Source organism: Alosa sapidissima, chromosome 5 (assembly GCF_018492685.1).
Source record: "Alosa sapidissima isolate fAloSap1 chromosome 5, fAloSap1.pri, whole genome shotgun sequence".
Classification (NCBI taxonomy): Eukaryota; Metazoa; Chordata; class Actinopteri; order Clupeiformes; family Clupeidae; genus Alosa; species Alosa sapidissima.
In genome coordinates this window covers 38,002,794-38,144,001 of record NC_055961.1, presented here as the reverse complement: position 1 = coordinate 38,144,001, position 141,208 = coordinate 38,002,794, and the positions used below count along the sequence as shown (strand labels likewise).

The window sequence follows — 141,208 nt, the reverse complement described above, 5'->3', positions numbered from 1 at the left end:
TAAATAATTTATTAGGAAAAAACTGGTTAAATGTTCAAAAATACGTTTAGTTTATGAAGCTTCTTATGTGTTATGATTTGTATAGTATTATTTATTGTTTATTAGGTTGTTAATTAATTAGACATTGTTGTCAAGTTGTTGAGCTAAGAAAACTAAGTCTTGTGCCCCCTCAACATGGGGGTGAAATGGCATCCTCACATCATCAGCTTTCAGAAAATGTACAATTTATGCGGATTGAATCGCCCGGGCAACCTACGGGCATCATCATGTGCCAACCGCATCATAAACAATGGTATGGTATAGTGACATTCAAGTTGTTGAGCTAAGAAAACTAAGTCTTGTGCCCCCTCAACATGGGGGTGAAATGACATCCTCACATCATCAGCTTTCAGAAAATATACAATTTATGTCGACTGAATCGCCCGGGCGGCGTACGGGCATCATCATGTGCCAACCGCATCACAAACAATGGTATGGTATAGTGACATTCAAGTTGTTGAGCTAAGACAAATAAGTCTTGTGCCCCCTCAACATGGGGGTGAAATGGCATCCTCACATCATCAGCTTTCAGAAAATGTACAATTTATGCGGATTGAATCGCCCGGGCGGCCTACGGGCATCATCATGTGCCAACCGCGTCGTAAGCAATGGTATGGTATAGTGACATTCAAGTTGTTGAGCTAAGAAAACTAAGTCTTGTGCCCCCTCAACATGGAGGTGAAATGGCATCCTCACATCATCAGCTTTCTGAAAATGTACAATTTATGTCGACTGAATCGCCCGGGCGGCCTACGGGCATCATCATGTGCCAACCGCATCACAATCAATGGTATGGTATAGTGACATTCAAGTTGTTGAGCTAAGAAAACTAAGTCTTGTGCCCCCTCAACATGGGGGTGAAATGGCATCCTCACACCATCAGCTTTCTGAAAATGTACAATTTATGTCGACTGAATCGCCCGGGCGGCCTACGGGCATCATCATGTGCCAACCGCATCACAATCAATGGTATGGTATAGTGACATTCAAGTTGTTGAGCTAAGAAAACTAAGTCTTGTGCCCCCTCAACATGGGGGTGAAATGGCATCCTCACATCATCAGCTTTCAGAAAATGTACAATTTATGCGGATTGAATCGCCCGGGCGGCCTACGGGCATCATCATGTGCCAACCGCATCACAATCAATGGTATGGTATAGTAACATTCAAGTTGTTGAGCTGAGAAAACTAAGTCTTGTGCCCCCTCAACATGGGGGTGAAATGACATCCTCACATCATCAGCTTTCAGAAAATATACAATTTATGTCTACTGAATCGCCCGGGCGGCGTACGGGCATCATCATGTGCCAACCGCGTCGTAAGCAATGGTATGGTATAGTGACATTCAAGTTGTTGAGCTAAGAAAACTAAGTCTTGTGCCCCCTCAACATGGGGGTGAAATGGCATCCTCACACCATCAGCTTTCAGAAAATGTACAATTTATGCGGATTGAATCGCCCGGGCAGCCTACGGGCATCATCATGTGCCAACCGCATCATAAACAATGGTATGGTATAGTGACATTCAAGTTGTTGAGCTAAGAAAACTAAGTCTTGTGCCCCCTTAACATGGGGGTGAAATGACATCCCTACATCATCAGCTTTCTGAAAATGTACAATTTATGTCGACTGAATCGCCCGGGCGGCGTACGGGCATCATCATGTGCCAACCGCGTCGTAAGCAATGGTATGGTATAGTGACATTCAAGTTGTTGAGCTAAGAAAACTAAGTCTTGTGCCCCCTCAACATGGGGATGAAATGGCATCCTCACATCATCAGCTTTCAGAAAATGTACAATTTATGTCTACTGAATCGCCCGGGCGGCGTACGGGCATCATCATGTGCCAACCGCGTCGTAAGCAATGGTATGGTATAGTGACATTCAAGTTGTTGAGCTAAGAAAACTAAGTCTTGTGCTCCCTCAACATGGGGGTGAAATGGCATCCTCACATCATCAGCTTTCTGAAAATGTACAATTTATGTCGACTGAATCGCCCGGGCGGCGTACGGGCATCATCATGTGCCAACCGCGTCGTAAGCAATGGTATGGTATAGTGACATTCAAGTTGTTGAGCTAAGAAAACTAAGTCTTGTGCCCCCTCAACATGGGGGTGAAATGGCATCCTCACATCATCAGCTTTCAGAAAATGTACAATTTATGCGGATTGAATCGCCCGAGCAGCCTACGGGCATCATCATGTGCCAACCGCATCATAAACAATGGTATGGTATAGTGACATTCAAGTTGTTGAGCTAAGAAAACTAAGTCTTGTGCCCCCTCAACATGGGGGTGAAATGACATCCTCACATCATCAGCTTTCAGAAAATATACAATTTATGTCGACTGAATCGCCCGGGCGGCGTACGGGCATCATCATGTGCCAACCGCATCACAAACAATGGTATGGTATAGTGACATTCAAGTTGTTGAGCTAAGACAACTAAGTCTTGTGCCCCCTCAACATGGGGGTGAAATGGCATCCTCACATCATCAGCTTTCAGAAAATGTACAATTTATGCGGATTGAATCGCCCGGGCGGCCTACGGGCATCATCATGTGCCAACCGCGTCGTAAGCAATGGTATGGTATAGTGACATTCAAGTTGTTGAGCTAAGAAAACTAAGTCTTGTGCCCCCTCAACATGGAGGTGAAATGGCATCGTCACATCATCAGCTTTCTGAAAATGTACAATTTATGTCGACTGAATCGCCCGGGCGGCCTACGGGCATCATCATGTGCCAACCGCATCACAATCAATGGTATGGTATAGTGACATTCAAGTTGTTGAGCTAAGAAAACTAAGTCTTGTGCCCCCTTAACATGGGGGTGAAATGACATCCCTACATCATCAGCTTTCTGAAAATGTACAATTTATGTCGACTGAATCGCCCGGGCGGCGTACGGGCATCATCATGTGCCAACCGCGTCGTAAGCAATGGTATGGTATAGTGACATTCAAGTTGTTGAGCTAAGAAAACTAAGTCTTGTGCCCCCTCAACATGGGGATGAAATGACATCCTCACATCATCAGCTTTCTGAAAATGTACAATTTATGTCGACTGAATCGCCCGGGCGGCGTACGGGCATCATCATGTGCCAACCGCGTCGTAAGCAATGGTATGGTATAGTGACATTCAAGTTGTTGAGCTAAGAAAACTAAGTCTTGTGCCCCCTCAACATGGGGGTGAAATGGCATCCTCACATCATCAGCTTTCAGAAAATGTACAATTTATGCGGATTGAATCGCCTGAGCAGCCTACGGGCATCATCATGTGCCAACCGCATCATAAACAATGGTATGGTATAGTGACATTCAAGTTGTTGAGCTAAGAAAACTAAGTCTTGTGCCCCCTCAACATGGGGGTGAAATGACATCCTCACATCATCAGCTTTCAGAAAATATACAATTTATGTCGACTGAATCGCCCGGGCGGCGTACGGGCATCATCATGTGCCAACCGCATCACAAACAATGGTATGGTATAGTGACATTCAAGTTGTTGAGCTAAGACAACTAAGTCTTGTGCCCCCTCAACATGGGGGTGAAATGGCATCCTCACATCATCAGCTTTCAGAAAATGTACAATTTATGCGGATTGAATCGCCCGGGCGGCCTACGGGCATCATCATGTGCCAACCGCGTCGTAAGCAATGGTATGGTATAGTGACATTCAAGTTGTTGAGCTAAGAAAACTAAGTCTTGTGCCCCCTCAACATGGAGGTGAAATGGCATCGTCACATCATCAGCTTTCTGAAAATGTACAATTTATGTCGACTGAATCGCCCGGGCGGCCTACGGGCATCATCATGTGCCAACCGCATCACAATCAATGGTATGGTATAGTGACATTCAAGTTGTTGAGCTAAGAAAACTAAGTCTTGTGCCCCCTCAACATGGGGGTGATGTGACATCCTCACATCATCAGCTTTCAGAAAATATACAATTTATGTCGACTGAATCGCCCGGGCGGCGTACGGGCATCATCAAGTCTCAAAAGTTACACCTACCTTGGGCTAAAAATCAGTTCAACTGGTAATTTCAACTTGGCCGTGAATGATTTGAAAGAGAAAGCAAGAAGGGCTTTCTATGCCATCAAAAAAACTATTCAATTTGACATACCCATTCGGATCTGGCTCAAAATATTTCAAACAGTTATCGAACCAATTTCATTATACGGCAGTGAAGTGTGGGGTCCTCTTATGTACAACGGATTTGAAAAATGGGACAAACACCCAATCGAAACCCTGCATGCAGAGTTCTGTAAAAGCATCCTCAAGGTACAGAGGAACACACCTAACAATGCATGCAGGGCTGAATTAGGCCAATACCCTTTACTAATTAAAATTGAAAAAAGAGCTATCAAATTCTTCGAACATCTCAAAACAACCGACCCCAACTCCTATTGTTATAAAGCCCTAAAAAGCCAAGAGATGAGTGTAAAAACAAGTCCCCTCATCCAGCTAGTCCTGAGACTCACACATACTAATAGTACAACTAACACAACTAATAGTCAGCCTCAGGACCTTGCCACCCTTTCTCAAACAATTCGGCCTAATCAAATTATAAATGCAGAAAAACAAAATTACTTATCATATTGGACTGAAACAACAAAAAGACAAAATAAACTTCAATGTTATTTGGCCCTAAACAGAGAGTACACTGTGGCAGACTACCTATCCACAGTCACTGATACCAGACAGAGAAAAACCTTGACCAGGTACAGGCTAAGCAATCACAGTCTGGCTATTGAGAAGGGCAGACACAGGCAAACCTGGCTGCCCAGAGAAGACAGGCTGTGCACCAATTGCAACCAAGGTGCCATAGAAACAGAGCTTCACTTCTTGGCTGAATGCTGCCAATGGAAAGACATACGAGATCAATTCTTTCCTAAATTCAGAGAAATGCATCCAGACCTTCAAAACTTTAAGGATCTAAGTCTAAGAATACTATTAGGCGAGGAACAAAAAAGCGCAAGAGTCGCAGCAAGATATATAGATGCTTGCCATAAACAAAGGGAGTCACTTCATCAGTGAAGCACACAAAAACTCAAATACACACACACACTGCCGTTGCAGTAATGTATGATGCATGATGTTTTGTTTTATGTCTTTACACACTACTACGTACATGTATGCTTTGGCAATACAAATTGTATTTTTTGTCATGCCAATAAAGCTCAATTGAATTGAATTGAGAGAGAGAGAGTGAGAGAGAGGCTATGCCATGACATGAACTGACAACATCAAGTGTGTGTGTGTGTGTGTGTGAGAGAGAGAGAGTGTGCATGCATATGTGTGTGAACATTGGTGGTTCACAAGTCTGTGTGTGTGTGTGAGTGAGAGAGAGAGAGAGAGAGAGTGTATGTGTGTGTTTGTGTATGTGTGTGTCTGTGTGTGTGTGTGTGTGTGTGAGAGAGAGAGAGAGTGAGAGAGAGAGAGAGGGACAGTGTGCATGCGTGAGAACATTGGTGGTTCACATGCACAAGTGATATGACAACATCAAGTGGCTATGCAGTTGCTATATGACATGAACTGACAATATCAAGTGTGTGTGTGTGTGAGAGAGACAGAGAGAGTGTGAGAGAGAGAAAGTGTGTGTGTGTGTGTGTGTGTGTGTGTGTGTGTGTGTGTGTTTGAGAGGGAGTGTGTGAGAGAGAGAGAGTGTGCATGCATATGTGTGCGAACAATAGTGGTTCACATGCACAAGTGGCTATGCAGTTGCTATGACATGAACTGACAACATCAAGTGTGTGTGTGTGTGAGAGAGAGAGAGAGAGTGAGAGAGAGAGTGTGTGTTTGTGTGTGTGTGTGAGAGAGAGAGTGAGACAGCAAGGAGAGAGAGAGTGAGAGAGAGAGAGTGTGCATGCATGTGTGCTAACATTGGTGGTTCATGCACAAGTAGCCTAATAGCCTATGACATGAACTAACAACATCAAGTGTGTGTGTGTGTGTATGTGTGTGTGTGTGTGTGTGTGTGTGTGAGAGAGAGAGAGAGAGAGAGAGAGAGAGAGAGAGAGAGAGTGTGTGTGTGTGTGTTTGAGAGGGAGAACTGACAACATCAAGTGTGTGTGTGTATGTGTGTGTGTGTGTGTGTGTGAGAGAGAGAGAGAGTGTGTGTGTGTGTGTGTGTTTGAGTGTGAGTGTGAGAGAGAGAGAGAGTGTGCATGCATATGTGTGTGAACATTGGTGGTTCACATGCACAAGTGGCTATGCAGTTGCTATGACATGAACTGACAACATCAAGTGTGTGTGTGTGTGTGTGTGTGTGTGTGTGTGAGAGAGAGAGAGAGAGAGAGAGTGAGAGAGATATATATACTTATACTTATACCATAACACAGACCTATGGTGTTGGGACGGTGTCCACTTGAGTGATGACAGAGGCCTGCTTGTGTTGGTGGACCTTCTGTGGTGTGCTTCGTACCTGCACCTGAACCCCCCAACACCACCTCTAGCCAAGGCCAAGGTCCGTGTCAAGAGTAGCCCCCCCAGATTGTGGTCTAACAGGCCTTCTAAGTAATGTGTACTTTGCAGTTCCTGCTGGTGGTTTCTATTGTGTAGGTCTGGTGTCCTTTGGCATGGATGACATGTTGTTAGACCTTGTCCGAAGTGCTTTACACTGCTGGACAAGGGTAAGTACGTTTTAGGGTAGACTAGACTGTGTTTTCATGCTCCCAAAATATGCAGTAGACTAATGTAGTAAACTGATGTTAGAGAAAGCATTGCACATACAGTAAGTTATAAAAAGCAATGCATCCATCATGATTTTAACAGTGTTTTGCGTTTTTGGTGTGGCTGCTCTGAACGCTCACTTGAAAAACTCGCATCGCATGTGTAAGGAAAAATGAACGCAATGTATGGTACAGGATATCGCCACCGTCCGCAGTGGCCGAGATCTGAGCTCACAGGTCACTACCACAAGACGGTCTTTCCAGACCCGTTGACAGACAAGAAGGTGAGTTAATTTAAGTTTAGTACTACTTCAGTTAGGATAAGTTATAAGTAATGCAATTTCAATCAGGGTGCCATACGAAGATCGCTATAGGCTTTTGCAGTCTGACTATTCCATTTAGGACTTATAATTTAGAATAAAGACATTGTAATTAGTGCCTTGCCACTAAAACTCAATTTTTGACAACTGGTTGTGTGAGCTATTTGACTTGTCATTTGCAAATGTGTGCATTTCTTTAGTTTGTCATGGTATTTGGGGCTTCCCATCTTCGATGTCTGGTAGATGGGATTGTGACCATGCCGGTCAGCGGTCTGACCTTCAGGTTCGACAGAACGCCGGGGGCTACTGCTAAGGCTCTCCGGCAGGAGTTACAGGCAGTCACCATGCCACAGACTCCTGACCTGGTATGTATTACGGCTCCAAGTAATAACATAACTTGGAGTCGCACAATTGAAAAGCCCGGGAAGGATTTTGAGGACCTTGTCCGAAGTGTTTTACACTGCTGGACAAGGGCTTTAGGGTAGGCTAGACTGTGGTGTTTTCATGCTCCAAAAATATAATTGTAATTGTCAGGCTATGTGTGATGTGAAAAAGATTGCTGAATTCCTGTAGCGCAGCAGCTCTTTTGCGTTTCGAGGTCAAATTTTTATTTTGTAGCACTGTACATCCCTGCTGTTGGGTGTGGTGATACCTGTTGAAAGGTGGTGCAAGGCCATTTTAAAAGTAGATGTTGTCTAGCTATTAAAACCACACTCATCACAGAGCCGACATTTGCCTCAGAGTTATGTAAAACTCCTACGGCTTTGTGCTGAACAAAATAATACGATAGAACAATATTGTAGAGGGTGTTTCATCTATCCATCTAGGTAACCACAATGATCCAGCAGACCTTATGTACCCCATACATTTAGGCCCGAGAAAGGCAGTTTTGTGATAAAGATGAAAACGGAACAAGTTGAGACAGAGCCAGAGGAAGGCTGGAGTAAAAAACCGAGTATTCCACAAAATTTAAAAAGGTCTTATCAGTCTCCACCGTCACCACAGACAAGAACGTGTGGGTTAAATCAGTGTTTCTCAAAGTGTGGTCCGGGGACCACTGGTGGTCCGCAATCTATCCCAAGTGGTCCATGAGAAAACGTGGTCAAATATAATATAGATTAGTTTTTTGCAATATTGAACCAATTTGTATGTAAATCCAAACAGTTCTTCAACACTGCCTATGTAAGCTACGCCATGCAGTTTAAATCATATGAATCCTCTGGCACAATAAGCAAGGTGCAAATACAATAAGCAAGGTGGCTCAGTGAGTAGGCCTACTGTGTAATATACTGTTGAAGTAGGTCTACTGTTTTAGCTAGGTGGTCCGTGAGGTTTCTTTTTATTGGTTAAGTGGTCCTTGGTCTGAAAAAGTTTGAGAAACGCTGGGTTAAATGAGAAGCAAGCGCATATAAGGCTTAGTCGAAAAAGGAAACTTTGCCCCAAATCTGTCCAACTTGGCATTGTTTACCACCTTCTGGGTGTAGATGTGCTCCGCCATCCCTAAGCATTAACTGGGCAGAGAGAAGAAACCATAAGGGAAAAAAAAGGCATAAGACCAGACAGTCAGGATAGGAAGATAACAGGTGTAGGAACAGTTGGAGGAAGGGCAAGTCATACATGGTTACAAGTGTTTTGTAATTGTCAGGCTATGTGTGGTGTGAAAAAGATTGCTGAATTCCTGTAGTGCAGCAGCTCTTTTGCGTTTTGATGTCAGACACCAACACATGGACATTATTGGACCATTCTTTGCCATCGAGATCTGTGATAAACGTCATGATAACAACGGTATCATTTCATATGATCTTAAATCAATATGTCACAGGGAAACAAATCCCAGAGCGTTAATGTGAACATAGAAGACATCCATGTCTGCCTGTTAAATTAAACCAGCATAAGCATAGGCTTAAATATTCTACAGACTTAAGGAAATATGCAACGTACCTGGCGATGTATACTATACTATACTATTACCTACCTTAATATGAATACTCTTTTTCTATCTGAATACTCTTCAATACTCTGGTTCAGTGTGAATTAGGCCTATGTGATGCAGACACTTGCCACAAGTTGTACAGAGTGTCATGAGTGGTAGCCTAGCACTCTCAGGTCACATATTTGTATTATTATTATTGCCTGAAAGTGTATAACTGCCTATTCCCTGCGTTAGCAGGTTAGACATGAAGCTTCTCTGGTCCTCCCAGCTGGTGAGACAAGGAATGGACTATGTAGTTTATTTAGACATAATTTCTGAAGTACATTGTATTTGTTTAGTGCCAGTTGTATGCACTGTAAGGTCCTTCAGCTCTCGGAATAATGTACTAGGCTATGTTGGTAGAAACCTGACTTTAAAGCTACCAAAGGGTACCACACACACATTTGCATGTTATGTCCATGTAGCTTCTTATCATATAATGTCAGCTTAAACACAAACAATTCAGTTTACTGATTAACGTTTTCCCTGCATTATATGTATGTCATTAATTAGCTTAACACTAGGCTTAATTGTATCATATTGTGTGTAATGCAGGTTTTGCTTTTCCCTACAAAAAGGCAAAAAATGCTGGTGGTGGCACTTCTGGTTTTACCAGGGTGGGGTTCAACTCCCCATGGCATTGCCTTGTGTTGGTAGAAAAGTATTTGGCCAATTGGGTCACTAATTGGCTAATTATTATGTATTTTTTTGGAAATTATAATGTACTGTAGGCAACTTTATGTACCATTTACTGAATTACCTGGTAAACTGCCTTAGTGTTATTTTAGGCGTAGTGTCTTTTGCTATATTTAACTACTGTTAACCGTTTTGTACTTTCAGTGCTGTACGACGTTACTGTGACTTGACCCTCAGATTTTGAATATAATGCATGTGTCTTCCAGCTGTTCACTGTTTTAATAGCTTTATTAATAAATGTGCATTCTAAATTGCGGCATTGTATCATTAATTCTTCAGTATTTATGTGTAGCCTAAATAGGCCTAAACAAACAACTGATTGCTGATAAGGAAACAATGAAACTACTCATGCAATAGAATTACACATTCTTAAACCTATTAAATATTTATTGCAAATGAAATGAAGAACAATAAAATAATATTTAAACAAAACATTTACCACATTTGTTTCGCTTATTTTTTATTGTTAGGCATTTGATTTCTGGTCTTGTGTCCTGTAAACAGTAAAGCATATTAAATGGATATAAAGCAAATCAAATGGACCGATATTCTGTATGTAATTAGTGTCTGCACGGACCCGTTTGGGTGTTGCACCTAGTGAATCAGTACGTTATGAAGAATTACGTGCAGACACTCAGAATAGCGACAGGTTCAAAATTCTCCTTTTCATCTGACAAGTCAATCGAACTTGAGCAATTATACACGGGTTTGCGTACCTACAAAGACCGAATCTGCTAAAAAAACAGGTCTAGAACACGTTGTGTATTACGCGACTTTTATTTAGCAAATTCTGCTCAACCGGAAGTCTTATTTTCGCTGAACAATCGCTAATTTCGCTAGAATAACGGAACTAAATAGAATGTTCGTGCCGGATGTATCTATTGCTAGCAAAGGCGGCTAAGAGTTAGCCATTTTTTTCAAAATAAAAGTCCCGCTAACCACATTGGGTTTAATGGAGATCGTTCAGAATAATGAAACAAACTTTTGATTTGACTAACCCTATAACATAAACCTATGTGAAATAAATAATTTATTAGGAAAAAACTGGTTAAATGTTCAAAAATACGTTTAGTTTATGAAGCTTCTTATGTGTTATGATTTGTATAGTATTGTTTATTGTTTATTAGGCTGTTAATTAATTAGACATTGTTGTCAAGTTGTTGAGCTGAGAAAACTAAGTCTTGTGCCACCTTAACATGGGGGTGAAATGACATCCCCACATCATCAGCTTTCTGGAAATGTACAATTTATGTCGACTGAATCGCCCTGGCGGCGTACGGGCACATAGGTGCCAACTCTCACGCATTGGCCGTGAGACACACGCATTTGATTAGTTTCACACACTCACACGCCACACCCCCGATTTCTCACGCTGAAGTGTCAACCTGGTCGGTCAGATGCCTGAAAAATGAGTTTAGCCTATCTATAGATCTACCTGTTGAGCCACGGTTATGCTTTCAGAGACGGTGAGAGGGTTCAAGAGCACACCCTGTCTGTGGAATTTTCTAAATTTTCTCTCATTTGCGATATACTTCAGAAGCAGTCCCAGGCGCATTTCCCCCGCATTTCCCCGGCTTCAGGTATGCTTTGAGTATTATTGAGTATTTTTCACGCTGAAGTGTCAACCTGGTAGGTCAAATACCTGGCAGATGAGGTTCAACTAAACTAAACCTATACATATGATATCACACATCAGGTGAACGTGCGGAATCTAAGCTTTCCAATGATATTAGCGCCAAGTTGCTGTGATAAATGGTTCGCGAGAAAAAATAACATTGAACCGACGTGCAATTTAGGCTAATCATATTTGGATTTTGCACACAGTGCACACCCATTACTCTCGGTTTAATATTTCACTAACCCTTAACACAACACGTGGCAAACCCAATATCACAATAAACAGCAAACCGTACCGAATACGAGGATATAAAGCATGCCTCTGTGCAATAAGTGGTTCCTGAGTAATCCGGTTTTGAAATTGCAACACATTTCTACATAGCCTCATTGGGGCGAAATTATAATGTATTCTAATGTAAACTATTTGTCGGCCTACATACATTTTTGTAAATTGCTTAGCCATAGATTATCCCACCATCATGGTTCTTATATTGTCAGGTTCCAGCCAATCCCATTACAGATAAATGAATATATTTATATTGGCATGCTTCCTAGTGACATTAATGCAAAAATATGAAGAAAATCAAATAACTAGACACAAATATTGATATAAAGCCTGACATAAGCCATATGCAAACATTCACATCATGCAGATATGGGTACATCCTGAAAAAGGAATAGCATGTAGGCTATGGCCATTACAATGACCAATATATTATCTTAAATAAACCAGCTGAATAACACAGGTGACCACTTCTGCATAATTTCATTGAGTGCTGAAATGTACACACATTTTTGAACATTTCTGAACTGTGACATGTAGCATATGTTTTTGTGGTTGTGAACTTATTGCAATATCACTATAACTATTCCACCTGTGTGTGCATGGTTATAATTCTGAAGTGCAAAATAGCTTAGGCTACAGCACAAATATTTCCATAAAAATAAGCAAGTTTGACCTCTGATTTTATTTTGAAAGTGCACCTGATTGATGCATTTAAAAGTTAAAATATACAAACATTTCTTAAATTCTTACAAAACACCCACCCACTTTTTAAAATTGTTAGTTTGGAATGGGAGAATGCGTTAGTTTTGTTACACGCATTCTCCCATTCCTCTTCTGTCACACACACAGTGACAAGCGCCAAATCCCCCGCAGTGTTGAAGAGATCAGTCATCCCCCTCACTTTTGATAAGGTAAAAAGCCTTTTAGGTAGGCCTACGCCAAATAATAACCTATAGGTTTACGCTAGGCTATGTAAAACTCCCCATTAACAGCATCACGTCACTAACCACAGCTGCACAATCTCTATTCACTCTGTTGAATATCTGAAGCCAGTTTGTCTACTTAGATACTGTAAATCCTCAAATTATGGCCGGGGTCTTAAGACAAAGTACAGGCCTTTAGGGGCAGGATTGTATTCGAGACAGCCCTTTATTTCTTATGCGAGTTTTATTTTGAGACATGCGTTTCTTGGAGCGGCATACTGGTAGGCCTTCAAAAGCATGACATTTTCGGTTTAGTTTGATATTTAATTTACTTTTGGACTGTTTGATTATATTGTTAAATGTTCGGACTGATGGGCACTGAAATCTGGGGAGGTATTTGATGATCACTATTACGTTCCATGTAGTTGAAAGAGTGTCGGGATTTCAAACAAACCATCCGCTTTCATGCGTTCATTGAACGTCTGCGGTGCTGTAATGGAAACCTTATTGCGTAGCCAAGTAGCCTATTGAGTTATTTTTAAATTATGCATGATTTACTTTTTATTAATTTCGTAGGCTGGCTTTATTTTGTTATATAGAAGTATCTAAATAACCTGTTAAAATGTACCAGAATTCAGGAAATTGCATCTAGTCCAAAACATTTTTTCTGGGGGAGGACCCCCATACCCCCCCTCTGAAATGTCCCACCCACTTTCACAATGCCTCCAACGCCCATGGTCCTAGTAGTAGGCTAGATCCTTTTGATACCAATGTTCATTTAACTCTGGGACCCTACAGCACCGCAGACGTTCAATGAACGCATGAAAGCGGATGGTTTGTTTGAAATCCCGACACTCTTTCAACTACATGGAACGTAATAGTGATCACATACGGTATAATGCTGAATGAGCCAAACAAAAACTTCCGCAGCAAAATTTTGGTTGGCCCCACCAAATCTCACTCCAAGGTTTTTTGAAAAGTTGGCAGCCCTGATCATGGGAATCTCAAGCACAGTCCAGCACGCTGGCGTTGCACAGCTCCCCCAACAAGCCATTGCCATCCTCGGCGCGGGCGTTCCCACATTCAGTCTAGCAATTAGTCTCTGGCACTGCCACACAGCAGGTGGGGTGCACACACCGCAAGAGCCCTACTCACCCTGCGGAACCACAACCACCAGCGGCCCAATGCGGGGCATGCTAGCAGTCACCTGGTCTGTCGCCTCTCGTCCCCAGCTCCCTTCAGAGAACGCCCTCAGGTCGCACTTTCGCAGTGTGCACCACTGCAACATTCCTCCAACACCTGGCGGGGCCTAGCCTCCACTGCCACAGACTCCCCGGTGCTGAGCACCGTAACTGGCACTGCACCTCCGATGCTCCACTCCGTCGTCTCGCCAGTCGGGGCAGCAGACTCCAGTTCCATCGCAGCCGGACCACGATGCGCACAGCTACAGCTACCGACGTTGGCGTCCCTCCTCTGCTGCCTTGTCGGAGAGCTGTCCTCCGCTGCTCCCGGCCACTCCACACCGCCACGATCGCGCCAAGGCCTAGACCTTCTCTCTGGCACGTGCCATCGGATTTCACAACAAACTTTTTTTCCCCTTATTTTTCTAAAGAGTACCGGCGAACAGGCCGACTCGAACAGGCTCCGCCAATCATCCTCAAGGCACCACCTCATCAGCCAGGGCCACCGCCAACTCCAGCCTAAAGCTGTCCAGCGGGGGCAGGGGCTCAAGGTCTTCTCTCGGTGAAGGCCGCTTCCTCAGACCGCTCTCCCAGTCGCGTGAAGTCCTTCTCCGCCGTGGCCACTGCATCAAAACCCTCTTCAGGCAAGCACTCCTCCCGTAGCCAGGCCCAGGTGACGGCTGGTCTCCTCCTGCGGCTTCTACTGAAGGCCTCTGTAAGCTTTTTAGTACCCCTTACAAGGGTTCTCTTCGGATCCTTTTGCTTGGGCCTCGAAGGCCTCTGTAAGCTTTTTAGTAGCCCTTACAAGGGTTCTCTTCGGATCCTTTTGCTTGGGCCTCCACCTAGCAGTAAGCATGGACAGATTATGAACTTCCGGGCCCCTGGGCCCAGATGTATTAAGGGCCCCCCATTAATTGTCGCATATGTGGAAGGGGGGTTTGGAGGTCCTTCCAAACCCCCCATTTGTTTGATGTGATTTCCTGTATTCTGGTGCATTTTGGGGATGGCCAATACTAAATTCAATCAGATTCATAGCCTACATCCTGATGACTGTTGATATTGAGGCAATGATTTCATGCAAAGGCTTGGGCTTCAGGGCTCCCTGATCCCTTGGGCCGGGCCCGGTAGGCCCGTGCAGCAATTCATCTCTGGCGGTGAGGTCTCCCACTCCCGGCTCCTCCAGCACTGAAGACACTGTCTCCTACAGAACGCAACTTTCTCCTCCATGGAAAACGTGCCCATCTACAGGTGCTGCTTTGGAAAGCAGCAGACCGTCCTGATCCACCGGCTGTGGATATAACCGCGTTGGGAGGGAGTTAGAAGACAGGTATGAAGAAAGGAGAGAAACTTGCCCACCCTCGATTCAAGTCCTGTTGCTCCTCCTGATTTGTTAGATGTTATCAGCTGTAACTGCAAAGCTGTGTTAAAACTGTGTATACAGTACATGTATCTGGAAAGTGCAGCTGTGCAGCTGCAGGCCTGGCCTGTACTAATTATTGTTTCTGCAAAGGCAGTGATGTTACATGTGGCAATATATTTACACAGCAAAAACAGCAGAAGGACAGGGATGAAGAGTCTGGAGAAGATGGCGACAGGACAACGGATGAGGACAGTGAGAAGTAGTAGAGGCTAGCTCTTCCCTTTGTTACTCAATTGTGAGTCACAGCAGAGGGCCAGTGAATAGCTATTTCCAAAATGATTGTGGAATTCAGAAATAACTCGAGGATCCAAATTATTCCTAAACACTGAACATTTTTATCCTCCAAAAATCCGTCTAAATCGCCCCCAAAAACTCAGCAAAATCAGCTTAATGAGAATAAAAACGTGACCAAACCAAGTTTAAATAGTGATTTTGAATCGTGAAAATGTCAGATATGGACTCAGCATCTCCAGTAACCCCTAAAAACATACTAACATGGTCCATTTTGGCCAAGCAGCTCTTATAATATGATCAATATAGGTGATTATGCTAATTGATGCTAATTAGCTCAATTACACAAATTGCCCAACATATGCAAATTAGCATCCGGCAGTTTCTGCATGCTGGGAACCCATACTATATATTTCCATCATAAAACTTTGGTGTACTCAACATTTCCGGGTTCACCTTTCTGTCCACTGGACTACAAGGGAAAACAGCGCTGTTGCATTGCGACATGTTCCCTCGTTCGTTTGAAATCTCTGATTGACCACCTGTTCGAGGGATTTGCGACAGCCTTTCCCAGCTGTTTAACATGTTTGTAGCATATCACTGTTCAACAGATTTATTTTTAAAAACGGAGGGGATATAGGAGAAGAAGGATGGTTCGTGTGTTTTCTTCCTACACCTCATGGTAAGCTATTTTGTTGCTCTGATTGGTTAGGTCTATCCAATTCAGTGCAGAGGCATTCCCCCCCTGTATCGGTTGAAACACGCCCCATAATTAAGTCCCAATGGAGCAGTATCAGACTCATATTCTGACTAGAATTGAGTATGACTACGTCAGGCTAAAGAGTGTCCAAAGGGGTGAAAACCACTTTAAATCGGGTCACATTATTGACTGTTATACAACAATTGGGTTCTATGGAACTATTTATTTGTTTCTGATTGGTCGAGAGACGTTCCATGAGTTGGAATATCCCTGGACATTTCAACTCAGACTTTGCACAGCTAATAATAAATCACTCCGCGATACAATGCGAAGATTTGACACAATGTTCTCATCCCAGCTCTCCACTATTTCAAGCAATGGGTCCCTATCTTTTACTGTCTATGATTACTCCTTAGCAAACCATAACGACACAGTGCTTCACCACATCTGTGGATTAAGCCACACAGTCAACTCAATGTAAGTAAGATAAACGAGGATGCTAATTGTTCTCAGCATTCCCACACAGCAAAAGGACTCAAAAGGTATGACTGCTTCCGGAACGGACACACGAAACGGACCTGTATCGGAGTCCACTTGCTCTCAGGAACGGATCCACTACGAAGGCTGCATCCGCCCCGCATCCGCGATTAAAACCTTACCTCCGTGGCGGGTCCGTTTGGGACCCGCAAATTGATACATACATCCGCCGCGGACCCGCAACGGACTCATAAAGGCTCATCTGGCCCGGGTCCGTTTCGGACCCGTTTGTCTCATTTTCAAAATTCTTTCTGTTCTTGCTGTAGGATTAAATAGGATAAACTATAGGATAAAAGTAAAACTATCACTAGGCCTAGCCTAGGCTACTACAGCAAGATAGGCCTACGATTAGCATCGCCTCGTATTTTTAACTTAACAATACTGTCAATAAACCTAACAGAAAAGGCAGAAGTCAAGACATCAATTTACTGTACAAACGTGATCACTACTCAATGGAAATATAAAATGGACATTTATGGAAAGTTACAGGTTATAAGCTATTCTGTTTTTGTTAAGTAGCCTACGTTGCTTAGTTTTGAGGTCAAAACCTAATTTAGTGCTTTATAGGCCTAGGTCAGTGCAGACATGAAATATTTTATCTAATAGGCTACAACTTCAATGAAATGCGCTATGCACATCTAAAATATCAGAAAATGAATAACTGGTGAATGACAAGAAGTTCAATGAAAAGATTGTTTAATGCTTATTTCTCCTATTACTCCATTTGTGTGGATGGAGGCGGAACACGTCTCCTTGTTGCCCAATCCACCGCCGGTTGAAACACCTAATTGCGTGCTTGGTGACCTCAGCGTCCGTGGCTGACCGTGTCACCATGTTTTTCCTCACAGCACCTGTAATCAAACAGACAGATATGTTTATGTTTATGGTATGTAGCATCCAAAGCCAAGTATGCTTACACAATACAATATATGAGATAGGTATTAAAGGTGCCATGTGTAATGTCCGCCAAAAAATCAATTCATACTCCACATTCCATAAAAGATGGGGCAGTATACCTCCAGAAAGTGAGTTGGTCTACCCTAGAGTAACAACCGAGACACGTGTATTGCAGTTTGGCTGGCGGTTATGTTGCCCGCATACCGCCTCCCATGGCCGAAACTGGTATTATGACACCTGTCGGGCTGTGGCTAGTAATTTAGCATGCTAATTTAGGTTGATCTCTCTGCAGCACTATACCTTGTCATTTTTTTAATGACATCATCGCCCTTATTTCTTCTCATTCTTTTGATGCGTGTAGCTCATTTTTTGGATATTTTTACCTCAATTCTTACACATGGCACCTTTAAGGAGATTAAATTTAAAAAGAAACATGACTTACAAAGCTCCTCTGTTCGCTGCACGTTGAGGGCTGGTGTGGGGGTGGAGGGAGTTGAGGAGGGACTGCCGTTCCTGGCCCATAGTGAGGTGGGCGGTGTGCGAGAGGGGGAAAAAATGTATTAAATGGTAGTCATCATTGATAATACACATGGGGCCTTTCTATTCACTAATATTTCAGAGATCAGTCCCTACCTTGAGTAACTCTCCGTATGTTAAATGCAGGTGCAGGTGCAGGGAGTTAAGGTGGTGAAGAGTGTTGCGGTCCTGCCCCATGGTGAGGTGCTAAGGGAAATAAATGGTTGTGATCTGTTAACCATGGTAGGCTGAGAGCTACAGGGCCAAACAATGGCAAACAAAAACAAATCTCTGGTCATACTGGACATGAATTTGTATGTTTCAACATTTTGGTATGCACTATCTATATCAACTCCATGAATGGATTGACATTGAAATCAATGTGTTTCAATACAATCTGATAATAATGAATGAACTTTTCAGGCAAATTTGCATGAATGCAGATGTTTTAACTGACAAAATATTTGGCTGAGATTTTGAAAGTAATGTATGAAGTATGCAGAAAATCTGAGATGGTAATGCAGATGCAATCTGTTGATTTGAAATAGAGTGACTACTGCTGTGTTAATATAGATGGGGCCACTGTATTCAATTTTATTTCAGAGATCAGTCTTTACCTTAACAGTTTTCTCCAGGTTGAGGAGTAGTGACTCTGCTGCCTGGCACTCGGCAAGATGGTGGAGCTGGAGGAATAGATACAAGGAGAGGGGAATGTCTTTAGCACATGTTAGAATGAACCGTATGAAGAATGTTAACCATATCTCTAATATTAATATTATGATTTAGTTATTTCAATGTTAAGAGATTATTACTTACTTTGCCACTGGTGCAATTGGCTTGGGCTTGAGGCTTCAACTGATATACCAGGTGAGTTGGAAGGTACCTCAGAGATGCAAAGTCACAATTTTCTGGCTCTTCTTCACTCTCATCAGAGTCCCCGAAACGATGGCTGTTAAATAATCATATCATTATGGTTATTGCAATCCCAAAATTTCCAAATATACATATAGTACAAGCATCTCTGGTCTATTTTGGAATGCTACACATTACATTTTAACAACCCAGAAAGTATCTTCATCAAGCGAACCCAACAGAGGCAATCGTAACGTTAGATGGTAGAATCCAGCCGATAAAAGTTGACGCTGCAGAACAAACAAAATAGAAGATGGGGACATACAGTTAAGTTACGTTAGCATAATAAATCACAAACAGACGCCAATACCCATTAGTTGTCTGAACCGACTTAAACAGTGATTAAAATGCCGAGGCTTTCATTACAAAGATGGCAGAAGGACACTAAAGTTACGTATGAGACCAAACTTGGCAAAATGCAAACGTTAATGCACAGCTAGCTAGAAGCTAGGGCTAAACCATTATCAGTGAGTCAACATGCTAAAGTTGTAGGTAGCCTTCATAGCAGACGAGTGCTTCACTGACTTCATTAACTGAAATACCAGTGCCAATGTATCAGCTTAATCAAGGTTTGGATCGCAAACGTGATCTCAAACATATATATGTATAATAGACATTAGCAATAACTTATGCAATTGCGCCTAGCAGCATGCTAGCTAGCAGCTATATGCCGCTAGCATAGTAGCACTATGGACTATGGACAACAGCAACACATTAAAACAGACAAGACCAGACTAACGTTAAATAACAATGTGTGTTTTTTAAATCACACTACCATAACATATTCTGCCGAAATTGCTAACCCATTTTAAATCAAATAGGCTACAGACTCATATGAGCATCACAGCTAACAATAACGTTAACTTAGCCTGTTGCACAAAATTACAAACGTCTCTGGTTGCACTAACGTTAACGTTAGTCCTAATTTCAAACAACGTCATTACAATCAATAAACATGATAAGTATAAAACCACAAAGGCCAATGTTTAGCTATTGTGAATGTCGCAATATATTAATAAATATCACTTACTCGAGAGGGTTCAGCGCAACCGTGTCCCAACAAAGAAAATATCCACTAGTATGACTCTTCTCGGCTCTTGGTGTACAGTCATGTTCCACCGTTACAGTAAAGGCGCGTCTGCGCCCGCGGATCCGACATGAGTCCACTCAGGATCCGCTGTTTGACAGTAGAATTTACGGAGCCGCCTGGAGGCGGAGCTGATCCTCTGTGCGGCACCAAAACGAATGCGACAGTCACGCGGGTTTGGCGACTTGAAGGCGGATCCGCCTAGGAGTCTACTGCTGTGTGGGTTGCCAGCATTGTGTATAATATGATTGTCACTTGGAGGAGACTTGTAGATAACTAACGTTAGCATAGTTAGCTAACCGCTGCTAACCTGCTAGCATCGTCACGTCAGGCTGTGCACAGTAGTGTAACATTTATTCACCATAAATTAATAAAGTTGAGTGGTTCTGCAATGTAGACTATGTTTCCGTTTTTTTGCAGTACCATCTCCCTTACATGACATGGCCCATCCTTGTAACATGCATGCAGCAAACCTAGATATGAATGTGATTTCAGCCCGACTTTCAACATTTCTTTCAAGAAGACACGTAAACCACAAAGACCTGTAATGAGGGATCTGGAATGTTGGTTACCTAGCAACCAAGACGCTGTCTATTGAAAAGGGAACTATTTTTTGGTGTGTAAGAACGATGTCGAAATTAACATTTTTAAACAATAACGGGATGTTTTCAGATTATTTCGTTTGTGGTAGAATTGTTGTATAAAAGCAATATAGCACTTGTGATCGTGGGATTGGTCATGGATATTCCCACGGCTGTTGTTGCCTGCGCCACTCGGCCACCGGCCTCGTGGCTACGGCTGAACAACACCCGTGGGAATATCCATGACCAACCCCACTCTCACTCGTGCTATATTGCTTAATTGTGTGTCCGAGGGTCAGCTTGTGGGTTTTGTAAGGGCCAGCATGAGGGACAAGATGTTGTCTGGTGAGTTTTGCAGGGAGGTTGGTAACATTAGCTAGGCTACTGTAGCCTTCATACTGTACGAGTCATATCAATCATTAACCTAGAAATACTTCTTTGTACATTTAACGAACATTTTGTGTAATAATTCACAGCAAGTTAATAAACTGAATGGTGGTCCAAGAGCAGACCATGCACCGGTCCATGCATCAGGAAGGCAGTCAGATATGAAGCACTGCACAATGTTGCTAACGTTAACCGCTTTCACACACACACAATATAAAATACACGATGGTAAATATAACATTCAATTAGGCATATTCAATCTACGTAATAATCAGGTAATAACGTTTGCAGCGGCCATTTTGTTGATATAGAAAATGCATAGGTGGGTCTATTTAATGCAGCTGTCAATTGACAAGCGCGACAGCGCCGGTATGATCGCTGTAGGCTATTTATTTATTTGTACAAAATTTAACGTGCTGGTAGTCCTATGTTGTGCAATAGGCTACAGCGGTTCTAACAACAGCAATACAGGCCATTCTAACAACAGCAAAGAGTAGAGTCACCCACTGTCAGAAACTGTCATCTTTTTTCACGCAGTCTTCCTGTTTTAATATTTCCCCGTAAAATATCCCATATTTTATTATTACTTTCATAACATTAGCCCCATCGGACTTGTCCGTCTCTGTACTGTTGTCCTGTTGCTACCCCCTGCCCTTCCAGCGAAAATATGTTTTTAAAGCATCGTTTTGCTTGCCTGAAAGCGACCTTAGAGTGATCAGAACAGTGTGAGAGAGAGCACGATTTGACGCCAATCTTTTAAGCAAAGTCTAGACCTAGCTTCACCCTCGTTTAATTAGTGCAGCAGTTTTGTAGTACGAATTCTTGCTCTCATCAGAGGGATAGCAACAGAAAGACGACTGTTGAAATTTCCCTGTATCTTGGGTGAGTAACCCGGAAAATCTCCCTTATTTTCAATGCTCAATGTTGACAGCTATAGTCAGAAAACGAGGAGAGAATGAAACTGAGTTGAGTCAGCGCAGGAGAAACTTGTGGCTAGGATAAATAGCCTAGGCTAAACTTACAGCCAACTCCTCACATCCATCGCCATTATTATATTTGTATTATTAATACTAGGCTATTATGTTGTCCTCTGTGGGCTTAAGTTAAATAACTTTTAGACAGTGCAGACAGCTGCCCCTATGCAATGCGGAGACATCGGCAGTAGCCTGATGTCGTACCCGACAAACACGGGACGTCCCCCGGACCTTATGCCGACATTCTCGACGTCCCCGATTGGTCCCGAACGTCATGTTCTCTAGCAGACGTTCCGGTGACCTTATTGACGTCCGGAGCAAGTTATCGTTTGGTTATTGCGTGATGTCCGGTGCAGGACTTTCTGGGGACGTCCCTCGGATGACATTTGCATTTGGTCATTTCAAATACCTTCTAAGGACCCGACAATAACGTTATACAGGGGACATGGGGGGGACGTTTGTTTATTCACACATGGCAGCGGAGTTGAGAGCGCTCTGGCTACCGCCTGCAGGACGGAGACATCACATCCATGCACGACTTCACGTTATACGTCTGGGGATGACTAAAGTATCTATCTATCTAGTCTGTTAGTCTCTCTAGCAGGAGCTGCATTAGCCTACCGTAGTCTAAGGCAACATATACAGTTTATAAAGTTGTGCGTCTAGGCTATTTGACACAACTTCATAAACTGGGAAAAGGGTTGTTAACGTAAAACTCAAAATGTAGGACATTGTACAATGTACATTTTGAGTTTAACGTTAATGTATAACGTTACAAACTAGGGAAGGGATTTTATCAAATTCATGTTAGCTGATGTGATGCTTGGTGTAACGTTAGCTTAGCCTACAATGCGCATTTCTTCAGATAACTGTCATTACGTGATGCATGTAACATGCTCTAAATAGGCAGTGGTTTATTTAATGTAGTCACGTACTTATTATCTGTTTTATTTTCAGAAACACACACACGGCCGAATTGGGACTGAACCGACTTTTGGAGCTGAATACGATGCAATAAAACTAGAGAAATGGTAAAAACAGACCACGTAGCATTTGTTTAGGGTTGTCTAGCAACAGAAGTGACTACTTAATTTGTAAAGCAAAACGATCTAGCTCTACATTGCAGAAGAATTAAGAAATTAAGGATACTGCTTCTTCATGACTTGTTTAAATGTCATTGTAATTTATTTGACGCATGCTCGCGTTTAAAGCATAGACTGTAAAAAATATTTAAAGGTGTCACGCATAGCTGTCCCCGATGTTACAGCAGCTCCTTGTGGAAACAGCAAAGAGTGCACATATCCGATGAGATTTTTGACGAGGAGCAAGCTCTCTGCCTCACCAGAGCCTTACTGTTTATTAATAAAACAATGATATAGAATAGAAACATCTGAAATCTATTTCATCTTAAAGTTGGCTACAAAGAGCATTCAGAGAAAACGATACATTTTTCTTTATCTGCAATGTTCCAGGAAGATAGGCTTACATTAGGCTGTCCCTGTTTGATCACAGGTCCAAGAAAACGAGTGGATATAACGTCAATGCATTCTAGTTATGTTTCATGTACTTTATTTCATGTTGAGTTTTGCTTCCCAGCATGCATTGCGATTCATTTAGTATTTTTGGCTATTATTAGTTTTTAATATTTTGAAACAATATGGTTTGAACAATTTATCTTAGGCTAGCCTAGGCCTACCCTGATGATGTTTTGAACAATATGCTACAGGATATGCCCATTAAAACGTCGTATTAGTTTATTAAGAGACACCGTAGATGTGAAAGCAGCACATCCTAGCCCGGTATAAATGTCCATGTCTACTCATCATTAGAGTAATGCATTCGGAGGACGTGATTTCATACATGCGTGAAAATATGAGGTGAGTAAAATTGATTGTGTAGTTGTAGAACAAGTCGATAATGCGTGATTGCATAGGCAATGTTAGCCAACGTTTACAGTAGCGTATAGGCATTGATGGTGCGCCCTTCTCAGCTCGTTTTAGGCTATTGCACGGCAAGTGGCAAATAGTAATAACAAACTCAGCTGAGAAAGATATCAGTAGATAATTCTGATTTGTATAGTGTTTTGTTCACTTGGATTTTGGAAATGTTACAGAGAAATATGTTAGCCTTTTTTTGCCTCCAGACCATATAGTTGCATTAGATCCTCCTGTAGAAGTTATCAGACAAGAACGATCACTGGCTAACCCATTTTAAACTACTTTAGCAAAGTCAAAGATGGTTGATTACGAAGATACTTCATGAGAGGCCATTTGCTGTCCCTGGAAATTTATGCAAATAGGGTAGTACACACCCCCGCACATTTATGCAGTGATCGGGCTCCCTTTTTAACATTGAGGTCTATGGCAGAATCCAAGAATTTCCCAGAATTTGTCAAAGCCTTATTTTTCTGAGCAATGGATGCACATTTCGGACACGGTATCATGATCTCCAAACCCTCCTCCCCATTTCAGTAGAATGTCGTGACAGTATGACCCTCCAGTCGGGAGAAAATCAACATTAATGAACGTGTACACCAGTTTGTTTTGTACTCCGGCTTCTGTCTGGTTGCTAACAGCCACGCCACCGGTTCTCCAGCCGATCAAGTAAACTGGGTTGCCAATAGGCCTATTCAGAATAAAACATCGAAAAAATAAAGCCTATGTATTGCGTCTATGTTTGTTTGCTTCTTTTGTCTTTAATATGATGTCTTTCATGTAATGTTTAAGCGCAATACTGTCAAATGGCTAATGTTGCTGAGCACACAATTCACCAAACTTACAAAATGCAAAGGCGCACAATATTTATTAGATTAAGTTGACAGCTAAAGAAAATAATTTGTGAAAACTCACCATTATGATGGCAGGATTAGACAATTATAAGCAACGACAATATAGGCTACCACAGGTGTCTAATTTAGGCTAGGCTACTCGAAACACCTGTAAAAGCTCTAAGGATTTGAGAACTGCAAGCTGTATTAAGGCATAGATCTATGTAGGCTATTAAGGATCTATGATGCAACAATGCCGCAAACTTGTGCAGCTATTGCACTAACTGCAAGAACCACCAAGGAGTGACCTCTGTTCTCTTTTCCTAAAGACCCCCAGCGGTAAGTGGAAAATTATGACGCGATGTAGGCCTAGTTTAGGCTACAGTCGCAACTTCTTGCATAAAATAACTCAATGTGTCTGCTTGTCATCGTATTGTGTAGAACTAGAGTAAGCAAGCCTAATTGTTGAGCTTCTCATTTTAATGGATCACTTCGTCTTCATCATAGCTCTCAATTTATTAATTGTGATTGTACTGTATGACAAACTCAGGACATTGACATTTGCTCATTAGCCTACATTTTTCCTGAATAGACTTTTGAGACGACTCCTTTTTCTTACAAAGCGATATGCTTCTTAACAATTGATAGACCCTTATTGTGGACAGTAATGCACTTCATTTTTTGGGGGGCCAAGCAGCGAAGCTGCGAAGGCACCCATTGTGTTTCTACCTTTTCTTATTATTATTACGCTTCCGCAATGGGAGTCTATGGCAGCCCATACCGTCTGGTGAAAAGTTGTGAAATTTGGCACACTGATTAGGGACAGTCCCATGATTCATGTCACCAAGTTTCATGTCGGCAACTTGAACCCTCTAGCGCCACCAACAGGCCAAAGTTGGAAGTGTGTTCACTCACGTAACATTTGACCCGTAGGTCCGATTTTCAAAAGTCAGGTATCGTTGGAATCCTTGGACCCTATGACGTCATTTTCCGCCATGATGGATTTTCCGCCATTTTGGATTTCATCAAAAACACTTAAAATGTATCAGGGGTCACATACTTTCTCTGATTCCCACCAAATTTTACACAGATCATCTTCAGACCAAGCCTCACAAAAGTTATCACTTTTCGGAAGTATTACCGTTCGCCCGTAATAGCCAATCAAAATTTTCGGCAAAGCCGCCAAACAGGAAGTGAGCTCATATCTAAGCAACCCATTCATCTGTCATAACCACACTTAGTACATGTACTACCCAATCAGGGGGACGCTCAAGAAATCTGGTGACCTTTGACCTCTAGGGGGCGCTGTAATTAAGAAACATGCCTTTTGGCCTGTAGCTGCTGTTGTGCTTAGAATTAAAATGCACTAGTGGTTTTAGGTAATACTGTTGGAGGTCCTTAGGCCAACCCAGGCCAACTTGTGATGTCATCATAATTGATTCGGCCGCCATATTGGATTTAATCAAAAACATCAAAAAGTATCACCTATTTTTAATTTAGTCTTAGTCTTAGTCTTGTGACGAAATGTCCTTTTTAGTCTTTGTCATATTTAGTCATTCAAATATCATTTTTGTTAGTCAAGTTTTAGTCGACTAAAAGTCTCGTCATTTTAGTCTAGTTTTAGTCAAAAGAAAACTAAAGGTATCTTAGTCTTAGTCAGTTTTAGTCAACACATTTTAGTCTTTTTTTATAACAAATTATTTCTGATTACCATTTGAGTCAAATAGTGTTTCACACATCTCAATTTTCCAACAACATTGTGTGTCCACAGGGCTACTCGTCTGTTATAATTACTCATTCTGATTTTTTGTCAGTCAGTATGTTTACATGCACAGGTAAGTCGAGCTACAGTTATAGCTCGGCTGGGATTTGACCATAGACAGTAAAAGATTTGACTGGACCACTGTCATATTCGTAGACCAGTGTTTCTCAAAGTGTGGTCCGGGGATCATTGGTGGTCTGCAAGCTATCCCAAGTGGTCCGCGAGCAGACGTGGTAAAATATAATATAGATGAGTTTTTTGCAATATAACTTGTATGTAAATCCAAACAGTTCTGCAACACTGTCTATGTAAGATATGCCAATTTAAATCATACAGTATGAATCCTCTGACACAATAAGCAAAGTGCAAAGAAAATAAGCAAGCTCAGTGAGTAGGCCTATTGTGTAAACTAATTATAGGCTACTGTTGAAGTAGGTCTAATCATTTTTTTTTTTTTTTTTTTAGCTAGGGTTAGTTACAGTAAGTGGTCCTGAAACTGAAAAAGTTTGAGAAACACTGTTGTAGGCCAAACTATTAATGTTTTACTCCGCCTCGCTAGATGGCGATATGCGCCCAAACACAACACATTCCCCAAACAGACTCTCCATCTTAGCCATAGCTAACTTGCTAGCAAACTTTGCATCATCAGTCTAACTAGATGAATAGTTGACATTACATGCTGAACATTTTCGTATGGACATTCTGGGGGATGTTAATTTGTATGAGAGAAGCTTCAACTTCTGGGTATGTAGCATTGTGGCATAAAGCTTAGGTAGTTAGCTTGCTAACTCTGGCAGAAATCTCCAGTGTTCTTGTTCCATGTAGTTTCGTGTTGCAGCCACAGGGTTGCAGCAGCAGCACATAGACTAGCCTCCAGGAAAGCTGTTGCGTATAAACTCATTCGGAATATTTTGAAAACATAACAGCTAGATATTCTGTCTTCTCATTTTGTAGCCGAACATGAAGGGAGATTTTATCTTAGTTTTTATTTCATGCAAAACATTTTAGTCTCGTCTTTTTTCGTCAACAATAATGCATCTTAAGATAGTCTTAGTCAGTGTTTCAGGACATTACTGCCATCTCGTCATCGTCTCGTCTTAGTCATGAAAAAAAAGGTTGTTGACGAACATATTTCCTCTCGTCTCGTCTGACGAAATTAACACTATGGTGATATAGACTGAAGAATAAAACAGTCAGCCCTTCAGATGATCAGTTTTAGAAAGAACTTAGGTTAGAATCTTAATTTTCACACAACACAGTTCAGGTCTAACAGAACAGCTAAGTTTCACAGATGTCACAGCACAGGTATGATTCAAAGGTATGAATGGTTGACAGATATGATTCACAAGTTGTTTCATATGGTTGTCAGTATAGTTGTCATGCATCAATATAGTTCTCAGAATAAGTCTCAGAGTAGATCTCAGGATAAGTCTCTGTATAGTTCAGGTACTGTATGTGCACAGATATGTTGAGATATGAAATATGAAAGTCATATTTGGGTATACATTTTACTCATTCAAAAGTTGGTTTACTTGGTTTACATACAAAAGAAAATACATAAGTCTTTAACGTCTTTTGCTCATAAGGTTAAAAGAACCTTGGGAATAACCAGGACAAATACCCTTGGTGAAAATCATTGCCATAAATTAAATGTTATTAAATGATATTTGTTTATTTAGGCTACCACTGAGCTTAAAATGACCATGTACAACTTAATATCAGTTTAAAAAATAAGTTTTATTTTTTCACTTGTTCTGAAAGTCAACGCCATAGTCAGAAATCCACCCCCTGGTCTGACACCGTGGAATGAACTGGCCTATATCAGAGAGAACGAAAAAATATACTTTAGATTTAATAAATAAATGGTGACTGTGATACATTCATACACGGGCTACATTCAGGTAAATAGTTGTATTTAGCTTGTGAGCAGCATTGTAGAACACAATAGTCTATACATTAGTAATACTAGTTGGGAAGTAAAATGTTTACCGTTTCAATGACAGGCTAAAGATGTGATGGCATAAAGTCATGAGTTGTCTACACTACATAATCACCCCAGTGTTTTGACAGCAAAATTAGACCAAATAACTCATAGATCTGCTTACCATGAATATGATAAACCACTCACTACTCATAAGCATTTTTTAACTGGCGTAAAAGTTGATTGCAGTTAATATTAACAGCCTTACAGTAGGCTTTCTGACAATTATAAAGGACTGGGCCTATACAATTAGACAATATGCAAGTGAAGGGTGTATGTAAATAGTAGTCTAATGAATTTAGTTAACCCTTAACCTTTTTGTCAGACAATTAAACGATAAACTGCCATACGCTCAGTTTACATTGAGATTATCCACTTTTAGTTGTATCACTGTTTTATTGGCTAAACATACATAAGTAAATTCCATATTAGCATTATCTTGATCAAATAACTTTAATTGTTTATCAATGTTTTATTTATACTGTTTGTCATTATCATTTTGATAAAGTAAATAACTACTTAACATTATGTTAACAATGTCATAACGGTTAAGATAGCACAGTTTTTTTTGTTTAAATGTTATGCATAAGACAACACTGTTGCCCCAGTGATTTAAAAACAGCTATGTAGGGTGTTTATATGTGTTTAGAAAATAACATAAAAAAAACTTTTTGAAATGAATGCTACCATAAATATTGAGTAAGGTAGGTATATTTTTATGTCAATAAAAGTAGGAGGTCAATAAATACATAACAATATTTACATGTACATTGTTTGCAAACGAGGCAATTGCCAAGTTGCATGTGTAGTTACAAATGTATTAACTAATATATGTCATGCATGGATTAGTTTAAAGAGAATTTTGAATTTCCCCTATTGGGGATCAATAAAGTATCTATCTATCTATCTATCTATCTAAATTGCCACAACTCCAACAAATTGCCATTATAATTTTGTTTACCTAAAAACTTCACTTTAACCATAAATATAACTATTATATATCCTCACTCAAAATGTTCAACTTATTTCATATTAGATTTTGTTTTCATTCTGCAGTTCACATTAGGTTACAGCAGCAAGATACAGAAGAAGGTGGTGGATTCAATAATTAAGTTAAAATACAAAACACAGGATCATGATAACTGTAATATGTTTGAAGGACACCTGAATGGGCACAATGCTGGGGATCAGAAATTAAGATATTGTCCAACAGTGTATTTTTCTCAGTGGTTGCGGTGGTTATTAGATTTGTGAACCCTCTAGACTGGAACAACTCATAGATTGGTTTCCTTCCATTGGCCAGCAGGTCCTCGTTGAAATCCCCACAGACAATAACTGGACCATCAGCTATGACATGTAAAGAGTCCAACAGATGACAGAGATTTCGCATGAATAAGTTTGTGCTGTAATCTGGTGGTCTATATATCACTGCAATTAGTGCTGGAACTGGGGACATCACTTTCACTACCAAGAATTCAAGGTCAGTCACCCCCTGTATGTATGGCACATGATGGGGTTGAACATGGCTTTTCACAAACACAGCAACTCATTCTTCTGTGCTAGATGAGAAAGAGTAAAGTATGACACATGTCTGTTGCGCTTTACATACAATAGTTCTCCAACTGGATGTTTTCTGGAACAAATGTGCCAAAAAGGTGTGTCTCTGTAAAACACAGTATGTCTGTGAGGCACATTTCATGGTGTTTCTTGACATCTTGAATATGAGCTGACAGTCCCTCTGTGTTATGGTGAATCAGTGTCAGACTTGATGATGAACTGTTTGATGGGACATGGTGGAGAAGGGGCATAGCATTTGCAAAATCTGCTCTCTGCATTTTTTCCAAAGAGATTGATACTTCTGGATCGGAGTAAATCTTTTTTTCGTCAAAATCAATTATGCGCAGTCCACGCAATGAGGTAGTTCTGCTTAGGCCCACATATGCCATACCTGGTTCAAAGATTCGGTACAATGAGACCACGGCTATAGCACGGGACATTCCCTGGCATTTGTGAATGGTCACACTGTAGCATAAGGAAATCCCGAACATACATCTAATGACACCTTTTTTGCTCAGACGTTCCTCCATTCTTTCAATATACACCAGGTTGTCTGCTCTGCCCGGCACTTTGTTGCGATGTCTCTGGCCAGCGTTTGGATCGTCTAGGTCAATGCCTATCTTCTTCACATCAGTTTTGCCATTTTGGACCTGGTAAACGATTTTGCCAATCTTTCCAAATGAGCCATTCACGAGTCCATCTTCTACATCTATGTTTCTGATGAGCATCACACAGGCACCCTCAGTAATTTGCAGTCTATCAGGTAGATCCCCTTTACGTCCTTCAAAGGGTGCTTTCTGTTTCTCCATACGACCAGTTTGAGGATCTTTTCTGTAGTCATGGGCTTCCACATTGACCAGTTCAATGTAGCAGAGATGGTGTCTGCATTGTGTTTATCCACTTCTTTGTAGCAAAAACATGCAGGACGTCTTTGGGAGAATCCTCAGCTTGACATATGGCCTGGGAAAGTAGAGATCTGTCTGCTTCAGTCAATGGCTCATCCTTGCGTTTCACTTTAATCCTGTTAAGCAGCTCAGCAAATGCCACATCTTTTTGGCGCATTATTTCTGTGAGAGTGACCATTTGGAAGTGATCCTTCCAGAAATCAACAACATGATTCTCGTATACGCAGAGTGGTTTAGCTTTACCTGGCGCAGGGATTTGGTAAAAATCGGCAAAGACTAGCACACTCACACCACCAAATGCCTTTTTACTCCCCTTTATTTCTTGTAACCTCCAATTGACATATGCAAAGAGTGGTTTTGATACCATGGACACTTCATCAATAATAATAATCTCAACACTGGACATGGTTACTCTCAGTTCATCCAGACGGTTTCCAAGGCACTGGTAAGGTGGTTTAAGGCTTCTTGGCAGTTTCAGGACAGAATGCAGTGTCTTGCCTGATATGTTAAAAGCTGCTGTGCCGTGAGAAGGACAGTGGGCATGGACATGTCTCTTTCCTCTGTGATGCGGGGTAACTTGCAGAATATCTTTGATGCCTCTGTGTAGATGCATTTGATAAGGTGAGATTTGCCAGTTCCAGCTCCACCAGTGACAAAGTAGAAAAATTGATCGGCACTCTGTCCACACACGCGTCTCATGCACCACTTACGCACTGTATAGAATATGGATGCTTGCATTTGATTTAGATTTTGGTACATGTTTCGGACAACAGTGGGGTCTATTTGAGGAGCCTCAAACATTGGTACCTCACTTCCTCTGCTTGTGGTACTTGTGCTGTATTCAGGAATATAATCTTGTTCATTTATATTGTCCGAGGTTATTTCCTCACGCTCTGAAATGCATTCAAGGCGAAGAAGCTCTGTCTCAGGAGCGAGGGTTGTCCATGCATCCTCCACAGGCCCATTTTCTTCCAAACTCTCCCTGGCTTTCTCGATGGCCTCACTGTTTTTTTCAAACTGTGATCTTCTCTCTTTGACAATAGAAAATACATTCTCTGGATCGTCTTTTCCAGGAAGCTTTACAGAACCTGTCTTGTAAAATGACTCGTACGTTGGAAAACCAGTGGGTTTCAACTGTGAATCTGATCGGTAAGGGAGGTACAGTTTGAGTAACGTGCCATAGAATTTCTCTGGAGCTTTTGTCTCTGAAAATCGGGCGTATCTGATGATGGCAGGTCTACCAGTTCGCTTCTGGATAAATCCCATCTCATTCTGGAGAGGTAAAACTTTCTTTCCTTGTTTTTGCCTTCCATACACCACTCTGTACGTGGAAGCAAAATCGGGCAAACACATTATTGTAAACTCTTCAGTACATCTGTTAATGTATTTGTCTGCCAATCCAGACATCCAAACATTCTCTGACTCTGGAATTCTGTCATTCAAAAACCTTAAAGGGACGCTCATTTTCAAAGCATTGTCATCAGTTGGTATAAATATCACATTTCGAGAGCAAGATTTCAGTTTCAAGCTACAGACTCATGCAACAGCCTCTTGAACACTAACTTCTCTGTTTTTGGAGTATGCTTGCATGATCTGTTTCATTTAGTCACAATCAGATGTATTGGCTTGAGAGGTGTCTGACACAACTTGCTTCAGATACTCACTCATCTCATGTTCAGCTTTGGAAATATACGACAAGATGTACATCAGACAGGAGTAAGGGTTAAGGATGAACTGAATGTCCATGTTTGCATTCCATGCCCTCAGCAAATGTGGGTTGTAGCCATTTATCCAGCAGTCTTTTGGTTTACGTTTCATCACCAGTGTGCTGGACGTTGTTAATGAACTTACACAGTTTAAGTATTCTTCATAGTTTAAGTTGCATTGTGCAAGTAGCTGTGGGATGCTTTCACATGATGATGTTGGATCATTCAGTAATTCCCACACAGGCTTCAGTTTTCTTTTGGCATCTTCAGGAGACATGAAGGCACGGTCACAATCTGCCTCATCTTCAGATTCGTCCAAATGTGTTCTCTATTGGCTGTTTAGGAAATCCAAAACGACAGTGCTTATTTCCCTTCTTACATGACTTGGAGTGACGTTTGCTGTGAGTCTGCACTTCTGTAACAATTTTAAAAAGCTCAGGGTCTGTATTTGGATCAGGCAGCTGGCATGTTATATACTTGTCAACAAACTCACACACTTTCTCATCTGGGTCCTCCTCAAATACAGGTGCATTCTTACACCAAACCAACATATGTATATGTGGTGAGCCTCTAGCTTGATACTCTACCCGGAAAAAGTAGTCAACAACCTCACCAATGGGCTGCGCTGGTGACAGGATCAGGTGTCTGAGTAGTGCATCAACGCGTTTGTCAAACATGCGCATGGTGGTGACAGGGTTGCTACGCAATATCTCGCATTTTGAGGCCCAGTCAAGCTCAGAAACGTCAACCTGCTCTCCTTGCTGTGTCTTTATTGTTTGTATGACCTCTGGCCATCTCATTTCGGCAGCACTAAATGTACAGAAGAATGTTGGGGTACCCAGCTGGCGAATCATTGCAAAGAGATCTCTGAGGGTCTTTTCCCAGTAGGCAGGTGTTCCTCCCAAAGGCTGCATGAACCGTGTCGTGTCTCTGTTTTGCACCAGTTTCTCAACCTCCCGTTTGTCTTGTAGCATTCTTGCCGTTATTTTGCGTCCATCTCTGGTCATGGGTTTTCCTTTACGGAGTTGAATCGAAATGCATTTCTGTGACAAACTGTGCAAAGAAAATGTAATTGGAGTCGAGAGCAAATCGATTGTCAACAGAAAAAAGACGTGCATTGAAGTATCTGCTTGGCAATAATTTGCTGAGTCTATGTGTTTCATCTAAAGTGTTTGTTCCGGTGGGGAGCTGCACAGGGAAAGCCATTGCCTCTAGTTTAGGAACTCTGAAAAAACTCACTGGCCTGTTTCCTTCAGCTGGTGCCACAGTGAATATGCCCTCTCCAAATGTCATCATTTCCTGTGCAATATCAGCTGGCTGTAAGCATGAATCTATTGAGCAACCACCATTCTGCTGACTTGTACCTTGCTCAGTGTCAGGTGAATCCTGGTCATCGTGGAACTCCTGGTTTTCAATATTGTGCTGATTGTCTACAATATTTCTTTCCAAAGTTCTCATTTCAGTCATGTCACAATGCATCTGTCGTCCAATGCATCTGTTTCCATTACACTGAGCTCATCATTGATGTAATTCTCATTTGCCATGCCACTCATTCCGTCCTCAAAGACCAGTGTGTCATCATTTATACTTATGTCCCTGTATTCAGAATGAATCTCTCTCAATTTTGAAAAGGCACATAATACTTTGGTCATGTCAACAGTCTGGAACTGGTAATGCCCTGTATAGGCCATTCTTCTTTTTAACTTCACTTTCAAAAGCTGCGACTGGCTACTGGGCCTCGGCAAAGCATCGACTGTTGCTTGTATTTCTGAGGGTACACAAACAATTCCACCATGTATTAATTTCTGTTGGCCTTTGGGGAGACTGATTATTTTTGCAAATGGTACGTACTTTGCTATTAGGTGCCTCTCAAGTATATTCATATTGCTGAGTTCTGGGGGAATTGGTGAGAGTTCTAACATATTGATGACAGCAATCGGTGGCATTTTTCCTATTTTCAAGTTATCTTGGCAGCTATAACAAATCCACTCTGCCTTTTTTTCAGGTGAACAACAAGATTCAAGGGAACTGCACTGATCGCTACATGTATGCACATATTTCCCTGTCAAGCATCTCTTCACCATGTCTGGGTTCCTTTGATAAGATTCATGATTGCACTTTTTCACCTGATCATAAAATAAAGCTCTGTGACATACTGTGCACACATAAGTAGGGCCGTTCTGTACAGCCATTCTGAAAGATGCAATACTCGAATGCAAAAGGGTGCTTTCTGTCGGTGTTGACTGTTCAGTGTCTTGCTCAGATCTATGAGATCTTATCTGTTGGTACTTGCGCTGTATATGTAACGCACAACGCATTTTATGAAGCATTTTCTGGAATCTGTCATTGCCAGATTTATTTCTCTGTAGATAACGATAATACCTGAAACAGGGATCATTTCTGTATCTGTCAGTGAAAGTTTCTCTCTTTTTTTGTCTGTAATTAAGAACGCGTGCATAATGGCTTCTCATGGCCAATTTAATTCTGCCTTGAGCGGAAATCACTTTGTGAATAACGCTGCTTAATGTAAGCTTGTTGCTTCAAACGGTAATTTTCATCACAGCTGTAACGGTGCTTTGCCTGTTGCTTCAAACGGTAATTTTCATCACAGTTGTAATGGTGCTTTACGTAAGCTTGTTGCTTCAAACGGTAATTTTCATCATGGTTGTAAAGGAGGTTTATATAAGCTTGTTGCTTTGACCTGAAAATTGGATCCTGAGCGTAACGACTGGTGATGTATGATTTTTTTTGCAATTTATAGGTAGGGTCATGCATGTATTGATGTCTGTAGTGACATTTCTTACGCTGATTGTGTTCTGTGTTTGCATATCTGTTTCTTGCATACTCCAGCTTTTTTGCCCGGTTCTTTTCATAATACTTTTGATGTTTTGCCCTATTCTTCTCTTTGGTTGACATTTTTCTTTGACATTTCAAAGCTTTACTTGAATTTTCCTTTCCTTGATCTTTGTTATGTTTACATTTAGTTGAGGAAACCGTAGGCTGCACATTGTTATTAATGGTGTCTGTGTTCATTGTGGATAGTTGCCGATACAGTAGACTGCATATTGTTATTAATGGAGCATGTCTGTTCATTGTGGTTAGTCCTATCAGATGTGAACGATACTGGCATCAACTCGTAAATCCATTCATCGCTTGAATCAACCAGGGCCCAGAACACAAGCAGCCGGTCTACCATATCAGTAAAATTAGTAAAGGTCAACATTGCTGCAGTACCATTCTCAACTTGGAGTCCTTGAGCTGTCCTACTGTGATCAAACCACCCATATCTCTCACAGTTATCCTTAAACAAAGCAATCGTAAGACTCCCTACAGTTAGTAATGCATAGTTGACATCACTTGATAAACAATGCAGTCTGTCAGAGAGCTTTAAAAAGTCTGCAAGATCAGGTCCCTCTTGTCTAAGATAACCATAACGTGATGGGTACTTGTGAACATGATAGATCTCTCCGTAGATTTCAACACGGTCAGGTAGCTCATCCATACCCAAGTGAGCTGGTGCCACATTGCCACCTGTGCTTAACATTATCTGTGCATCACTATACATCGAGTTACCTTTCTGCAAAACGTAGTCGAGATCATCACTATTCAGCATAGCTCGGTGATGAAGAACAGCAAGAAATGTCAAGGAATTGCATGTGCACTGCTTGTTGGCGTTTACACCATACCTGTTATGACCTTGACTGTGTGATCCCATAATGTGGAAAATGCCATTCTGTTCCATCTCCCTTTGGGCAACACTGAGCTCTTCTCTTATCTCCAACTCCTGTTGTGTAAATGAAGACTGACCGGTTGTTTCAACTTCAGTGAGGGCCAACATTCGCCATCGTCTATTTGAGCTTCTGAACGGCGGCCCTGTACCATGCAACTAAATGTATTGGACAAGTGTGTAGGCTGAGATTGACCATATACTCAAAATACTATGCTATATTATTTATATATATACACACACTATATAATACAAAATATAAACTACAACTGTATTGTGCAACTAAATGGAAGGTAGTAAAGTCAGCGTTACAAATTACTTACAGTATTATTATTCAGATTACATAGGCCTACAATATTCTTGAAAACCACTTACTAGCTTAGAGTATAAAGATGTTAAATAAGATGTTAATTCAATATTGATCAATATCCTTTGTTTTAATACATGTGCTTGGGTCCAGAAAATAAATGGTACTGTAGAAACAGCAGCACAATGACACTCCAGAACACACAATGAAGCTACAGAATAATTTAATGGTCAGGGAGAGATCAGATGGTCAACAGAGTAACATAGGTCTCAGTTAATGGTATTTGATGGTGATATAGACTGAAGAATAAGAGTCAGCTCTTCAGATGGTCAGTTTTAGACTAAATCTAGGTTAGAATCTCAATCTTTGCACAGTTCAGGTCTAAAAGCAGAGGTCTAACAACACAGCTAAGTTTCACAGATTTCACAACACCGGTATGATTCAAAGGTATGAATGGCTGACAGATATGATTTACAGGTATGGTTCTCAGAATGAGTCTCAGTATAGTTCTCAGGATAAATCTCAGTAGAATTCTCAGGATAAATCTTAGTAGAAGTCTCAGTATGTGCTCAGATATGATTCACAGGTATGGTTCTCAGAATAAGTCTCAGTATAGTTCTCAGGATAAATCTCAGTCTAGTTCTCAGTAGAATTCTCAGGATAAATCTTAGTAGAAGTCTCGGTATATGTGCTCAGATATGTTCAGATATGATTCACAGGATGGTTCTCAGGATAAATCTCAGTATAAATCTTAGTAGAAGTCTCAGTCCCTAAATCTCAGTATAAATCTTAGAAGTCTCAGTCCCTTTTAACTATTCTTTGACTATATTGCCCTTCTATGCTTTTATTTGTTATTATCGTTTGGTTTTGTTTATGTAAAGCACATTGAATGACCTCTGTGTATGAAATGTGCTATATAAATAAACTTGACTTGACTTGACTTGACTATGTGCTCAGTATAGTTCTCAGGATAAATCTCAGTATAAATCTTAGTAGAAGTCTCAGTATGTGCTCAGTATAGTTCTCAGGATAAATCTTAGTAGCAGTCTCAGTATGTGCTCAGATAGGTATGTGCTCAGATATTGTCTCAGATATGTTTGTAGGTATTAGTAGGTTATGTTGTCAGTGATGTATGGTTGTTGTGCACACAGAAAGGCAACCAGCCACCAATCTGTATAGTTTTCAGAATAAGTCTTGGTATAGTTCTCAAGATACGTCTCAGTATAAATCTTAGTATGTGCTCTGATATGTTCAGATAGGCATGTGCTCCGATATGTTCAGATAGGTATGTGCTCCAATATGTGCTCAGATATGTTTGTATGTATATTAGTAGGTTATGTTGTCAGTGTGTTGTGCACACAGACAGGGACCCAGCCACCAAACTGGTCTGGTCTGGAACAAGCCTGAAAGACAAAAGCCAACAAACAAGTTAAACACTGTCAAAAACAAAGAATGCCTACAATTGTTCATTACAACTTAAATATCTAAAAGTAATGTTGTTGCACCATCAAGCTGTAGTGGTAGTTCAATATACTGTAATATTTCATTTCCTCTTCATTGCTCAGTAAACAAAGCAGAATTCTGTGTATGATTCATTTCAGTTTAAGGCAGGTGATACTGATGTAGGTCAGCGAGTTGAGCAAGGCAAGGGCAAAACTAGCTTAAACAGCTTGCTAGGTCTGTCAGTCACATTGTTTCCACTGATTACAATACACTAACAACAAGTGGGAAAATGGTAATGAAAAAGCAGCTTTAGTCTGGAAGCAGCATAGCTGTTATGAAAACAAATCGTAACAGCTAGCTGAGGAAAATAACTATTGCGTATCACGTTGGAACAACTGTAACACGACAATTACATTAATTGTATGATTGCAATTACCAAAACACAAATACAATTCATTTATAGTAGCCCATGTCCATAGTTCCAAGCCCATTAAACTGCCACATTCACAATGGAAAATGTCAGGCCAATTACATACTTGAGGAAGCACTCTATGACTAAAGGAATTTGCTGAGAAAATCTTTGATAGAGGCCATTATATGCCACTGACAAAGTATAGACAAACAACACAGCTGTTCTAGGTGCTAAAGATGGAAATCATTTAAACTTCATACCTGAACTTCAAGTCTGCAACACAACCAATGAAGACGTGAATGGAAAAGTCTTTAAAAAGACTATTACTCTGTGCTGTGAAAAATAAATATGGTGAGAAATTGTGAAAATGTTTGTAACATTGCAATGCAACATTCAATTATATTAAAACATGACACACAAACAATGGACAGTATATCTAAGCCTGTCAAACTGCGACAGACTATGACCACATTATCAAAGATGATCTTCTGAAGGCAAATTTGAGGCAAGGCCAGACAGACCATTTCATATCATTTTGAGCTGTTGATTCTGAATATTTTGTTTAACAGACTGAATGAGTTTTAATGCTGAGATAGGGAAAATCCTCTCATACAGTTTGATAGAGGCCATTATACACCACTGACAAAGTATAGACAAACAACACAGCTGGTCTAGGTGTTAAAGGTGGAAATAATTTTGACTTCAGACCTTAACTTCAAGTCTGCAACACAACCACGTGGATGTGGACGTGGAAGACGTGAATGGAAAAAGACTATTACTCTGTGCTGTGAAAAAGAAATATGTGAGAAATTGTGACAACTGTTGTAATATTGCAATGCAACATTCAATTATATTAAACACGACACACAAACAATTGACATGCAGTATTTCTAAGGCTGCCACAAACTGGGACCACATTCTCAAAGATGATCTTCTGATGGCAAATTTGAGGTGAGGCCAGTGAACAGACCATTTCATATAATTTTGAGCTATTGATTCTGAATATTTTGTTTAACAGGCTGAATGAGCTTATTAACATACGCCTGCATTGTTAATGCATTACAGGTGAATAGGGTTAAAAATATAGCTCCATCAAACTCCCCTAGTTGACTTCCTTTTTGTGTTGCAGGTTCAAAAAAACAAAACATGTTTAGATACATAAATTGCATTATTCTCATTGATTTACGCACGTGCTAGGCTACAACATACGTAATTTATAGGTGAGAATGATGTAGAAATTAGTAGCTTCTAGGCCAAGTAAGCATATTCTGTATGCTGACAACACCAGCTACCTCTAACTTCTGTAACGTGTGTTTTAAAACGTACAGTAGTCGCTAACCAGTGGTGGAGGAAGTACTCAACCTCAGTACTTAAGTAAAAGTACAAATACACAGAGAAATATTTACTTTAGTAAAAGTACCACAATGACAACCCTACTTAAGTAAAAGTAAAAAGTACCTGCTTTTAAATGTACTTTAAGTATTAAAAGTAAAAGTATTTGCATAATGATTTATTCTCTTAATATCTATATTCTAAAAGGAAAAATCAGTATGGGCTGTGGCATTTTAATTAAGCTAGTTTTAGGTTATACTCGACTAGATAGTTTTAAGTTAATGCAATTGTGCTTACCATCTGTGGCCCAGTTTACATTCTGACCTACAATTCTAGAGACTGTAATTCTGGTTATCTACTAGGGTGATCTGCTGAGTAATATCATTCAGCAAAACACGAGAGCCTGAAGTTTAACGGGGTAGACAAGGGAAACGTCGGGTGGATCGTAATGCCAATTATGCTGATTGAACAGAAAAGTTGCTGAGAAAGGTGTCTTTATGATTAAGTTCAGTTTCACTTGCGCAGACGCATAGACATTGAATGAGCGCTCACGTTACTACCCCCCAATTGTAGGCTATGCATCTTTATTTAATCACACACAATTAAGGAATATTTCCTAATCTGGAAAATGTTACGTTGTGTGACAGAAGCATGGGCATAGCCTGTAACTTCGCTGATCCGCGGATAGCAATCTCATCGGAGAGGAGGCCCTAACGCTGCAGATAACAGACAGAGAAAGGCACAGAACACAGTTGCATGTACGGTGTAGCCATGGGTCTGGTGAATATAGCCTACCGAATGCAGATGGCTACAAGCTCACGCTTTGCCTGGTCTAGACTAGAAGCTTATGTTTCTAAGAATGCACATAGCGCTCCAGAATCTTTGGTAGCAACCCCCCGGTAAAACAAACGTGTTTGTCGGAGAGAAAAAAAAAAACTGATCATAAAATGTATCGTAAAAAGGAACGATGGTACTGTAGAAAAGTAGCGGAGTAAAAGTACAGATAATTGCTGTAAAATGTAATGAAGTAAAAGTCAAAAGTATGCACTATAAATTTTACTTAAGTAAAGTACAAATACGTGGAAAATTTACTTAAGTACAGTAACGAAGTATTTGTACTTCGTTACATTCCACCACTGTCGCTAACTAACTATGAGCCTAAAATGGTCCTTTTACCTTGGTATCACTAACGTTACCAAATGCCGACCGAGATTGGAGCATTGGATTGGAGTCGCACAAACACTTCAGCGGTGTTTAGTAAAATAAAAAGGAGTCATGGCTTTTACTAAAATGTGAGGGGAAGAGGCTAACGGTACAAGTTACGAGCAAATATCAATGACGTTAACGAGTAACATTTCTAGCTTCTAGGCCTGTAACTTAACCTGAGCCAGTATCCATACTTTTTGGTTAATGTTAACGTTAGGTAATGTTAGTAATGAGCAAATATAGTGCTAGCTGAGGTTTGACTGTCGTTAGCTTAATATAATGCTAACGTTAACGTTTGACTGTCTTAAGCTATTTATAACGTTACCTACAGCTAACTGGTTACTGTAACGTTGACGTTAACGTTAATTAACAGTGGGTTTCCTTACATAACACATATCAACGGCCACTCATTTCACACATATAACGTTAATGCTAACTTACATGACAATGTTTGACGACATAGTTCTAAATAAGTCAAATACCAAAAAATGGAACACTTACCTTGTCTGTAATTCTGAAAGATGAGGAGTACAGCAGGCGACAAAACGTTAACGTTCAGGTTTACCGCAGCTTTGGAATGGTAGGCTAGATTCTACTTCAACGTTAGATTGCTTCTAGTGTTGGAATGTTTTCACAGCTGTAAAGCTTAATTAGCACTCACGTAACAATGCATCTTTGCCGCCAAAGCGTCTCAACGTTAACTCAATGGGAATGTATTGCTCTTTTATCGTAAATATCTCAAAAAGTATAAAGTTCACAAATGTAAAAAATACATTGTGCAATTGTCCGTTACAAGACCTTTGTAGGAGTGTTTGAATGACGTCAAACGGTTCAGTGGTTTTAGTGTTATTAAACGTCACATTTGGTCGGAAGAAGAATAATAAAAGACGATAACTAGAAAATGTAATTGCATTGCATGTAAATGCAATTGACTATTACAGTGCATGAAAATGCACTGTACTGTTCTTCCTAGGCATTTTATTACAGTGCATGAAAATGCACTGTACTGTTATTCCAAGGCTTTTTCTTCTTCTTCTTCTTCTTATTCTTCTTCTTCTAACGCAGTTAATGCAGCTTAAACCGTTTAACGTAGAAACTTCATTCAAACTATGTTGCGTAGGTCTTACTTAGGACATGTGGGCTTTGTATTTTTCAACTTTGTAACTTTTATACTTTTTAAACTATTAATTAAAAACTAGTCAAAATTTCCCCATAGACTTAACATGGGCTGATGACATCACAATAGAGCCGTTAAGCAATTAGAATCCTATGGCAGGTGTTCGGGCCACCTGGACCAACTGCCAGTCTCAGGCTTTAAGCATACAAACTGGCCCTATTAAGACTACACATCCTGTTCAACTGCTTCCCCAAAAACTGTTTCAAAATAAAAGTCCTCACTACAATATTTCACTGTTAAACAATTTAACCCTTTAAACTACTGAACTTTTTAACTGTTCAGCCATTGTAACTGTTACTTGTCATCAACTATGACTCCTACCCACTGTAGCTAGTTAGCTAAGTTAGCTAAGTAACATGCTTAGCATAGTTAGCATGCTAGCATGCTAGTTAGCATTTTTAGCAAAACTGCTAAAAATGATTAGCTAAGTTAGCTAAGTCACATGCTTAGCATAGTTAGCATGCTAGTTAGCATGTTTAGCAAAATTGCTTAAAATGATTAGCTAAGTTAGCTAAGTCACATGGTTAGCACAGTTAGCATGCTAACATGCTAGTTAGCATTTTTAGCAAAACTGCTAAAAATGATTAGCTAAGTTAGCTAAGTCACATAGTTAGCATAGTTAGCATGCTAGTTAGCATTTTTAGCAAAATTCCTTAAAATGATTAGCTAAGTCACATGGTTAGCATAGTTAGCATAATTAGCATGTTAGCATGCTAGTTAGCATAACTGCTAAAAATAATTAGCTAAGTCACATGGTTAGCATACTTAGCATTTTAACATTGTTAGCATGCTAGTTAGCATAGTAACTTGGTTAACATTATTATCTTTGTTAATATAGTTAGCATAACTGCTAGCAAACATTAGAGCCATTCCAAGTGTCAGTTATCGTCAACTATCTACCTAAATAATTTAACCATTTAAACTATCCACTTATTTAACCGTTCAATCATTCCAACTATATTAAACCTTATTTACCAAGTAAATCATTTACCTATATAAACTATCCACCTATTTAACTGTTGAGTCATTCCAACTATATTAAACCTCATCTACCTAGCAACCAATATAGTTTGTTTTTACTCTGTATGATATTTGACATCATATTTTTTGCATTTTCATGCACTGTATTTCCTTCAGGAAATGCTTTTCTAGTTCTTATTATACTTCTTCTTCTAACGCGTTTAATGCAGCTTCAACCGTTTAACGTAGAAACTTCATTCAAACTTTGTTACGTAGGTCTTACTTGTGACATAGGGGCTATGTATTTTTCAACTTTGTAACTTTTATACTTTTTAAACTATTAATTAAAAACTACTCAAAATTTCCCCATTGACTTAACATTGGGCCTTTATGACATCACAGCAATTAGAATCCTATGGCAGGTGTTCGGGCCACCTGGACCAACTGCCAGTCTCAGGCTTTAAGCATACAAACTGGCCCTATTAAGACTACACATCCTGTTCAACTGCTTCCTCTGCCAAAAACTGTTTCAAAATAAAAGTCCTCACTATAATATTTTACTGTTAAACAATTTAACCCTTTAAACTACTGAACTTTTTAACTGTTTAGCCATTGTAACTGTTACTTGTTATCAACTATGACTCCTACCCACTGTAGCTAGTTAGCTAAGTTAGCTAAGTCACATGGTTAGCATAGTTAGCATGCTAGCATGTTAGCATGCTAGTTAGCATTTTTAGCAAAACCTCTTAAAATGATTAGCTAAGTTAGCTAAGTCATATGGTTAGCATAGTTAGCATGCTAGCATGTTAGCATGCTAGTTAGCATTTTTAGCAAAACTGCTTAAAATGATTAGCTATGTTAACTAAGTAACGTGGTTAGCATAGTTAGCATGCTAGCGCTAGCATGTTAGCATGCTAGTTAGCATTTTTAGCAAAACTACTAAAAACAATTAGCTAAGTTAGCTAAGTAACATGGTTAGCATAGTTAGCATGCTAGCATGTTAGCATGCTAGTTAGCATAGTAACTTTGTTAACATTATTATCTTTGTTAACATAGTTAGCATAACTGCTAGCAAACATTAGAGCCATTCCAACTGTCAGTTATCGTCAACTATCTACCTAAATAATTTAACCATTTAAACTATCCACCTATTTAACTGTTCAGTCATTCCAACTATATTAAACCTCATCTACCTAGCAACCAATATAGTTTGTTTTTACTCTGTATGATATTTTACATCATATTTTTGCATTTTCATGCACTGTATTTCCTTCAGGAAATGCTTTTCTAGTTATCGCTGTTCTTCTTAATTACAGTGCATGAAAATGCACTGTACTGTTATTCCAAGGCTTTTTCTTCTTCTTCTTATTCTTCTTCTTCTAACGCAGTTAATGCAGCTTAAACCGTTTAACGTAGAAACTTCATTCAAACTATGTTACGTAGGTCTTACTTAGGACATGTGGGCTTTGTATTTTTCAACTTTGTAACTTTTATATTTTTGAAACTATTAATTAAAAACTAGTCAAAATTTCCCCATAGACTTAACATGGGCTGATGACATCACAATAGAGCCGTTAAGCAATTAGAATCCTATGGCAGGTGTTCGGGCCACCTGGATCAACTGCCAGTCTCAGGCTTTAAGCATACAAACTGGCCCTATTAAGACTACACATCCTGTTCAACTGCTTCCTCTGCCAAAAACTGTTTCAAAATAAAAGTCCTCACTACAATATTTCACTGTTAAACAATTTAACCCTTTAAACTACTGAACTTTTTAACTGTTCAGCCATTGTAAATGTTACTTGTCATCAACTGTGACTCCTACCCACTGTAGCTAGTTAGCTAAGTTAGCTAAGTCACATGGTTAGCATGCTAGCATGTTAGCATGCTAGTTAGCATTTTTAGCAAAACTGCTAAAAACGATTAGCTAAGTTAGCTAAGTCACATGGTTAGCATAGTTAGCATGCTAGTTAGCATTTTTAGCAAAACTGCTAAAAATGATTAGCTAAGTTAGCTAAGTAACGTGGTTAGCATAGTTAGCATGCTAGCATGTTAGCATGCAAGTTAGCATTTTTAGCAAAACTGCTAAAAACAATTAGCTATGTTAGCTAAGTAACGTGGTTAGCATAGTTAGCATGTTAGCATGCTAGTTAGCATTTTTAGCAAAACTGCTAAAAATGATTAGCTAAGTTAGCTAAGTAACGTGGTTAGCATAGTTAGCAAAACTTCTAAAAATGATTAGCTAAGTTAGCTGAGTAACGTGGTTAGCATAGTAACTGTCAGTTATCGTCAACTATCTACCTAAATAATTTAACCATTTAAACTATCCACTTATTTAACTGTTCAGTCATTCCAACTATATTAAACCTCATCTACCTAGCAACTAATATAGTTTGTTTTTACTCTGTAGGATTTTTTTACGTCATATTTTTGCATTTTCATGCACTGTATTTCCTTCAGGAAATGCTTTTCTAGTATTATTCTTATTCTTCTTCCGACCAAATTTGACGTTCAAAGGCTCTAAAACCACTGAACCGTTCGACGTCATTCAACCACTCCTACAAAGGTCTTGTAACGGGGATTTGTTCTATGTTTTTTTACATTTGTGAACTTTATACTTTTTTAGATATTTATGATAAAAGAGCAAGAAATTCTCATAGAGTTAACATTGACCGCCGTGGCGGCAACTTTTAGCATTATGACGTGACCTGCAGCTGAAAACAGACAACAGCTGAACGCGAGCTACTAGGCCTACTACCACTAGAGCTGTGAATCTTCTGAACGTCTTCGCCTGCTGTGCCGTGGTCACTTTTCTCTAATTACAGACAAGGTAAGTGTTCCGGTTTTTGGTATTGGAGTCATTTATGTCGTCAAATATTATGTTATGTAACGTTAAGTTGTATGAAATGATGGGTCACAAATAGCTAAACTAACGTTATAATGTTAGGTAACGTTAACGTTAGTGAAATAGTTAACGTTAGCACCTTGCTACGTTGATGTTATTTAAGGAAACCCACTATTAATCAACGTAAATATGTCGTCAACTTTACAGTGACCGGTTAGCTGTAGGTTTCGATAGCTAACGACAATCAAACGTACCGCACTATCGTTACATTTGTTATTAGGCTAACCAGCAGCGTTTCTATAACCAGAGCCCGTCTGTCTTCTCTGCTAGAATGTTAACGTAGGCCTACAGATAGGCCTACCAATGGCTCTGGTTCTATTCAACATCAGGTCACTTTCCACAGGTTTATAGAATCAAGCACCTAGAATAGATTATGAATGCAGACTACATGGTGCTTGATTAGGCTATACTGTGTGAAGGGACCTGATGAAACCCATCATGTGTTTCATTCATGGCATGAATAACGTTACTCATTGTTGATGATCATAACGTTATAGCTTCTACCGTTCACATTTAGTTAAAGCTAACAAATATGTTACTGTTTTTATTTTACCAAATGTTTAACGTTGTACACCGCTTGTTTGTGTATCAAATAGGCCAGGCTACGTTTTCATTCTACGCTCCTGATTCTAAGTAGCCTAAGTAAACACTATCACGGTATGCTATCGTTCGTCTATTGTTTCGTCAGGTCCCTTTCCACAGGTGTACAATCAAGCACCTAGGTTATGAATGCATTGGTGCTTGATTAATACTCCTGTGGAAAGGGACCTTATGAAAGCCATGAATAGGCTACTGCTAGGAAATGGACCATATCACTAAAGTCTTGTTAAAACACACTACAGAAGTTGAGCTGTACCGTTTGTGTTGTCAACATACGCTACAATAGTATGTTTACTTGGCTTACTCATTTCTGCATTGTTCTGGTCTATAAATTAAAGTGTAGCCTGGTACGTGAATCAAGCTTTCCAGTTGTAGTACATAGTAATCTGTAGGAAAAAATGTTGCTCACAGACCTAGCAAGCTGTTTAAGTTATAGTAGTTGGTTATCAAGATACTTAGTATCAGAATGATCTGTCCTTACTCATATGATTATTAACAGCAACAACTAAGCTGTTTATGTTTTATATTTAACAATAAAACACAGAATTCTGCTTTGTTTGCAATTTAATATTATAGGCTAGTATTTAAGCTTGATGGTACAACAATTGTATTATACTCTACCTTTTTTTATTGTCCTAGAATTGTTGAGAGAATTGTTTAAAAAGCTTAAACTGTTTACCATGTTAGTCATTAGGTTAAAAATGTGTCAGCCTAATGTAATGTAACAACTTCACTTAAATAAATGAGTTGTATTAAACAATTTTACAATTGCAGACATTCCTTGTATTGTTTTGGTATAACTGTTAAACTTGTTTGCTTTTGTCTTTTAGGTTCCAGACCAGACCAGTGGTGATGGCCGTGTATGACATTTTGTGTGTGCCTGTCTGTGCACACCTGTCAACCAATCTCTGACAATGTTGCTAGAAACATACCTACTAACATACATTCTTACAAACATGAGACCATATCTCAACATATCTGTGCACATACCATTTAACCATACTGAGACTTATCCAAGATCTACACTGAGACATTCTGAGAACTATATTGTTGTGTGAGGACTATACTAACTATATGGAACTTGTATTGACCCCTTGCAAGTGACGTCACGTTTTGTTCTCGCCACAGCAAAATAGCCTAGTGGACGGCAAGAACACGAATCAAATCAATGGGTTGTAATGGGACATATCGCACAGCTAGGAGATTATAGTGAGATTTAACCGTAGTAATGCCCTTCCACGACTGTTGGTTTATTGTTTGGAATACAACAACATCCCATGTTCTTGCATATATATATTTTGGTTTGTTTTCTTTGTGTTTCGGGAGTATTTCAACCACAATTGCATGCTTATCTCCTCAGTGTATGAAGCACAGCAGCGGTTGCTATAGCAACCATAGACTCTGAACAGGACGGCAGATAGCACTTAGGCAAAGTCTTTGGCAAGATCTGAATGTAAACAGATAATACCGTTCAAGTTTTTTTATTTCCTGTTTCTTTCAATTCTTTAACTTAAGACATGTAGGCCTAAGAAGTAAGTTTATTCGCTGGGCAACGTACAAACTGATGAGTTACATTAGCCCTAGCACTATGAGCTACGATACACGTTAGCTAGAATAGCTAGCTTCTAAGTGTGGCAGCTAAGTTATTATTTCATGTTCTGTTATGACATTCTTAACGTTTTGACTATGTTACAACTGATAAAAGCAAGACAAATAAAGTAACCAAATCGCTTTGCAATATTTTAGTCTAGAAATACTTATGGGTGTTCATTTACCATAATGTTAATTACAGTAGCCTAACGTTATGACCTAACGTTATCTCCACTTGCTGTTACCACCAGTTTTAATAACTTTACATTTGCGATCATGACCCATTTCATCTAACAACACCACTGGCATCTTTCCTTGACTATCAGACCCCAAACAGCAATACATTGAACTACAAAGATGTTATAGTAATGGTGTTCAGTTCATCATAATCGTTATGACATAATGTATTTTGCCGTCCGTCTCCTATCTTTTTGCCGTCCAGCATGGAGCCGTCACGTGACTTAAGTCACGTGTCTGCAAGGGGTGAATAGACCCTTTCAACAATAAAAACAAAAACAATGCTTGAACGTTCTATTTGGGCCCCAATCTACTTCCTCTGCATTAAGATAACATATGGAATGTTAAAACGGAAGCAAAGATCCTTGATTACTAGCAAGATAGAGCAACGTAATTCGTTACTATGGGAGCAAAACGGGACAGTTCCGGTCTGCATAAGTGGGAGTGTCACCCTACGTCACTAAATAAACTTTCTCTCTTAATAAGCAATAACAACAGATAAACATAATTGTGTTCACAGTATTATTGTCCATAATCATGTATGATACCAATGAATCATTCTTAAGGACATGATATGAATAATTTAATTAGTCATGTGAACCGAGCTAGCTAGCTAGCTTAAAATGCTATACAAGTGGATGGTAGTAGCTATGGCAATACAGCTGTGCGCTAACAAGTGACTAGTAGTTGAAGGACTTTGCTTAAACTTAATATACTGTTGCAAATTCGCTTGAGTATAAACTATCCACTTTAACTAATGTCAGTAGTGTTATTCAGCTAGTTGTCATTTCAAAGAAATTACACTTCTCCGTTTAAAATATTACCTTAGCTAAGAGGCTAGCTAGCATGATAACAACCGGACAGTAACTGGCAGCAGCATGGTCTAATATTAAGTTATTTTATTACAAATCCGAACACTAAAAAATTACACTATTAGGCTTGAAATGATCCCAAACACTTACAGACTATGACACAATTTTCCAAAAAACCCTCAACAAATCCAGAAAGACAAAATGACCAATTTATTGGTAAAATTCCACAAGTCTCCATTGACATTAGTGCAGCAAGGGCTTACTCTGGTCTGCATAAAGGGGGATTTTCCCCCCTCCCCCTTGCAATAATCGAACGCGGAAATTGTCGAACGTTTGCGCCTCTCGCTCCGCTTGAACCCTCTCTGACGGAAGTCTTGTGGGGCCAACTATGATGCTGATAATGGAACTCTCTTGAAAGGGTCTATACTTGTGAATCATATTTGTCAACCATTCATACCTTTGAATCATATCTGTGCTGTAACATCTGTGAAACTTAGCTGTGCTGTTAGTCCTCTGTTTTTAGACCTGAGCTGTGCTGTGTGAACATTAAGATTCTAACCTAAGTTCTGTCTAAAACGGATCATCTGAAGGGCTGACTCTTTTATTCTTCAGTATATATCACCATCAAATTTGACCTATTATCATTAACTGAGGCCTCTAGCTGCTGCTGCCAGTTCAGAATTAAAACTGATAAATAGATCTGTATCAGGATAATATGATTGGCATCATCAAGTTCTGTAAGAATGCAAATTCAGACATCTGGTTTCTCCCTTATCATTATTGGTTAACTTTAAAATTGGTTTCAACAACTTTTTTGACTTCAAGCTTGCATTGGTTGTTAAGTGTTCATTAGTGTGTTCTGAGTATCATTCTGCTGTTTCTGCAGTACTGTATTAAAACAAAGAATTGTTGATCAATATTGAATTGACAATTTATTTGTACTGACTGTCATATACTCTAAGCTAACATCTAACCAAGTAAGTGGTTTTCAAAAATACTGTAAGTCTACATGTATGTAATCTGAATATTCATACTGTAAGTAATGTTATACACAACAGTTTTTACATTTACATGCAATGGTAATTCCCTGGAATTACATTTTCTAGCTCCAGGGAATTACCATTGCATGTAAATGCAAAAAAGCTGCTGTTTATAAAATTGTATTACTTACAGTATAATTATTCAGATTACATAGACTTAAAGTATTCTTGAAAACCACTTACTTGGTTAGATGTTAGCTTAGAGTACTGTATATGACAGTAAAAATAAATTAATTCAATATTGATCAAAATTCTTTGTTTTAATACAGCAGAATGAACACTTATCAAATGCGCCTTTGCGATTGTTGGACTTTTATTTTGACAAGTTGTTGTCATTCTGTCTTCCACATTCATGAAAGGTTTGGTATGAATGTTGAGTCATGTCTCATGAAACAGTCATTAATGCTTTATGTGCAGTTTATGACAGCTGCTATGAATGTGTTATGAACTCACCCGTCAAGTAAAGTGTTACCGACCTACTCTAGGATGTACTACAACTTGGAAGCTTGATTCGTGTGCCAGGCTACACTTTAAATTTTAGGCCAGACTAATGCAGAAATTAGTAACGTTAGCCTAGGGCAAGTAAACATACTCTGTAGCCTATGTTGACGACACAAACGTTATACCTCAACTTCTGTACGTGTGTTTTAACAATACTTTGGTCATATGGTCCGTTTTCAAACAGTATGGCTTTTATCAGGTCCCTTTCCACAGGTGTATTTAATCAAGAGCCAGATAGTATCTGTACAATATGATTAGGCTAGACTACTGTATCTGGTTAACGTTAACGTTGGTTAGTGAGCAAATGTAACGTTAACGTCAGTGATTAGCTGGGAGCAATGTTAGGTTTGATTGTTGTTAGCTAACGTTATCGAAACCTACGGCTAACCGGTCACTTTAAAGTTGACGACATACAGTAGCTGCTAGGCCTATTAATGCTGATAAGGTGGGTGCTAACGTTAACTATTCCCCTAACGTTATAACGTTAGTTTGGCTATTTGTCACCTATCATTTCATACAACATAATGTTTGACGACATAAATGAGTCAAATGCCAAAAATCGGACCACTTACCGTGTCTGTAATTAGAGAAGGACAGTCAGTTACGAGCAAGTAGCTTAAAGTGGGATCACGGCAGGCGATAAGACGAACGTTCAGAAGACTCACAGCTCCAGTGGTAGAGGTTGATTGCGTTCAGCTGCAGGTCACGTCATAATGCTAAAAGTTGCCGCCAAAGCGGTCAATGTTAACTCAATGGGAATTTGTTGCTCTTTTATCGTAAATATTTCAAAAAGTATAAAGTTCACAAATGTAAAAAATACATTGTACAATTGTCCGTTACAAGACCTTTGTAGGAGTGTTTGAATGACGTCAAACGGTTCAGTGGTTTTAGTGTCATTAAACGTCAAACTTGGTCGGAAGAAGAATAATAAAAGATGATAATAAGAACAGTGAATATATTTACATGCAATGCAAAAATCGGATAACAGTAGAGTGCATTTTCATGCACTCTAATAAGAAGCCTTGGAAGAACAGTACAGTGCATTTTCATGCACTGTAATAAAATGCCTAGGAAGAACAGTACAGTGCATTTTCATGCACTGTAATAATTCGGATAACAGTAGAATGCATTTTCATGCACTGTAACTAGAAAAGCATTTCCTGAAGGAAATACAGTGCATGAAAATTCAAAAAATATGATGTAAAATATGCAGAGTAAAAACAAACTATATTGGTTGCTAGGTAGATGAGGTTTAATATAGTTGGATTGACTGAACAGTTAAATAGGTGGATAGTTTATATGGTTAAATTATTTGCTTTGTAGATAAGGTTTAATATAGTTGGAATGACTGAACAGTTAAATAGGTGGATAATTTAAATGGTTAAATTATTTAGGTAGATTATTTAGGTAGTTGACGATAACTGACGGTTGGAATGGCTCTAATGTTTGCTAGCAGTTATGCTAACTATGTTAACAAAGATAATAATGCTAACCAAGTTACTTATCTTAGTTAACTTAGCTAATGTTTTCATTTTTAGTAGTTATGCTAACTAGCATGCTAACTATGCTAACATGTGACTTAGCTACCCTAGCTAATCATTTTTAGTAGCTATGCTAACTAGCATGTTAGCAATGAAACATGTGACTTAGCTAACCTAGCTAATCATTTTTAGTAGCTATGCTAACTAGCATGCTAGCAATGCTAACATGCTAACTATGCTAACCATGTTACTTAGCTAACATAGCTAATCATTTTTAGCAGTTTTGCTAAAAATGTTAACAATGTTAGCAATGCTAATAACTATGCTAACCATGTTACTTAGCTAACTTAGCTAATCATTTAATCATTAATCAAGTTAATTAGTCCATTGTGATGTCATTAGCCTAATGTTAAGTCTATGGGGATTTTATAAAAGTTAATAATTAATAGTTTAAAAAGTATAAAAGTTACAAAGATGAAAAATACAAAGCCCCCAAGTAAGACCTACATAGTTTGAATGAAGTTTCTACGTTAAACGGTTGAAGCTGCATTAACTGCGTTAGAAGAAGAAAAATAATAATAAATATAGCTGCAAGCAGCAATGTGGGGGCCAAGCAGTTGAGCAGGAGTTGTCATGGCAACACAATGTTGTTACATTATACACACACCCAGTTAACCCATACACACACATATACACAGATAAACCTCCTTTCTCACACACCCCAATAACCCCCAACACATACGCATATCTCAAACATCACCAAATTGATTGTGCGTAGTCAGGTTGTAGTCATTTGTCCACATACCAAGTTTGGTGTCGATACGAGAAAGTGTTGATAATTATAGCACCCCTAGTGGTCAAAAGTCACCAAATTTATTGTGCGTCCTCAGGTTGTAGTCACGAGTCCACATACCAAGTTTGGTGTTGATACGAGAAAGTGTTGCAAATTATAGCACCCCTAGTGGTCAAAGGTTGCTAAAATTATTGTCTGTCCTCAGGATGAGGTCCCAAGTCCATATACTAAGTTTGGTTTCAATATGTGAAAGCATTGCTGAAATATGAGCCCACTTCATGTGATTATAGCGCCACCTATAGGTCAAAAGTCATCAAATGTATTGAGCCTCCTCCTAATTGGATCTTGAGACCCTCTACTGAGTTTGGTGTTGATACGCAAAAGCCTTGCTGAGATCACTTCACTTCCTGTTAGGCAGCTTCGCCGCCAAACGTGATTGGTCGTCACAGGCAACCGGTTTTGAATATGTCTCCAAAAAGCAATGCGTTTATGAGTCATGCTCTGACGATCATCTGCGTCAAGTTTCGTGAAAATCAGAGAAACTTTGTGACCTTTGATGCCTTTTAAGTGTTTTTGATGACATCCAATATGGCGGTTGGATTATTTATGTTGACGTCACATGTTGGCATGTGGCGGCCTAAGGACCTCTCAAGGTATTAACAGATATCACTAATATGCTTTAATTCCAAACACATGACCCGTTACAGGCTAAAACGTAATTTTGGTAATTATAGCGCCACCTATAGGTCAAAAGTCATCACATTTATTGAGCCTCCTCCTAATTGGGTCCTGAGACCCTGTACTGAGTTTGGTGTTGATACGCGAAAGCCTTGCTGAGATCACTTCACTTCCTGTTTGGCGGCTTTGCCACCAAACTTGATTGGTCACGACGGGCGATGGGTTTTGAATATGGCTCCAAAAAGCAATGCATTTGTGAGTCATGGTCTGAAGATCATCTGCGTCAAGTTTCGTGAAAATCGGACAAACTTTTTAACCTTTGATGACTTTTAAGTGTTTTTGATGAAATACAATATGGCGGAAGATCCAACATGGCGGAAATTGACATCATGGGGTGCGTTGAGTTCGGTCTCATCCAAGGATTCCAAATATACCTTAATATTGCAAATGTGATGTACGGTAAATGCATAGATGCAATTCAACATTTGAAACGTTGGTGGCGCTAGAGCACTCCAGGTGCAGACATCAAACTTTGATAAATTAAAGATATGACTGTACCGAATCAATGTGCCAAATTTCTCAACTTTTTACTGTACGGTTCAATGGCAACTGAGCGTTTCGTTATAATAATAATAAATATAACCGCAAGCGGTGATTTACGGGGTCCGAGCAAAACAAACATGAGGTAGCATAGCTTTTTAGTTTTACATATGCTTTGATTGTTTGGGCCCAATTGTTCAAAAGAAACGTGATTGGATTTCGGTTATCGGATTTCAGTTACCGGATTTCGGCTATCGGATTGGATCAAATCTTGAAAATGGCTTGTTCAAAGGGAAACAAGGATCCTGAAATTGGATTAGATCACATAATCTATTCTTGGTTTTGATCTGGATAAAACCTTCACTTTGTGTTGTTCAAAACTTTTGAGTTGGATTGGAATAAATTTGATGCATAAAATTAGGATTACCCTGTGCTGTAACGTTATAGTGTGCTAACCTCCACAACCTAATAGTATTCTAACAATACCCTATTCTAGTGTGCTAACCTCCACAACCCAACAGTATTCTAACAGTAGTATTCTAGTGCGCTAATCTCCACAACTCAATAGTATTCTAACAATACTCTATTCTACAGGACTATGCATTTGTCATGGATAAGATGAAGCGTCTGTTAATGGAAGGCAGTGTTTCCCACAGAATGGAATTGTATTTGTGGTGGTAGGTGAAGGGGGGTGGGGGTGGGTTCTGTGTTGGAGTCAATAAGATGAACAACCTATAATTATGCAGTTATACTTGCCTTGCACGACAAGTCCTGTCAAGTAGCTGTAACGTTATAGTGTGCTAACCTCCACAACCCAACAGTATTCTTAACAGTATTCTATTCTAGTATGCTAACCTCCACAACCCAGCTGAAGGAACTGTAGGGGGCGATGTGGGTCGAGGTAGAGTGAGTGTGTGGCGAGCAGGCAGAGCCTCGGTCAGAAGGCTCAATGGTATGAAGTGATGACACGGAGATGGCAGGTTTCGGTGCAACACAAGTGAACTTTATTTGAGTTTCAATTCATCTGTTCTTTTGTTCTTTACTTGTATGTGTGCTGCATCAAAGAGGAAACAAACAGAAAATGGAGTAATCCGTGAAATGGGGTAAATCAGTACAGATCCCAACTCACAAACAAACCAATTGACATTTGAACAATAAACTGAAATCATATGGCTATATAAAGGTACAACTAAACCATACTTGACATCCCAAGTCAACCAACATCACCTAATCATCTCTCACATGGGACTCCAACACACCAAACCAACAAACAAAGACCTTAACTATACACATGATGGCAGAGCTACTCTACAAACTGATAAACATCACAAAAGTCATAGTGAGGGTCATTAAAGTGATGACTTACGTTAACTCAAAGACGCACACAAAGCAGGACACACTGGAGTGCTGGGTTGAGATGAACAAAAGGCGAGCAAACAATTTATCCTGGTCTGAGCCCCTGCTCCGGAGCTACAGGGTTTCCCAGCAGGTAAACTGGGTGTGGTTTGGTGACAGAGCCAAACAATCCAGCAATTTCTCCACAGCACCTCCTTACACTGACAGACTTTGGAAAGATTTGGAAAAGATTTTTGAAAGACTACAGTCTCAGACCCTCTCACATCTAAAGACAAGTAGTAGAGTTTTAAGTCACAGACTATGATTTTGCAATGACTAGGGATCTTGCAGGGTCACTATTTACAAGACTGCAACACGATTCCTTTAAATTATTACCCATCGTGCAATAGATAAACAGGAACTGAAAATTATAGGCTACTAAACTCAAAGTCGTATTTTCGTGTTTCTGCAGCATTGTTTCATGCGTGACATCCTTAACCGATACAGAGTTGTTCTGTCAAGTGGAAGAGCCGACTAAATATGTATAAGAAATAACAAATATTATAAGAATAACAAATAATTATAGGCTACAGCTGTGTCGGAGTCAATAAGAAAAACAGCCTATAATTATACAGTTACACTACAAGTCCATATTGACAAGTAGCTGTAATGTAATAGTGTGTTAACCTCCACAACCCAACAGCATTCTATTGTAGTATGCGAACATCCACAACCCAACAGTATTCTAACACTAATGCTTCAAGTGGGATTTGAACTCTCAACCTAAGAAACACCAGTACAAGGCATTATCCCACTGAGCCACTAACAATCATACACATTGGGCAGTCACATTCACATGTGAAAATGTGTGTTGGTAAACACACAAGAAAAACTCCAAGCATACATTTGACAATAAAATGAAGGGCTTTCCTAAAAGAGTACACCTGAAATCTTTTTGAAATTCTGGGGCAATTAGACATTTGTAGAGAAGAACACTAATGGATGAAATATAAATATGATAGACTTAACGATGAAGGAAAAATAATGAACAAAGAAGTTCCCCTAAATGTCAGAGTGTCTCGGCGTTCTGATTCTTGGCAACTAATGACTGTGTATGTTGATTGCCTGATGTCATTCAGGTGCTGTTCAATGGTGTGAATCTTCAATAACCAATAGCATGTGCAGCTTGATCCTGAAGTTCTAATGGGGATTCGAACACTCAACCTAAGAAACACCAGTACAAGGCATTATCCCACTGAGCCACTAACAATCATACACATTGGGCAGTCACATTCACATGTGAAAATGTGTGTTGGTAAACACAAGAAAAACTCCAAGCATACATTTGACAATAAAATGAAGGGCTTTCCTAAAACAGTACACCTGAAATCTTTTTGAAATTCTGGGGCAATTAGACATTTGTAGAGAAGAACACTAATGGATGAAATATAAATATGATAGACTTAACGATGAAGGAAAAATAATGAACAAAGAAGTTCCCCTAAATGTCAGAGCTAGAGCCTAAAGCACTACCAGGAATTCGAACTCTCAACCTAACAAACATCAGCACTAGGCATTATCCCACTGAGCCACTGACAATCCTACATATTTGGCAGTCACATTCACATAGTGAAAAGGTGTGTTGGCAAACACACAACATCAAGAAAATTCCTAGCATACATTTGACAATAGAATTAAGGGCTTTATAAAAAAGAGTACAGATCTGAAAATGTGCACTGTTAATGGTATCCACATAATGATGGTTGTATGGTTGTTCACCAAGGAAAAAAAATTACTCATATAGGAATATAGGTGATATAGGAGAAATGGGCTGAGTGGTCGAACTTTATTGGTCTATATCTCTGAAATGGAAAAACATATCCAAATTATTTTGATAACTTTTGTGAGGCTTTGTCTAAACATTGTCTGTGAGAATTTTGGTGAAGATTTGATAATTTTTGAAGTATGTGAAACTTTTTATGATGTTTGGCTTTTCTCTGAAATTGTGGCAAAAGTAAACATTTTTAGAGCATAAGACCAGGGTGAAAAAGATGCATCTGAATGTAGAGATTAATATCATGAAAGAATTTTGAGTCTAGGTCAATCTGGTAAGGAGAAATAAGCATTTTTGACAAGAGCGCCACCTTTGGGTGCAGTACCCCAAATTTTGGGTTATGGGTAGTGGGGGGTACTGGTAACAATACTTGAAAATGTTTAGTTTCTAGGACTTACGGTTTATAGGAATATAGGTGATCTAGGAAAAATGGCTTAAGTGGTCTAACTTTATTAGCCTATATCTCTGAAATGGAACAAAATATCAAAATTCTGATCCATAACTTTTGTGAGGCTTGGTCTAAACATTGTCTGTGAGAATTTTGGTGAAGATTTGATTATTTTTGAAGAGTGTGAAACTTTTTATAATGTTTGGCTTTTCCATGAAATTGTGTCAAAAATAAACATTTTTAGACCATAAGACCAGGGCCAAAAAGATGCATCTGAGTTTAGAGATTAATATTATGAAAGAATTTTGAGTCTAGGTCAATCTGGTAAGGAGAAATTAGCATAATTAACTTTTTTTTCCAACAGCGCCACCTTTGGGTGCAGTACCCCAAATTTTGGGTTATGGGCAGAGGGGGGTACTGGTAACCATACCTGAAAATTTGAAGAGTTTTGGAGTTACGGTTTAGGCAGCAGTATGACTTTTACAGAATTTTGGCCAAAAATGAACGGTACAGAAACAATAGGGGTCCTGCAGCTACGCTGCTCGGACCCCTAAAAAAATGAACGGTACAGAAACAATAGGGGTCCTGCAGCTACGCTGCTCGGACCCCTAATAAGAAGAAGACTTCGGATAACAGAACAGTGCATTTTCATGCACTGTAATGAACCAAAATGTTCTGCAGCTCTGCTGGCTGAAGATCCTCCTGAGCCCGGAACCAGTGGAGTAGAGCAGGGGGTAGTTGTGGAGGGAGGAATGCCACCACCAACTTCGAGGTCCAGGGGAGCAACGCGCCGACACAGACCACACCGTGGCAGCATCGGCCAGGAAGAGCCGTTTTTGGATCTCCAGCAGGCTGGCTTCAATATGCTGGAGAGAGAGCTCGCCTGAATCCGGCACAGTGTTCGGCGCCTTAACACCCGCCTCAGCCAGATGGAGATGCTGCTGCGGCCTCTCGGTCGCATAGCCGACAGTCTGGGGAGGGTTGCGGAGGCAGTTGAGCGCGTTCCTCCTGCTGCAACACCATCTCCTTCTCCCTCCACACGAGCTCATCCCTTCACCAGGAGCACGCTGCTCCCTGCTCCTCCTGGACCCTCCAGTACCCGGCTCCAACGAAATCCTCCCCGCCTGCGAACCCGGGGAGGACAAAGAGGGAGGTCATGAATTCGCGAGGTCATGTTTTTTTTTTTTTTGCCATTATGCAACTATAATTTGAAATTATAATAAACACTATCAACCCAAAACTTCGAGTTCCGTTATGTATAATGTTCAATGAAATGTTCGGGATTGGAAATAAATTGTCACATCCACGCTATCCCAGCCCTCTGTTCCAGCTCCAGTCCCTGCAGCTACTCCAGTCCGGCTTCCTGCCCAACCAGCATATGCAGATCCAATCCGTTCATCCTCCCCAGAATTTTAGTTTGCCTTCATTAGTTTCCCGCCTTGTTCAGTGCCCACCTGTTTCCAATCCTAATTAAGTTCCTATTTAAACCCTGGACTCTCAGTGTGTGTTGTCGTTTATTATTTGTGGATTCAGCGTGAAGCTCTGTGAAAAGAAAATACCTTTTGTCGTGTTTGCCCACTGTGGCCTTTTGTTTTGTTTAAGTAAAGTAACGCCTTGAGCGTCTGCATCCTAAAAACCTTGTTTCAAGTCCTTGTTTGTGATATAAATGACACTATTAGGTTGCTTACCAGTCTACAGATGCGTTAGCTCTTCTGCCAACTGATCCCTCCTCTCCCATGCTGCTGCTAGAGCATTTGGGTTTATTGGCATCGGCACATGCAATTCAGCATCACGTCTTCTAATGTCCTGTAATGTTTCCTCATCTAGGTCTACAACACATCTACAGTATGGTGTATGGCAATGTTATGCAACACACAACATGCCACAAAGAATGCTGTGACTTTTTGAGGACTGTACTGTAATGTGCCACCTGACTTATCTAAACATCTGAAGCGCATTTTCAGCAACCCAAATGTTCTTTCAATGACGGAGCGTGCTTTTGCGTGTTTCGATTGAACGCCAACTGACGCACTGTTGTTGGCATGATGTAAGGTGTATCAGCCATGTCTTTAATGGGTAGCCATTGTCCCCCAACAGCCACCCCTCCAGAGGAGGTTCTGTATATGACAGAATTGGCCAGTATGAAGGAGTCGTGACTGGAGCTAGGATAATTTGCACACACATGCACGACTTCACATGCAGCATTGCAAATCACCTGTGCATTTATTGAGTGGGTTCCCTTGCGGTTAATATAAATCAGAGCATTCTCTGATGGGGCACGTATTTGCACATGAGTGCAATCTATAGTACCCATAACACCAGGAAACCCACTATTTGCCCAGAACTCCTGTCTTGCACGCTCCTGTCTGTCAGGTGTCATGGGAAATTGAATATATTCACCAGCATGTCGGACTAAACCTGATGTAACTGCATGTATAGCCGAACTTATGGCAGCTTGGGATATGCCTCCAATTGAACTTAGGGGATGCTGGAATAACCCACTAGCAAAGAAATACAGCGCTGCGGTTACTTTCACAGCAACGGGGAGGGCATAGGGACAGGGTACAGCAGTTCCCAGCTCATCAGCGAGGAGATGGCAGATGTCCGTCACAGCCAGGCGGGATAGGCGCAGTTTACGCCTACACTCCTCTTCAGTGAAAGACAGATACGTGTGTCTTGGCCGGTAGACTCGGTCCCCTCGCCTTTGCCGTCTTCCTATTCTCTGTCCAATAAGATACTCCATGTGGCTGCGCCAATGGACAATATTAACACGCGTAACAATATTCAACAGATGAGTTCAATAGTGATGTTTTTCACTTACATTGTGTTGTACTGGTGTGAGGTCAATCCGTCAGTGTTTCCTGAATGTACGCAGGCCTATTTCCTGGTTCTGGCCCTGGCTTGGCAGGTCGACTTAAATACCTACGGGTCTTGCTTGTATTGGGGAAGTAATCATTTTTATCCGTCATTACCAATTTGCAAATAAATGGTGAATAACTATTAATTAGGAGATGTATTTCGTAATATCTTTATTAGAATTTTGTTTTCCATTGTAATCATGTAATTTGTAATGATTTGCATGGATTTTCAGCTGGTGCGCGTTCTTGAGGATGACAGAAGCAGGGTGTACGCGCGTTGTGCACCCGCCCATATCACTGTTGACATGCGCTCTTAAACTAGCATATGAACAACTCGCCACTTCTGACCAGGTTTAGGTGGTGTATGATAGCGATTTTTAGACGCGCCAGGCCCCTGCCTATTGCCACACCCCTGTGCGCAATGTTTAAAATACAAATGTGCAAAATACCGAATTAAACTTCGCGCGGGTGAATAACGAACTTTACGCCATGCGCTGGTGCCCAAAATACAGCCCATAAAGTAGTAACAACCAACCAACTTGAATTTCCCCTTGGGATCAATGACAGGTCAGGTTACCACAACACAGCCTTTTCACATGCCCTTCTTTTGGGCTGGGTGGTGTTACCTGGCTGCAGTGTGGCCAATGGTGTTTTAATTGTCTTTTTTCGTGCTCGTTTTTTGTTTTTGTCTGTGGACTGTGAATCAACTAATGGCACAGGTAGCTCAGCTGGAGGCACAGGTAGGTCAGCTGAAGGGGGGGTGCTGGTAGGGGCTGGTGGGAAAACTTTGTGCTTGGGTGTTTTACCTGGCTGTAATGTGGGCAATGATTTTCTGACTGTGCTCTTCTGTGCTCGTTTTTTGGGTTTGTCTGTGGGCTGGGAATCGGCTGGAGGCACAGGTAGCTCAGCTGAAGGCACAGGGGATGGGGGTTGAGTGTAGTGACGGGCTACAAGCTCAGGTAGGACAACCTTGTAAAAAAATGTTTGTGCTGTTGGCAAAAGTGTCTCCCATACGTACCATGACGTTCTACGTCAGGCATGACACGCACAGTTGCAAGGCTTTTCGTCGTCCAAACAACAAAGTCTTTGTCTTAGTAAGTTACGTTGGTTTGTTAATGATAATGATATTTCTTAATATCATGTAGTTGTATATATATGGGTGCTGGAAGTTTGGCAACAGGTTGACGTTCCCTGACCAGTCGCTATGCTCGTAAGGATCCAGTCATTTGATTTCCTTTATTTTCTCATCATACCTCGTCTTTGCATTATGATTTAGTTTTAGGTGGTATGGTCCGACAATGTTTTCTTTAGCCCGCTGCATTTTGTAGGATTATATTCTGTTATCACGCTAATTTTTAATTATTTTCATGCCACAACACTGGCCTGCTATGCTAGCCCATGTAAACGAGCCAAACATTCCCATAATTCTTTGCATTCTGATGACGTTGCCGTCCATTTGGTCACATGTCTTAGCGATCTCTATAGGGGGCGCTGCAATACAGGAAGTGAGCTCCTATCTTAGCAGCGCTTTGATGTATGAAGTCCAAACTTGGTACAGGGACTTGGAACCTGATTGTGAGGACACAGTAGGAAATTGGCATCATTTGGCCTCTATAGGGGGCGCTGTAATACAGGAAGTGGTCTCATATCTCAGCAACGCTTCATTGTATGTCCAAACTTGATAGATGGATATATTAGCTGATTGTGAGGAAATGCAAGGAAAGTGGTCTCATTTGGCCTCTAGGAGTGCTGTAATGAAGAAAGTGAGCTCACATCTCAGCAACACTTTGGTGTATGAAGTCCAAACTTGGTAGAGGGACATGGTAGCTGATTGTGAGAATGCACAAGGACATTAGTGCAATTTGGCCTCTTGCTGTGAGTGCTTGCTCATGCCATGGCAACATCATTCCTGCTATAGCGCACTGCTAGGCCCCCGCATTGCTGCTTGCAGCTATATTTTAGAAATGTTCTTGTAAGATCCTGCTCAAAAGCAAATTGCACATACTGATAATATCACAACATTGCACTTAGGCTATGTGATGGCTCACAATGTTCTTTAAAGTACAGAAAAAATTCTAACACATTTACAAAGTGGCTAGGTAGATGCACCAACTGTGATGGAAAGTTTAAGAGCGAACAGGACACTCGGCATGGCTTTTAGTAGGCCTAGGCTATTTTGTGCTGCTCAGTCCACTTTTATTGACTGTTAGTCTAGAGTTTGGAGATGTACTGTTTTGCAGCGACAGGCTACGAATGCTGACTCCATACCAGGTCCATGATAGGCTTTTTGTCACTGCATCCAAAAATGTCTCCCTCTGAATAAAGCAGGTTAAGACCCGTGCTGTGTTGTGCTAAAGGGCGATTCCATCTCCCCTTAAAGTAGCCTACATGATCCAAAGCACTATACGTCTCCGTTGCTCGAGTTTATCATTAGCACTGGACAATATTGGAAAATATAGGAAATGTGACGTGTCAGTTTGGCCCTTCATTTACGGTTTCTACAATTTAGATTAACAGCCCATGCATTCAGCTTGGGTGCTTTGGGTCATCCGGCGGTCAGAAATGCGAAAAACCTTGTATTTTCCATTATCTTCATCTATCTATCTTGAGACCTTTAACTGAATTTCTTATGCAGCAGTGTCTAAAAAACCCTACTGGTCGAGATTTATGCTCATTTGGCGTTGCAGGAGTGGTGGTAAATGTATCGGTGGCACTCACTGCAACCTGTCCGAGTGTGCAGAATCCCTCTTCATGGCACAGTTTGCATCACGCAGTTTGCACACACAATCAACAGCAGCATTGACACACGTGTCAGTCCGTATAATGTTTAATTTTGAGTAGGCTGAGTGCTCAACATCAGTGATCAATATGGATTTAATTTCAATCATAGGCATAATAATATTTAGATTTTTTTATGTGAGGGAGAGAACTCAGTTGGGGGGGGGGCACACTGGCCTGTTTGGGCGGGCCTGGCCTGACACTGACGCTGGCTCAGGGGTGTACCAACGGGATGAGCGGGTGGCAGGGACAAAACTATTCTTTACAGGGGCTTCATCATCCAGCAGTCTAGAGACAGTGTCATTGTATAGCTGGTGACCAAATTATCAGGTGAGGAGAGCTCATCCTATAGGTCAGATAGAGGAGATGCCTGTATGGAAGTGTCAAAGAGGTTGTGGACAATGGACCTAATGTCCCGGTAGGTGATACATATTTTCTCAGAGGAAAACCAGGGGGGGTCAGCAGGTTTAACTGTGTGCATTCTCCAGGTTGTTGCCAGTTATCCCTCTGACTGCTTTCATCTGTGACCGACGTGCATAGCCTTTAGTAGGCCTACATAATGTTGGAATTTCGGCGTCACATCTGTAGAAAAGCGACGGTCCTCTTTTGGAGCAGTGTAAATAACGCGGACGACGGGTAATTCCAAGTGAGCGGCATAGGTTGTAAGACGCCGAGTCCAGGGGGGCATGACAACGGAGAAGTTTGAGGGCAGCCGATGTGTGTAATGGTTGCATTGCCAGGTGGTCAGAGGCAAACAAGCACAACACAATACAGTACAAGGCCAGGAGCAGTGGGCTGAGAAGACTTTAATCCAGACGCCAGCGGCCATGTTAAACATCTGACAGTAGAGCTGTGACATAGCAACCCCGCACGAACTCTACATGTTAGCCAACCGGACTCAACACAACCAAGCTAGAACTATGACCGACGCAGGTTTGTGCGATAACCACAGAAACAAACTGACAACAACAACGAGGCGAGAGGGTGGAAACACTCTCACCACAGTTGTAGTTACTGTGTAGGAGAAGGAAGAGGGCTAATGCAAGTCAGAATCAGGTGTGTGCTAGCCGAGTTAAAGCGATGGTTCGGAGTAATTTCATCCTAGGGTCCTTTGCACAATGACCCCGAGCCAAACACCCTCCCAGAACCTGTTTTCCCTTGGTCGAACCCTGGTCAAGTAGCGCTGTCAGAAACTAATGAGTTTCTGCAGTCGTAATGGTACCAACTTTTATCTCGTAAATTACCCCACTAATAATGCCCTGAATGGTACGAAACTTCTGCAGTGGTACAACTATGACCTTTAGTCCAATAACGAGGCATTAGAAAGTTTGTAAGTGCACCAGGAGTTTATTTAAATAAGACTTGCCTGATTATCTGCTACTATACCGCTGCGTCGACGTTTCTTCCGTGATTTGGGAAAAGCCCGTAAAAGTCCTGGCAGGAAACGATTACATCAACATTTTTTGGTATATCCAGTTTTTATCCAGTGTTTACAACTTAGTATTAACTAATAATTGTTGCAAACTGGACTACGAACAAAAAAAATTGTGCATTCCTGGATCTACATCCTTATGCATGCTTCCTGCCAGGACTTTTACGGGCTTTTCCCAAATCACGGAAGAAACGTCGACGCAGCAGTATAGTAGCAGATAATCAGGCAAGTCTTATTTAAATAAACTCCTGGTGCACTTACAAACTTTCTAATGCCTTGGATGGATGTCACAGAATTTCCTACAGCTTAACTCTGACAAAACAAAAGTCCTTTTCATCAGCCCTGACAAAATCTAGTCATGCTCAGACTTTTCTTGGAAATTAAGGCTCAAATAACAAGACTACTTCTAGAAACTTAGGGGTTTTATTTGATACTGATTTCAAATTTGACCAACATGTAAAACTCCTTGTCCAGTCCTGTTATTATCAACTGAGAAACATTTCCAAAATCAGATCAATGCTTTCTTTAAAGGACACAGAAAGAATTATACATGCATTTGTTTTATCTAGACTTGATTACTGCAACGTCTTATTCACCTGCCTAAATTGTCAATCCATCTCTCGTTTACAGACTGTTCAGAACTCAGCAGCCTAAATCACCCCAGTTCTGGCCAATTTTCACTGGTTGCCAGTGAGTTTTAGAATTGATTTGAAATTCTCCTTATAACCTATAAAGCATTACATAGTTTGCCACCTGACTATTTAAAATATTTATTAACCCCCTACTGTCCGGCTCAGCCCCTCAGAGTCCCTCAGAGCCTCCTCCTGCTGTAACTTTGGAACAACATGGAAACAATTTGATCCTTATCAATGACCAATGATCATTGACCAATGGTCGATCCCATGACCTTCAGTATATAAGCAGTTCATGTGGGCTTTTCAGTGAGTTAGGGCTACTTTGTTAAGTTTGCTGACAATCCTGAATTTCATTTTGCTGTAATTTGAATATGACCCAATATGACCTTGACCTTTGACCCCAAGACATGTACTGCCCATTCAGCTCATTTTATCTTGAGCAAGTACACTAAGTTTGATAAAGATTATTCAACCAATTCAGGAGATATTTCCTAATATCATGATGTCATAACATATCATTTTCAGCCTAAAATGCATTTAAATGTACATTCTATGACCTCTAATTTTTTTCCGGAGAGGATTGGTATAGGCACGTCAAATTGTTAATCTACATTAAATTACGATTCCAGCGATAGCACATATAGCTTCGCTGTATTTAGTGCCACCTTCAACCCTAATTCGCTCGGAGCCTACAATTAAAATGATGCAAAGTTGCAATTTCGAGATACAAAGTAAAAATAAAATGAGCAACATCCTAGCAACCAGCAGCATCACTTCCTGTGAGACACTAGACGTAGGTCACTCAATGCACTTCAGCCAGCCAAGCCAATAAATACACCCTGAACCTGTGTTCCTCCAATCTATTTTAGGGGGGTCCAAGGCATGCTGCCCCCAGAAGAAAATTTTGTATATTTTAACGTTTTGCATCAATCTGATAGCCTGGTGGGCCATCCTACTGTATATCATTGAAATGTATAGTCTGGAATCGAGCCATTCACCTCGCTTAATCCAAGGGGCGGGCAGAGAATTGTCTTTCAAACTGCCTAGGCATGCAATAGGCCAGCGCTACGACCATATCCGTATCCGGTCGGCAAAACGGCAAATACATCCTTCTTCGAAAGGAATGACTTAAGTGCATTGTGTTGCTCAACCTTCAAAGAAAAGCACAAGTCCAACTCCTCCAAAGTTGACGCCAACGCCGATTCAAACAACCGCTCTTTGTTCGCCATAGCCACCTTCCTTGTTGTTCACCGTCGCAGGACTGTCGTTATCCTGTTAAAGGAGAATTCCGGTGTGATATTGACCTAAAGTGTATTGAAACATGATACCGAGTGTGAACGTATGTCCAAAAATAATTCAGTGGAAATGCATGGATTCCAGTTTCTTCCAGTAGCAGCAACTGGAATCCATGCATTTCCACTGAATTATTTTTGGAATCTGATCCCTTATCATACCTGTTCATTCTTACTCGTTGCTCGACTTATCGTGACTAAATTCAAGATGGCTGCAAACGCTAAACTTTGTGAAGATACTGTCTGTATAAATCGTCTTGTAAGTAAACTACCAGTGCTTTTTCAAAGTTCTCAATGTCTCGTTTTAAATGTCAGGGCCCTCGTAAGTCTACCAATGAAGTGTGGAGATACATTGAGCCTCGTAAATGGGTGTAAAACGGTGATTTATTTGCATGGCTAGCCCGATGCCGAAGCACCACTATTGAAAAAGCTGTTGGTAGCATCGGCTAACTAGCGCCAGATTGCAGGGGACAAGCCGAAATGGGCTATGAGACATACGTTCACACTCGGTACATCATCAGAGTAGGCCTAGGCTAGCCTAAGATAAATTGTTCAAACCATATTGTTTCAAAATATTAAAAACTAATAATAGCCAGATAGCTTGCTCCTCGTCAGAAATCTCATCGGATATGTGCACTCTTTGCTGTTTCCAGAAGGAGCTGCTGTAACATCGGGGACAGCTATGCGTGACACTTTTAAACGCGAGCATGCGTCAAATAAATTACAATGACATTTAAACAAGTCATGAAGAAGCAGTATCCTTAATTCTTCTGCAATGTAGAGCTAGATCGTTTTGCTTTACAAATTAAGTAGTCACTTCTGTTGCTAGACAACCCTAAACAAATGCTACGTGGTCTGTTTTTAACATTTCTCTAGTTTTATTGCATCATATTCAGCTCCAAAAGTCGGTTCAGTCCCAATTCGGCCGTGTGTGTGTTTCTGAAAATAAAACAGATAATAAGTACGTGACTACGTTAAATAAACCACTGCCTATTTAGAGCATGTTACATGCATCACGTAATGACAGTTATCTGAAGAAATGCGCATTAAGCTAGAAGCTAAGAACAGCGACTTTGCTAACGTTACACCAAGCATCACATCAGCTAACATGAATTTGATAAAATCCCTTCCCTAGTTTGTAACGTTATACATTAACGTTAAACTTAATGCATGCTGAATTATGTAGCACATACATTTCGAGTTTAACGTTAACAACCCTTTTCCCAGTTTATGAAGTTGTGCGTTGCTCATAGACGCACAACTTCATAAACTGTATGATATGTTGCCTTAGACTACGGTAGAGAGACTAGATAGATAGATACTTTAGTCATCCCCAGAGGTGTAACGTGAAGTCGTGCATGGATGTGATGTCTCCGTCCTGCAGGCGGTAGCCAGAGCGCTCTCAACTCCGCTGCCATGTGTGAATAAACAAACGTCCCCCCCATGTCCCCGGTATAACGTTATTGTCGGGTCCTTAGAAGGTATTTGAAATGACCAAATGCAAATGTCACCCGAGGGACCTGACGGTGACGTCCCCAGAAAGTCCTGCACCGGACGTCATGCAATAACCAAACGATAACTTGCTCCGGACGTCAATAAGGTCACCGGAACGTCCGCTAGAGAACATCGTAACGGGACGTCGGGACGTCGTAAATGTCGGCATAAGGTCCGGGGGACGTCCCGTGTTTGTCGGGTATACATTAACGTTAAACTCAAAATGTATGTGCTACATAATTCAGCATGTCTGTATGATATGTTGCCTTAGACTACGGTAGGCTAATGCAGCTACTGCTAGAGACTAGATAGATAGATACTTTAGTCATCCCCAGACGTGTAACGTGAAATTGTGCATGGATGTGATGTCTCCGTATTGCAGGCGGTAGCCAGAGCGCTCTCAACTCCTCTGCCATGTGTGAATAAACAAACGTCCCCCCCATGTCCCCGGTATAACGTAGCGGGGTAATTGTCGGGTCCTTAGGAGGTATTTGAAATGACCAAATGCAAATGTCATCCGAGGGACCTGACGGTGACGTCCCCAGAAAGTCCTGCACCGGACGTCACACAATAACCAAACGATAACTTGCTCCGGACGTCAATAAGGTCACCGGAACGTCCGCTAGAGAACATTACGTTCGGGACCAATCGGGGACGTTGTGAATGTCGGCATGAGGTCCGGGGGACGTCCCGTGTTTGTCGGGTATACATTAACGTTAAACTCAAAATGTATGTGCTACATAATTCAGCATGTCTGTATGATATGTTGCCTTAGACTACGGTAGGCTAATGCAGCTACTGCTAGAGACTAGATAGATACTTTAGTCATCCCCAGACGTGTAACGTGAAATTGTGCATGGATGTGATGTCTCCGTACTGCAGGCGGTAGCCAGAGCGCTCTCAACTCCGCTGCCATGTGTGAATAAACAAACGTCCCCCACATGTCCCCGGTATAACGTTATTGTCGGGTCCTTAGGAGGTATTTGAAATGACCAAATGCAAATGTCATCCGAGGGACCTGACGGTGACGTCCCCAGAAAGTCCTGCACCGGACGTCACACAATAACCAAACGATAACTTGCTCCGGACGTCAATAAGGTCACCGGAACGTCCGCTAGAGAACATGACGTTCGGGACCAATCGGGGACGTCGTGAATGTCGGCATGAGGTCCGGGGGACGTCCCGTGTTTGTCGGGCAGTCTGCCCACTCCCCATCGGACATCCCTCTGTGATGTAATGCCTCTGTCCATACACCCCCAATAACTGTGCCCTGGACCTGGACAACAATGCAACAACCCTACCTCTATTAGATTTATGTATTTACCAGACATAGCACTGTCTGGATATTTCTAGGGGTTTATGGGGTGTTATTGTATGAAGTGGTGTGATTCATGAGGATTTAAATGTTACAAATGTTACACAAGGTAAATGCATGGACAGCTAAAAACTATGTCTGTTTGTGTTCCACTGCAACATTTTTTGTTGTCCTGTAACTGACAAAATAAAACTAAATTGAGTGTCACCAAGTTACAAACACACTAATATTTTTTCCCTTAGTGCAGAAACAACCACTTGAACATCTACTGCAGTTTCTGAATGGTGTTTGTAAAATGAGGGGTTGCTACATGAGTGCTACTGGAGTTTCCTTTCGTTGTCAATGTGATTTTCAATGAAACAGGTTTTATTGCACTAGCAGAATTGTGTCTGATTTGCAAAAGCACATAAGTTTGGAGTTGTAAGGTAGAGAACACAGATTATGCAGAAAGATGCTACAATGAAAACGTAGGCCTACCCCAATTTACACTTTGTGACTTATCAAATTATGTTCGAAGCATAGCCTGGGCTGTGGCCAGTCATGCATGACTAATAAGCCCACTGAAAACATTACTTTCATGGGAGAAAAGTTGGAGTACATTGCAACAGGTCTGAAATGTACTGTTACACAGAAGGCATGTGTACAGCTCACTGGCATTGGGCAGAAGCTTCAGCTGTTAAGGTACGTGTTTGATAGCACTTAGCATTGTTGAACTCAGGCTGCAGGATGATTTCAGCGCGGACGTCGCCTTAACATCCCGGTGCAGGCATAGCGTCATTGTCGAACTCAAACAAGGGCGTCCTTAAGACGGTTTTTAAATGACTTAATGCGGACGTCACCTGTCGGACTCAAACAAGGACGTCCTTAGGATGTCTTTGAAATGACCAAAATGTGGATGTCATCCGCGGGACCTTACGGTGACGTCCCCAGAAAGTCCGGCACCGGACGTCGTGCAATAACCGAAGGATGACTTGCTCCGAACGTCAATAAGGTCACCGGAACGTCCGCTAGAGAACATGACGTTCGGGACCAATCGGGGACGTCGTGAATGTCGGCATAAGGTCCGGGGGACGTCCCGTGTTTGTCGGGTTTAGACTATAATAATTTCCCCATAGGCTACCCATAAAATAAAATGTGTTGTCATCACATTTGACATTTGAAAAAGTAATGTTTTCTATAGCCATTTGATGAGAAACAGCTATTCAAAGTATCAAGCAATCTCAAGTCTCATCATTTAAGGTTTTCAAGGTCAAAACCTTGCTTTCTCTTTCTGTAAATGTTATTCCTGTCTCCAACCCTTCACACATAACACACTCACAAAATCAGTTTTGTTACAAAATAAATCGCTACTGATAGATAAGCTAGCCTAGATTGGCCATATAGTTTATAAGGATGCAGGAATTTTGTAGGTTGATTATTTGCCTGCTTGAGACAAATTTACGATAAATCACCTAGCCTACTTCAGAGTGTGCAATGAACAGCTTAGCCTATGTCCACCTCCAATCAGCGTGGATCATGAGGGTGTTCCTGCAGTTATCCTAATACGAGTACGAAGCGGAGGGATGTAGGACGAGGGAAAGGTATGCGCGTCACCTATTTTATATTATCATTGTAGCTATGTTACTACTGTTTAAACTATATGGTAGGCTAGTGACAAGCATCATTAAAAAAAAAAAAACAGTCTGAGGCTTCGACATGCATGCACATGTTGGACCATAACTGATGACGCTTTACTTTAGCATGTGCCATCAGTAACAGGCTACACCCGCATTTATAGCTAACCTATTTGTGTTTTACATTTCTTTAGGCATTCTGTTCTGTCCGACCGATTGCTGTATCGCGTTGCTAGATTAACGTTGACTATTGAATTCACTGAAGGGCATTAAGAGGTATGTTGTAGCAGCGTAGACAGGCATTCATTTCAATTTGCCTGACATGACATCAGTAATTTAAGAAATAAAAGTAGGCCTTGACTAACCTATACTTTGTTATCAACTAGCCTATATGCGGCTTTAGTTGTGATTTAAATTTAAGGCAATATAGCACAAATATAACTGCACTTCTTGAGAATCAAAACTGCGTTTTTGTAGAGGAAGAGTTTGCGTTCATATGCAGGACATGTAACATTTTGGACAGAAAACCTGCATTGCACTACTTCCTAGGCAACTACACTACTGCAAAAAAGTAATATTCTAGACATGAAAACATGATTACACTGCACTGTAGTCTTATAATTGCAGTTATTTTTGTAAGTGCTGTTATGCCAGGTTATTTTTGTAATTTGGCAAGAGTGGGTAGACCTATAAGCTATCTGATTTCTAAATCTTCGCTGGGATTCAACCCAGGCCTATAGAGTTTCAAGTGGTTATATGAGGACACAAGCCAGATGACCATTAACTCATCCACACTGATGAAGTGACCAAGGCAACCCTGGTAAAGTTGAGTAAAAAGAGGCAGGCTACATTATTTTCTGGAAATTAATCTTGGTGTCACAATGAAAACAATAAGGAAAAATCCAACCTGGCAAGGAATCACATCTATAGGCTACAGAAAACAAACATACCTCATAAAGAAATACATATTTATAACAAAAAGACAAGTGCCACAATTATTGGAAACCCTGTATTTAATCCTTGGTTAAACCTCATTTTGCCAATAAATCAGCTCACCATTTTATCCTATAACATTCCATAAAGTTGGAGAATATCTCTCCAGATCATCCAGATTTCTAGGTCCTCACTTGTGCATTCTCCTCTCTATGGAGCATTATTGTGTTCAATAAAGCATTTTTGTTTTGATCTGGATATGTGTTTTGGTTCACTGACCTGGTGAATGATCCGATCATGACCCACTTTTAGTGTCTTGGCAGGCAGAGATTGACAGATTTTCTTTGTTAAAGTTTTTCTTTGAGTTCATGATACCAGGTTCCTTGATACCAGGGCCTTTGCAATAAAAAAAAAACCATACCAATCAATCATACCAATCAACCATAATTATCATTAGGGGTTCTTTTCAGTATAGTCATTCTTTTATGTATGTCAAACAGTCAGGGGCGGAGCTAATGGTTCACTAATCTTTTATTTAGTCCACTTTATATTGTGCTTATTAGAACCTGAGGCTATACGGGTTAAAAATCTATATAAAATGATATCTGGGTTGAAAGAATACTGTCCATGCATGCTAGGCTTTCTTTTATTTATTTTTTACAAGATTTGGCAACACACCGAGGCACCGAGGCATGTTCGTGACAGAGATAGGCTAGGTCGACAGGACATAGCCTATCTTCTTGTCTCTATTGAAGTTGTGTTTCGTGTGTTTACAACATTGACATGTCCCCGTGTGGATATATAGGGTAGAGGTTCCAGGTTAGGCTATCATAACTTTTTTTTAACTGTTTAGTCTGTGTATCGGCGCAGCCTACGACAATGCAAACTAGCGACAGCTGTTGTCGCAGTAAGCTTATGCTCCTGTCTCTAAATAGGCATGGTGTAGACTAGGCCTACTTGCTATGTAGGTATGTGCTATGTATTTTATGTTATAAATGCAGCCTGTACCCCTAGGTTACTTCAGCAAACCCAAACCGGTTGTGGCATCAGTTTCGCTTTTAAAACGGAATAGGGTAGCGTGAGAGGGAGAGTGCCTGTTGCGGGCTATTTAATTTGCAACATAGCCTATGACACGGGCATGACAGACGAGCTCCCATTGTGCACGCACTCTATGGACCAGCGGCATCTTTAGTAGCATTTATTTGTTTTATTTTCCCCAGCAATCAGTACAAATAAGCATTGTTAAATACAACAATTCAGCAAAATAGATTTGGCCAAAGGTGGGGCAGGTGTGGGACTTTCTAACCCGACCGCTAACCATGAGTATTATTAAAGAGAAAATGATGCCTGTTCTGCTTTTTTAGCATATTCATTTGTAAAACCTGTGTTCAAACAAGAATAAGATTATCCTTTTTTACACCTTAATAACATAACTTTCAGTGTCCCGCCGGTTCTTTAAACTGTAACAATGTCTATCTCCTAAATACATCTTGCGATGCACTCAGACCAGGGCTCGAAATTAACTTTTTTCCTCAGTCTCCCACAGCTGTCCCGAATTCTACTTGGTATTGTCTTGGACTTAACCACCAGTGTCCCAAATTCAAGTTGTTGTTTTTTCCATTCTACATAATAATATAATAATAAACATAGCATAATAATCTTGTTTCAGTAACTTGCATCACTTCATTGACTCATTCTGATCCACCATGCAAGTTCTGAACACTTAGTTTATTAAACACCAATTATTGAGGTTGCGCTAGACTTTCTCATTATCTGTCATTTTGATGGACAGGGTTGTAAACATTCCGTCAATAATCTACTTCGTGTGTCTTTAATTTCGTTAAAGCCTGGGAAATTACCACAAAGCTGTCAGATACTTTAAGATATTCGATTGTTTTCTCAAGAATAGCCTCTTGCTTAGAACTGCCACAGGGATACTTTGCAAGTTACCTTGCAACACTATTGTTTTGTCAAATTGCAGTTGCAGTATTTAGCTCATCATGGCTTTGGATGGCTAGTTTTAGAATACCAGCGTAACTTTACACCATCAGTCAAAAATGTTCACTATTTCATGAAAACTAATGTCATTAGAACTAGGTTAACCTAACCTAGTTAGGTAAGGTTAACCTAGTTTGTTAACTTTGATGGCTATTGGAAAGTGACCTAGGCCTATCGCCCATGCCCTACTTTTGCCCTTTTACGTGTAGGCCTATGTGTCACTTAATATTAATTTCTACGCAAACCAAGACAGCGGATTCCTAAAAAAAACACAAGCACCCACCCCAGAAGGGTATCTTATATTTGTACCAAATTTATATATTTGCAGTGAGTAAGGGCAGTAAACAGTGTTGTAAGGCTGCGTGTACAAAACTGCTTCTTTTGAAATCAGCTGGCTAACACTGCTTTTGCCAGCTGCCTGTTACGCCAGGTCAAACCTGTTGTATTTTCATTGTATTATTTTATTCAGGCAAGAAAGAAACGTTTAGATTCCCATATGAAAAGTTTAGGAAAAAGTACCTATTCTGAAATTTGCTTTGACATTTTTTGTACTGTCCCAGAGTTGTCCCAGACATTTTTCTATTGTGTCCCGGGAGCAATTTTTATGGGACACTGTTCATTTTGAACCCCTGACTCAAACACATCTTCAGTGATGTTTCCTGTAGTCATAGGGCGACCAATCCGGGGCTGATCAGACCCAGACTGAGCAGCACATCTCTATAGTTCACTCCTAGATAGTTTACAGTCCTTTGCCTGATTCCAATGCATCCAAGCTCCCTGCTGTCTCATCCCCAGTACTCTGGTGGCCCGCTCCTCCTCCATGCCCTCATCTCCTGCTGGACCAACTGACGTCTGAATCCCCTGCTGCTGTTCAGGTTGGGGCATGTTGGTGAGTTGCTCCCTAACCCGCCCTTCCTAATGCCACCTGGCATCCTGTGGCGAAGCTGGGACTCCGGCGTTCCACTTCCTGCCTGTCCTTACAACAATTCCGTTGCAAGCTACCATGGGTTCTAGGGCTGTCAATCTTCTTCCATAACCCAATTTAAATTTCATTCATTATTATTTTTAATAATCAAATTATATTTGAATATTTAATGCTCACATTTTGCCTGTTATTAATATTTACGATGCATCTCTATACACTGTATAAACTGGCTAAATACATTGCCAATGCCACTATAAACGCGTGGTTGACTTGTTATATTGAACAAAAGCTCAGTCTACCAATGATATCTGTGCAACTTGAGTGGTTTCAATTTATTTTGCTCAGACGCGCACACACACTGAATGAACGCCCATACCACTATTGAATGCCTCTATGTTTGATTACGCCAAATTAGCAAGTATTTCCTGACTGGGGAAAAGTTTGCTTTCTTTTTTTTCTATCGGCCCGAGATTCCATGAACCATTATGCCTATCAGAGAAGTGACAAAAGCACCGGACATAGCCAAGAGGAGGGAGGCAAAACCTAATTCTTGCCTGCATTAGCTGCGTAGTTCATCGTCCTCGGACTGTTTAGGCCTACCTACCCATCTTGTCAGATGTGCACTCAGGCATACATATTCTGCAGATTACGACATCGTTAGGCTAATTGTTATTTTTCCGTTTTCTGATGGAAATCCAAAAACGTTCCACACATCGCTGACATGGTCAGGAGTGGTGCATCGCTTCTGCCATATTTAGATTGTGCATTAGTCGGGACAAAAGCATTTCGTTTTCACATATTCGCTAAAGTTAGCCAACACATAAAAACAACTCCCCAAAACACCACATTCGAATAGTAATTTCCAAATTCGAATAGTATTGATTCGTTAAATATTCAAATTAATATTCGACTTTAGAAATTCGTTCCAACAGCCCTAATGGGTTCCCTGTACTGTCTGCACTGCAGTACTTCTCTAGCACGTGTGACCATGAACTCCTCCTTCACACTACTGAATGGGAGTGTGAGTTTATTCTTGCGTCCATATAGTGCAATGCTGCTTAGACTCAGAGAGAGGCCACAGGATTAATGGAAGAATTCCATGCTGGTAGATCCAGGACTTGAACTTCCCTGGCAGACCAGACTTGTCCATTGCTATCAGCTGTTTCTCTAGTTCTTGCCCAGTTGTTTGATGGATTCAGTGTCTCTCAAGGAGCTGCTGAACACCTTGCCTAGACTCTTCACCAGCTTCTCTGAGACTGATGGTACAGTATCTAATGAGAAGTGGAACTGGTCGACCACCTCTCCTTTCCTTGACACCAGGGACTTGGATTTTCTTGGTTTAAAACTCATCCATGCCCATAAGATGAGCTTCTCCAGGCCTTTCAGCAGCCACCCACAACCTGGGACTGATATTGTGGTTACTGTTAGATCGTCCATAAATGCCCAGATTGGTAGTTGTTGGACACCAGGCTTGGACAGGTGGGCTCTGCATTCAACCTCTGCGGATTTGGCCAGCATGGTCATGGCCAGGGCATTCTGAAGTAACTTCCCCAAATGTGCTCTCAAGCTGAACAAATTCAACACATCTTGCCCCAGATGTGACTCTCAAACTGTCTCAAACATATTGCTTTTTAAATGTGGATTTAAAAAATGCACCAAAGCGACTGAGAAAAACTGTAACAGGAAACAATTAACCAACACCACCTTTTTGATAAGCCTACATAGGTGGATTTGTTTGTCTGTTTCGACAGTTTGATGTTTGTAGCCAAAACTGCCTGTTTATGGTTTATTATGACCGCCGCGCAGCGAAGCTGTGTAGCCGCACACACACACTTTTTTTCATTTTTTTCTTTTCTTTTTCGCATGCCCAAATTTCCGTCAATGATTCCCGGGACACTGAAAGACCGGGGTACACGAAACTTGGTGGGCATGTAACCCCACATGGATAGCATGGAACCATCGTTTTTCGTTTTGATCTGTAGCCCCCCCGCTGGACTGGACCCCCCGAAAGGAGGGTAGGGCAGACACAGTTTTCTGTGAATATCTCGAAAACCGTAGGGTTTAGGAGGACCATTTTTTTTTTTTGTATGTTGATCTCAAGGGGCCATGTCAACCCATTCCATAACCACTCATTTCATGTATAGCGCCACCTAGTTAAACACAAAAAAGTAAAAATGAGGTGTTGTAATTGAAGGTATCTGTGACCTAACATAGTCAAAACTGCACGAAATTGGAAGTGTAGGATCATTATGACACCCTCTGTATGCACGCCAAGTTTTGTGGAATTCCGTTCATGGGGGGCCACACAATAAATTAATTTATGTTACTATACACCAACTGGCCTGTAGGTGGCCGGAGACAGTTTTCTGTGAATATCTCGAGAACCGTAGGGCCTAGGAGGTCCACCTTTTTTATGTATGTTGGTCTTAAGGGGGCATGTCAACCCATCCCATTACCACTTATTTCATGTATAGCGCCACCTAGTTAAAAATTAAAAAGCAAAAAATTAGGTGTTTTCATCACAATATCTCTGGCTGACAAAGTCAAAACTGCACGAAATTAAAAGTGTAGGATCATTATGACACCCTCCGAATGCATGCCAAGTTTTGTGTACTTTCGTTCACGGGGGGCCTTACAATAAAATAATTTATGTGTACATTTAGTGACGTACACCAACAAGGATTCCCGGGACACTGAAAGACCGGGGTACACAAAACTTGGTGGGCATGTACCCCCACATGGATAGCATGGAACCGTCATTCTTCGTTTTGATCTGTAGCCCCCCCCCCCCCCCCCCGCTGGACTGGACCCCCCGAAAGGAGGGTAGGGCAGACACAGTTCTCTGTGAATATCTTGAGAACTGTAGGGCCTAGGATGACCATTTTTTTCCGTATGTTTGCCTCCAGGGGTCATGTTAACCCATTCCATGTGCACACATGTGCATAAACAGATACACACGCACACACATACATTTACAGTAATCATACGTATGACACATACTCACGCAGTAGACATATGTACGCATGCATGCACATGCACAAACACACATACGCAGGCAAACACACAAGCACGCACATACACACACACACACACACCCACACACATAAACATAAACTTGTACACGCACACATGCACACAATTCAAGAATTTTTCCCGTCATCTACTTCCTGAATTTTTGGTCATTGATACCCGGGACACCGAACTACCGGGGTACATGAAATTTGGTGGGTATGTAGCCCCACTAGACTTTTACGGAAAAATTTAATTTCGTCCCCGGGGACCCCCCCCCCCCCCCGCCCCTATCTTCAGTTAAGATGTTCAGAACTGCACCAAATTTTATGTGTATGATTGACCTGGCATTCTCTGGGGGTATGCCAAGTTTCATAGAATTTCATCCATGGGGGGGGGGTCTAAAAAAATTAGGTTATGTGTACATTTAGTGACTGTACACTCATTGGCCTGTAAATGGCGGTGCACACATATACACATGCACACACACAGACACCCACATACTATCGGTATTAGAACGGCTGATACATAATTACAAATTCAGTAGGATTAAAAGAAAGCCAAAATAAATATTCATCATCATCATCATGGCTGCATTTTCAGTATTGGCGATAAGTAGTCGTTTGTCCACTAGATGGCGCATTGTTGCAGTGAGACGTAATTTTGTTGGAAGTTAAAAGTGGGTTGGAAAAACAATGGACGCTTCCTACAAGGACTGTATTTTACCGCAACGAACATCTAATAAGGATAGGACGATGTTCACATGAAGTGTAATTCCCATTTCTTCTTGAAGCCGAAATAAATCTAAGGATGTTTATCGGACATGCTTGGTTTTTACTGCAGGTACGTTAATCTTGTAATATCAATAAGGACCTAGGTAATGTTACCGTTAGTGTTGGTTGAGTGATGGAGGCCCATTTGATTGATTGCATTTGTAGAAAACTATAAATGCAGTTATACCAAGCAAATTGATAGCAGCACTGTTTGTATCTTTCGACTGTCATTTATTGCACGTGCTACAAAATCATTCTGTGCAATGGAAGATTTACCAACGTTACACCTGTTTATTTTGTTTTAAGTGCGTGCAGGGTGTGAGAGGGGAATCGATGTGCTTTGATTCCAGCTTGGTAGTTGTAGTCTGTGAAATTAAAAAGCATGTGTGTGTGAAGTATCCAAACAATGACACCTTCATTTCATTATGGCTGCTTTAGCAACACACCTTAAGCTACTGTGTAGTGGGTCCCATTTAGAAGTGGCTACTTCATTCGAGCTTTCCTTGACTCATGGAGCTGCGTGAATGTTATTACAACTTTTCGCCACGATATGGCAGTTTAAGTCCGCTTGATACTGTAAGGCGTAAGCCATTGGTTTCCAAAGGAGATTTTATTTGTGTCGCCAGCATAGCCTATTGAAAATTTATGTTGTAAATAGGCCTACCTTATAATCCTACCTGTAGCTTAGGGAAGCTAACAGCTTTCTATTAGGATCTAGTTTGTTAGTTACCGTTTTGTCATAACTCCCTGATGCATTTTTGCATTTAGAATAGCCAGAGCGTGGATATCTCAATCGGGAAATTAAACAATATCGGGTGCCTATGGACTAGGCTGGGTGAACCCAGCCTGATCTGCCCGCTATTTATTTTTTGATTTCTTAAAAGATTGAGCTTGGTCTGATAAAACCCAGACTAGCCATGGACCTCAGTTACACAATGCAAGGGAACATGAATCAGCCTATATTTGCACAAACAATAACAGACAAAAGCTCTTTGGCCCGTTAAAAATGTGTATGAACAGTCTAGCGATGCATTTCATCAAGGCCCATTTGGACATGTCAGTTATTTGCACCACTGGTTAGATGTAAAACAGCATTTCGTTTCAGACTACTGTTACTTAATTTGTGCATTAACAATAACGTTTCAGACTACTGTTACTTAATTTGTGCATTGACAATAAAGTATTACATAAACTAAAGATGACTAAAATCTTATGTAGAAGAAGAAACATTCACAAAAAATCCATCCATCTAAAAATGACCTTTGTTTTTGATAGCTGTTGAAAACGGCATGGAACTGACAGAGATGTTTTTGTTTATAAATACATAAAAAAAAAATAAAAATAAATAAATAACATTATGCTGATACCTTTTGCTTTTCCCAAATACAATGTAGCCTACAGGTGTAAGTGACCTTTCATCAATCCAGTTGCAATGGATGAACTGTGATGAACTGCCCTTGATTGTTTAGAGATTTTAAAGGTTTTATAACAATGCTACATCTTCTTTGGCTATTCTACAATCTATTCACCTTTTCAGCACCAGTAGGCTACTTTCTGTGCAGCCGCACACACACACTCAGGCATGCCAAACAAGCATACACAAAAGTTTCAAGAGTGGGGGATGGAGTAAAATATGGAGACAAATTGAGGTGTGATTAATTTTCGCGGAACGGATGTACAGTACAGGACTGAGCGGCGGTCATATTTTGTACCGCTATGCGGTACATCTAGTTATTATTATTATTATTATTATAAGTGTGCTTGCTGAAAGCAGCACATTTATTGCTATCCATTATGCAAGCACACATTTGTATTATTATTCCTTTCAGCCCACTTTTTTGGCCAGCTCCTGCTCCTAGGCCTTTTGAGATATTGATACCGTTCTCTAAAAAAAAAAACCTCTAAAACGTCCGGTCAGTACCGGTGTAAGTTTCTGACCCTTGTCGTTCTTCCGCCATATTCACAAATTTTGCCAATATTCACGAAACTTGACATACATGATCTTCAGACTATGCCTCACATAAGTTACTGAAAGGATTTTTGATTTTCGAAAGCGCCCATCACAGCCAATCAAAATCAGTCGCAAAGCCGCCAAGCAGGAAGTGAGTTTATATCTCAGCAAGGCTTTAATGTATGAAGTCCAGACTTGGTACATGGACTTGGGACCCCATCCTCAGGACGCACAATACATTTGGTGTCTTTTGACCACTAGTAGGGCACTAGAGACACAAGCCCAAAGGATTGACCCGTATCTCTAACTAGACAGAGAAGTATCCTAGCTTAAGTAGCTTACAAACAAATTTGGTCTCTGCATTTATCCCAATCCGTGAATTAGTGAAACACACAGTGAGGTGAAGCACACAGTGAACACACAGTGAGGTGAAGCACACACTAATCCCGGCGCAGTGAGCTGCCTGCAACAACAGCGGCGCTCGGGGAGCAGTGAGGGGTTAGGTGCCTTGCTCAAGGGCACTTCAGCCGTGCCTACTGTTCAGGGTTTGAACCGGCAACCCTTCGGTTACAAGTCCGAAGCGCTAACCAGTAGGCCACGGCTGCCCAATCAAAGATGATCAATCAAGATGTACAGGGGTGGTCCCAGGGACCTGGCCAAATGTTATGCTAATAAAGTAGTGTCTGAGTACTTGAAGCAGTTACTACACTACTCAATGACAAGGTAAGGTGTGAAAGTCATCCATTCCTGCACACCCAGTATAGAAAGAGGCACACCTGGAACAAGCAGAGATGTCTAGAAAGTCATGTTAAATCTAAATCTACAGAATGTATAGACCGGAGATACAAATGGGTACAAAATCATGAATGAACAAAAGAAATACACAGTATGTACATTTACAGGAAGGATTCTGATTCACAACTCTTTCACAGGAACTCATGAAGTCATTTACATTGTGTTAATAGGTCTGTTTCTCATTTGTTTGCTTAAAGCATTATGCGTCTTACATATTCGACGTTCCCGACCGGTAGCGCGACAATGTGACGTCAAAATGACATAGATCTCTGCTGCGCCAGGATTTTGGTCGGGTAGTGCACCACTTTATTTTTTTTCAGCTGAGTGCGCCAAACCGGAAACCGGAAGATGGACTAGTTTGAGGGCAAGCGAGAGTTGCAGTTTGGAGGACTGTTTTGTTACAGTCGTGAATTTTTAATAGTTTGCTGGATAAGTTAACAAAGTTACCAGCGAGAGTCGCTACACATGGAATCAAGGGGAAAGAATAGAAAATATTTATTTTTCAACCAAAGGATATCTACTAAGACCTGAACAAAATCTCTTTCCATTTTAGGAAATTACACAAACTCAGCCAGCTGCTAGCTAGCTAGCCAGCTAATTAAAATGTTTAAATTATTAAAATTTCCCTCGTGATGACTAATGTATCTATCTATATATCCATCCATCTATCTATCTCCACACACCTGGAAAACTAGATGGTAATGATGGTAGTTGTGAATAGCAGCAACCGAAGTCTGAAGTACCATCACAGAGGCTAGCTTCTACCATAGACAGTGTTTTTTACTGCTACTGACTGCTTCTTCTACTGTGTAACGTAGGTAGCGATAGCCTTTTTACAACAGCGACACCTCTGTTCAGGAGAATATTGCAACTAGTGTCGCGACCACCACGCGCAATTATAAATGGTTTCGGCGCTCCCGTGACGTCACATTGTCAAGCTACAGGTCGAGAATGGCGAGCATGCAGAGGCCTTAAACTCCCCTCTCTGATATTGCTATCTATTGTGTTTGTACAGATTGTGGATCGTGGACAACACTGTACCATTTCTTTCTCCTTTTTTTTCAGAGTGGTTCCTCATCCAGGTCTGAGTGAAAACTCATACAACAGTCATCCCCACTAAGGTTCACGTTGAAAAGTTGGGTTATTTTTCCGTTTAAGAATCCCTCTTCTCACAGTCTGGGCACCATGGGGACCAGTGGTTATCGGTACTACCGTGCAACCATTTTTCTCTCAATGTTTGTGGGATACGCTTTGTACTACTTTAGCAGAAAAACATTCTCTTTTGTGATGCCCTCGGTTATGGAGGAGATTGAACTTGACAAAGATGACCTTGGTAAGACAACCTTTCCTTAATTTACTGCTCTGGGGTTGATATGAGAATGAAACAGTTGTGTATACAATGGATTTTACTATTTTGAAGGCAAAGTGTATCAGAATGATGAGATCCTCATTGCAATTTTTGTCTCACCATTATAGGTTTAATCATCAGCAGCCAGACATTGGCCTATGCAATCAGCAAATTCATCAGTGGAGTTCTTTCTGACAAAATAAGCGCTCGCTGGCTTTTCTCAAGTGGACTATTCATAGTTGGAGTAATCAATGTGTTTTTCTCATGGTCCTCCACAGTAGCTGTCTTTACAGTGCTGTGGTTTGTGAATGGCCTTGGCCAAGGATTTGGTTGGCCACCATGTGGAAAAGTACTTCGGAAGGTAAGGCAGATGTCAATTTATTTTCCAACTGCTAAGATATAGTGTTGGGGATATTCTGCATTTTAATGTGCAAGGGCATGGAGAAACAAGTTGAAACAGAATGTACAGAACAGACTTTGTTCACACATCAAGTTACAGGACAGTTTACATTTACTTCAAACACTTGTGGTTTATGGTTGTGTCCATCCATGGGCTTCACCCTTTTCCATTTAAGTGAATACACACCTGTTACTCAGTTGCTGGCATTATGACAAGCATGAGCAGACATTCCAACCTCTGCCCTCACACAGCAATGACCTTTTACTGTAGATGGTTTGGACAACTATCTGCTGTGAATTCTGGACATATCGACCTTCATCGTCTAGGTCATGTGCACTTAATTAGGTCTATGGTCCATTAGGTTTGTTTTGCCTTTGCTATAGTTGAAATAAACATAATAAAGACAAATACATATAAAGACAAAATAAACAGAGTTGCATCAGAAATCAGCCTGTAATATTATTCTTTTCATAGCATTCTCATAAGAAGTACACATTACCTTGTCAATAGTAGCCTTCCTATTGTCACCATACTGTATGGAATATCTCATAGACTGCACCTTTTGATGTATTTAACTGAGCTGTCTTTTCCCCCTCTGAAGTGGTTTGAGCCATCTCAGTTTGGAACATGGTGGGCTGTTCTATCCTGCAGTATGAATCTGGCAGGGGGAGTGGGCCCCATCATCACCACCGTGTTGCTTCAATACTACAACTGGCGGGTGGTTCTCGTTATGTCTGGTGTAATCTGCATGGCCATGGCTGCTCTTTGTCTTCTGTTTGTGAAGAATGAGCCAAGTGATGTGGGCCTTCAAAACATTGAGCCTGGTGCCAAAAAAGGTAAAGGAGGTGATATTTTCAGATGTGTTTCAGCAGTCTGTTCCTGCTCCTTACTGAATATCTTGTTTGCCCAATAATAACAATTTTAACACACACATAAATCCTACTTTATTTAAACGTGCTGATTCACTAGGTGCAACACCCAACCGGGTCCTTATAGACACTAGATAAATGCATGAATGAGTTTTTCAAGTCATGTTTTGACATCAGCCCTCTAAGTTTGGCAATATTTTTGAGGTGGTAAAAGGCTGATTTAGTTATCGCTTTCATGAAAAGCTGACTAGGTGCTGATCAACTAGTCCCTCAGCTCTTAAAGGACCAGTATGTAGGAAATAATGGAAAATAAATTGTAACCATTCCAAAAATTCACCATATGTCATCAGAGAGTAAGGAAACAGATGAATTGAAGTAACGGCTTATTTGACAACATTACTATAACCTGTAAACCCCCGTAAAAACAGTGAAAAAAAATTAGTTACGGGGCGGAATTTTAGAATTTTCATTTATGTTTTGAACGATTAATTCTAGAATAGCGCAATGGGCTGGCGCGTCCACCCATTTGGGTTGCCAAATTAGCAAAGGCCAACTGTCAACAGCTGTCAGTTGTAGTCATGAACGAGTAACCTACGAGAGGCAGGCAAATTTCCAAAATTAAGGGCCAATCTCAATTCTCTATTTTACCCCTTCCCCTTCCCCTTAGTTTTGCGTGTGCACGTGAGACGAAGGGCTATCTCAATTCTCATTTCGATTGAGGGGTAGGGATAAGGGCAAGGCGTAGATACCCCTTAAAACCAAGCAAGATCGGGAGCTTACTTGAAACCGAGGGGTAAGAGAAATACCCAACATACACCGCTCACACCGGAAAAACAAGCACACCGAGAGGTTCATTGACATGAAATGTTGGCATTAATAAGGATTATAAAATTAAAATGGTAATTGTTTTATGTTGCATTTAATCTTGTGACCATATATTGAAGGCCCTGTTCTTCATGAGGAAGTTTTCAAAAATCGCTGTTTTGTGAATGTTAACAGCACATCATTATTTGCACGAATGTCTCGCATTTTACATATTTCCATGTCTGATATAGCCTACCCCGCGAATTGGCAGCATAACATGTCAGAAATGTAAGTCCAACAACAGCTAAATTCGCTGAACTTTTTTACCGCTCGTCTGATATGAATGCTGCATAGGCCTACTGCTGCCGACTCCTCGCATAGGCTATTACAGGTAGCGGTTGCTTCTGGTGTCAAGTAACGACCATTTGGATATTATTGTAAAATATCGAAGGAGTTGTGGGATGTTTACATAGCAAACTGCATGTTTATTTTGTCCCCCTGTTTCATTCACCCGGACCAGGAGGTAGGCTGCGAACGAACACAGGCACGTTCTGCTGTTGTTGAAATAATTCTTGAACGGTTTTATTCCGAGCTGAAAATGCAATGATAAGCTATTTGACAGAAGACAGGTTGCTGGTGACAAAATATTAGTGTGGTACGATCTCTGTAAATTATGTTAATTCAAGTGTTTCAATCATCCCGCTCTCCCTTATGGTTGGCTAGTGCAGCGGTCCCCAACCACCGGGCTGACATTCCTAACCGGGCCGTAGCCTACGACATGAGTTTTAAAAAAAATGCATGCAAACTAAATTCAATTTAATTCGCAATAATGTCACGTTTTTACATGACATAGGCCTATATGCAGTTGTTTGATTGCACGCATGTTTGCATTTTGCAAGGTCTATTTTCTTACGTCTGTCTGTCCCGCCTTCAACACTTTTACATATTGCCTTTAGCGCTGCGCAGCCTCAGGTCAGCTCACTTCACCTTCTTAGTGAACGGTAGTGTCACACGAAGTTAGCTAAACTGCTAGAATGAGCAACAAAAAACAAGCATCTTTAGCAGGTCACTGGCCAGAGTGTTTGAGTTGCGAGAGCCGCTGCAGAGATTTCTTACAGAAAAAAAGTCACCGTTAGCTGCACATTTTAGTGATGAGGACTGGGTGTCAAAACTCGCTTACCTGTGTGACATATTCGGGTTGCTTAATGACCTCAACCTGTCACTCCAGGGGAGAATGACGACTGTCTTTAAACTGGCAGATAAAGTCGCTGCATTTAAAGCAAGCTTGATTTGTGGGGACGACGAGTGGACCGGGGTGTATTTGATATGTTCCAAACAGTAGTGGGGGTTTTGGGAGAGACTAAGGCAGGGCCCTTTCTCTCGCAGCTGGTGCGCGATCACCTTGTTGCGCTTTCAAATGAGTTTGAGCGTTACTTCCCATCCTCCAAAGATCCACGGCAAACCAATGAGTGGGTCCGCAACCCATTTGTCAATAGCCTATCCCGAATAGTCCTAACATGTCAGCGCAGGAGGAAGAGCAGTTGATCGAAATTGCAAATGACGGTGGTCTTAAGAGTGTGTATGAGGAAACCTCTCTGGTGGGTTTTTGGATCAAAACCAAAGCAGAATATCCCGAGATAGCCGTAAAAGCGCTGAAAACGTTGCTACCATTTCCCACCACGTATCTATGCGAGGCCGGGTTTTCTGCAATGACTGCAACTAAGACCAAATTGCGCAATCGACTGGACATTTCAAACACACTGAGGGTGTCACTGTCTTCCATCACCCCCAGATGGAACCTTCTTGTTGCAGGGAAACAAGCACAGGGCTCCCACTGATTATATTCGTAATGCACGTTTAGTTCCCATGTTTTGTTCCCATATTTTGTTAAGCATGTTCACACTTATAGATGTAGCTTCAAGTTGTTCAATATTCATAGTTCATATTGTTCAATTTTCACTTCTTCACGTTCACGTTTTTCACATGTTTAAGAGATCGTTACCTTCACTGTTCATACATAACTGGAGCTAGTTCTTTTCAAGTAATGCGCATGCACAACACATATGGAACATGGAACCCCCGACCCCAAGCCCCCCCCCCCCACCTCGCCGGTCCATGAAAAAAAAAAATAGGAAACAAACAGGTCCATGGTACATAAAAGGTTGGGGACCCCTGGGCTAGTGGTATCTCATTTCCAAGGGAAATATTTTCACCCCTATGTCTTGCCACTCGGTTTCGAGGGACAAGGGCTAGGGGTAAGATGAAGGGATAGGGGAAGGGGTAAAACAGAGAATTGAGATTGGCCCTAAAACAAGAAACCAATTAAGTGGACATCGGAGGAGCTTCCTGAGATGGCGACGTCTTCGTTAAACGAAGAATATAAAGTCTGACGCAGAGCTGGCCATATTTCTCCACGACGCCTAGGCTAAACTTCATCTGCATTGCTAACTTCAGCTAAATATGTTACGTTGGTTAGAGAGGTATTTTTTGTTTTCATTGTTTCCGTAATGTGTAGCTGGGTCATGGTTGGAGAAACGTTTAAGCAGCTGCAGGTCAACTAACGTTAACTAAGTCTGCATTACATCTGGCAACCCAGAAGAGGCTCATGTGTAGGTAGTCTTGAGAACGTTCACCAGTGTTTTGATTTTGGCCTACAGAACGTTCGGTAACAATCCTACAAATCCAGGGTTTCCCGCAGCACTTTGCAGTCAAGGCGGCCGCCTTGGCAAAACAGGCCTGCCGCCTTAACTATGTCGTCCATGTTACTCTGTCCTGTTTTCTCCCTTTCATTCCAAACTGTGACCAACGCCAGTCTCCCTTCTCTGCAGAAGGCATTAAGAAAATAATAAGAAACATGGCATGAATCGAAAAATAATCAGTTTTTATAATCTTTACATATGTGATATGCCTCCGAATCAGAGCTAGTGAACGGAGATGAGCGGTGCAAATATCCCCGCTCCTCGCTCTCAAGAATCAGTCAAATCGCGAACAGACACAGCTCCGTTTAATTGTCAGGTGTGATGAAATGCGTTCATATTCCACTTTTTATGTCATAAACGTTGCAGGCCTATGGAAAGGTTTTGTGGTAGGATTGTCCAATGGTCAAGTTGTTGCTTCAATTTGTGTTTTAATTTATGCGACGCACCGATGCTGGGTTCATTAGTTTTGCGCAAGTTTAAAATGTCAAAAAAAAAAAAAACTGCGTAATTTGTCATTTTCGTTCTATAAGTTCCACTTTTCATGTCATGAATGTAACATGCCTATGATGAGGCTTTGCAGTTGTCCAATATGGTCAATCTATTGTCTCAATTGTGTTTCATGTGACGTGCAGAAGCTACATGCATTGTTTTGCTCCAGTTGAAAATGTTTCTGCGTAATTTGTCAGCTGTGATCAAATGCGTTCTATAAATTCCTCTTTTATGTAATAAATATAACATGCCTATGATTAATGTTTGTATGGTGTATCTAATTTAGGCCTCTCTTGTTCAGTCAAATTCGCTTTGCCCACCCGTTTTGTCTGTTCCCACCCATTTGAACATTTCTGGCTACGCTACTATTTGAAAGAAAACTGATAAGTCATACAAGCGTACTATTCCTACAAAACAACTAGATACTACTAACAGTGTAGAGCAAGAATAACCATGTGGTGACAGTTTCAGTGAGTAAAGATTCAGTTTCGAATCTAAGAGGACACATCGCGGAAACATGAGAATGAGCAAAGAAAAACGTGAGCAATTTGAATATGCTTCATATCAAGTAGAAGGCTAAAGTAAAACTTAGATGCTAAGCGTGTATTCTTTAGGCAACTAATCCCACTGATCCCTTGAATTTTATGCTTATGTGTATTAACGTTGCCAAGCGTTTGTTGTTGCACATCTGTGTTGCACTTTTAAAATAAATGTTCTGAGTGAAATATATTGCCGTTGCTCTTAGTTCTTTGGGATTTAAGTTTTCTGTTGAAGGTGACAATTCGGCTTGTAGATTATTTCTCCCTCTTTTAACCCATTTACTCCTAAAATGCCTGCTAAAAACGCCTATAGAATCCTATGGCATTCTAGACTAAATAACCTTATTTCCTGAGGGTTTTCTGAAAAAATACTAAGAATTGTCAACGTCTACCAAAACCTTAATAGCTAAGCCTCTGTACACCTAGAAACATGAAATAAAAAGCATGCTGCGCTACGCATCAACAAGCGGGAGATTCAATGTTGCGCTATGCAGCAACCGGCGGGAGATAGAATGTTGGGTCGTGCAGCATCCAGCGGGAATGGGTTAAATTGGAGGGAGCATAGAGTGATTTCACTGCAGTGGGATGATTTTCAAGTGGAGCAGGGAGCAAAATTGAGCGGAGCGACCTGACACGAATTTGAGCGAAGGAGCGGCTGAGTAAACAGCCACCCACGCCTAGCAGTGTTGACTTGCGCATCTTTTTAAGATGGTGAGCGTAAACGAAGGAAAGCCCTCTAATTGGACGGGCAAGACTGACAAATCACAGTCCCGCCAGCGTATGCCTTCTAAATTATGTAGCTAACTCCATTCCCATCAAGGGACTTAGGCTACTATGGCCAATATCTTTGAAATTTAACGGGCTTGGTTTTATTAGGAAGACATGAATTCTGGGTGGGTTTGGGCATGCCTCAGACTCGTGGTGTGAGCGGTATCAGAGCGGAACAGAGCGGCCGCTCCGGCCTCTAAATTAAAAAGCGCTCCACTCTCAAATTCCATCCATATTACACAAAACTATAAAATAATCTAAACTTCATTCACTCTCGGTATATAGAGCAGGACAGACTTGCGGAACAGGCTGCAGGGCAACAGTCTGACAGCCTGCATGAAGATAGGCATTAATGGTCCAATAATAAAACAGTGCAATTACAATGGGCCCTTGAAATGTTCTTTTTAAAGCCAATGAGGATGGCTTGTAGTGACTGTGCTTGTAGTGATTTGCACATTTTGTTGTTTTGCACTTTCTTGCACAAATTACACATATGTTGAAATATTTATTATAATAAATAATTGTTAAATGTAGTCTGTAGTGCAGCGCACAAACATGACGCCAGCACCCACACCCCCCCACCCCACCGGTTGGACCGACACCATAACCCCCCCCCCACCCCGGTCGGACGGCAACCGATACCAGACCCCCCCGGCCGGACGACCTACCACCAAAGTGCGTCAAAAAACACACTCTTTCTTCTCTGTTACATTGCTCCGGAACTGTTCATCGCAGCGAGATAAAACCTTTATTTCATGACAGAGCAGAAGTGGGGCTTTCCAAAGAGACTACACACGTGTCTGTACGAGCAAGTATGAAAATGAAAAAAATCATGAAATTAAATCGAATTGCATCATATTTACAGTCTATACTTCTCTGCGTTCACCTGCGCACCCATTCTTGTTTGAATTACTCGCGAACCCGTGATCGCATAGACATGGCAAGCATATCAGATGAAAGAGGGGACACATGGCTATCCATTGGTATCATGTATATCGATCCTTCTGGCTTATAAAAACAGACGAAGTGACTGCAAAATAATAACGTCATGTACACAAACCAACGCTGCACACCCATTACTCTCGTTTGAATTACTCGCGGACCCGTGATCGGATAGATATGCCACGCATGTCAGATGAAAGAGGAGACTCAGAGCTATCATTTGATACCAAATACATCCTTCTGGGTTATAAAACAGACGAAGGGACAGCAAAATACTAACTTCATATAGCTGGACCTACCCCACGTTTTTGTCTATTTTTGTGGCAAAGCATGTTTATAATCCATGGGCTATCGCGTGTTTCTCTATGGCAAAGCATGTTCATAATCCGGTTTTGAGATCCTAGCAAATTCCTGCATGGCATCCAATTCAAGGCTCACATTGCATCCCAATTTGTTCAACAAAGAAACACCTTTTTTGGCTTTACTTTGTTCATGGCAATGCAGTAAAAAGTTGAGAATCATTATGAGTGCATAGACCATAGGCACGCAGGCTAACACGCAACCTCGGGTCAAGTCAGGTCAGATCAGTTCGTGTCACAGATATGGAGCGCAGAAAGGTCATTTTTCGTCACTAAATAAAAAATGGCATTGTGTGTGTGGCACTTACAATGACCAGAATAAATCCTTATGAATAAAGGTAGTGAAAATGCCCTAAAAACAGCTTAGGGTTCTAAGGGTTAATGCATTCCTGTCTGCCAACTCCATTCTAAGCCCTTACCAATCAGGTTTCAGAGCTAGACACAGTACTATCACTGCAGCAACTCTTGTGGTAAATGGCATAGCCTCCTCTACTGATAATAGGCAATACTGTGCAGCCTTAGTTATCAATTTATCCAAAGCCTTTGACACTGTCAACCACAGCATACTTAACTACTTAACATGAATTAAACATTTTGTTAACCTGACTGTTAAACTGTTGCCCTTTAAGCATTTTAGAATATCCCCATAATGAGTAACAAATTAATCAGTATGCAATGTGTGAATATGGCCCCACAGGGTTAAACCATCATCTAGTCTAGTGCAGTGGTTCTCAACCTTTTTTCAGTGATGTACCCCCTGTGAAATATTTTTTCAGCCAAGTACCCCCAAACCAGCGCAAAGCATTTTTAGTTGAGAAAAAAAAAGACCTAAAACAGAGCACTGTGCCATCAGTGTCTAATTTATTAAACTTTGGAACTGATAAACACATACAAAATTCAGACAAACTATTTTGAACATTTTACATTTTAATATTTTTTTTTTTTAAAAATGACTAAAATTATTGCACATTTTTTTTGTAAATGATTCGACGTAAATCCAAATATTATTAAAATATATCCATATTCAAGATACAGCCGGAATTTTGCCGGCTCTGGTTTGGCCTTCTTTGCCTCCGTGTTATCGCAAGAATTACCGCTACGCTTCAACCATGACTCCGTTGTTTGAGTTTTGACAGTGATTGACAGGTGATGGCGGGTGGCATGTGACAGGTTGGGTCGAACCATCCTGGTATGGGGGGGACTCTGGGTTTTTAGGATAATGAAATTGAATAGCCTACTGAAATATAAAATTCATTTTATGAACTTATATTTTCCTGAAATATTTATTAAATAATTGTTTTTAAAGTATTTTTGCATGGGTTCTACTTTTTAAATATATGTATATTTTAAAATGTATATTCACATACCCCCAAGGGTACGCGTACCCCCATTTGAGAACAACTGGTCTAGCGCATCTATCTAGTTAGAAAGTTAACCAATCATCCAATGATATTTGTACTCCATTTAGTTGGAAATATTTTTTCCAGTACTTTGTTTTCTTACTGATGATCTTTCTTCTCTTCAGGTACCCCTATTGACGAGAGCACCCTCAAACAATTTCTTATGTCACCTTATCTGTGGGTTTTATCCTTGGGCTACTTGGTTGTATTTGGTGCGAAGATAGCATGCACTGACTGGGGACAGCTCTTCCTCATCCAAGAAAAAGGACAGTCAGTACTGATGGGTAAGCCTCAAGTGCCAAGTATTTAATTCAGGGTTTCTCAATCCCTCCTCTTTACCAGTATATCTTCCTGTTATTTTCAATGTTAATTATTAGTCCTGTAGGAAATTTGTTCTCTACATTTTACCCATCTGGGGTAGTGTACACACATTCATACATATACACACACACACACACACACAATCACTCACTAACTCACTTACTCGGAGCAGTGAGTTTACAAGGAGCACCAGTAGGCCACGGATGCCCCAATGTCACCTTGACAGGGTAATTATCATGCTCTTGGTTGACTATTACTCCCGTGTATTAAGCTAAGAGCGACAGACGCACTAATTTAATTGATGGTCAACGTAGCCATGTGAAGTCATGTGAAAAGAGGGTGCAGAGTTGGTGTTAATTCACACCAACTACCAACCAAAAACCAACGTATTCAACATATTCAAAATAGGTGTAAAACATAACGATAAATAATAAATGCATCTGACACCGACGACAATGTTTCAAAATCCAATGTGAATGACACATTCAGAATTAGGCTTGGAACTAGGCATGGAAAGTGCAATTCAGTCTAGCAGGAAATGAATGTACATTTAGTTTAGCATTATGTTTATGCATTACCAACGTATGGTCTACGTCTGTGAGTGTTTAGTGAGTCTCAGAATATTAATAAACTGTCGTTCTGTGCACCTGAACATTCCATGTCTCCCTTGCTAGTAGGGCTGACAGTGATGGTATAGGAATGATGCATGTAATATAGCCCATTCAACTACTTAACTTTTCCTAAAGGAATAAATGTGATAAGCCAGTTTTGGTCTCAGTCCCTTCACTGTCTGACTAGTTATATATTACTAATATATTAATTAAGCTTAACCAACTTTATTATAAGGGGCTCCACACTGATAGCTATATATTACTAATATATTAATTAATCTTAACCAACTTTATTATAAGGGGCTCCACACTGATAGCTATATACTACTAATATATTAATTAAGCTTAACCAACTTTATTATAAGGGTCCCCCATACTGATAGTTATATATTACTAATATATTATTTAAGCTTAACCAACGTTATTATAAGGGGCTCCACACTTATAGCTATATACTACTAATATATTAATTAAGCTTAACCAACTTTATTGCACGCGGTTCCGCCGCCGACAACAGTGGCAGCATGTCAGCAATGTAGCTCCGTGTTTTTTTCTTGAATTTCCTTGAATTTTTTTTCTTGAATTTCCCCTTGGGGATCAATAAAGTATCTATCTATCTATCTATTGTAAGGGTCCTATGGAGAGTGGTTCATATTGGGATAGGCAGAAGCACAGTTTAATAACAATTAGTTAAATAATAATATGTCATTAACTTTTCTATTAACATATAGTTTGCAAATAAACATTTAACATTTAAATGATGTAAGAAATAACTGTTAATTAGTGCCAAAAAGACATTTAGTTAACTATTAGTTAACACATATTAATACAATATTAGTTAATAGATTTGCTAAAACATTAACATACAGATTTTATGCAAACAACTTGTGGCGATCAAACCTGACCCCCTATAATAAAATAATGTAATGAAAACATGGCGGCTACATACAGGAGATGGTCAGTGTCCATAAATACCAGCCCAGGTAGCGGTGTCTCCGCCTCTCTCGTTTCCCTCTACCGGTGTCTCGTCTGCTGCGTGTTTGGTTCACTGGTGTTTCCCCGCTGAACGTGACGACAGGTAGAGTGTTTTGCCTTGTGAGAGCGGCCTGGTTTGGTCCTTGTCTCGGACGCTCCGTGAGTATTGCCTAGCCTCAAAGAACTGTCTTTCCATTGTTCGGCAGGTTGATAACTCCACCGAGTTGTTCAGAGTTTTGTGCGTGTTTGGTCTAGTCCAAACCGAGCTCCGTGATCGCTTTGCAATAACAAACTGTTTTATCATTGTTCAGCAAGCAATCACGGCAGCAAAGTTGTTGTTCCTGGCCTGTGGGCCTGTCTTGCCCCATTCGTTCCGTGATCTCCTTGCGCTGTCATTGTTTGCAGGAGTCACGCAACGTGGGTAAGCTAGTAGTTTTGTGCGAGTTGTTTGGTCCTTTGGTGTGCACTCCATTCGCTCCGTGATCTCCTTGCATTAGAACTGTTTTACCATTGTTTGCAGACACACGACAGTAGCGAGGTTGTAGCAGCTGGCCCACTTCTCTGTGTTGTCCCGTGCTCTTAAAAGTGCTCTTGTTGTTTAGTCGTGAACGGCGCGACTTTAAGTTGAGTATAGATTACATAGGCTACTGGGGAGGGTTTCCTTAGGGGTTTTCCTGGGGATTATTATTTTGTCTTTTGGGGATATTTTTATTTCTACATTTTCCTTTCCTCCGGCGCCGGCCTGCCTTTATTGTAATCTAATCTAAACTGTAAACTGAAAGCAATCACGTTTGTGCTCTAGTTTTGGAGAGCTTTTCTTTTTGTTACCATGATTTTGCTATTTATTGTTATTTTGTATTTATTGGTTTATCCACACTGGGAGCTTTGAAGCAGTCGGCTATGTTATAGTAGCCAATTAATTATAGCCTAAATAAAATGTCTGTGCTGCATTTGAGTAGCTTATAATAGCAGCCTAAATTGTTTACCTGTTAACTGTTTTGGATTTATTGTGGCCTTAGGTTGAAGAGGTCTTTTGACTGAAGATACTTTTTTCCCCCCTTGTTTTTGGACTTTTTTGCGTCTTGCCTTTTTGCATTTTTTGTCGAGGCTACTGCCTACCGCCTCCTAGTGGCCTGACCTAAAAATTGGCTGAATGGACTGCTACTGCTGTTGTGGTTGTTTGTTTGCTTGTGTGGTGTTCATGTGTGTCCTGAACAATGTATTCCATTTTGAACACACCTGTTTGCCTTTCTTGAAGTCTTTTTAGTTAAAGAGTTAAAACCATTTAATGTTTTGTGGTGATTTATAAAGCCCTTTAGTTATTATTTCTTAACCTTAGTTTATCTTCACTCTGTCTGAGTGGTGGTGGATAAATCCACCTGGCGCCCAACCGTTACGCTACCCCACTACCACCACAAACTAATATTTAATTAATGATGAAAAAACTGTTAACTTGTGCCAAATAGATATGTTAGTAACAATTAACAAATATTAACAAAGGGTTAGGTAATTACTAGTTTGCTATTTATTATGGCACCTTATTATGGAGTGTTACCGAATACAGACATGTGGAAAAGGTTTGTCATGTTACATGATATTGAATGTACCAGTTAATACTACCTGTTACCATGTAAAACAAAAGAACAATCATGTTGGTTCAAATGGTAAGGCCTAGACTACATTGGCTGTGCTACTGCACAATGAGGTGAATTGTTTTTGTGACTCATGCATTTTGTTCTGAATATAGAGTATTAGACAGTTTTACATTGTTCTACCTACCCAGGAGATCTACACCGCTACCAAGTTGGAGATAATATAAGACACTAATTGCAGTCTAAGCATCCCTGACAAATCTAAATGAATAGCATGTCGTTAGCATTGTTAGCTTTATTTGCTTCCCAGCATGCATTGCAAGGTTTAGTCAGTTGCCTCATTTTCTTAGTTTGGATTTTGAAACACAATAGTTGAAACAGTTTACTCAATGATGACGTTTCGAACAATAAAATAACTGGATTGATATACTCATTAAAAACTGTTTTATTAGCCTATTGTGAAATACACATACCATGAAATGTACTAAGCCTAAACCAGTACAAAAATCCAGCTTGTAGACTATTGGTATTATGTGACGTAAAATATCATCATCCCAGAAGTACACAGACCACGAGAGGTAAGTATAAGTAATCATGCAGAAATAGTAGGATGATGGACGTGAATGTATGATAAGGCCATCCTTAAAAATATTTTCGTTTGCCGTAACCCGACCGACCCTGTCAATTTAGAACCGACCCAAATATTTATCTTTTCCCCCTTTTAGTCCGACCGACTTGCCGGTTGTAAACCATGCGTTAAGACTGATCGATTTTTTTGTTTTGCTCTAAACAACCAATACAAATGCAGTAAAATAATATTTATTTTAGTAGGCCTAAGTAGAATATAAATTGCCTAGGCTACATGGAAACGTAGACTCTCAAATAAAACCCTGTGGTGTCATCTCTACACCATTGGTTTACGCATATCACACTATGGCCTATAGACCCCTTCGCAACGGTGGTGAAAACATAAACATTCGGGTGGGCGTGACGTCACTGGAGGCAGAAACAATCGTTTGGATAGTGAGGCGGCTATTTGAATAGTAGATAGTGAATGCATATAACTATCCTAAATGGTCATGTCCAAGACTTACAATAGGCCTACAATGACGTGGTGAGTTTTGTGTTTGCCGAACCGACATTTTACCGAGCCAGCGCCCGCCCATGTCACAAGGCAAAGATGTATTGCAAACGTGCTAATTACCAACCATTTCGTTTGAAAATTCTAAAACAACAATGTTTTTTAATACTTCAAAATAACATTTGATAAATGAACCTCACATTTTTCATGTCTAGATTTGAACAAAATCTAGTTTGTTTCTTACCGGGGCTTTTACTGCCTGAAATATCCAATTTTGTTTACCACGCTCGGAGTTAGTGCTGGGCCTTACACAGTAGTAGCCTAGTAGCTAGTAATCAAGGATTTGGTTTAGCTCTTCGAGTCACAGTAAAATTAAATTTTTGGTAGGCTACATAGCTTATTTAGATACACTTATGGTGTGGGCGCTTGCGTTTTTTTAGGAATCCGCAGTCTTGGTTTGTATAGAAATGAATAAGTGACATACATGTAAAGAGGTTGGAAATACAGGACGATTGGTAGGCTAATATGTGAGGTTCCGATACAAGGCTTGGGTTATCGTGAGTCAAACGAACAACTACGTTCTCACTGGAAACTGTAGCCTAGGCCTACTTATTTCAAATTTAACTGATGACTTTTTCGGTTCTGGCACCCGACAGCACAGCAAGATGAGACCATGATAACCTTTAGCCTCCCGAATATGACTGTTCGTTTAGCTTCCCAGCTGAGGTGATGGTTTGTTTTGCCTCCAGTGAACGTAATGACGTAGGCTCAGAAGGTACCTATACGCTTCGTGTCATTCACACAAACATCTCAACAGCGCTTTTACTTGGCATGAGTGGAAGAACTGTGCAGAGATCTTTTCCCATTCCTTCTCCCCGCTAGTCTATCGGTGACCGTGTCGAAGAATTGAAATTGGTTGTGGGTTATTCAGCATTTCTCAATGGGTCCGCAACGTGGAGACTGCTGGTCCGCGGAGTCGTGGAGTGAATATAGGCCCGGTGATCAAGAAACCGCGGACCGACGAAAAAAGAAAACAAACGTTTCTGCTATCGATGTCATTAAACATGGAGCCATACAATGAAGTGGTGGTATGAGCGTTCATTCAATGCAGGCGTCTGCGCGAGAGACTACTGAAACTAATCAATATCGTTGGTATCAAAGCTCCGCTTCAACCTGTTGGAACGCTTTTTAATTTGACACTTAATAGAACGACGTTGATTTTTGGAACTTCCATAGAATCAGAGCACGTGTAGATGAGCCCTATAACCCCAAAGTCTGCCATGACCGGGCCTCAGGTCAAGGAAGTTTGAGAGAGGCTGTTTTTTATAACCTACAGAATCAGAATGAGGTTTGCAATGGTGCGCCTGAAGGCACGGGTTGAAGACCCAGTCAGTTACGTCACGATATGCACATTTGTGTGACCAAAATTGTACTTTTTTTTTACTCTGAATCTTGAAAAAAAAAAATATTGACCTACCTACCGACTCATTTTTTATTTTGTTTTGGCTGTTACTGCAAACAAGAATATTTTTAAGGATGGCCTAAATTGAGAACTAATTGCATAGTCTGCAGAAATGACGACTCCCCATAGTAATGGGTTTCATTTTTGTATGCAGAGGTGTCAAAGTCAATCTGTGGTTGACGTGTTTAAAACCTAGTTTAAATGTTCGTACCACAGGTACGACCTTCGCACATATTATGGATATGGTTTTGGTTGTGGGATTCGGGAGACACTTTTGTCCAAAGCGATATACAAATAAAAACAATACAATAGTTAAAATGAACAGTGAACAGTTTAAAATGTTGGTAAGAATACATTATAGAGAATAGGAATAATAGACAATAATGTAAATTCAATCAATAGCATAATGAAAATAATCAAAGTCAAAGTCAAAGTCAGCTTTATTGTCAATTTCTTCACATGTTCCAGACATACAAAGAGATCGAAATTACGTTTCTCACTATCCCACGGTGAAGACAAGACATATTTTACCAATTTAAGTCCACAGACAAACATAACATTCAAGTAAACAAAAAAGTAAGTAAATAAGTAAATAAGAGGGCACATATAATAATGAAAAAAATAAGAGCAGCAAAATTTGGTTGAAATTGTGCATAGACAGTCAATAAAATACTAGTGCAAAGTCAGGCCAATAAAAGGCTTGGGTAGTTCTGTTTGACCTAAGTAAGAAAGAAAGTGGCATAGTGGTGCAAGTTATGTAAGAGCAGCAGAAGTGTTGTGTTTTCAGGACAACAACAACAAGTTGTAAAGTGTACAAGTGTGCAAGTGGAGTAGTGCAGGCGGCCATTGTGGGTCCAATGTCCAGGATGTTATGTAGCTGAGGGTGGAGGGGGGAGAGGAGGGAGAGAGTTCAGCATCCTTACAGCTTGGTGTATGAAGCTGTTGGTGAGTCTGGTAGTGCGGGAGCGCAGGCTTCTGTACCTCTTCCCAGAGGGCAGTAGATCAAACAGATTGTGAGCGGGGTGACTTGCATCACTCACAATTTTGGTCGCCTTACGGGTGAGGTGGGTGGTGTAAATGTCCTTCAGGGAGGGGAGTGAAGCACCAATAATCCTTCCAGCTGTGTTCACTATGCGCTGCAGGGCTTTCCTGTTGTATTCAGTGCAGCTTCCGCCCCACACAGCGATACAGCTGGAGAGGATGCTCTCAATGGTGCCTCGGTAGAATGTGGTCATGATGGCTGGTGGAGCACTTGCTCGCCTGAGTTTCCGCAGGAAGTACAGGCGGCGCTGAGCTCTCTTCGCCAGTGATGCAGTGTTGGTGGTCCAGGAGAGGTCTTCATATGTCTGATGTGCACCCCCAGGAATTTGGTGCTGCTCGCTCTCTCCACCACAGCACCGTCGATGGTCAGTGGCAGGTGTTGGGTGTGACCTCTCCGGAAGTCAACAACAATCTCTTTGGTCTTGCTGACGTTCAGCAGGAGGTTGTTGTCCCTGCACCACGTGGTCAGATGGTCGACCTCCAACCTGTATTGAGTCTCGTCGCCCTTGGTGATGAGACCCACCAGAGTTGTGTCGTCAGCAAATTTCACTATGTGATTGTTGCTGTAGGTTGCAGTGCAGTCATGCGTCAGCAGGGTGAAGAGCAGCGGACTGAGCACGCAGCATTGGGGGGCCCCTGTGCTCAGTGTGATGCTGCTTGAGGTATTGTTGCCAACACGTACTACTTGAGGCCTCTGACAGAGGAAGTCCAGTAGCCAGTTGCAGAGGTAGGTACTGAGTCCCAGTTTGTCAAGTTTGCAGATGAGTTGTTGTGGTATTATGGTGTTGAATGCAGAACTGAAGTCTATAAACAGCAATCTCACATATGAGTCTCTTTTTTCCAGGTGGGTGAGGGCTGGGTGGAGGGCAGAGCAGATTGCATCCTCTGTAGACCGCTTGGCTCGGTATGCAAACTGGAAGGGGTCCAGGGTGGGGGGGAGAATGGATTTGATATGTGACATGACAAGCCGCTCAAAGCACTTCATGATGATGGGTGTCAGTGCCACAGGGTGGTAGTCATTGAAGCAGGATGGAGCAGTTTTCTTCGGCACAGGTATGATGGTGGCAGCTTTGAAACATGATGGGACGATGGCTTGCTTCAGGGAAGTGTTAAAGATGTCTGTGAAGACATCCTTAAGCTCCCCTGCGCAGTCCTTCAGCGCACGACCTGGGATGTTGTCTGGACCTGTTGCCTTACGGGTGTTGATAGCAGCAAGTGTCCTCTTCACGCTGTCGGCAGAGAGGCACAGGGGCTGCTCATGTAGAGGGGGATGGGTCTTCTGTGGGCAGGTGCTGTTTTGTGCTTCAAAGCGAGCAAAGAAGCGGTTCAGGTTGTTGAGCAGAGGGATGTTGCTCTCACAGCTCTGTGGCGCGGGCTTGTAGTCCGTGAGGGCCTTAATGCCCTGCCATAGGCTTTGTGCGTTCCTGCTGTCTTTGAAGTGGGTGGTTATCTTGTGAGTGTATTCCTTTTTTGCTTCCTTGATTCCACGGGACAGGTTGGCTCTCGCTGTTCTCATGCCAGCTTCATCCCCAGCTCTGTAGGCTTTGTCTCTGGCCCTCAGCAGTCTGAGGACATCCCCTGTCAGCCATGGCTTCCAGTTAGCCCGAGTGATGATGTCTTTTGTGTGGGTCACATCATCGATGCACTTGGTGATGTAAGAGGTTACAGTGTCTGTATACTCCTCTATGTCTGTCCGGTTGTTGTAAGTGGCTGCCTGCTTAAACATTTCCCAGTCTGTTGTGTCAAAGCAGTCTTGAAGAGCATCGGAGGATCCCTCAGGCCACACTTTTACCTGCTTACGAACCGGTTTGTTCGCTTTTACCCTTTGTCTGTATGTGGGCATTAGCATAACAGTGATATGGTCTGAAAGTCCAATGTGGGGGAGGGGGGTGGCTTTGTATGCTCCTTTGTGTGTAGTGTAGACCAGGTCCAGGATGTTATCTCCTCTTGTTGGAAAATCAACATGCTGGTGTAGCTTTGGAAGTACAGTTTTGAGATCAGCATGGTTAAAATCTCCAGTGAAGATGGTGAAACCATCTGGGTGTGCCGTCTGTTGTTCACTGACAGCCTGGTACAGTTCACTAAGAGCCGCGTTCTTATCGCTGTTGTTGTTGGTAGGCGGGATGTATACTGCGACTAGCAGAATCGCAGTAATTTCCCTTGGCAGGTAAAAAGGACGGCACTTTATGATCATAAACTCTGCCAGTGGTGAGCAGTGTTTGCATACTACTACAGTGTCCCGGCACCATTCGTCACGGATGTAAACACAGATTCCTCCTCCTCGTGATTTACCTCCCTTTACAATGGCCCTGTCTGCTCGATAGCATGCTAGCTGCTCCAGTTGTACAGCAGAGTCCGGAATGTTGTCATTTAACCAAGTCTCAATACTATAATATACAAACCATAAGTCATAAGAATCGCTTAATTAACCAATAACTAATTAAAGGTGCTCTAAGCGATGTTTGGTAACGTCACTTCTGTTGACGTTCAAACAAAACAGAGAACTAGCTCGTCCCTCCCTCCTATGCAATTGAAACTCTCCTGAGCGTGTATCTCTTTGGTGATTGGCTGGAATAGTTTGTTATGTTCCATGGTCCAGGCTGGACCAGGATGTTTTTGTTGCTGTTTTTGGAGTCTGGGCTGTCCACAGAGCGGTTTTTACAGTGTATTCAGGAGACAGGCAGGTAGCGGATGGTGAGGTGATGTTCGCTGTATGTGACAAAAAATGTTTTATCTTAGAAACCACATAACATTCCATATTTCAGTCTGAATGAAAGACCGGCACCCTCAGCTTAAAAGTTGTATCAGCGATGGCGTTCTCCTGAACGCACATCTCGTCGGTTATTGGCTGGAACACTTTATTTTGCCTTTGAGTGGTTGGCAAGACTTGTTGATAGCAATTATTTTTGTGTGCAGATCTCAGAGCCTAGGCTGCCTACAGAGACGTGTTTTTTTGATGGCCTGATCGTTAGGAAAGATTAGATGAATGTGATTTTTTATGTTCACATGCCTTCTTTGGGCCTGCAATCGCTGATACAACCTTTAATCTCTCAAAAACTGAGCTTTTGGTGTTTCCAGCTAAAACAGCTATTCCCCAACAGATTAACATCCAGCTTGACTAATCTTCACTGACCCCAACTAGATCGGCATGTAACTTAGGCCACATAATTACATTACATTACATTTGGCTGACGCTTTTTAACCAAAGCGACTAACAACATGGTAAACAGTAAGTTTTAGAACAATTCTCACAATTTTAGGACAGTTTAAAAAAAACATTAGAGTACAGTAAGAATAAGTGCGTCGGTGAGTGCTGTTTTTAACAGTTACTTGTCAGTTTAAAACGGCTGGTGAGTGCTAGGATCAGTAAGACTTGTTGTAAGTGTTGCTATGAGAGTAGATGTTCTCTAAAGAGCTGGGTCTTCAGGAGTTTTTTGAAAGTGGAAAAGGATGTCCCTGCCCTTGTAGGAACTGGCAGTGTGTTCCACCAACGAGGAACAACAGATGAGAAAAGTTTGGATTGGCTTGAGCGTACCGGTGGTAGAGCTAGACGTCGTTCGTCAGAGGAGCGCAGCGGTCTGGAGGTAGTGTAAGTCTGTATGAGGGCATTCAAGTAGGTGGGAGCAGAACCGGAGACTACTTTGTAGGCAAGCGTTAGAGACTTGAATTTGATGCGGGCCGCCATAGGTAGCCAGTGTAGCTGGATGAGCAGCGGGGTAACATGTGCCCTTTTGGGTTGGTTGTAGACCAGGCGCGCCGCCGCGTTCTGGATCATCTGAAGTGGTTTCACTGCGCAGGCTGGGAGACCTGTCAGGAGGGCATTGCAGTAGTCGAGTCGTGAGATGACTATTGCCTGAACCAGAAGTTGGGTAGCATCTTGAGTCAAGTAAGTCCTGATTTTCCGTATATTGTAGAGTGCAAAACGGCATGACCGGGCGACTGAGACAATATGATCCGAGAAGTTTAGTTGGTTGTCAAGAACAACTCCTAGATTTCTTGCAGTCCTGGTCGGTGAAACAGACAGGGAGTCAAATTTGATGTTGATGTCGTGGTGTATGGTAGGTTTAGCTGGGATGACCAGCAGTTCAGTCTTTGAGAGGTTCAGCTGGAGGTGGTGTGCCTTCATCCATGTAGCTATGTCTGAAAGGCAATCCGAGATCCGTGCTGAAACCAGGGGGTCATCAGGTGGAAAGGACAGATAGAGCTGTGTGTCGTCTGCATAGCAGTGGTATGAGAAGCCGTGCGAACGGATAATCTGTCCCAAGGAGGTGGTGTAGATAGCAAAGAGGAGGGGGCCCAGCACTGAGCCCTGGGGGACCCCTGTGGTGAGATGGTGAGGTGCGGATAGCTGACCAAGCCATGATACGTTAAACGAGCGTCCTGTGAGGTAGGATTCAAACCAGGAGAGAGCAGAACCGGAGATTCCCATGTCAGCGAGTATAGAGAGAAGGATACGGTGATTAACCGTGTCAAAGGCAGCCGATAAGTCAAGCAGAATGAGTACTGATGACCGAGCGGTCGCCCTGGCTTCTTTTAAGGCTTCTGTTACAGACAGCAGAGCCGTTTCGGTAGAGTGGCCGCTTTTGAACCCAGACTGATTTGGATCCAGAAGGTTGTTCTGTGAAAGGAAGTCAGAGACCTGTTTGGAGACTGCTCGTTCAATGCCTTTGGATAGGAAAGGCAGTAGTGAGACAGGGCGGTAGTTCTCGACTTGAGCAGGGTTGAGAGAAGCTTTCTTAAGTAACGGTGTTACCCGGGCCATTTTGAACGCTGTTGGAAATGTGCCGGAGGTTAGCGAGGCATTGATCACATGTGTGATAGCTGGAGCGATGGTCGGGCTGATGGACTGAAGTAGGCTCGTAGGTATAGGGTCCAGTGAGCATGTGGTAGGACGGCTGCATGTCAGGAGTCTGGACACTTCACTCTCGGAGAGAGGCGTGAATGCTGAAAAAGATGTTCCAGCAGTCCCTAGAGGTTGTAGGAGTGCGGTATCTGAGTCAGATGCGTTGAGTGGGCATGTCGAGAATTGACTGCTGATTGCCGCCACTTTGTTTGTAAAAAATGAGGCGAGGGTATCTGCAGTAAGGCTGGATGGAGGAGGAGGCAGCTGAGGGTTGAGTAGCGATTTGAAGGTTGAGAAAAGTTTTCGAGTGTCTGTAGCGCTGTTGATTTTGTCATGGTAGAAAGCAGTCTTAGCAGCAGTGATGCTGGCTGAGAAGGAGGTCAGGAGTGTCTGGTAGTTTTTGAGGTCGTCAGCTAGTTTGGATTTGTGCCATTTCCTCTCCGCGGCTCTGAGTTTGGTGCGCTGTGATCGGAGGGTATCATTTAGCCATGGATGAGAATGTTTGGATCGAGCTGGCCTTGTGGTAAGAGGGCACAGCTGATGACTAATTGATGACCTTCAATCAGCCAAAGAGGACACATGCACTTAATTAAGTGTTTCTTATGAGTTAATGGCTTGTATATTATATTATATTATATTATAGTATATTAGAGTATTTGTCTATTTTCATTCTTTATTTTCATTAGGCTATTGATTGCTTCAACATTATTGTTTATTATTGCTATTCTCCTTAATGTACCAACTGTTCACTGTTCATTTAACTATTGTATTGTTTTATTTGTAAGTTGCTTTGGACAAAAGCGTCTGCCAAACCACAAGAGAAACTTACCAGTAGACATGGTAGAGAATCCAGGAAGCAGGGCTTACACTCAGCATCAATATCAAATTCAAACCACTGGTACCTGATGTCCTGAATTAATATTGACTGGCAACTGATTACCTAGCAATCAGGGAGCAAAATAACAAAATGAACAAAACAACAGCAGCATACCATTCTGCTGCATAAAAAAACACAGACTAGCAAATAATTTGTCTCAGTCATGAGTCATGTCACCTGATTTTCAATTAAATTGGTCAAATTTCAACCTTAGACAATTACATGGGCTAACATCAAGTGCAGTAGTTGAAATAATTAATATTTTTTTCTCTTAGCTACGGTTGCCACTATTAAAAAAAACGAATGTTACACAGCATGCAAAGCTTCGCTGTTATTTATGCTAGTAGTTTTCACTGTTAATGAATGATGAATGATGTGAGATTTTGTGAAGTCATAGTGTGCGCACTCAGCGGAATTTTTTCCTAAGCCTAATTTTAAAAATGTCTGTCTCCTGAGTCTTTTGCTATGTATAGTCCCTGTTTTGAGATTGAGAATGGAAAAGTTTCTCCAAAATGTACATTTTATTGTCCTTTACCTAGTCCTTTACCCTGTGGCCCGTGGCCAGGGGTCGGTTTTAGCAACTTGGAGGACCTGGGCAAAGGACAATTTGGGACGGAATTTTTCCACCTACTATTGTAAATATACTATTAAAATGTGCTAACTTTTTTTTCTAAACCTACCACCAATGTTGGACAGAACACATAATTGGCCAATGCTTCATGCCCAGTAGCAACAAAACTACAGGTCAAAAGCACTAGTGTCAAAGACACAATCCATTGGTGTGAGTTCTGGAGCTATCCAACTTTATCTAATTCTGTACTGTAGCCTACATCATTATAGTGCATGAAAATGCACTGTTCTGTTATCCGAAGTCTTCTTCTTCAAGCTGATTTCCCCCCATAGATAAAGGGCTAATTAAATTGATTTGCACCTGTATCAATGGCCAGCTGCTCAACTAGGCCCCATCAAAGAGCCAGTTAAACTGAACTATCTATCAACATCCATTAAACAATCTGCCTATCAACATTCAATTGTCTGTCTCGCAACATCCATTACACTATCTACATTCAACTTTTAAACTATATACTCTGTCTCAGGCTTTAATCATATAATCTGGCTCTCTTAAGACTACAGATTCTGTTCAACTATTTCCTCTGGCCACAACTGTTTCAAAATAAATGTCCTCACTACAATAATTCACTATTAAATAATTTACTACTACTACTAATATTTAACTACTCAACTATTTAACTGTTCAGCCATTTCCACTGTCAGTAGTCATCAACTATGACTCCCGCCATCTGTGTCCTCTGCCCACAACGATTTCTAAATAAAAGTTTGTTTTGCATTTTATGTTAATATATGTTTCATGCACTGGTAATTTCCTCGGAATTACATTTTGTTGTTTAATTTTAATATTTACATATATTTAGGCTATATTTAACATTTATTTTCTATTTTGCCTGTTATAAAATCATGCATTGACAAATTTAAGCACAGCTCAGTTTTAAGACACTTAAATACTTTTGTTGAAATAAATCATTATGGCTACATTGACAAACTCTTAGCCATGAGCCGTATATCCCTCTTATTTTAATATTTACAGATATATAGGCGATTTAAGGTGATATAAGCAGTGTAACGCGGTTTCTAACCTAAATCCAAAATCAGCCAAAAAACAACTTGAGCAAACCTTACCCATAAAAACATAACAAACGGTGCAGACAAATCACCAATGAGATGCGCGTTTGGGAGAGTTCCAATTGCACCGGATGGACGAGCTAGCTATCTGTTTTGTTTGAATGTGCACCTTTAAGCACAGCTTCGTTTTAAGAAACGTAAAGCCCAAAGTTAGACGTGATATAGAAATTTACTAGCCTGGCGAGCCAGACCCACATTAAAATGTAGGGTCTGGGCACTCACCGTTTGCAGTGCTCAGTCCGAGGGGCGGGATAATCAGTTGCCTTTCAAATTCCCTCTGCACGCAATAGGACGCAATAGGATATTTGTTTTCAAGTAGCAGGGAATTCAAGCCAAACCGTTGCAACTCTGCCATCAATCATTATGTTAAGCCCACCAAACGAATACACGATTTCAATGACCTGATTAAGTTTCGATTTCTGGAGCTCACAAGCCAACGGAGAGTTGCTAGACTAGCCCTGGCAGCAAATTTAATTTGCTGCCGCTAGGGGCGCGTCTAGATTTCTAGGCTAGAAATTTACTACAATTTTTAAAAACCGGATTACTCTGGAATGGCCTATTGTACAGGGGAATGCATTACACCTTTGTGTTCGGTAAGGTCTGCTGTTTATTCTGATATACAGTTGTCATGTGTTGAGCGAAGAGTTTGTGAGATATTCCACCTAGATGAATTGAGATTGTGAATTGAGTGCATATAGCTGTATGCGGAGTAATATGGTTATTTCTTGTTGTAAATTTTCTCGCAAACCGTTTATCACAGGAAATAGCGGCTAGCACTGTTTAAAGGGATACCAGGCAAGCCTGATGCTTTTTCTCTATGAAGCTCCCCCTACCGTCTGTACGTGTCGATACGTGTGCGAGCCCTCGCTCGGTCTGAAGCTCTTTTCCTTTTCTTTGCATCTTCCGTCAAGTGTTTTCGCTGCTTATTCGCCGGCTCTGCCATTATGCACACGTTTGCAACAATCACTAGCGTTTCGTTAGCCTGCCTCTGTGCTGGGGATGCAGGATGTAAACTGATCCTTTTTTTCGCGATGTCTGAGACTTTGTGAGACTGAAGGTCGGCGGGTAGGATACACCGAACTTGCAAGTGGGATATTCTTCCTACAGGCAGTAGGGGCGGGCGAGAGAGCCTTCATTCGCCCCGTAATGAGTCATTTAACCATATACCGACTTACGAAGATGATTAATTAACACGAAAACGTTGCCTGGTGTCCCTTTAAAAGATGAGAAAACACTCCTTCATGTGATATGTGTGATGAATAAGCTAGGCTACTTCGCGAGTTCCACATAGAAGAATGGGTACCCGCACTTTTTGCCCGTCTGCCCCCCCCCCTTGGAGAAAATTAACTGTGCCAGAGGTTACATCATTTCCAGGAACAGATATCACCTGTCTTTCAGGAAGTTGATGATGAAAATACAGGTACGTGTTGTTCTCTTTTAATTACTTTTCTTACAGTTTTGCTCTGTCTGACAGAAAGGGACAAGTTAATTTTGTCAACCACTTTACAATAAAATCATGCATTAAAAAGTAATTTGATTGAACATTTAAATGTAAATGCATTTGAACCTCTCTTTACTTAAAACACGTTTTTGCTGATTTAATCTGTTAGGATGTGTCTTTCAGTAGCTGAGAAACAACACATATTGAGATGTCGCGGTTGACGTCATAAACCAGTACTGGCAGGAAAGTTCAGAGCGGCGGCAGTCTTTTAAACGGCAAACCAGTAGGAAAACTATATTGTAAAGACATTAGGCAATTAGGCTAACTGACCGAATGACCGAATCATGGATTTACCTGTTGTCAGTTGAGTTCATTCATTGCAGCTCTACAACCACAGCCTAGGATATTTTAGCCAAGCGGCAAAATTGGAGAGCAGCACAAGTGAAATGCAGAAAAACCAAAACAGAACTTGCAGTTACCTTACTGCAGTGCATGACACCACCTGTAAGTCCAGAACCAGCCCCAGAACCAGCAGCAGGGCCCTCAAGGTTAGAGTTCTAGGACAAAGGTTATAGCTTCCAAATACGAAAATGTAGCAGAGAGAGAGTGAGAGAGAGTGTGTGTGAACAAGCATGTTTGTGCATGAATGGTCATAGATGTGTGTGAACATACAGTATACTGTAGATGATAATTGGTGGAATTTAATCAATATTTCCTTGTGCTGCAGGCAACGAGATCAGGGTGTTCAAAGAGGAAGGCAAGTAGAAGAGAAACTGAGGCAAGGCCTGGAGGAAAAAAGGAAAAAACAAACAGATAAGTACAAAAAAGGTACTACTGCCTTTAGGATAAAGCAGCATCCCCGTCGTCTAAAGTCAAGCACCACCCGAGTTCCTCAGCTGAGCGATCACAAGCACAGAAAACCCTGAAATTTAATTTGGCACTGTTGAAAGACTTAAAAAGCAAATATAAAAATTCACACAATGAGAGATTCAGATTATCTCCCAACTTGAATGTTGGAGTATGGACAGAGTGCCATTGGCCTTCTTAGGAAAAGGTGAAAGACACAGGCATCCCACAGGCATTCAAATCAGATGTCAGAGCCTTTTATTAGAGAGATGATGTCAGTTGTATCGAAAAACAAAAGGGGTTTCTTGTTGAATCTGTTAAATCTTCACAAGAAGTTTGAATCTGAAAATCCAAATAGGGCTTTGTCCTTTTGCCAACTTCATCTTTTCTGGACTGTACATCCGACCATTTAGGACAGAGATACTTGGATGTGCAAAATCCATGAGAATCTTGGCTTTGTTGTTGACAGGCTGAGTTTACTTCCAAAAAATAAATTTACTTCCAGATTCAATCCCTGAGAAGCTGGTGGAGGAGGTCACTTGCAGCACAAATAGTAGAGAGAGTATGTATGGAGAGTGTTCCATAATTATGCAACCTGAACAGCTACCCATTTGATACTGCTTATAATGCCTCATTGTTTGTTACATACACAATGGGTAATGGAGGATAAAGAGGTGACCAGAGCATAAGAAAAGGAGGCTGTGTGATTCAAAGTGACAATAAAAAATAAATTGAAAGCTCTTCAGAGGAGCTCATTGAGCTCATTGAGCTTTTAACTTGCACAGGTTCAAGAAGCACATGTTTAATATCAAACAATAGTTCTCATTCTCCAGAGAAGCCGGTCCTTGCATGAATGCATTATACATGTGGACTTTTCTGAAAAATACATGTGCAAGTACAGTGCTGAGATCCAAGCTGGGCATTTCGGTGCCTCGCACCAACAGGGGACAATGCACAGGGGTGTGTTGGAGAAAATGCAAGCCCTCTCTGCTTTTGCACCATATTGCAGTCCAAGCAGAAAGGTCCAGTATTGGACTATATACAGGTCAACCATCAATCTGTCTCTTTGGTCTACTTCCTCAGTGATGACCCTTGTACTGTAATTTATTGCTGCTCTGCACTGAAAGAGAGGCCTTACAAGTGGTACCTGGAATTTTTTCGAAGCGAGTCATGGAAAGGGAGCTCCTAACAGTGTGGGGGGAGTGCTAAAAAGACTGGCAGATCAGCTTGTAAGCCAAGGGCGTGATGTCCCTGATCCAGTTACACTCTATAAAGCTCTACTAACAACTGGCACCACAGAGAAGCTCTTTTATGTGGAAGCTGAGAGGATTGAGGATACATATTCTCGCATGTCAGCAAGCACCCCACCGGTCCCAGGCACAATGCGAATACACCAGATGGTCACTAATGAAGAAGGCCACTTTATCACCAGGGATGTCCGCTGTCTATGTGGCACATCAAAGAAGGACCCAAATGATCCAGGTTGAGAAACCTCAACCTGGAACCTCTAACCTCAACCCTCTTGAAGAATGAACCATCCATCAACCATCCAGGTCAGAGGAGCACCTGGAAGGAGAACTCAAGGGACCCCAGCAGATTGACTGAAACAAGGGCAACGTAGGAAAATGGTGTGTCTTAAAATGTGACAGTGAGTCAAATGTTTGATGACATCAGACTGATTTCTGCACCTCAAAATGTGACAACATGTCACATGGAGAAAAGACCACTGGTCTGAACTTGTTAAGTAGACTTCAGTAGATCTAGTGTGTTCGCAGGCCAGGGGCCTCATTTCTAAAAGTGTTGCGTAGAAACCATCCTTCATTTGATCTTGATTTCTGAAACGATCGTACATGTGATTCAGAGAAAACGAACGTACGCACAAAAAAACGTGCATACACCACTCTTCCAGATGTGGCCATTATAAATCACAAATGAACGTCAACTTGTGCGAAGCTGGATGGTTTTAGGTCTCCGCCTTGTAAACACTCCCTCATCAATATTATTAGCATATTCTTTAATGAAATCAATGGCCTAAAAGCTGTAGCCCAGACTGTATATATAGAACTGGACAGTGTGGTTGCATTCAGCAGTGTTCTATGGAATTTAAGCCGCCGAGGCGACGCCATCTTGGAAAATTTGCAACCAATTTGAAGTGCAGCTGCGCAGCAGAAGTTGAAGCATGCGCAGTGAAGAGGAGTCGCGGTCAGGCACACCCACTCTGCGAGTTAAACACGCCCCTTGTCAAGTGAAACCCGCCCCCTTCTCCTTTCCACAACGCAGGTCGATAATGAGGTCGACTTGGCGCCGAAGGCTAGCTGGCTGGATGAATTTTGCGGCTGTGAGTTAGCTGAACAGTACAAACAACAATCTTCGGTTTGTTCTTGTCTGGTAAGTGTTGCGGATCAACTGAAACGTTTTTCTGTCTATTGTTGTTCTTAAATACGTCTAAGAGGGCTTATTATGTTGATTATAGACTGTGACAATTTAGTATGGTGAATACTAATGAGCTAACAACAGAAATACGGACAGCGAATTACATGCTAACGTTAGCAGCTACATTAACGTTACCGTCAACGGTAGGCTAAGTTAGTCGTTGAAGTGATGATTAGCGCACAGCTCCCATAACAGTCGATGCATGATTTACTCGGTTTTATTAGTTTTTGCTGTTTTCAAATATCTCAATCTTAAAGGGAAACTTGGCAGGATTTCCCCCTCTGCTGGAGAAATTGTGCATTATGCTATTTCAAACTGTGGAAAAAGGTAACGATAAAGAACATGGATTTGTTTACAAGCTAGCAAAACGGTTAGCATTCGTTCGGCAGACAATGTGGATGTTACAAGGTAAGAAACACGATTTAAAACGAGTTTCTTGTTTCTCACTTCTCTTTCCGGGACGGTAGTCTCAATGTTGCAAGGTTGGTTTTCCACCTGGGGACGCTAGGGGCAGCGGGAAAAGTCACCATTTTCACCGGAACAGGTAATTTAACCATCCAAATGATTTCTAAACAGGTTTATTACGTTGAAATAGTTGCCAAGTTCCCCTTTAATGTATGCCATCTCAACATGGAGTAACCATTGACTGTACATGGGGATTACTAACACTAGACAGTCAGCACAGTTATGATGTGATAAAGCAATGTAAATTAACGTTAACGTAATGTGAAGCATGGACCTTATCAACCTGTCATGTTAATGTGCCAGCGTTGCATTTTTTCTAACGTTAACGATAAAGACACCTCCGTTAGAGCTACTTCTGTGATGGTAGGTCGATAGCATAGACTGTAAAAAATAGATCGCTAGGTCGGTAGTTGTAGACCGCATAAGTGAATGATCGATAAATGAAACGCCTGCATTTAACACTACGCCAAGAACCAGTCACTTCCCAGCGATATCGGTGAACATTTGAGAAAGAAACACCTTAGTTTGTCATCTAACGTCCATGATCAGTCATACTGATAACGTTATTTTTCAAGCTGACGCAAGTTAATAACACACACCGCATATTTAAATGTGTAGTTAACATTAGGTGGGCTGTGAAGTTTATTGCACACATATATTTAATTAATTGGTATTACTAGTGGTGTTGAGTGCTTGATTAGATGCTTTGTAATGTTGTAAAATTGTCTGACTAACTTTATTGTAACTTTCCTTTTTTGCAGATGAGGTATGGGTGATGGCTGAATGTACTGGAGGTGGCGGCAAGGTGGTCTCCATGGTCTACATCGGTATGCCTACGTGAAGTGGTTTGGCTGGGGTGGTCTGAGGTGGCATGTCCTCCCTCTTTCTCTAAGTCCCCTGACATCCATCTCCCTGACATCATCACCCACTGTCACTCAATCAACCTGAAGCCCCTTATACATGGGACATGGCACAGCACCACTACGTTCTGAAAACACATGGCTTTCAATAACTTACGTGGCACCAAGAAAGGTCTGCCGCTGCTCTGAACCTTCTGTTAATGTGACATTATTCATACTTGAGGCTGTGCACATCACTTTGTTTCTATTTTCTTTATTGAGGTCACCCAAACTTCAACTTTCTGTATGCCCCTGAACTCACACAAATTGTAAATTGCAATGTGCCATTTAACCAGTGGTGTAGTCTAGTTAGCTGTAGTGGTGGGTATACTGTGAGCAACCTCGAATGTTATTTAATATGTATCCTTGCCTATTTTAAATGGGTACACTCAGATGATGCTTTTTAAATGGGTTTACTGTGTAGTCCTGTGTATCATGTAGACTATACCACTGCATTTACCTGCTTTGGTATTTAAAAGTCAGAGGCCGTTGCTTAGTATTTAACAGTAGCCTTCACAAAGATGTAGAAGTTAGAAGAATATTAATATCAGAATAATTATTGGTTATTAATTCAATGATCAAGATGTAAATCCCCAACCGCCCACTGCGGTCTTCTGATGGGCCTCTGTTGTGTCGACCAGTCTTAAACGCTAGGTCAAATTCAAGACTCTTTTCCTCAGTGGTTCAATGTTGGTGGAATGAGTTGCCCAGTGCTCTTCGTTCTTGTGATAGTTTTTGGTCTTTTAAGCACTTATGTGTGGTTTGTATGCAGTAGTACTGTTTTATTTTCATTAGGCTGTTGATTAATTTGACATTGTGTATTATTGATATTCTCCTTGATGTAGTCTTACCATGTTATTATATTATTGATTGAATGGACATTATTACCTGTTTATTTCATTAGGCTTTTGATTGATCCCTGTTTTAAGTATTATATTGTTTTGTATTTGTATGTCGCCATGGACAAAAGCGTAACCATAACCATCATCATCATAATGTGGTATTTTCTTGTGAACTTGAAACAAAGAATAAAAATATGTTTCTTTAAATGTAGTACAACTTTAACATATCACACACTGAACAGCAAAGTAGCTTCCTGATTATGTGTAAAATGTTTACAGAGTATCCTGATGTAGTAGGTCCATGTTCTCATATTTTTACAGCTGACATGAAGGCTGCAATATTAAATTTTTGATTTATAGCCTAATGGAGCACCCTCTCTGGTGAAAGACTAGCAAGCCTGTGGTTAGAGGCATACGATTACAGACATATTGAGAGAGCCTATCAATGAGTTGTCACAGTTTTCAATGTAGACGTATTTTGAAATGGGGTACGTCTACGGGAGGATTTACACATCACTGGCAAGACCTGATCAAATCATACCAATGCAAAATGCTTTTCCAGCAGTGCAATCGCAGGTAACAATGATACCTTAACTCAGCATTTTCAGATACCGCTGTTCTGAGCATACTAAGCAAATTGGCCATTTGTAACTTTGAATCCCTCCTCACGTTAAGCTATGGTCTAATATGTGTTCACTAAAAACCAAATAACGTTATTTGTCGGCTAATTAATAAGTGGTCAAACCGAGGATGTCGACCTAGCAGGCTAGGTGATGTTTGTTGCCATTCGTGCAAACTAAGCAAGAGTTAACGTTAACGAAACTTAACATCGCCTTCTCCCAGTAAGCCAAAAATTGGCTACCTTACAGTATGAAGGAAAGACCTCTACAGCATAATCCTGTACGTTATGGTACAGTAGGCTACGTTTCCAATATGACCCAGGGTATTATGCTGATTTAGCCTACAAAACAGAGGACTAAATTATAAGCATGATATGTCATGTAAAGCATGTTCTTTTAGGATAGGCTTATGTTTTTGCTGAAAAAGTAGTCTCAATTGAACATTTTATGGTCAATATGAGATTGATGCATGGGCATAGGTTTAGGGTGGGACGCTAGTGACTAGTCCCAATCAAAATTTTGAGATGACAAAATTGTCCCCACCAATATTTTAGTGAACTCCTTTGTGCTATTTGGACTATTCCAACGGCAAGGACGACAGTAAAAGAAACACTGTCATTTGATTGGCTGAAACCGAAGGGGATTGGCTGAAACCGTGGGGCACAAAGTAACACTTTTTGGTAGACAAAGGAGGGTTCTCCGCGCTCTGTCGTTTGTCGTTTGGCGACAATCCGGTGCAACTAGGCCAGGACAGATATTTTAGAGAGAAGGAGAGACGCCGGTGCAGCTCAGATGTCTTCTTAATTTTCTTTATTCTTTAGTAAAAGGTGCAGAACAAACTTTGACTAACGTTTCGATGTGTCAATGTTTTTGACTAACGAACATCGAAACGTTAGTCAAAGTTTACTAAAGAATAAAGAAAATTAAGAAGACATTTGAGCTGCACCGGCGTCTCTCCTTCTCTCTAACACTTTTTGGCTTTGGCTAAATATTTCTAAAATCATTTGAGTTTCACTAGTCACATGTTTTAACAAGGAACACTTGTTATTGAACTAATAACAGACGTGTGTCGAAAATTGACTTTATTTTCCATACGGAGAAATAACATATGCAGAGTCTAACCAAGGTCAATCTTGCCAAAAAAGCCCTCAAACCTTAAAACACATGAGGCAAAAGTGCAAAACATCACAAAACTAACTAAACTAACACGCGCATATTTTTTTTGTATTGCAATCATTGTAGCCTACAGTTGTAACAGTGCGTCGTAGGTATGATAAGGGATCAGATTCAAAAAATAATTCAGTGGAAATGCATGGATTCCAGTTGCTGCTACTGGAAGAAACTGGAATCCATGCATTTCCACTGAATTATTTTTGGAATCTGATCCCTTATCATACCTGTTCATTCTTACTCGTTGCTTGACTTATCGTGACTAAATTCAAGATGGCTGCAAACGCTAAACTTCGTGAAGATACTGTCTGTATAAATCGTCTTGTAAGTAAACTACCAGTGCTTTTTCAAAGTTCTCGTAAATGGGTGTAAAACAGTGATTTATTTGCATGGCTAGCCCGATGCCGAAGCACCACTATTGAAAAAGCTGTTGGTAGCATCGGCTAACTAGCGCCAGATTTTGGAGTGCAGGGGACAAGCCGAGATGGGCTATGAGACATACGTTCACACTCGGTATCATGTTTCAATACACTTTAGGTCAATATCACACCGGAATTCTCCTTTAACAGCCCCACTAAAAGCATGACATTTTCGGTTGGAGACTCAGCTGGAAGGTCAGTGGCCGAATGCGTGCAAGAGTTGTATACATAAGAAACACCCAGAGTTTGGGGGTGCCACAACGCGTAACTCCCTCTATCACGCGCAAATGACACGGGAGAATTCTGGCAGGGTTAAAGATGCGTAGTTACTTCCCCTCTTAGTGTTTTGTTGTGCCTATACATACAGTCGGCAACTAGTCATAATCGTGGTTACCGCCCCCAGTTGCCGTGGTTACCGTGGCTGAAAAGCCCCCGAGGGGGAAAACATTCTTTTTATTGCATGTAATGGAGCGCACCGGCTTGAGTACAGAAAGCACCTATAAAAATATTAAATCTTTTAGCAAACATCACTAAACGGCACAAACACGTTTCAACTGAGAGTTATCTGTGTGTCAAGGAGGTTAAGGGTAACATTAAGTTCCCTCATTTTGCTAATTCCAGTTAAACGGCCAGAACTGTCTCGAGTGTACTCATTGTAGAACTGCTTTCAATGGCCGGACTGTGTAGCTCGGTTTAGCAAGCTAACCCTTTTGCCTTAACATCACATACTCGTAAGTTGCATCTGAATTTATTCTCACATGAATGCACATTCCCTACAATGGCCGTGGGAATAGTTTTAACAAGTAATGTGTACCAGTTGGTTATGTTACACTGACGATATAAAGTTAGCCAGTTAGCAACCTAATGATGCTACCAGCTTCCAGAGAAATTTGTCATCAACATTGGGCAATCGAGGGTAAATTAAGTTGTTAGCATACACTGGGCAGTTAAGTAAACACAATTCCTTCAAATTATTGTGTTCAGAAACAAGCAGAACTCCACCTGAATGTAGAACGAATGTATAAAGTCTAACTGTTAGCTAGTTCGCCCATTGACTTCCATTGTGTAAGGTTAGCATGCTTTCCCCCTCGTGGGGGGCGGTAACCTTTCCGAACGTCTTAACCGACTGTATGTATACAGTGTTGGGAGTAACGCGTTATAAAAGTGGCATGATGTAGGCCTAATGGGCCTAATTTGCTGTAACGTGGTAGGCTAATGTAAGGCATTATTGGTAATATCAAATTGGTAAATATTTTACTTGGGAGTCGGGACAAACTTCAGTAACGCGCGTCAATGCATTTTAACCCGAAATTAAGTGGTATTTTGTTTTTATATGCAAATACAAATTCGCCAACAACGTTGCGAGATCAACAGAGGAGAAAAAATCTGTGTAAATTGTAGAATGTTATCTCCTGTCAGGCCTAGGCTAGGCTACTTTCAAGATGATTGTACTAGCCTGGACGGTGGAAGAATAACAATTTTTTTTTTAAACTCTCAATTACTGTAACTGTGTGTCACCCTCGCGTTCGTTAGGACCATAGCCTACCACTGGAGGAGGGACCGCTCATAAACTCCTCTTAATTGTTGCAAATATAGACTAGATATAGTTGCGACTTCCGAACAGTTCTTGTGAGTGCTACTTTGTTAATATTTGGGGAAACTGCGAGCAAGGGGCTGCGACCATTCTACATGTAGGCTGCTGAAGTGCCGCGAGGGCGCAGCAAATGAACTTCAGAAACAATATCTTTAAGCTCACGACACTCAGACTGGCACAAAAAGTTAACGGCCCACCGGGAATCCTCCCGAAGCTCCCGATAGCCACTCCGGGGTTGCATTCAAAGCATTAAATAACTTAATTTAACAGATATTGCAACTGCATGGTTAACTATATATACCATGAGATTAATAAAGCTGGTTCCAAATTAGTCACTGAATTAATAGCTTTATTTTGTTATATAGAAGTATCTAAATAACCTGTTAAAATGTACCAGAATTCAGGAAATTGCATCCACTGAAATGTCCCACCCACTTTCAGAGTGCCTCCGACGCCCATGGTGGGGGCCACCAAAAAATCGCAAAGGTATCGAGATTCTTCACTTGGTATTGGTATTGAAACAATAATGTTGGTATCGTGACAGCAAACAGCAAAGCTGAGACCAAACCTACGCCCTTGCCAGTTATTATGTTTAAAACAACTGCAACTCTCCAAGTGGATTTTTAATGTTTGTTAACATCATTCACTGATAATGGTTCATGAAAGTCTTGCTATAAAGTTCTGTAAATAACAGTTATTAATGCACTCTTTTTTTTTTTATTGACAGGGGTGACCCCCAAAACAGACTGTGGAATCTGCCTGCCTTCATGGAAGTATCACATGCTTTTTAGACTAGTCTAGCTATCTGTTAAAAAAATAAACTGTCAAATGATTATGTCGACCTGATTTATTTCATTGCATGGCTATTGATGCCCATTGGATGTATTTTAAAACATTATATTGTAACATTCATGATTTGCAAACATTTATTGTAATGTTATTAATAATGATTGGATTAAGGAGGAAAAGAAGATACTTAGAATAACTCATAAATTAGGTGAATATAACCCAGAAATGACAGTGAAAATAACATAAATGCTGGGTTGAAAAACTAGATATATAAATATATAAAATATATAGTTGTCATTTAAATTATATCATATTTTGCATCTGCAGATATGATGAAAATACAACAACAATTCATTTTGCACAAACAATCAGTTCTCAAATGTGCGTAAGAGTGCTCTTGATTGTTTGTAGATTCTGTTCTTACCTTAGAACAAGAAGACATTGGTGAATACCATAATCTTCGTCAAAGCTGCGTAAGTGGGTTTTAAGAACCAATTTCTTCGTAACAACAGTTGGTGAATGGCCCAATGTCACATAGGTATGAAGAGTAGATGGAAATTGTGTGTGTGTGTGCGAGACATTATCTTCCAGCCGCGCACAGACGGGGGTCTCAGCGTCCCAAACATCGAATGGCTTTACACATAGGCGGAGTTTGACATTAGAGCCAGGGGGGGCAGACAAAAAATAAAAAATAATTGTAGCTGCTGAGACCTGGCCTACCACTTGAGGAACACAGTATGAGCACATATAGAGAAAACAAACATGCTAAATAAAGATATAATTACATTGTAACAATTTAACAATTCGTCCTTATGAAATCCAATGCAGCACGGTTGTCTTGAAACACAATAGACAGTGTCGCCTAGCAGCTGAAAACATTCGGGGCTTAGCCCATAGAGTCTGGTTGCTGCTCACTTTTGATAAATTAATCCACCGCCTCTAGCCTCATTTGCGCCACATTGATTGAATATTTTGTACAATCATATTTTGTCAATTAAAGAATGTAAAGAATGACCTGTTGCCATCTCCATCTTGACATTTCTGTTTGCTATTAAAAACGAACTATAGCCTAGTGCTGTGCTTGTGGCACGTTAAACTTCCGACGCCTCAAGAGTGCTGCTGGCATGCGAGCCACCTAGCAGAGTGGAGTTTTAAATAACAAGATGCATCGGTTCATGTACCTATGCTTAGCGAGTCGAAAAATTCGATTCTACAAAGGCAAAGTAGGCTAAGTAAACTCCAAACTGTAGGCTGAGTGCAGGGCAGACCTAAATCATAGCGAGAACACCAAGAATCAAAGGAAGTGTTCACCTACAGTCTGATGCCTCTCCAAACGCAGATCAGTAGACCTAGATGCACAAAAAGGGTCATGGTGTATCTAGCCAGATAGCCTGGGTGCCATTCCGAACTTAGTCCCGCCCCACGGGAAGTTCGGTCTGGCATTGCTCCATTGTGGGGCAAGTATGCTCGCCCTAAATCGGGCGGACCAATCAAATCAGGCTTTACAATGATGGACAGGTGAGCAACAGCGCCTGGTCTATCACGTCATCTGAGCACGCTTAGATTAGGCTTATGTTTGAAACAAAAACGCTGTGGCTAGAAGGATACATGGCTTTTAAGACCCCATATGGAAAATTCATATTATTTAATGAGTTTGTATCACTGAAAACGATTATTTCTGAAAACTTTGGCCAAAGTTGAGATGTGGGAAAACTGGTGGTTTCACTTTCATCAAGGGAAAACAGCGCTGTTGCATTGCGACATGTTCCCTCGTTTGTTTGAAATCTCTGATTGACCACCTGTTCGAGGGATTTGCGACAGCCTTTCCCAGCTGTTTAACATGTTTGTAGCATATCACTGTTCAACAGATTTATTTTAAAAACGGAGGGGATATAGGAGCAGAAGGATGGTTCGTGTGTTTTCTTCCTACACCTCACGGTAAGCTATTTTGTTGCTCTGATTGGTTAGGTCTATCCAATTGAGTGCAGAGGCATTCCCCCCCTGTATCGGTTGAAGCACGCCCCATAATTACGTCCCAATGGAGCAGTATCAGACTCATATTCTGACTAGAATTTGAGTATGACAACGTCAGGCTACTAGCCAGGCCTACGCGCGTCACATTCACCAGCCAGTTCCAAACAGGTGAACAAGGCTTCGCCACTTTGCTGTTTAAACAAAGTGGAATAAAAAGTCCAAAACTACACACAACGTTGGCCGTAATCTCGCTTTCGATGTGAAGGATCGTAAGAGAAGAATACCTGGCTGCTCCCATCATCAACCGCAGCCCGTTCCTTATATTGTTATTGTTTTGTGTTATTTAAATTATTTTTAAAATATCTGGTCATGCCAGACGTATTTCACTCATTTTTGAAACAACGCAATTACCCGTCAAAAATTGAAGAAAAGGAGAGTGCTGCGTTGGGTCAATTGTTTGAAGAAAACATCAGGTGCTCATCAGAAAGGACATGAGAACTTCAATTTTTAGCTTGTGACTATCCCTAAAGTGTGAAGGCCCTATAGGTTCCTTGTTGAAGGTGGTAGTCTTAAAAATCCAAGGCACACTGATGTTGATGAAAGAAGTTAAAAATCCTTTATTTTAAGGGATAACGCCTACGTGTTTCGACTGCAAATCAGTCTTCATCAGGGCAAACTTTGTTACTTCTTACAAAGGTGCTTTTAAAATGGATTCCATGTCATGTGACAAAGTGGAGTGGCCAATCAGAATCAGTGCATTGTGAAATGCTTTTGAAACATAAAAGTCCCATCACCATTTTGCACAATAGACAATATACAATAACAAATAATAACAGAAAATAACAAAACTGTCTACTATCTAATAGGACCCAGATAAGCTCTCAGTTTCAAAAATGCATTGAGAGAGGCCAAGTCCTAATGGCAAAGTGCCTGGATACAGACAACTATAGGTGCCTGAGCACAGGCAAACAGGTAAACATAGTGTAGCCTTTGAATATTAGAAGACTATGGCAATGTTCATTAAGAGTCATCACATTCAGTAGCAGTATCACATATAAGGCAGTCCATGATATAACATTACAGACTTAAAAGTAAGACAGTAGGCAAACAAGGGGTACTTCATAGAAAATGCAATTACCCGTTTCCACCAGAGGGGGCAGTGCTCCCCCTGCCCCCCCACTAACTCCGCGTATGGCTTTACACCACTTCCAGAACAGGGCATCTTCTCAACATGCTCAACAATGACGACACAACTGTTAGAGAACTATCACGCGAATCGCTATTTTTACATCTACAGTGTCGCAAATCCAGCTGCTTCCACAAACGAGTCTCAGTTTTTTTTGGATTTAAACTAAAACAGAACGGAAAGCTAGATATCAGAGCAGCCGGATTCGGAGTGCGCTCTGACTGGCTAGATGTAAATGACCTCTGCCATCGCACGGGACTACAGTTGTCCTGGCTGGAACCTGACGGAGCAGTAGTCGCTCTCAACGACAGTATAATCACCGATCCGCTGGTTTCCACCCTGGCAATCCTCAATAAAGACAATACATATCACTAGCTTCAGATTAAACATGCAAGAGCCTCAATTCTTCACCTTAGACAGACCCAAAGCAGACAGCACTGGACGGGCCTCAGACTGCATGGAAAACTTGCCTTACTCCAATTTGCCGACCACTCAGTGTCTCATTCTGTCCTGACAAACCCTTAAATCTCAGATGACATCCTAATATTCATGATTAAAGCAAGACTACAGTGTCTCCCAACTAGGTACAATCTTGCAACATGGTACCCATCAAAGCACACAAACCCTACTGTATATTACACCCAACTCAGCAAGAAAATGAAACCGTTGCTCACATACTAAATGGATGCTACAACTACAAAGGACTGTACAGTGGGCATCGCTTTCAAATGACCACTTCAGTCGCGCATTACGTGGCGTGAAGCTTTAGTACCACTTTCAGCCACTGTGCGTCGCTCTGCCACTGTACATCGCTCTGCCTGCCGCCCCTACTGAAAAAGCAGGAGACTTGCCGAGAGTAATCCCAGCCTACGAATTCAATAACAAAATAAATCATGCATAATCAAACATTACCTCGATTTAGGCTACTTGGGTATGTCTTAAGGCTTGACTACACGGTGGTAACGAAAATCGGAATCGAAATTTGCTGTCTACATTATTGTCAGTGTTGGGGGTAACGCAGCTACGCAATCAAAACAGTGGTGTGATAATTGAGCCAGTAGAGAAATAACTGTTCAGAATGAATCTGTAGCCTTGGGTAGGCTTCTGCAGAAAACAATTTTGTTGCCGATTTAATACTATCTGGCGACATTTTTAACAGGCTACACAATAGAGGCTTAGACAACTATGACCCACGTTTTGGTTTCGTAAATTAATTTGCCCTACTTCTTGACTGCAATGTAGTCAATTGACTGCTTGACATATCATTTTTATTTTTCTGTACAATAAACAAATACATCTGCTTTATGCCACAGAATTACATTCATATTTGGCTGACTTCTGCAGACGCGCAAAAAAACACTGCCAGGCCATCCTTAAAAACATTTTTGTTTGCCGTAACCCGACCGACCCTGTCAATTTAGAACCGACCCAAATATTTATTTTTTCCCCCTTTTAGTCCGACCGACTTGCCGGTTGTAAACTTGCGTTAAGACCGACCGATTTTACTCTAAACAACCAATACAAATAAAATACTATTTATTTTAGTAGGCCTAAGTATTGTGAATATAAATTGCCTACATACAAACGTAGGCTCTTGTCGTGGAAAAACTAGTCCACTTTGGAATCCACTAGCAATTTATCACTTGACTATTACTAATTAGCACTCTGGGACAAGGCGTCCGAAGGAGACAGAATAGACAGGAGATCTCCGAAGACTGCTGAATCTTTATTCACCGTATTGCAGTGATAATCCAGTCTAAACAATGTTCAGACCAGGTGTCAAGCAATAGGGTTAGGTGAGATGTCATCAGATGGTGGCCCCCGATGAGATCTGAAATCAAAATGGCTGCGGCCTATCTTTTATACTCCTTAACCTTGAAGTTGGGCATTCTCGCCTCCCTCGAAAAACACCTGTTGGCCTATCAGCATCCACCAAGGTTACGGATATTGGTGGGACCCCTTGTCATATCATGCATAAAAATTATATGCAAAACTGTCTGATTCTGTTTTTTTCCAGTTACCATTACCTCATCCTCTTGCTCTTGACCGTCTAGGCCCAGTGTCACTGTGCACTCATTCACCCCACTCTTTAACACCTGGTCTGGTCTGCTTAAGATGTGTACAGGCCTTGAAGTCTCATAATAATTGCAGTAATATCAAAGTTTATAAAAAAACATACATGCATCCTTTAAGTCATAGAAATCCACCACACTCTCTTAAATAAAACCCTGTGGCGTCATCTCTACACCATTGGTTTACGCATGTCACACTATGGCCTATACGCTTCATTTCATTCACACAAACATCTCGACTCAACGCTTATTACTTGGCACGAAGCTCTGGAAGAACTGTGCCCAGAGTACACAACTGTTTCACCAGCACATTTAAATGACTTGACTAAAACCGTGCATAACTGGAGGTACACCTGTTATCTGAGCAGTCTGTATGTCCTCATTTTGCGAATGCTAGTACGATATGAGTCTGTTGCATAGATGTCCGAGTCACGCATAATGTTTGAAAACCACTGGCTCGTAATCACAATAAATTACACGACAGTTGGATACTTCATCATGTTCCCATGCCTACATTTTGGTGAGTAGCATAGAGATCGTTAAAACAATAAAGTATGCCTCTCCGTTTGGGACATCGAAAACTTATATTTTTAATAGGGTAGACTACCGTCGGGGATGCTGACTTGCAAAGGCCTCAGGATAACACGTTATCTCCACTATCATCAGTCAATGCCTCCTTGATCAAAGTGGGGAATGAAAGAAAAAGTTTGAGAACCACTGACTTAACAAGTTACCTGCATAAAATAAAATACTGTTGTAGTAACTGTATCCCAAGCTTCAGCTCCCCACATCTGTGACAGGCAGACGTGACACCGCTAAATTCTCAGCTTGTTTATACCCCACACTGAACGCGTAAGACCGCTAGGCCCATCACTGTGGGGTGCGGTAGCCTAGCCTACTCTCTGGGATTTAAGTCAAGCAATATAACCATACAAATGTTTCAAAATGAGTAATTTCGGCTTTGCCTGAACTGGCCATTGTAGGCTACGTAAAAAATAAACAAGTAGGCATAGTCCCTATCCAATGATATCGGCAAATGTTTGTTTTCCAAAGTAAGCATTTCACTTAACCATGCACCTTCGACAATGAATAGCTCATTACACTTATGTTACTGTTGAACGTAGGCCTAACTGGTATCATTACAAACATTATTCGGTGTCCTAAACACTGGCATTTTATGGCATTGTGTCATGTAAGGTCGTTACAAAATCAAGAGAAATGTGTGAGGTGGTCAGCGGGGGATAATTGAGACACACATTGGATTGTGTTATTACTTGCTTTCCACACTATCCACAGCTGTGGTAGGGGGCAGGAGGATTACTGTTAGCGCAGGCTTTATATAAAATTCTTCAACAGAAGGCCTGCCTCGAATGCAGGCTTGCCCAAAATAAAGGCCTGTGGTTTGCACAGCCTACAGTAAGTAGGTTAAATAATAGACCCGCCACAATGTGCGGTATGAGGATTTTTTACGAGCAAGATGTTTTTGGTGCTCTGCATGTTCTTAAATAACAATGATCATCAGTAGACTAATATTCGACCATTATTTTGTGTAAATGGGCTATGCATTGGGTTAGACACCAGGGGCCATATTCACAAAGCCTTTTATCTTACCACTAGGAGTAGGCTACTCCTAAATAGCAATAAAAGATTTTAGCTATAGGAGTTTTTTCTTATTAAGTTATTCACAAAGCCTTTCAGACCTAGGCTGCTCTTAGTAAGGGAAAATGAAAACTCCTGAACAGATTCTGGAGCTGAGCGCTCTAGAATCTTTGACTAACAGTCTAAGAGTGAGCGAGTCTTCATTGCTATGGATGACGTTATTACTCATGCACGAGCTTGACTGAAGTGACCACCTTGATTGGCTGATGATTGTAACGCGGGAATGATTCCAAACACCTCCCTTACGATGATGAGTGACAGGTGACAGGTCTGAGAATGCGTGCGCTACACAAGGACAGAAGATGATGAATAACTAAATAAAAAGGCCTAGCCTAAATGAATCAAGAGTAAGGCAAAACAAATAGCCTCGTAGCCTAATGAAACATACGGATTGATGTAGTATCTTTGTAAAGTTATTAAATTAATCCGTTACTATGCCTATGCCTACGTTTGCAAAAGAGAACATTTTAATTTGATTCACAATAATGTTACATTTAATTTATATGTTGACAATGAGTAGCCTAGTTTTGGTTGTTGATGGTGGCGTTATTGCATGTTAGTTATACCTACAATGCAAAATTGCTTCCTCACGATTGGAAGCTCCTGTAGCCGCATAGGATTTCAAAACAGGCGAAATGCCACAAAACCGGTTTGTGAATAGGTCTGTGAGTTAGGAGTCCTCTTGACTTCTTTTAAGCTGTCACAGCTGGTGGGAAGGTGTGATTTGTTGGGGACAGGGCCGGATTAACTGGGCACAAATGTCTGATGGCCCCCCCTGCCCCCCAGTCAACGTGAATCGGGTGGTCAGTTAATAGGCTATGCCGAAATAGTTTTCAACATTTTGAATATTAGTGTCGGGTGTATAAGGAAATGTTCTCAAAGTAGCCTTATGGCTGAAAGCTGCTTGGGATCCCCCCTGTCAAGCAATATAACCATACAAACGTGCGCACTCATTGTTTCAAAAGGAGTAAATTCGGCTTTGTCAGAACTGAGCTGTGGACGACACGGCACGGCATGCCCAATTGAAAATAAATTAACGCAACGCAACACAGACCCCGCTTCTCCCGCGTCAGTCACTGACATGAACGAAACACAGAACCCGCTTCTCTCACGGCAGTCACTGACAGTAGCCTAGAATAAATGCATGGGGAAAAAATCTTCCCCATGACAAAGACATCGTAAAACACTGAAAGTTAATATTTTGTCACTATAACATACATCTGTCCTTTGTCAAATGTGTTATGTTCCAAGTAGCCTAGTGCGTAATTCTGCTTCATAAAGTTGAACAAATACATTTGCTTATTTCACAGAAAAATATAAATAGCCAGTTAGGGTCTACAGTGCAGAGTTGGTAAGTTATGGTAGGCCAACTTGGAGTGAACATACAAACAGGGTAAATTCTTTCTCTTGTAGCTGAGTAGCCTCAGGTGCGCACGTAGACATAAGGCCGAACATGCAAGCGCCAATGAATCGTGCTCTCACGACAATCACGCCGTTAAACTTAAATAGGTTAACATCACTCTAAGTTCGCCTTCAAGCAAGGAAAACGATGATTTGAAGACATCTGTTTCGTTGGAAGGGCAAGGGGTAGCACCAGGGCAACACAGAGACAGGCCCGATGGCAGGGCTGTTATGAGAGTATTAAAATATGGGATATTCTACGGGAAAACATTAAAACGGCAAGACAGCGGGGGCAAGTTAAAATACGTGAGAAACACGGAAAAAGTTGGCATGCATTGTTTCGGTCCCCGTGCACAGGGATTATTTGTCATATTATTAATCACATATGATTATTTGTGAAATTGTGCAAACAGGCGCAACACATTTGAAAATGAAGGACTGGTAGCATGCAAGCTCACGGGAAAGATTGATTTAAGAACGTTATCACAGTGTGTGGCTGTGGCGCAAAGCAGCGTGGGCGGAAGACAGCGACAATTGGCAGGGGAGGGTCATGTCTTTTTTAACAATTCTGTCGGAGGGTCATTGAACAATTTCTAGCAGGCAAGGGAGGGACTTTTGACTGAAGAACTCAAAATTCTTCCGGTGGCCCCTTCAATAAATAACGAACAGTCCCTAGATTGCTGCTGGGCTATATGTTTTGGTTCATGTCTGTTAACAACTCATTGCCGTCAAACGCGTAGCCTATCTTGCGGTTGCATCCATTACAAACAAACATGCAATGTGAACGTCTGGGATTGGGAAGAGCACTAAATGCTCTACTGAATAAGCACGAAGTCAAACCTTTAAATGAAAAAGACTCATCAAAACACATCAAAAAAATAAACCGCTAATGAAGTAAACTTGTGACCATCAAAAATCGTTTATCGCCTGTAACTCCGTGATAACAGGACGTAACAGGAAGGCATTTGGCTGAGCAACGGAGGTTAATATGCTCTATATTTTGTCCAAATGATGTCTGTATATCATCGTTGCACTCGGAGAAAACCAGAATGTTTCATTTGTCCTGCGTTTCTTTTACGGCTGCAAACGGGATTCACTCGCAGTTAACCAAATATTTCTTTATTAGGGCAGGGCAGGCATATTTCTGGCTATTACATTATTTCTAAACCAGTCTGCTAATGTCTGTAGTGAAGTCTGTGTAGGGTTTTCCAGGCTCCATTTCTTTTTACGAGACACCCTGCTCACTTGAGCCATCTACCGGTTGTTTGGGTTGTTGCAGCGTCTCACTGGGAAAATAAAAATTAAAGTCGCGTGATCCCACACGCGGACCGCGAGTGAAGCTGGCCAAGTCGAAGCACTGTATGTGGCCAGACACGACCGCCTGGTCGATCTGGTTGCAAAGGATTTGCAAAAGATAAACTATGGACATGACAGAAAGATTTACAAGCACAGCACGGTAAAACTTAACTGGTTCCATCATAACACATCTCACAATGACTATTTTAAAAAATGTTGTATGTATGTATGAAATCTGTATTTATCGTTGAGGTGGGCTGCTGTTTTGAACTGTATATGGACACTTGCTACTATTCCAAAATATTGAAATATCAACCATTGGTAGATCTCATTCACCAACTTAGATACAACTGTAAACTAGTAACCCTGGTATTTGGAAGTTTAGGCCATGTCCATAAGAATGCAGGGGATGCAGTTAGGGGGGCTGCAAAAAAAGGAGGCAAAAATACTTGCAAAATTCTGCTCTGTTTCAGCCATTATGGGGAGCATGCAAATATGGAGACGGAGATGTTTTGTTTATACTTAATGTGCTGAGTATTATAAATGGAAGGACCTGTAAAAGCATGTGAGCCATGTATACCTGTCATCTTATTAATGACTCTTCCCAGAGTATTTGGATCTTGTTTCCCTTGGTTGCCTTTCAGATCCAAATAAAAGCATTCAAATGTGTGTGTGTGTGTTTGTGTGTGCATGTGTTTGGCTGGGGGATATGTGAAGTAGAATCACCCAAAGTAAATAAATTGCTTAATTTGTACTTTTACTTGTCTTTACAGGAAGTTCTTATATGAGTGCCCTGGAGGTGGGTGGATTTCTTGGCAGCCTTGCAGCTGGTTTTCTGTCTGACAGAGCTGTTGCCCGGGTTTGTAATTTGTGTACCATTCATGTACATTCATACATACAAATACATTGTCACAATGTGTGCCTTGCTGACACTTATTCTGTCAAATTGTCCACAGTATGGACTAAGTGTTCATGGTAGTCCCAGACATGGTCTTTTGCTCTCAATGATGACTGGGATGTATGTATCCATGTACCTCTTCCGAGTGACAATCACACCAGAGACCCCCAAAGTAAGGGCTAACTTTACACTTTGGCTCTAATAATGCTGAAGGAAACAACTGATATTTCTTGTTACTCTTAACTGCTTATCTGATTTTAGGATGATGTTCTCTGGGTTGTGGCTCTTCATCCCATCTCTGTTCTCATCGGTCTTTCTGAAAAAGAGGTATCAGAACATCATAGTTCTTCTACTCTATAGTCTCTCATTTTGCAGGAACGAAAACAGCTAAAATCCCTTGGATCAGTTTTGACAATGTTTTAATCTCTTACTAAGGATGTTCTTTCCATCAGCACTGATTTCAGCTTTATCAAACAGGAAAATACACTACAAGTTAGGAAAGGAAAAGGAAAATATACGCAGCACGGAGTGACTCGTAGTCTGGACTGTGGTGGTGGGCTGGCTGTCATACATCACTTTGATATTCTGGTCAAAGAATTCCCAGTAAATGTCTCATCACTGAATAACAATTCCGTTGATGGCCTGGTGGAACACTGGTGTTGCCCCTCTTACTACCCGGCGCTTGAGAAACGCTACAAAAAATCTGGCCTCACAGTCCACTATTTGGCATTTAAAGACCATGTCAAGAACTATAGAGAGGGCCTCAGCAGGCAAAAACTCTCTACTAAGTAAGTAAGTAAGTATAAGTATATATACTCTTTTGATCCCGTGAGGGAAATTTGGTACTACTCCACACTTATCCATAACCAACAAAATCATCCCAAAAGACTCTTTGATCCCCCCCAACCCTTTGACACTGCTGACCTCTGCTCCAGGTTCCTGGACTTCTTCCAGAACAAAGTGGACACTAGAGCTGTCAATCTTCCTTCACAATCCCTTTTGAATTTCATTCATTATTATTATTTTTTAATCAATTTATATTTGAATATTTAACCCTTAGAACCCTAAGCTGTTTTTTTTCAAAGTCAAAGTCAAAGTCTGCTTTATTGTCAATTTCTTCACATGTCAAGACATACAAAGAGATCGAAATGGCGTTTCCTACTATCCCACGGTGGAGACAAGACATATTTTACCAATTAGGTCCACAGACAAACATAACATTCAAGTAAACAATATAAAAAGTAAAAATAAGAAGGCACATACAATGAAGAAATAAGAGCAGCAAAATTTGGTAGAAATTGTGCAATTGTGCATACAGTAGACAGTCAATATAATAGTGCAAAAGTCAGGCCAATAAATGGCTGAGGTAGTTTTGTTTGACCTAAGTATGCAAGTGGCATAGTGGTGCAAGTTATGTAAGAGCAGCAGAAGTGTGTTCAGAAGTGTTCAGGACAACAGGACAACAACAACAAGTTGCAAGTGTGCAAGTGTACAAGTGGAGTAGTGCAAGGCATCCATTTTGGGTCTAAAATTTTGGTTTTAGGGCATTTTCAGTCAATGATTTATTCTGGTCATTGTAAGTGACACACACACACATATTATATACAGTGGGCATCGCTTTCAAATGGCCACTTCAGTCGCGCATTACGAGGCGTGAAGCTGCGTGAAGCTTTAGTACCACTTTCAGCCACTGTGCGTCGCTCTGCCACTGTACATCGCTCTGTCAGTAGCCTGACTGCCGCCCCTGCTGAAAAAGCAGGAGGCTAGGCTACCTTTAAACGTAATTGTTACCGAGAGGAATCCCAGCCTACGAATTCAATAACAAAATAAATCGTAATTAAACAGTACCTCGATTAAGGCTACTTGGGTATGGCTTAAGGCTTGACTACACGGTGGTAGCGAAAATCGAAATCTGCTTTTGATAGCCTACCGGTGCCGCTCCACAAAACGAAAAAATATCTTAATTTGCTGTCTATGTTATTGTCAGTGTTGGGGGGTAACGCAACTACGCAAATCAAAACAGTGTCTTAATTTGTCCTACTTCTTGACTGCAATGTAGTCAATTGACTGCTTGACATATCATTTTTATTTTTTTGTACAATAAAGAAATACATCTGCTTTATGCCGCAGAATTACATTCATATTTGGCTGACTGCAGACGCGCCACTTCCCTCCCCATATTCCAAGATTAAGATAGTATGAAGTGCTTTTTGTATAGGCTACTATCATAAAAAAAATCGTTAAAACGAATAGCTATTTGCAATTTGACAAAACACTGGTCCTCATTTTGCGAATGCGAGGACGATATGAGCCTGTTGCATTTAGTTAGATGTCCGAGTCACGCATAATGTTTGAAAACCACTGGCTCGTAATCACAATAATTTAACACAGACAGTTGGATAGCCTACTTCATCATGTCCCCATGCCTACATTTTTGTGAGTAGCATAGAGATCGTTAAAAACCATAAAGTATGGCTCTCCGTTTGGGACATCGAAAACTATATTTTTAATAGACTACCGTCGAAGATGCTGACTTGCAAAAGCCTCGGGATAACACGTTTCAGAATGCCACACAGCTAGACAACGGGTTGCAGACAGACCGACATGTCTGCAAAGACTGTTTTTGAGTGACAATGTTGCAAATCTAATAAGATGATGCATCTTTCTACAAAATGGTTTGTCTTCTATAGCATTAAGTTATTCAATAGGCTAAACATATAACCTTATGTCAAAGCTTTAGGCTTATGTCATTTCGATCAGCTACAGACAACGAGTGTGATGTCACTTAGCTAGAGATTGAGTCACATCGTTGCAAATTTCAAACAATTATGCATCATTCCACAATATGGTTTGTCTTCAATATCAGGAAGTTATTCAACAAGCTTAACAATAAACATATAGCCTTAACTCAAAACAGCTGTTAGACTTATGTCATTTTGAGCTGTAGAAATGTCACATGTAGCCATGCCTAAATTCTGCTTACTTTTTTTGTGTTAATTATGTAAGGGATAATGCCCGACGAGGTGTCCATTATCAGAAATAAATGGACGACGCGGAGGGGTGAACCGTCCGACGCAAAGCGAAGTCCATTTATTTCTGATAATGGACGCATCGAAGGGCATTATCCCATTTATACCATGGTCACTTACAAAATAAATAAATATGAAATCAATTATTAATACAAAATGAGTTTTAGAGCTAAAATCGTTAGTTTTTTCAGCTGTTTACAGTTGATTCCATTGTTGCGAAGCCTGCCTCCTGGCTCAACCGTCGTCCTACTATCGTTGTTATAGGGGGGAAAATGGTGCTACCTAACTCAAGTTATCCTACGAGGGGCTAATGCAGCGAGGCGGCTACAAAGCTATGCTCTGGGGGCATCACTTAAACTGTGCCTTTGTGCCTCTTAAAAGACTCAAATATGTCATTACAAGTGCTGTGCAACATGAACAGGGTCTGTAATTGTGAAGAAACAGTATAGATCCAGTACAGACAGTCACATACATACATATTTGGATGGAGGACCAAAAATTACTATAGGATAAATAATTAAATGCTCACAAAACATTTGCTTGATGTTGATACATTTGACCACAATATAATTAATGTTTTCAGTTTGTTTCAACAAATGTTTTCAGTTTTCCACATGAGGTTGTATGTCATGGCCTTAGTGAATGCTAACCATTTAATTAATTTTGTTAATACAGATTTGGATACTTATCCTTGGAGCTGCCTTTGGATTTTCTTCTTATGGACCAATTGCCCTATTTGGAGTGATTGCAAGTGAATCTGCACCATCAAATTTCTGTGGAACTTCACATGCTATTGTTGCTTTGATGGCCAATGGTAGGTTATGTTATATGTATGTTGGAGTGTACAGTTGGATCAGTCCACAGGTCAACGGACTGTGTCAGGGGAAGCCATGGCCTACTGGTTAGGGCTTCGGACTTGTAACCGGAGAGTTGCCAGTTCGAACCCCGACCAGTGGGAACAGCTAAAGTGCCTTTGAACAAGGCACCTAACCCCTCACTGCTCCCCGAGTGCCGCTATAGCAGGCAGCTCACTGCATCGGGATTAGTGTGTGCTTCACCTCACTGTGTGTTCACTTTGTGCTGAGTGTGTTTCACTAATTCACGGATTGAGACCAAATTTCCCTCACGGGATCAAAAGAGTATATATACTTATAATTACTTATGTCTAATTCTAGACTATTACACACCAGTAAAACAGTTTGATGATAGCAAAATTACATATAAGTTAAGAAAAAAAATATTCATACCCCTGGCAAATATTGATTTAATGTTGATTTTCTCTTGACCAATGTGTTTGTTCTGACTGCATATGACACTGCCACTAAAGGTTGTAAGATAATGTGGAATGTGAAACATTAAAACAAAAAAAAGAAACATCTTTATTTGCATTTACAGCTCTCAAAATGGTTCTACCTACCAAGCCTCTCCATGTCGCCACAATGAATGTAGACCACACATTTTTCAGACAATGGAACCTGATGACCTTCTCAAAGTAAATGGTAACACTAAAACATTAAGATTTCTGGAGGAAAAGATCAGGCAGTCTGCCGAAAGACCTGCCCCAATAGGCGGCATTGGACCATTAAACCACACAATGATCCAAAACATACAGCCCAACAAGGCAAGAAATGGTACAAAAGAACAATATCAACATTTTAGAGTGGCCCAGCCAGAGTCCAGACCTCAATCTGTCAAAAAAGTGAGCACAAGGACAGAGTGATGGCAAATAATCGTTTTGATAAAGAGAAAATCAACATTAAATCAATATTTCCCCGGGGTATGAATAATTTTGTTCTTAATTTACTAGGGATGTAACAATGCACCGTGAATCGGCTAGAAATCTATACAAATGTGTGAAGATTACAACTGGTTGAGATAAAAAAAAAAATGAATCGCAATGCAGATCTTGGTGGTAGTAGCAAATATTCAAATGAGAGCTTTGAAGGTTGAAGTGGAAAAGGGTTCCATGTGAACGGCAGTTGAACATTGGTCAGTCGGTCCTAAGGGATAGGCAAATGCTGTTCCGCAAAAAGACGTTTGTTTCATTTGAAAAATGTGTTAAGATATGGCTAAGAGGGTCTAACCAACCTTACGGAATTATTTGGAAACATACTGTACTTAGCCAAGAATATTTTAGAAAACATAACAAGCCCTCAAAGACTATCATTCCTCTTCTCCACTGCCAGTTTTGTCTACACACTAAGGTGTTAATGAAGTGATTGTCTTTGTTTTTGTGCATTCCAGTTGGTGCATTCTTGGCTGGTCTTCCATTTAGCACCATTGCTAAACACTACAACTGGGACACGGCATTCTGGGTTGCAGAAATCACTTGTGCTGTAACAACGGTGTGCTTCTTCCTTGTTCGTAATATGCAGACAAAAATGGGACATATAGTCAAAAAACAGGATTAATGTTCAAATCGACAGCCTTTATTACAACCCATGCGAAGTGAGTGGGTCAAGTATTGGTAAAATACTGTTGTTATTTGAGCAAACCACTGGCAACGTATTATAATTTAGTTTGACACAATAGACCTTTCACACAACTTCCGTATTTTTGGCCAGAAATTGGAAATCTCACCAACATAAGGCAGTTTATATCCTTTATACTATACATAGTACATTATGTCTAAATGGACACGCTAATGATTTGTCATTCTAGTTAACAGTTCAGTAACAGTTAGCCTGATGCTTATGGAAAAATTCCTTGTGGAAAAATGTTTACCCTTTATTGATTTTTTTCGTTTTGGTTTTTGAGTTTTCCCTCCACGAGTCTTGTAACATCGGCAAATGTAATATTTAGTAAAACCGTTAGCGAAATTGTGTAGACTCTAGGGCTGTCAATCGATTAAAAAATGTAATTGAATAAATTACATACTCTGTGATTAATTAATTTAAATGAATTGCATATATAATTTTTGCTGTGAAAGTATTTTAAATATTTAAATTCAAATGAATCATTGAATAATCAGCATTAGTGACATTAAAGTTCAAAAACTCTGAAATTATTATTTTCACTGTTTAAATAATGGCCATAATAATCTATATGACCTAATATGCTGAGGAAATAAATTCAAAAGTGCTTCGGGAAGAAGTTTTTTTTTTCACATACAAGGCATTTCAGGCCACAGATATAACCTAAGGGAAACAATTAAAATAAATGAACAGTCCCCTCAATGTCAACACTATTTCTTTGTATTGATGTGTGACTTTAGAGTTGACTAACTCTGGTGATATGCTAATTCCTTGCTGCAGACATTGCAGCATTTATTTTAATCAACACTTTGTTTTATCAACACCATCAGGCCGTTTTTTAAAAGTAAATGTTCCAATCAATGATCTAGACAGCGCATTTTCTTTTCTCTCCTTTATTGTACAGTCTAATGGTTACTGACTAGAACGGTCGGGGGCAAAGGTAATACGGAATAGATTAATCTGCGCTATTTTTTTAATCAGTTATTTTTTCTCAAATTAATTAATCAAAATGTATCAGTTATTTTGACAGCCCTAGTAGACACTGATCCATTATCTCTTGCCCGGGTATGGTTTTTCTGATGTGTTGACACTTGACAGGATCTCCGCTTCCACAATGATTACGAATTTCCGGTTATTGTGTGAAAGGTCTATACCACAAAATGCAATGTTTATTGTTGTTGATTTGTACAAGACAAATTTTTTCTGTTGTAGGAATTTCTCAAAAAAGAAATGTATACAATTGTAATAATGAAATGCATGAATCTGGCATAGGCCTACTCTTCAAGTAAAATGCATTGTATAGACTGATGGGTGCTATCAAAGTAATTAAATTTGTCATACAAATTGATTGAGATATGTTTTTTTGATACAATGAAACATGTATTGATGTTGGTTTGAAAGAAGATACTGGAAAAAAATTGCTCAACATATTTTAAGAAAATAAAGTCCAATTTGAACACAATGGGTGTGTTCCAAACGGGAGACAGCTGCCTACTGCCTCCCTCCCTACATAGAGAGCTGTCTCACTAGACATGACTTTGGATTAAATGCATCTTTTAAAAATGAGCGTAGCACTCTAGAATCTTTGGTTAACACTACGGTATGACGTTAGCAAAGGCCTGACGTTAAACTAAATTAGCTTACGTAAGCTAGCAGGCTAACGGTATAAATTAGTTTTACGGCCGGCAGATATATCAGACCAGACGCTATTAATGGTTACAACAATGGCATAATCAGATAGTAAATTGTTTATTTCTAATCTGTAATCTGCAAATCTAAGCAAAATAAGATCACACAAATGACATTTTAAACAGATTCAGCAGCCATTACCGATGTCATCCGCCATGTTTGTTTACCTTTCACAGCTGTTTCAGACGTTGCCGCAAGGGATTATGGGTAGGAGGCAGCATGAAGTGTGCATCGATGCTGCCTTCAAAAATGACCGTTATTTGGGAATTCTAAGATATCTTAAAAGGCAGCAGAATTTGTTTTTTCGGTTTCGAACCGCACTTGCTGCCTTGCTCCCCAGTTAGATATCTTAAAAGGCAGCAACTTTACCCGTTTCGAACACACCCAATGTTTATTTTTATTCCTCTTTGTTCTTCTGAGAATCCTTATTGTGATATGCTGTTGAAAGCGCATATATAAACACAGCTATTTTAGAGGTGCCCTGTTACATAATGTAGGCAGCCCTTAGCAACAAGTCATAGGCAAAGACTCGTTGGCAGGATATCCTTAGGATTTTTATTCAGTCATTCAAACATTATTGGGGTATGTTGACCCCCCCCCCCCAAAAAAAAAAAAAAAAAAACGGTGATGGCCCTTTAATTCCCCTTTACACCTGTTTGCTTTCTCCTAGGCCTACTGAAATGGGCAACTTTAAGAGCCTGATTTAAATATATTTAATTTAATATACTTGTATATTAGGGTAATTGATACATAGTCTTGTCATAGTAGGCCTATAGGCTACACCAGAATGAGCATTAAGTGGCTGAAAATCAGTAATTTCCAACCTATTCCCAACTGCTGCATTTGCTTTGCACAGCTTAAAGTCTGATTATAACTTCACCAGATGCTACACACAATTTAACCTTATGACAATGGCTATATTTTGGATTTATTTAGTTAATGTCACTCGGACAGACCGACAGAATTGTTTTTCTCTCAGCCGACAGTCTGTCCTGCATTGACAACATTGAGGCTACATAAACGAATGCTTTAGGTTTTTCTAACTTGTATGCTCGATTTTGAACTATCTGCTTGTGAATGAAGTTGTAGCCTACTTTCCTTTGTTGAACGGTGAAAGCGTGCCCCTGTTATCATTGCTCTCGTCTCGTTGACTCTGGTTGTAATCTCACCCGAAGTTGCTGCACCTTCCAATAACGTTGACTGAGCTGTTAGATCTATAGACATAGCTGTCAACATTGACCATTGAAAATAACGGAGATTTTGGGTTTCTCACCCAAAATACGGGAAAATGTCATCATTCGTCCCCCAACGTTGGAAGGGTTGCAGAATTAGTCCGTTACGCAATTGCAAGCTTGTGCATTGGTCAGCTAATAATGTAGCCAACAAAGTACTTTATTTATGCCTAACAATAGCCTATATTAATTTGGTCAACTATATACAGCCCTAACAAGGCTAAAGTTCAGTAATCGATGTCCTGTGCGCTGTCATTCTCTCTCCTGCGCAAACAAATGTGTGCGTTCCAAGTGCGTAATTCTTCTTTATAAAGTTGAACAAATGTACTTGGTTATTTTAGAGAAAAATATAAATAGCCTGTCATGCAGTTTATTTGCTTGGCCTACAGTGCAGAGTTGGGAAGTTATGGTAGGCCAACTTGGAGTGAATATAGGCTACAAACAGGGGAAATCCTTTCTTTACACGTAGATGAGTAGCCTGATGGTAGGCCGATACACACAGTGCGTGCGGCCGTACACTATGCAGGCGCCACTGAATCGTGCTCTCACGACAACCACGCCGTCATCTTAAATAGTCTCACTGTCCCCTTCAAGCAAGCAAAACGATGCTTTGAAAACATCTGTTTTGCTGGAAGGGCAAGGGGGTAGCAACAGGACAACAGCAGAGACTGACATTGCCGATGGTAGAGTTATGAGATTGTTAAAATACAGGATATTTTACTGGAAAATATTAAAACGGGAAGACAGCGGGAAAAAAGTTAAAATACGTGAGAAACCCGGAAAAAACGTCGACAGCTATGTCTATAGAACATCTACTTCCGTGGATAACATGGGCTGATACTACATAGGCCAGTCATTACATTTATAATCATGGGGCAACGCTTTGGGCGAACTCGATGTAGGTTAATTCACAAACGAAACAGCGCTGACTCTTACACAGCACAGCCGAACTCACTGCTGACTCAGAAGAGTAAAAAGGGACGTTACATGGCATCACATCAGAGTCTCAAAAAGTCTCCAAGAACGCCAGAAAAAGTAGCTAGATTTGTCGCTAGTCGCTTTTTACAAAAAAAGTCGCTTCGGGGGTCTGAAATCTCGCTAAATATGGCGACAAAGTCGCTAAGTTGGCAACACTGGGTATAGTGGGATCCTGGTGTTGCATACACGGTATTGTGTGCAAGTAGATTCCTTCAAATGCGCTGACTGTCATTGGTTTAATGAATGTTACTCCCAAAATACATTCATGACTGATTAAGAAACCCAACAACCCTTTTGAATGATGCGCCTGGTCTCTGGCCAACTCATTACGTAACTCAATACGTAACTCCCTGAAGTATGTGGATGTCAGTTGGATGCCGCAAAAGAATAAACCTGCATGAATTAAAGTCAGTCGACTATGGCCGTCACACCATCCAGTCCTTCATATGTTTTATCCACTCGCCTCTGGAACTCGTCTTGGGCAGACACGATTCCGAATGGCAGTCTGAGAAAACGATATCTGCCAAACACTGTTAAATGTGGTTAACATTGAAGATTCCGTGCTCAGTTTGATGGCCCAATAGCCTGACCTTGCATCTAACACAGCGTTTCTCAAACTATGGGCTGGGAATCGTCTAACTTACCTGAGGCTTGGCGACGGTTTCGACAGACGACGGAGCTAATGTTCAAGGGCCCCCTGCGAGGGAAAAGCGAAGAGGAGAAGTGCAGCTACCTCTTGCTATGGATAGGGGAAAAAGGGCTCGACACTTGGTCACTCACAAGGGAACAAGCCAAGAAACTGAAGACTTACTACGATAAGTACACAGAATATATCACACCTAAAGCCAACCCCATCTATGCAAGATATCGCTTCCATGAAAAGATGCAGGGAGAACGTGAGTCTTTTGAACAGTTTGTAACAGAGCTAAAGCTATTAGTGAAAGACTGTGGCTACCCAAATAGCGACGAAATGGTCAGAGACCGCATTGTGTTCGCCACCAACTCACCCCATGTAAGGGAAAAGCTACTTAAAAAGCCAGGGAGCTGAGCTAACTCTGGAGAGAGCCATAGACATAGCTCGGTCGCATGAATTAGCCCAGCAGCAGTTAAAGTCTATGGGCCAGAGCAGCAACACGCATGAAACATGCATGCAATTAAAAAGAAAGCTAACGCTAGCTAAAGACGAGACGTAGCATCCAAGCCAGCTAACGGTAACTTTAGCAAGAGGGACGGTTACGTTAGCAACGCCACTAAGGCATGTAGCTACTGTGGAGGGCTACACGAGGCTAAAGCCACCTGCCCAGCTAAAGGCAGACAGTGCATCAAATGCAAAAAATTGAATCATTTTGCAAAGGTATGCAAATCCAGCTCACAGGTACAGACAAAATTCTACCGCGGTACAGTACATTCCGTCGGTGAATACCTAGAATGCCCCGCCAAGGGAGCAGAGAGAGAACTCACCAGTATCACCATTGAGAACAATGGAAAGAGCAATGAGCAGACCTATGTAGAAGTGGGGATAGGCACACCTTCACAAAAAGTCAAGTTCAAATTGGACACTGGGGCACAGGCCAACACCATTCCCACCAACCTGTTTCAGGCGATGTTTAGAGATGTGCCACTGAAACCAGCAGCACACAGACGGAGTATGTGGAGGAGCACTGGGTGTAAGGGGCACATGCCAGCTCAGAGGCACAGAAACAAGTCACTAATGTTGGAGTTATGTGATCGACACAAACGCCCCACCAGTCATGGCAATGGAAACATGCCGTGACCTGAACTTGGTCAAGATAGTGATGGCTTGTGAGTGAGGAGAAAGATGCTGTATCACAAAGCATAATGAACGAGTATGCAGATGTGTTCCAGGGGATAGGAGAGTTCCCAGGCGAGTGCACCTTCCGTGTCACACCGGACGCAACGCCAGTAGTCTGTCCGCCTCGCAGGATCCCCATCGCCCTGTGCAGCAAAATGAAGGACGAGCTCGACAGCATGGAGAAACAAAACATCATCTGTAAGGTAACAGAACCCACAGAATGGTTAAATGCTCTCGTCGTAGTTGAGAAGCTGAAGACAGGAAAGCCGAGAATATGTCTAGACCCCAGAGCTCTCAACAAAGTAATCCAACGCACTCATTACCCTCTCCCTACACTGGAGGATGCCACCACAAATACTTTAGCGTGTTAGATCAGCCTTTCTCAAACTTCTTTGACCTGAGGCCCGGTCATGGCAGACTTTGGGGTCATAGGGCCCACCTACACATACCCCCCCCCCCATCACATTATCATGATGATTATCATTATCACAATTATTATTTTGCTATATTACATGCACTTCCACTTCAAAGCAGTCAATGTTTAAAGTGCTATCATTGTTCACAAAAAGTTTGTTTAAACATGCACATCAGAGGACTGCTTTACTAATGTAAGATATAATAATTACAATAGTTAATTGCTTTTGCATGGTTGCATGATGTTTGCATTAGAAATACTTGCAAATGAAGAAAAAATGTACATGCTTTTTAAAGAAACTTCATTTGAATGCCTGAATGTAAGGATTCAGGAAACATAATACCAGCTTTCGTGTATGGTAAACGGCAGAGCAGATAAGCATAAATCTCTGGTCTGGAGATCTTTAATAGGAAGACTAATAAGGCTACAATAGCTTTTGGCCACGTTATATTCAAATTTGACTATCCTCAGAGGCCTACTCAATGCTAGACAGTGTATTATACAGTCTCTTCTTTGTTTCTATAGAAGTTGCAAGAATCCACGTAGTTCTATTAAATGCCGTTAAATAATTAAATAGCCTTCCGACAGGTTGAAGCGGAGCTTTGCTACCAACGTTGTTGGGTAGTTTCAGTTTCTGTCACGCACATTGGCACACGCATGCATTGAATGAACGCTCATACCACCACTTAATTGTATTGCTATTGCTCTATGTTTAATGACATCGAATTAGCA

General features: G+C 40.9%; 1 protein-coding gene and 2 long non-coding RNA genes across 8 annotated transcripts; 2 read left to right on the top strand and 1 right to left on the bottom strand.

The window, feature by feature from the left end:
- Positions 1–37,926: 37,926 nt before the first annotated feature.
- On the bottom strand, positions 37,927–39,828 carry LOC121708659. Its single transcript, XR_006031735.1, has 3 exons — positions 39,220–39,828; positions 38,772–38,844; positions 37,927–38,059 (listed from the first exon to the last, which is right to left on the bottom strand). It is a non-coding gene; the product is annotated as an uncharacterized LOC121708659 (long non-coding RNA).
- A 31,344-nt stretch (positions 39,829–71,172) lies between these two features.
- Positions 71,173–134,782, top strand: LOC121708583 (glucose-6-phosphate exchanger SLC37A4-like). Of its 6 annotated transcripts, XM_042091345.1 has the most exons (13): positions 71,173–71,304; positions 71,532–71,613; positions 75,064–75,157; positions 82,787–83,054; positions 83,198–83,430; positions 84,071–84,314; positions 92,464–92,622; positions 128,722–128,807; positions 128,905–129,018; positions 129,108–129,173; positions 132,551–132,689; positions 134,120–134,325; positions 134,411–134,782. In XM_042091345.1, the coding sequence occupies exons 4-12, from the start codon at positions 82,907–82,909 to the stop codon at positions 134,284–134,286; spliced, it is 1,356 nt and encodes a 451-aa protein (XP_041947279.1). In that variant the 5' UTR covers positions 71,173–71,304; positions 71,532–71,613; positions 75,064–75,157; positions 82,787–82,906; the 3' UTR covers positions 134,287–134,325; positions 134,411–134,782. The 6 variants fall into 6 exon arrangements, with proteins under 6 accessions (XP_041947279.1, XP_041947277.1, XP_041947278.1 ...); XM_042091343.1 differs by having other exon boundaries at positions 134,120–134,782; XM_042091348.1 differs by having other exon boundaries at positions 71,174–71,304; positions 84,071–84,305; positions 134,120–134,782.
- LOC121708661 lies at positions 97,947–109,139 on the top strand. Its single transcript, XR_006031737.1, has 4 exons — positions 97,947–98,236; positions 100,634–100,638; positions 102,363–102,366; positions 109,128–109,139. It is a non-coding gene; the product is annotated as an uncharacterized LOC121708661 (long non-coding RNA).
- Positions 134,783–141,208: the final 6,426 nt, after the last annotated feature.

Bases quoted from the DNA above. Each gene is read 5' to 3' on its own strand.
- LOC121708583 (XM_042091344.1), top strand. From the start codon at position 82,907: ATGGGGACCAGTGGTTATCGGTACTACCGTGCAACCATTTTTCTCTCA. The intron at 92,623-128,721 runs GTAAGCCTCAAG...TTGTCTTTACAG, and splicing joins AGGACAGTCAGTACTGATGG to GAAGTTCTTATATGAGTGCC. The intron at 132,690-134,119 runs GTAGGTTATGTT...TGTGCATTCCAG, and splicing joins TGTTGCTTTGATGGCCAATG to TTGGTGCATTCTTGGCTGGT.